Below are 144,179 nucleotides of genomic sequence, written 5' to 3' on the forward strand. Positions count from 1 at the left end.
TACTATATTGATGGATTTTCCACAATGCATTGTCTTTGCATTTTCCTCATTCTAAAAGTATTTTGATAGTTATCTTTTGTGTCCATGAGTCCACAACTTTGCTACAACTCCTGTCCCACAAGTTACTCATCATTACTAGCAGATTCTGCATTTGCCCAATTTGTCAAAGCTACTACAGTAGATTTTGAGACATTTTGGGAGAACAAAGAAAAGGCCTATGTTGTATGATTCTTTATTAAATTCACAAGAAGCCAAAATTTCTGCATTTTGTTTAGTTAAAAAATATAATTTATAGATACTTTTCCAATTTAAGAACCAATAATAAAGAATTTGTATGAAGTCCTAATGCGAGGCTGCCTTTTAATTCTGATATAGTAGTGACAATTATTTCAATATGTACTATAAATTTATATTTATATTTACGAATATAAATCACCTACTAAAAGTATCTTCATCAGTTTGCCCACCATAAAAATTCTGTCCAATTTACGGCCACTTAAGCAGTGTCTCAGAAACTCATTTTCTTCATTTATTTCCCTCATTTTGTTTATTTGCTCATTTTTAAATACTAAAGAATATCTGCATGGCTTGAAAGCAGCCAGATAACAAGTATTGCCTTTAATGGGCTGTGGCTGTAACTCACAAAATCAGAAAATTTCAACATGGTTTCTTTCAAAATATTTGTGTGGTGTAAATATTCTGGACAAGCTGCTAATGAGAACTTTCACCCTCGAAACTCTGTGGTTTCTTATATATCTTATCTTTATTTTTCTAGCTTCACTTTAGGAGAAAAAAAATTAATTTTGAATAGAATAAAAAAACAGAATACTTTTTACAAACCATCTGCACAACCAAAATACATCACCTATCAATGAAAAGTTTTCCAATAATTTAATCAATACAAATATACACACATACACATTCTCTACATCAATAGTCTTCAACAGTATTATCAAAAGGAGAAAATTCTGATTTTATAAAGGCAGTAGAAATAAAAAACAGTAATTATTAAATTTTGCTCAAGGACTATCTAGAAAGAAAATTTAGTGATACATCTGACATAAGCAACTGATGGCCAGCCTCACCTTATTAAGTAACACGTATTCAAGTTGTAGATCTCTCCCCGCTATTTTCTACTCCACAGCTAAGAAACTCAGGGATAGAACTCATTGAACTCTGTTTAGCCAGAGGCAGTGCCACTAAAGAGATGGACTCCCAACTGGTCTTCAAATGGAATATACCCATAACACTGGTTTTCTCTCGATGTTGGACATATGAGTGATACATTTTTAAATTTCTAGTTTCCAAATTTTCTGTAATGGGATATATTACTCTTATAATACAAAGAAAGCTCCAACTAATCAAAAATTATGCATATGTTAGTTCACTGCTTTATCTTAAATTCACAACCACCATTTAAGAAGAACTTTTAAGTGTCTTTGTAAGTTCTTCCTCTCTTCCTATTCTGATGGTGAGAAGGTATTTATTTTCCAGAGAAACTTAAGCAGGATACAACAATTTGGAAGTTTGGGTCATATTTGCCTGGAGTTTGCAAAAAGTATACTGGGAGGAGTTCCACAATCTCCCTGATGGCTAGAAACAGGTCCTTACTGTGTCTAGGTCAATGTTCTGGGCCTAGCAGGGAAAAATAAACAGTTGCGGAGATGGCCTCTGTTTATCAAGAGCCTAATTAATAATCAAGGGCACAAAAGACATAAAAATAACCATTACAAAGGTACATACTGATACAGTGCAAACCAGAAGTCAATGTGCAACAAAACGTATTTGGAGCCAATTGGGGTGATGCTTCCAGCACTTCCAGAAGCAGTCACAGTGACATCTTCTATTTCTCTCTAATCCAATTTCTTTTCCTCCAAGAGGTTAGTAGAAATGGAAATTCTGAAAACACAGAAATTTTCCTCGTTGGGAAAGTGACCTAAATCAATGCTGCCTAAGCTTGTTGACTCCAGGTTTATATTCCTATTTGAGATAGTATTCGAGTTTCATGGGAAAACACATTTTCAGGACATGATTTTAGGAAATCAATTATAATTTTGATTCACTTGAAAGTTGGTAGCACTTAATGAAAAACCAACATTTCCTATGAAATTGCTGAACCTTCCATTCTAATTAAACAGGTGGGGGCTGTCTAATTAGATCTAGGACAAGACATTCTTAAATATTGTTCAAATCCCTCCTGGCACAATACTGAAAGCAAAACAAATAAAATTTATCAAAGATAATTTTATTTTCTCCCGTATTAAAAACTACCTTTTTTTTTCCTCCAGGTACTCAACATGTCACTGTTTAACTGCCCTCTCCTTAAAGCTTTCTCATTTATTAGGCATGATTTCGAAGTACTAGAATCTCAGATGGAAATTTTGCTGGATGTGCGTATTAGTGGGAAAGGAAGAAATCACACAATATAGTATCCAAGGGAGCTGACAGGCAGCCACAGCCACACCACTGACTCTGAGTAAACTGCTTTGGTACATCTGGATTTTCCTAATGAATCATCTGTGGGACTCAAGGCATGAGGAGCCCCAGTCAACCAGCAGGCTGGGTACCAAGCTGAGGACTCACATTTCATCAGCTGAGAAAAAGCTGGAGGGTCTCGGGACACACAGATGACCTCTGGGTGCTTTTCCCTGGACACAAAATTAAAATGCTGATGTTAACCTGTACCAGAATATTCCTGAGGAGCAACTGATAGGGGCAAATGTCCAACATCAGAGTAAAAGATTAAACCTTAAGGATAGCTTATCTTACTCCACCAAAATAGTGAGAAATTTTACATATCTGCCTTTATTTAGATCATGATGAAGGAAAAGCAACATGATGAAACCTCTAGAAACAAATGAGCCTACCACTCTGGAATGTGGGTTTGGGCTGTTCTGCCAGATGTTATGATTCTGAGCAGAACTTAAATTTTAAACAAATTAACAACTATTCTCTCAATGCAGTGATGTTGTCTCTCATGAGATCTCTTCTCCAACTTCTGGGCCTAAAAACATCAGTCCACGTGGTACCATCTATGTACATTCAAGCCAAGCCTCTCTTTTTACAACTCTCTTAAGATTCATGAGAACCTGCCTTAGCCAGAGGCATAAAAGATGATCCTTTGCTTCTTAGCGGGAATCTAGGGCTCTTCACTTGATCATCTGAGTCTCTTCATCTGCATCGTAAAATTCTTCCTCTTCCTCACTTTCGCTCCCTAAAGAGCTCTCCTTGTCCACACACTGAAACAGGAAAGAAGAAAAGGGCAGTGAAATGATGTCATGACATTTCTGAAATGGAAACTACCATCTAGCTATTGAACTGACAAATGTATTTTTATGACATCTATTCCCCCAAGAAATTAGCTCCTAAAGTGTTCTAGGAAAGCTAATGAATCATCGATCATCTTTATTTCTCTGAAAATCAGCCACTATTAGATCCTACCTTTGTTTTCCAGCAGTTTTACTCAGTTCTATTTAATTTAACCCATTCTTTCTTTTTTTCAATAACTGCCAACATCCAAGTGGTATAATGATTAAGAAAAATATCACACCTGTGGAGGGTCCAAGGCCTGTAAAGATAACGCTTCTTCTCCCAGCCTGCGATATGAATACACCTGAAGGTCAGAGAACGTCTCTAGCAGTGGACTGTTAAGGGTTTCTGGCAGTAACAAACTCAGGAGGCCGGAGGTCAGGCCGGTGGCTCCGAAGACAATGAATGGTAAAGACCATTGCACATATTTCTGCGGAGGCAGGGAGTGGAATGAAAACAAACAAAACCAGAGTGTTAGTTTCCTTAGGATGTAAGGCAAACAGTCTCATGACTTGAGAAACTGTCATGTGTACCACCCATGTCATGACCTCCCACTAGACTTCACTATAAACCACTTCTTTCCACATAAATAATTATCCTGGGAAATCAGAGAATCATTCCTTGGGCATGCAGAGCTGAGAGTAAATAAAAGGACAGCACTGGTTTGTGGATCAGAAGCAGCAATTTCATGCCTGGGGTGGGTACTATGGGAGAAGAGGTCAGGCTGCCTCTGAGCAGGCAGGCGTATATGGCCAGAGTTGACAGGACATCATCTCAGTTCAGCTTCCATTCCAGGTGAACAAGCAACTTATAACACAGTGTTCTCCACACACACTTCGCACAGAGGCACCCCAAAAATACTTGCTGATGATGAACTTTAAAGTTCTCAATCCTGGAATTGGCCAAACCATCCCATATACCTTAACACCATAACTGAGAGATCCAGGGATTAAAGGCGTAAAAATTCTTTCAAAAAACCAACCCTACCATAGGCATATGTTTATAAACTTCTTAAATTGAACATGGTAAAGGGCTGGTGATACAAACAATTGTTTCAAAGACCCAAAACATATATTCAGGAAAACGGAAACATTTCATCACAAACAGGTTCAAAGAAAACATGAAAAACAGTTGCTTCCAGGGTGATTCTCTGGGGCTTTTCTGAGCTGATCAACATTCTAGAATTCCTGCTAAGCTTTATGATCTTCTGGTTTAGCCTTCCAAATTCCATGGGTAGGTCCACTACTAATTATAATTTCCCCTCAGACAAATTTTTCCTGATTTTTCAAAGTGAAGAGATAATGGAGAAGGAGGTGGAAAAGGGAGAAGGGGGAGGAGAAGGGAGAGACAGAACAGAGCAGAAGAGGGGGATGAGGAGGAAGAGGACGGAGGAGAATCTCTCATCTCTAGCCAACTACATGCAAACGTATGTCCAGCACTGTGGGCCTGTTGCTGAAACGAGGGGAACACACACTTTCCCTTCTTCTAAACTTATAGGAAGCGACAGAGACACAGTGCTGGGTATTATAAAGTTCTAGGATAGCTATCCGAGGTCAGACATCTTTAACAGTACCTATATTTTGCAGAATAAAACACAGACCTAACATGACTCCTTCATGAGAAGGGTCTTGTGACCTAAAATTAATCATGAGACAATGGAAAGAGATACTCAGAGAAGGGAAATGTACTGCACCTCAGAAAATGAAAAGGTTATAATGGCATTTCAGAGACCTGCCTAAGTAATGAACAGTTGTCCACAGAACAGGTCCACAAGCCCCACACCAAATCTAGTTGCCTTTCAAAAAGTTTTGGCTGGGGAAAGTCACAAATCAAACTAAGGAGAGACTTGCATAGGGGTCCCCTGGGTTCTTTCTCAGATTCTGAGCATTTTAAGATGAAGGATTTTAGGGCTGTCATTTAATCTGTTTCCTTTTCTTTGACTATCAAACTTGGAAAATTTCAAAAAAATATAAACAGATACAGTGCGAGGCATATTTCTGCTCTAATGTTGTTTTCTAAGAGGTGTGTTCTTGGGGAAAGGTATTTAACCTCTTTCTGTAGCACTTCTCATATTTAATACAAGGGTAACAACAATGCCTACCTTTTATGGTCACTATGAGAATTGCATGTGATGATATCTATAAGTGCTCAGCACAGAGCCCAGTACACAGCCGAAGTGTCATACATATTTATCAGTTGACTGACTTTTTTGTGGGGACAGGAATGGGGCACACTGGCATTAGCAGACCCTCTAATGAATCCAGATGAACAAAAAGTCAGACCCATTGGAGGCAAATGAATCCTCGATAAGAGTTCATCTGCCCTGATGGAGTACTATCTAAAAGGGACATTTGTGTCAGCTGATCTTAAATGACATCTGTTCATCACCTCTTTCTACTCAAAAGCATAAGCATTTCCAAAGCAGAGAATCAAGAAAAACAAAACTAGAAGGTACAAACCAACCAGTGAGGGGATGAAGGGAGCAATAATCCCACCAACTCGGGAGAACATGGAACAAGTTCCAAGTCCAACATTCCTGAAAAGCATAAGTAAAAACACATCAGTAAGTTCTAGCGGGGGAATTAAGAGACACTTGCGGGGCAGCAGTGGACCTTGAATAGCATGTCCTGAAGTGGAAGCACAGGATCCTAGAAAGCAGTGAGTTCTAGAGCTGTCTACTAGACCTTCCTGAGATGCTAAGAATGTCCTATAATTACCCAGTCCAATGTGGAAGCCACTAGACGCATGCACTACTGAGTGCTTGAAATGTGGCCGGTGAGGATGAAGAACTGAATGTTTATTTAATTAATTTAATTTACATTTAAATAGCTACTTGAGGCTAGTAACTACCCTACTGGACAGTGCATGCACAGAGGATGATACAGAAATGAGCATTTGAATATTTTTAAATTAAAAGTTCCCATGGATTTTTATGCCTTAGATCTCCTACAGAGAGGCAGGGTTTTATGATCTGAAAAGGTTGCTCATTTATTTAAACTCAACTAATTAACAAAGTGTTAAGCATATACATAGAAATTGACTAAGTGTGTACTGTCAGGAAATCAAGAACACCTTTATGGGGAGTGCAGGCATAAAAAAGGTGGGAAGCAGAGAGGGAGGGAAGGAGGGAGAGAGAATGGTAATTAATGGTTTTGGGTAGAGGGATATAACACTCTGTAATACCAGCTGAAATGTTCATAACACCCACATTTGCACTTCAAATCGTCCCAGTTTGGACAAAATCATCATCCTAGTTTTATAGCCAGTAGCCAGGTAAAGTAGGTTATAGGACCAACTGGGAAATTACTAGCTAACTGCAGACACTCTGATCTCTTACTAGGAAATAATAATTTTAAATTAACAGACAGAAAGAACCATGAGGCTTCTTGCATGGATAAGGGAAGGAGAAGGATAGTTTGGAACGATCCTCTAAAAGATTGGGAAAGGGCTGGCTGAGGGAATACCTGCCCAGGCCACAGAAGCAGTTCTGCAAAGCCTCAGCTGCACCCCCATCCTTCAAATTTGGGTGTGTTTCTTGCTTTTAGACTTATTTTATGAAGGAAAATTTAGGCTGGATATTTATTCTTTTCAATATAAGCAAATCTTATTAAGAACTCAGCTTTAACAATTGCTGTTTAACTCTGATATTCTCTTATTACTACATGAAATTATCTTTCAAAAATGTGTGTATTTTGTGTTAAAATGTAGGCTCTGAAAGAATAAGGAGCTTGCCCCCTTGTCTGTTATGTCTGATGCAGGATGGGTGACTGAATAAATAAAAGCCACCACTGGCTGGGCGCGGTGGCTCATGCCTGTAATCCCAGCACTTTGGGAGGCTGAGGCAGGGGGATCACAAGGTCAGGAGTTCCAGACCAGCCTGGGCAACATGGTGAAACCCTGTCTCTACTAAAAATACAAAAAAAGTTGAGTGTGGTGGCAGGTGCCTGTAATCCTAGCTACTCAGGAAGCGGAGGCAGGAGAATCGTTTGAACCTGTGAAGCAGAGGTTGCAGTGAGCCGAGATCAAGCCGTTGCACTCCAGCATGGGCAACAGGGCGAGACTCCATCTCAAAAAATTAATAAATAAACAAATAAATAAATCCACCAAAATAATAACAGCATCTACGCACTGTTTGGGTGACAGAATATGCCTAGAGTACAGTACTTCTCTTACAACTTACACTAGGGTATTCGGTCCACCATAAAGTGACATGTTCCTAGCTAAGCAGGCAGAGAGCAGCAGTCTGCAAAGGCAGGTTCTCAGCCTCAACTGCTTGCTGAATTACTGCTGCCCCACACTAACTCCAGAAGCAGATGAAATGAGTACCACACCTCTGTTGGTGCAAGAATGGATGACAAAGTGTAGAACGTGTGAAGAGTGCGGCTGTATGAGACACATACCTGATGACTGTAGGGTAAAGCTCAGAGGTGTAGATATAAACAATGTTAAAGGCAGCACTGATGGTCAGCTTCCCCAGCAAGGACAAGGAATGGCTGTTCACCACTGCAAACACACCTGTGTCTGGGGAGGGCAAGAACAGTGCCTGTAAGACCCACAGTTAAAACAATTCCTCTAAATGGCACATTTCATTCTGATGGAGCAGGCAACATTCATGTTGATCTCAAAGAGCAAAGAGGTAGTGTAACCAAATGCACATTCAGAAGGTTTGGTAATCACACAAACACACACAACTATTTTTCAGTGTTTTGGCTGTTTTGGCTCTACCCTTAAAAATTTATATACTGGTGTCATTAAGTGTGATAAACTTTCACTTACTCCTGAATGAGAGTACCCTGAAAACTTATGTACTATCATACAAATTAAAAGTTTCATCTTCCAAAGGTGTAACTGACTCTCCTTTCTTCCCATCTTACTCACATAATCGATGATGTAAAAACAGTGGTCTGCACAACAAGCCCTGAGAAATACATGAGATAGAGGTAAGCTCCAGAAAAGCTCTTATCTGCAATTTGCATTCCCTGGTCTTTCATTGAGAAGGCAAGAAACAATGCCATTCAATTACTACCAGAAGATCAAAGATGCTTTCCCTCTCTCCCTCCCTCCCTTCCTTCTTTCCTTTTGACAGAGTCTTGCTCTTATTGCCCAGGCTGGAGTGCTGTGGTGCGATCTTGTTTCACTGCAACCTCCGCCTCCTGGGCTCAAGCGATTCTCCTGCTGCAGCCTCCTGAGTTGCTGGGACTATGGGCGCCCGCTACTACGCCTGACTAATTTTTGTATTTTTAGTAGAGACAGGGTTTCACCATGTTGGCCAGGCTGGTCTTGATCTCCTGACCTCACGTGATCCACTCGCCTCAACCTTCCAAAGTGCTAAGAGTATAGGTGTGAGCCACTGCACCTGGCCAATGTTCTTTAAAGAACAAGAATCTAAATATAAAACTTCTTTTACTCCTCAATTTCTCACTTGAATTACTAATCGATAGTAATTATAAGTTTCATCTTCCAATAGTAATTATAAGTTTCATTTTTAACATACCATTTTAATGGTATCTTTCAGAACTGTACAGAGGCACTTACATTTCTAACAGGCTAAAGAACTGCCCTCGTTGAAATCTGGATTCCAAGGCTGTGTCACAGAAAGTCTATCTTCTTAATACCCGCAAGATCTAAAGCTAGATGAAGTTTTCCATGATAGGCTCAGAATCGCTCCAGCTGTAGCCCATTTAGGAAGCCTGGCTCCAGTGACATGCCCACAGAGTGCATGCATTAGTCCAACACTCCATCTGATGCTTAAAACATCTCTCATATGTGCCTGCCAACAGAGTCTGCAGTTGCCATCTAAACCAGGGACATTCACTTTTTCCTCAAGATAGCCCATGTCCATTTCAGATAGGTTTGATTATGAGAAAATTACTTCTTACTCTTTTTGGGACTCCTGCCTGTGGGGCTGCTTGGCTGTTGGTCCTGGCAAATGCTCAGGAAGGCTTTGCAGCCATTAGACTGATTCCCTGGATTCTTTATCTGAAAATCAGGTATTATTGGCTGTTACCAATGAATGTTCAAAGTGATGGTCTAGAAAAAAGAGTGATTTAAAAGACATAAATAAAACTAAACTATCTTTTTAAAAAAGGAAATCTCAAAACACTTAGATCTTTCAAATACTGAACTCAAGGAGGCTATAAATTTACTCCAATGGTGCAACCACTAAGGACACCATTCTCAGAATGATTTTTCTGGAAGATTTTCCAGAGACCATTTAGGATCATCAGAAAAAAAAATGTGTTAGTATGATATAGTCACATTTCACTGACCCAAAATAGCAAAAATTCAAATTTGTCATCCACTTCATTCACCATGTGATTCTAAGCAAATTGTTCATTTTGATCGTTCACGTTACAAATCTTTAAGACAGCTACAGGTCTTCTATTATAATAAAAAAATGGGGTAAGAATCACAATACATTTCACTTCCCTTTGGCTTAAAAAAAAAGTATACACACAGAAACCTCTGTCACCATAGTTTCACCTTTTCTAGAATTTCACAATCATGTAATACTGCTTGTACACTTTTGTGTGTGGCTCCTTTCATGTAGCATGATAGGACATAATTCATTTCTTTTTTGTTGTTGACCAATATTCCATTGTGTTGATATGCCACGATTTGTTTATCCATTCATCAGCTGATGGGCATTTGGGTACCTTCCAGTTTGGGGCTATTATTTTAAAAAAGCCACTATGAACATTTGCATCAAAGTCTTTGTGTGGATCTAGGTTTCCACTTATCTTGAGTAAAGTTGGGTCATATAGTAAGTGAATCTTTCACTTTAAAACAAGCTGCTAAACATTTTCCAGAGTGTCTATACCATTTTGTATCTTTACTAGCCGTGTCTATGAGTTACAATTCCTCTTTATCACCAACATTTGCAATCTCTGTAATTTTTGTCATTTTAATCAGTGTGCTGTAGTGTCTCATTGTGGTTTCATTTTTTTTTTTTAAGTTTTCTATAAGTTATTGAGGTACAGGTGGTATTTAGTTACATGAGTAAGTTCTTTAGCGGTGATTTGTGAGATTTTGGTGCACCTATCACCTGAGCAGTATACACTGCACCCTATTTGCAGTCTTTTATTCCTCGCCGCCTCCCATACTTTCCCTCAAGTCCCCAAAGTCCATTGTGTCATTCTTATGCCTTTGCGTCCTCATAGCTTAGCTCCTACATATCAGTGAGAACATACGATGTTTGGTTTTCCATTCCTGAGTTACTTCAATTAGAATAATAGTCTCCAATCACACCCAGGTCGCTGCAAATGCCATTAATTCATTCCTTTTTATGGCTGAGTAGTATTCCATTGTATCTATATACCACAGTTTCTTTGTCCACTCGGTGACTGATGGGCATTTGGGTTGGTTCCATGATTTTGCACTGTGAATCATGCTGCTATAAACATACATATGCAAGTATCTTTTTTGAATAATGACTTTTTTCTTCTGGGTAGACACCCAGTAGTGGGACTGCTGGATCAAATGATAGTTCTACTTTTGGTTCTTTAAGGAATCTTTACACTGTTTTCCATAGTGGCTGTACTAGTTTACATTCCCACCAGCAGTGTAGAAATGTTCTCTGATCACTGCATCCATGCCAACATCTACTGTTTTTTATATTTTTTGATTATTACAGGAGTAAGGTATCACATTGTGGTTTTGATTTGCCTTTCCCTGATCATTAGTGATGTTGAGCATTTTTTCACGTTTTTTGGCCATTTGTATATCTTCTTTTGAGAATTGTCTATTCATGTCCTTAGCCCACTTTTTGATGGGATTGTTTGATTTTTTCTTACTGATATTTGACTTTGCTGTAGATTCTGGATATTAGTCCTCTGTCAGATGTTTAGATTGTAAAGATTTTCTCCCACTCTGTGGGTTGTCTGTTTACTCTGCTGACTGTTCCTTTCACCATGCAAAAGCTCCTTAGTTTAATTAAGTCCCAACTACTTATCTTTGTTTGTATTGCATTTGCTTTTGGGTTATTGGTCATGAAATCCTTGCCTAAGCAAATGTCTAGAAGGGTTTTTCCTGTGTTATCTTCTAGTATTTTAATAGTTTCAGGTCTTAGATTTAAGTCCTTAATCCATCTTCAGTTGATTTTTCTATAAGGTGAGAGATGAGGATCCAATTTCATTCTCTTACATGTGGCCAGCCAATTATCCCAGCAACATTTGTTGAAAAGGGTGTAAGGGTGTCCTTTCCCCACTTTATGTTTTTGTTTGTTTTGTTGAAGATCAGTTGGCTGTAAGTATTTGGGTTTATTTCTGGGTACTCTCTTCTGTTCCACTAGTCTACGTGCCTATATTTATACCACTACCATGCTGTTTTGGTGACTAGGGCCCTACAGTATAGTTTGAAATCAGGTAGTGTGATGCCTCCAGATTTGTTCTTTTTGCTTAGTCTTACTTTGGCTATGTGGGCTTTTTATTGGGTCTGTATGAATTTTAGAATAGTTTTTTCTAATTTTGTAAAGAATAATTGTGGTATTTTGATGGGGATTGCATTAAATTTGTAGATTGCTTTTGGCAGTAGGGTCATTTTCACAATGTTGTTTCTACCCATCCATGAGCATGAGATATGTTTCCATTTGTTTGTGTCATCTATGATGTCTTTCAGCAGTGTTTTGTAGTTTTCCTTGTAGAGGTCTTTTGACTCCTTGGTTAGGTATAGTTCTAAGTATTTTATTTTTCTGGCAGCTATTGTAAAAGAGTTAAGTTCTTGATTTGATTCTCTGCTTGACTGCCATTGGTGTATAAAAGAGCTACTGATTTGTGTACATTAATCTTGTATCCAGAAACTTTGCTGAATTCTTTTATCAGTTCTAGGAGTTTTCTGGAGGAGTCTTCAGGGTTTTTGAGGTAAACAATCATATCATCAGCAAACAGTAACAGTTTGACTTCCTCTTTACCGATTTGGAATCCCTTTATTTCTTTCTCTTGTCTTGATTGCTCTGGCTAGGACTTCCAGTACTACGATGAAGAGGAGTGGTGAGAGTGGGCATCCTTGTCTTGTTCCAGTTCTCAAAGGGAATGCTTTCAACTTTTCCCCATTCAGTATTGTGTTGGCTATGGGTTTGTCATAGATGGCTTTTAATACATTGAGGTATGCCTTTGTATGCTGAGTTATAATCATAAAGCAATGCTGGGCTTTGTCGAATGCTTTTTCTGCATCTATTGAGATGATCATGTGATTTTTTGTTTTTAATTCTGTTTTTGTGGTGTATCACACTGACTTGTGTATGTTAAACCATCCCTGAATCCCTGGTATGAAACCCACTTGATTGTGGTGGGTTATCTTTTTGATATGTTGTTGGATTCAGTTAGCTAGTATTTTGTTTAGGAATTTAGCATCTATGTGCATCAAAGATACCAGTCTGTAGTTTTCTTTTGGTTATATCCTTTCCTGGTGGTGATATGAGGATGATGCTGGCTTCATCGAACAAATTAGGGAAGGTTTTTTCTTTCTCTATCTTGTGGAATAGTGTGAAAAGGATTGGTACCAATTCTTTGAATGTCTAGTAGAATTCTGCTGTGAATCTGTCTGGTCCTGGACTTTTGTTGGTAATTTTTAAATTACCATTTTAATCTCACTGCTTCATATTGGTCTGTTCAAGGTATCTAATTCTTCCTGATTTAAGCTAGGAAGGTTATATTTTTCCAGGAATTTATCCATCTCTTCTAAGTTTTCTAGCTTATGTGTGTAAAGATGTTCATAGTAGTGTGTAAAGGTGTTCATAGTAGCCTTGAATGATCTTTTGTATTTCAGTGATGTCAGTTGTAATATCTCCTGTTTCATTTCTTAATGAGGTTATCTGGATTTTCTCTTTTTTTCTTAGTCTTGCTAATGGTCTACCAACTATATTTACCTTTTCAAAGAACCAGCTTTTTGTTTCATTTATCTTTTGTATTTTGTTTATTTGTTTCATTTCATTTAGTTCTGCTCTGATCTTGGTTATTTTTCTTCTGCTGGGTTTGGGTTTGGTTTGTTCTTGTTTCTCTAGTTTCTTGAGGTATGACCTTAGAATGTCAGTTTGTGCTCTTTCGGTCTCTTTGATGTAGGCATTTAGGACTATGAACTTTCCTCTTAGCACTGCATTTGCTGTGTCCCAGAGGTCTTGATAGGTTGTGTCATTACTGTCATTCAGTTCAAAGAATTTTTAAATTTTCATCTTGATTTTGTTTCTGACCCAATGCTCATTCAGGAGCAGGCTATTTAATTTCCATGTATTTGCATGGCTTTGGAGGTTCCTTTTGGAGTTGATTTCCAGTTTTATTCCACTGTGGTCTGAGAGAGTGCTTGATATAATTTCAATTTTCTTAAATTTATTGAGGTTCGTTTTATGGCCTATCATATGGTCTATCCTGGAGAAAGTTCCATGTTCTGTTGAATAGAATATGTATTCTGCAGGTGTTGGATGAAATGTTCTGAATGTATCTGTTAAGTCCATTTGTTCCAAGGTATATTTTAAATCTACTGTTTCTTTGTTGACTTTCTTTCTTGATGACCCGTCTACTGCTTCAGTGGAGTACTGAAGTCCCCCACTATTATTGTGTTTCTGTCTATCTCATTTCCCAAGTCTATTAGTAATTGTTTTATCAATTTGAGAGCTTCAGTGTTAGGTGCACATATGTTTAGGATTGTGATATTTTCCTGTTGGACAAGGCCTTTTACCATTATATAATGTTCTTTGTCTTTTTTAACTGCTGTTAAAAAACAAACTTTAAAGTTTGTTTTGTCAGATATAAGAATAGCTACCCCTGCTCACTTTTGGATGAAATGCCTTTTTCCACCCCTTTACCTTAAGTTTAAGTGAGTCTTTAATGTGTTAGGTGAGCCTCCTGAAGGTAGCAGATAGTTGCTTGGTGAGTTCTTATCTGCTCATGGTTCTGTATCTTTTAAGTGGAGCATTTAGACCGTTTACATTCAATGTTATGTTAGTATGGACACATGAGGTATACCCTTGCATTCATTGTGCTATTTGTTGCCTGTGTACTCTGCGTTTTTTGTTTTTGCTTTTACTTGTATTTTGTTGTATAGGTCCTGTGTGATTTATGCTTTAAAGAGTTTCTGTTTTGATGTGTTTCCAGGATTTGTTTCAAGATTTAGAGCTCCTTTTAGCAGTTCTTGCAGTGGTGGTTTGGTAGTGGCTGATTCTCTCACCATTTGTTTGTCTGAAAAAGATTATCTTTCCTTCATATATGATGCTTAATTTCACTGGATACAAAATTCTTGGCTGATAATTGTTTTGTTTGAGGAGGCTGAAGAAAGGGTCCTAATCCTTTCTAGCTTACAGTGTTTCTGCTGAGAAATCTGCTGTTACGGGTTACCTACTGCTTCTGTCTCACAGTTTGTAAGATTGTTTCCTTTGTCTTAACTTTAGATAACCTAATGACAATATGCCTAAGTGATCTTTTTGCAATGAATTTCCCAGGTATTCTTTGTACTTCTTGTATTTGGATGTCTAGGTCTCTGGCAAGGCTGGGGATATTTTCCCTCATTAATCCCCCAAATAGGTTTTCCAAACTTTTAGATTTTTCTTCTTCCTCAGGAACACCAATTATTCTTAGGTTTGGTTATTTCACATAATCCCAGACTTCTTGGAGGCTTTGTTCATATTTTCTTATTCTTTTTTCTTTGCCTTTGTTGGATTGGGTTAATTCAAAAACCTTGTCTTAGAGCTCTGAATGTCTTTCTTCTACTTGTTCAATTCTATTGCCGAGACTTTCCAGGGCATTTTGCATTTCTCTAAGTGTGTCCAATGTTTCCTGAAGTTTTGATTGCTTTTTCTTTAAGCTATCTATTTCCTTCAATATTTCTCTCTTCACTTCTTGTAACATTTTTTGGAGTCCCTTGCATTGGGTTTCGCCTTTCTCTGGTGCCTCCCTAATTAATTTAATAACTAACCTCCTGAATTATTTTTCGGGTAAATCAGGGCTTTCTTCTTGGTTTGGATCCATTGCTGGTGAACAGGTGTGATTTTGGGGAGGTGTTAAAGAGCCTTGTTTTACTGTTTTCTTCTCAGAGTTGGTTTTCTGTTTTCTTCTCATTTGGGGAGGCTCTGTCAGAAGGAAGGTCTAGGGCTAAATGCTGCTGTTCAGATTCTTTTGTCTCATGGGTTACTCCCTTGATGTAGTACTCTCCCCCTTTTCCTATGGATGTGGCTTCCTTTGAGATGAACTGCAGTGATTGTTGTCTCTCTTCTGGGTCTAGCCACCCAGCAAGTCTGCCTGGCTCCGGGATGGTACTGGGGGTTATAAGCACCGAGTCCTGTGATGTGAACCATCTATGGGTCTCTCAGTCATGGATACTAGCCAGTTCCAGTGAAGGTGGCAGGGGGCTGCAATGGGTTCCATGAGGAAGGGGAGTGCAATGGGTTCCATGCTTTATTTTTGTGCTGGTTGGCCTCCTGCCAGGAGGTGGTGCTTTCCAGAGAGCATCAGCTGTGGTAGTATTGGGAGGAACCAGCGGCAGGCTGGGCCCTAGAACTCCCAAGATTATATGCCTTTTGTCATCAGCTACCAGGGTGGATAGGGAAGGCCTGTCAGGTGGGGCAGGGCTAGGCCACCCTCCTGATGGATCCCTGTGGTGCCAGGCAGGAATTGCCTGCCTCGGGACCCAGTGAGCTCCCAGGACCTTTCTTGCTTCTTCCTCTCCCCCTGTATTTTGCTGGCTGTCTTAATTGACTCAGCTCCAGGTGAGGTCGGAAACTTCTCCTGCAAACAGACCTTCAGTTTTTCCAGTGGGAGTGTGTGTTCAGGAGAGGAGGATTTCCCTTTCCCACTTCTGCAGTTGGGGCACTCACAGTATTTGTGGAGTCTCTGGGTCCAGCAGAAGCAGTCCTCTTCCTTCAGAGGGGCTGTGGGTCCTCTCGGGATTGTTAGTCTGTTCTTGTTGTCGATCTGGAGCTAGAGTTCATAATACAAGCCTCCACATGCTGCTCTGTCTGTCCACGTCAGAGCTGCAACCTAGTCCTGGCTTCCATCCATCATTATGATCCTGATATTGTGCTTTCAATTTACATTTCCCTAATGTCTGATGATGTTGAACATCTTTCCCCATGTTTATTTGCCATTTTTATATCTTTTTGGAGAAGCATCTGTTCAAATCTTTTGCTCATTTTTTCCTTATTATTAATTATGAGTCCTTTCTATATTCTGGATACAAGTCTTTTATCAGATATATGTTTTACATATATTTTCTCCCAGTCTGCATCTTGACTTTTCATTTCTGTAGTAGCATCTTTTAAAAAACAAAAGTTTAGGCCGGGTGTGTTGGCTCACACCTGTAATCCCAGCACTTTAGGAGGCTGAGGTGGGTGGATCACCTGAGGTCCAGAGTTCAAGACCAGCCTGGCCAACATGGCAAAACCCCCACTTTACTAAAAATACAGAAATTAGCTGGGCATGGTGGCAGGCACCAGTAATCCCAGCTACTCAGGAGGTTGAGGCATGAGAATTGCCTGAACCTGGGAGACGGAGGTTGTAGTGAGCCGAGATCACAGCACTGCACTCCAGCCTGGGTGACAGAGACTCCTTATCGAAAAAATAAAAATAAAAAGCAAAAGTTTTTAATTTCGATGAAGTCTAGGTCATGAATTTTTTTTCTTTTTGTGCTTTTGGTGTCCTAATTAAGAAATCTTTGCCTAACTCAAAGTCACTAAGATTTTTCACCTATGTTCTCTTCTCATAGTTGTATAGTTTTAGCATTTACATTTCAGTTTAACAACGATTTCAAGTTTATTACTGCATATAATGTGATTTACAGGTGGAAGTCATATATTTTTTTGTATATGGAGATCCAGTTATTTCAGCATCATTTTTTAAAAATGTTATCTTTTCCTCATTGAATTAACATGCCATTTTCATCAAAAATCATTGACATGAACACTTTTCTGTATGTATATTATGACTGAGTAAACGTTTTTAAAAGGTAAATGAAATCTCAGCTCTGTCAAAAAAATCAATTGACCATATAGGTGGTTCTATTTCATACTCAATTCTATTATCTATACAGACATTCCTATGCCAATATTGTACTGTCTTGATTAATGTAACTTTCTTGTAAGTCTTTTTTTGTTTCTTGAGACAGAGTCTCGCTCTGTTGCTCAGGCCGGAGTGCAGTGGCACAATCTCGGCTCACTGCAACTTCTGCCTCCTGGGTTCAAGTGATTCTCCTGCCTCAGCCTCCTGAGTACTGGTATTACAGATGTGCACCACCATGCCCAGCTAATTTTTGTATTATTAGTAGAGACGGGGTTTCACCATGTTGGCCAAGCTGGTCTCAAACTCCTGACCTGCCTTGGCCTCCCAAAGTGCTGGGATTACAGGCATGAGCCACTGTGCCCAGCCTATTTTAAGTCTTATAATCAGGTAGATTAAATTCTTCTTTTTTAAAATTTGTTATCTACTTTCTTAAGTTGGAAGCTTAGATCATTAATTTTAAAACTTCCTTTTTTTCTGATACTTAAGAGAATTATATAAATTTCTTTCTAAGCATTACTTTATCTGCCTCCCATAAACTTTGATACAGTATACTTTATATTTTTTTGAGACACAGTCTCACTTTGTCACCCAGGCTGGAGTGCAGTGGCACATTCTAGGCTCACTGTAACCCCTGCCTCCCAGGTTCAAGCAATTCTCCCTCCTTAGCCTCCCAACTAGGATTACAGGTACCACCACGACCAGCTAATTTTTTGTGTGTTTTTAGTAGGGATAGTGTTTCACCACGTTGGCCAGGTTGGTCTTGAACTCCTGATCTCAAGTGATCCACCTGTCTTGGCCTCCCAAAGTGCTGGGATTATAGATGTGAGCCACTGTGCCTAGCTGAGACAGTGTATTTTATTGTTCAATTAAAAATATTTTCCAGTTTTCCTGATGATTTTTTCTTTAATCCACGTTTTTAGGAGGGTGTTGTTTCATATCCATATATTTGAGGATCTTCCAGATATCTTTCTGTTGTTGATTTTTACTTTAATTCTACTCTGGTCAACTGACTTGTTTTTGTAAGTTTTCAGTTATTCTAAACTTAGTAAAACTTGTTTTATGGCCTAGAATACGGTCTCTCTTGGCAAATGTTCTGTGGGCACTTGAAATGGAATACATATTCTACTGGTTTAGGCTAGAGTGACCTATAAATCAGGTCATATTGGTTGTTCAAGTCTATATTTTTCTATCAATCTTTTCTATCAGTTTTTTTTTTCTATACTTTTCTATCAATCATTGAGAAAGTGATACTGAAGTATCTATTTTTTGGATTTGTCTATTTCACCTTTCAATTCTATGTGTTTTTGCTTCAAGTACCTTAAATTTATTACAAGTATACACAGTTAAAACTGTTCTATCTTCTTGATGAACTGACTTTATTATGTGTTTACAGTTTTTATCAAATTTGCAAAGCATTTGAGCATTTCTGTAAATACTTTTTCTTTATCCCCTCCTTCTAAGACTAATATTACACATATGTAGGCCACTTAATATTGTACCACAATTCACTGATGTTTTGTAGTTTTTTATTCAATTTTCTGGTTTCATTTTGTATAGTATTTTTATGTCTTTAAATTAACTGATCTTTTCTTCTGGTTAGTGTAGAACCTGTTGTTAATCTCATCTACTGTATTTTTCATATATTAATAATATGTTTCATCTCTAGATGGAAGTGTGTCTTTTTTATGGCTTTGACTTCTCTGCTTGTATTCTGCTTGCATTCTTAAGCACACGGAGTACATTTATAACAGCTATTTTAATATTCTTGCCTCTTAATTCTATCATCTATGCATTTTTGGTTTTGTTTTTATTTTCTTTTACTTGTGGGAGGTATTTTCCTGCTTATTTGCATGCCTGGTCATTTTGACTGGACGCTATATACTCAATGTTATTTATTTATTTTTTTGGAGGGGGTGCTGGACTTTATTGTTCCTTTAAGTCTTGTTGGTCTTTGTTCTGTGATGCAGTTAAGTTACTTGGAATCTGTCGATCTTTCTGAGTTTTGTTTTTAAGCACTTTTATGGCCAAAAAAAAAAAGAGAGAACAGCCTTTTCCTAAAACTACTTTGACCTAGGAAGTCTCTATCCAATGTTTGGTGACTGGCTGAAGAGAACACAAACCATTCATGGATTCAACAAATCAAGGATTGTTCTGCTTGCTATTTTCTGGTGGTCTCCCCCTGGCCTCAGTAGTTTCTTCAAATGCATGCTCAGATCAGTAAGCAGACAAAGACTCAGAGGTTTCTTCTGCAGACCTCTGGAGTTCTTCCTCTGTGTATCTTACTACCTTCCAGTATTTTGCTCAGCAAATTCCAGACATCTTGGTTTCCCTGAGCTTCAATTTCTGTTTCTTCAATTTGGTAAGAATGCTGTGATTTGTTGGGCTTCCCTTCCCTGCACTGTGGTTTGGCAACTCTGAGTCAGGACATTTTCAGAGCCCACTTTGCTTATTTTCTTCTCTCAGGGATCACTGTCTGTCCTATGCAGTCTATTGTTCAATGTCTGAAAATCAACATTTCTTATATACATTTTATCTGGTTCTATGGTTGTTCAAAGCAGGAGGTCAGCTGGTCTCCACCACTATCATAGCCTGAGCTTAAAGTTCCCGTAGGATTTTGTTGTCAATTCTCATACAGTACTATCTTTTATTATTATTTTTGAATCCCTATTTTCTCTCATTAGATTGTAAATTCTTGGAGACCAGGAACTAGATTTTGTTTATGAATAGTATATTTTGTATCACAGACACTAATAGAAAAGTCAAATAAAGAAATGGGCAGACTTTGGGAGGCCAAGGTGGGTGGATCACGAGGTCAAGAGATCAAGACCATCCTGGTCAACATGGTGAAACCCCGTCTCTACTAAAAATACAAAAAATTAGCTGGGCATGGTGGCGCGTGCCTGTAATCCCAGCTACTCAGGAGGCTGAGGCAGGAGAATTGCTTGAACCCAGGAGGTAGAGGTTGCGGTGAGCTGAGATCGCACCATTGCACTCCAGAGTGGGTAACAAGAGCGAAACTCCGTCTCAAAAAAAAAAAAAAAAGAAAAAAGAAATGGGCAGACCAAGGTTAGGAAAAGAAATGAAATATAAAAGTTCTACTAGGTCTGAGTCTAGGACACTCCCTCACTAAGAAATGTGTTTATCTAGTCACATGACACGACCTCCTAGTGTTCAGATTTTCTGGCAAAATCACAACTGCCATAAACCTCATCAATGAGAGTCCAATATCACTCTAACAACCCAGGTTCTTCAACACTGGCCAATTCCCATCAGGCTGCACACTAAAAAGTTAAGAACTGGCTTTAATCAGGCAACATTAATCCTCTCACTTCAGCTTCGCTATTTGCAATATATACTTTGGTTTTAAACTCTTATCTGGCCAGGCATGGTGGTCATGACTATAATCCCAGCACTTTGGGAGGCCAAGACAGGAGAATCACTTGAGACCAGGAGTTCCAGACCAGCCTGGGCCACATAGGGAGACACCATCTCTGCAAAAAAATTTAAAAATTAGCCTGGCATGGGTGGCTCATACCTGCAGTCCCAACTACTCAGGAGGCTGAGGTGGTAGGACTGCTTGAGCCCAAGAGGTCAAGGCTGCAGTGAGCTATGATCACACCATTGCAGTCCAGCCTGAGCAACAGAGCAAGACCCTGTCTCAAAACAAAACATAAAAAAACTCTCTCTTTTCTAAGAGGAGAAAACAGCATTCCCAAAAGAGCACTGACTTTAGAGTTGGAAAGAATCTGAATCCTGGATGTGCTACTTACTTGCTATGCAACCCTGGACAAGTTGCTTGGCCAATCTGAGCTTTTGTTTCCTTATAAAATGGGGATAATATATAATACATTCTGTATATAAAGAGAATCCAGCACTTGATTAATACTTAAAAATGGTATCTAGTGTTGTAAGCTTAATTAGAATCCTCCAAGCAAGTACTGAGTTCAGGTAAAAATGTCTGATTACTAAACTGGGAAAAACATTAGTGGCTACCTGCTAATATTACTCCCAGAGGAGAACACTTACTTGAAGGCCAACCAGCATGCAAATATGTACTGGGCAGGATGCTCTGTCTAATAATTATAAACCATAGGCTGAGGAACGCCAAGTAATCTATTTTCTGGCTTACTGGCTATCTCTTCTAGAGATACATTGTCACAGTCTCCACAAATGCTTCTGACACAGAGAACCACAATCAAATACAGGTGCTAAAAAATAATCATGGGTAGAGTGTCACCTGAGTTGGCAGAAAGGAGAGAATGAAGGCATGTTTGGTAAGGAAAAGTGAGGGCAAAGGAATGCAAAATGCAAACAGAAAAGGAGGAATCTCCAAACTAACACAAGATGCTACAGAATTTCTCAAACTTCTAGGTCATTTTCTTTATATGTACTTATTAGAACTGTTTCAAATGTAGCCTAAACCTTAGAAAAACTTGAGATTTAAAAAAAGTCATCAAAATATTTTAAGGAGTAAATACAAAAGGTTTAAAGAAAGTTTGAAGAATAAATATTATTTAACTCAAAAAAGAGAAAATTCAGGCATAGCTGGAAGACTTTGCAAGCATAGAAAGGATTATACAAAAAAGGTGACCATATGTTCTCTCTCTAGTGATAAATTAAATGAAAGGAAATGGGCTCAATGGTAGTGGAAGAGGATAATTTTAATAGTAATGGTTATTAAATATAGAAATAATTTATTAAAATTAAGTAATGGAAATACTAAACATACAAATAATTTCCTTGGAAATCCTTTTTTTCTTTTTAATTGAGACAGAATTTTGCTCTTGTCACCCAGGTTGGAATGCAATGGCACCATCTAGGCTCACTGCAACCTCCGCCTCCTGGGTTCAAGTGATTCTCCTGCCTCAGCTTCCCTAGTAGCTGGGATTACAGGCATCTGCCACCATGCCCAGCTAATTTTTGTATTTTTAGTAGAGATGGGGTTTCACCATGTTGGCCAGGCTTGTCTCAAACTCCTGACCTTAGGTGGTCTCGAACTCCTGACCTTAGGTGATCCACTTGCCTCGGCATCCCAAAGTGCTGGGATGCCACCATGCCCAGCTAAAAAATCTTTAGAAACAGACCATACATCCATGTTTTCTAAGTAAACCACACTCCTGAGGCACATTTGTGGAGTGCCAAAGATACTCTGCTACATTGTTTCTTATTCAGTGTCCACCAACGGGCACAATCAACAAAGGGTTCAAGCTGCTCTCTTAAAACAGGTTGTAATCAAATAGAGTGGTACTTGCTGGTCTGGAGGGAAGACCATACATCTGCCTTCACCGTGGATTTTTGTCTTGTTATTTATAAGAAGAGATCATTTCAAGAAAGGGCTACATGCAGAGTCCTAGGGGATGGGTTACCTGGAGTGTGCAAATAAGTGGGAGGGAGGAAAGGCATTAATTGGCCTGGCTTATGGAGGTGTGATAGGTTACAGGTGTGTTTATAGGAAAAGCAAAAAGTTTTTCTCCATGAGGCGATAAACAGAATGCTGGACTGTTGCAGGTAAAACAAAACAAACAAAAAAACAACAAAACTGAATTATCAAGGTGCCTGTGCAAAACAGAATCTGCTGAAGATAAAACTACAACTATTTGAAGTCCATCACTGTCTTACCAGAAGACAAACAAAACTGAGCATCTAGTTCTACAAACCTATGGCAGGGCAGTAGCCGGGGAGTTCCTCCTCTACTTAGCATTAGCAGGGGCCCCCATTTGCTTAGAGAATAAAAAATGGGCAAATTTACTCAGTTCTCTGGTTTCCATGATTCTACGAAAATCACTTTAAAGCTGTACTAAGTACTGGGTAAACTAAGTAGTGAGCAAATTACACTCTAGACTCAAAGTATAGAACCTCAGGCGGCAATTAACAGCAGAGAGGGTATACTGGAGGGTTATAAAACAGACAGAACACATGGCCTTGGGGTCTTTAATGAGACATGCACAAATGAACCACAAGGAGAAGCAGTTTACCAAAGGAGTATTTAATACATGATATACTCTGACAAAAAATAAATTCTTCATGCATCTCCAGTAGTTATCAAAACTTTACGTCAAACTGTCTCATAATGATTGCCACCTGGAGTGCAAGCTCCATAACAGAGCCCTATCAAAATTTAAAAGCCCCTAAGACAGGGCTTTTGTTCAAATGCTCCAGCATCAGAGAGTTGTTGTGACTCACTCCTCCTTCTTGAAAATCACTGCCAAAATCACAGTTCCCAAGACAATCGCTGGCATACCTTAGATGTGCTAGTGAAAAAAGAGATTGAAAACCAGCAATAGCTACCGAATGTCTACACAGGGGCAGCAATCAGGTTATATCAGAATGCCAAAGGTATCTTTCTTGAAGCTGTCTTTGCATAGCAAAGCTACACATATATAAAAATACCAGTTTCCTAACTAGGTGTTTTCACACTTTATATAAGACTAAAGAGAATATCCATTGTCACTAACAGTGAATACTATTTCCATTGTTCTTGTTTTTGTTGGACTGCTTTGAGGGTCATGGTGGAGATGCTGAAGGGTACCAAAGCCACCTTTGAGAACCAGTGGCTCTGATCTCCAATCTTATGGTTGGCTGGAATGAGGAGCGCAATTTGCAACCTTGGATGAAGTTTCTTTCTGTGGAGAACTAATCGGTCCTCCTCATCATCAAATAAACAACTCAAACATCACCAATACTACATCTCAGTCACCGCAGATGGTAGCTTAATAGCCTGAAAGAATTAATAGTGCACCTCTAAGCACATTATTCACTCAGAGAATAGCTGAAGCAATGGAAAGAGTCTGCCATTATACCCCACACAATTGCTAAACAATATGCAATCACAGAAATGAAGCATGCCATATGGTCATCTCTCCACTACATTATAATTCATTGTAATAAAAGTACTGTTCAAAACCCTTAAAGAAATTTGAAAGGCATACCTTTCTTTTCTGGAAGAAACATTACAATAAGACAAGCCAGTCCTCCTAGGCACAGAAATGCTGATAATGTTCGCTTCCGACCAAACCTAGACAATAGAAAGAAATTACACAGTTCTCTTAAGAACCTTATAAATTCACATATTTCTTCCCAACCTTCTTGCTTAAAAATCTTCAGTTTCGTTATATATGTTCATCTCCTCTTAAGGCATGAGTGGCAAATGTGACTAATAGGAAACTGACTAGGACTCAAAATAAATAACCACTATAAAACAAAGAGAAACTTGCCGGATGGCAGGATTAAGTGACTTGTGTGGGAAAAGAACATAATATCATTCTATCTATTTCCATGAGTGCTGACTATATTTCAGGCACTGTTGTAAATGTTTACCATCTATTATCTTATTTAACCCTAATAGAAAGCCTGTAGGCATGTACTATTATATTCTCCATCTTTTAGAGAATGAAACTGAAACAAGGAGAATAGTCTGACAGCTCCCTTTATTATCTGGTTACCTGAATTTTATGCAGTTTAAAGTTCTCTTAAAAATACAAACAGAAAAAAAATGTGTCAGTGGGTTAGAAATAAGTAAAATGTTATTTCATACTTTATTGAGAGAAGTGATTTTCAAATAAGAGCCCAAGACTTGGAAGAAAGATATTAACATTAATAAGTCTCCCTTTTCTAGGGGTTTACAACATGCTAGGTACTTTTACTAGGACCCTCAATAATTTTGATAATTTTGCCAGCAAATTTTACAATCCCTAGTTTGAGGATAAGTACGAGGGGTACTTAGTGAAGGAACTTGTCAAAGTCATACAAGTAACACATGGCAAAGATTAGATCTGGATTCAGGTCTGCCTGATCACAAAGGTAGCATTCCTTCCCTCTGCTTCAGATTGTAATCTAACTCTGGGTGGTGCTAAGAAGGTCTTGAGTCTTCTTTTCCAGGTTATTTTGCTTAATTTAACAGTCAATATGGAAGGCCTTTCAAGTAACACACACCATGCTAGGCAGGCACCAGAGATGTAAAGACACATAGGATACCCCCATGGGCGGCTTCCTTATAACACTTTAAGTGGCCCCAGAGGTACGCACAGGGTGCTAGAGCAGCACGAAGGAGAGGGGTCTGGCACAACTGGAGGTGCTGGGAAAGATTTCTGAATACAATACCTGATCTAGCTCTTGGACCATGATGAGAGTAAGCTGTAGCCTCTACCACAGGGATCAGCAGAGGCAACTGGGAACCGTCCCTGGGAGATGAGCCTTCAATTTAACAGAATCCAAACCTGCCCTTCAAAACACTCTAGGCTAAAACATGATGACAAGGGCATTAAACACAATGCGAAAGGAATTCTGAGTTTGGTTGGAATAATGATTTCTGGAGAAAAAGAAATGGCATAATCCAACCGATTCCTACCTCATAGAGAATGAGATTTTTGGTGGCCTGGTCAGGGGCTAAGCAACAGAAGCAATCTCAAAAATTGAAGAAAGGGTGCTCTATAAAATAACATTTAAAATCTATCTTAAAACTGTGCCCACTGACAACGAGCAGTGAAAGCAGAATATCTTCTGCCTCCTCAACAAAGTAAGGTGGGCCTTAGAAGATAAGAAAAGTTATTCTAGTTCCTTCAATTCTTTGTCTTCTTAACTTCTACATATTTATTGTTAATTGGGTTTATGGAGTTTCATCTACATAGAGCTAATAATCTCAGCTCCTGTGACTAAAAAATGACACACAGACTACTGACAAACCCTTTGCTGGTAATACTCAATACTATCTTAGATTTCAATATTCAATATTGAATTGACACCTATATTAAAACTTGTAAATATGAAACTCAAGAAATACTGCACCAAGAAATGAATTCTAACTGTTTTTAGATGGAAAGAAACTCTAATCACCACAGAGCAATCAGCAGATACTGCATACAACGACAACACCATCAAGGTATGCATGTACATCAGAGGGTGTATGTGTGTGCGTGCATTCTCTATGGTGCACTTCATGTTCATCCACACTTACCATTTTTGGTTAATCAAGTAGATGCAGAGAGGGTAAGATGGAATCTCTATGAGGCCAGACAGGGCCAGGTTGGCATAAATACTTCCACCTAGGTCACCCGCACTCAGAGTTAGGCCATAATACACCAAGCTGCACACAAACCTGCAATTGGGAGTCAAAGGACCAGGAGGTAAAAGAAAAGAAGGACAACAGAAAAGCACATAAAAATTTGCCAGAGAAGATTCAAATACTGGTTCAATATAATTGCTTAATCTGCTGCAAGCAATAAGCTTGTCTCTTCTACCAATTTTTCTATCTCAATATAAATTTCAACACTAGGAAAAAAAAAATAATGGGGCCTTGGAAATAAATTTGAGCTATGTCTATATGTTATATAAATCAAATGGATGGACAGCCCCTTAAAGAGGTAAGACATTGTATGTGCTTTCAGCAAGCATTTCTGCAATTAATAGAACACAATGACCCTATCCTTTATTTAATGCACCAATTTATGGAACACTTGTTAGAAACAATTGTAATATTATCGAAATGATTCTAAAAAAGAACTCTCACGGAGAAAGTCAACAGAGAATGGTCTTAAGAATGTGAGCTGAGAAGTGGCTGGTTCTTCAGTGGGTCCCCTACAGGCCAGAAATGACTGGCATTTCAATCCCCAATGATCCACATACTTCCCATCACAGATTTTAACCCCATCCTGCATTCAGCAGGTGCACATGCTACAGACTCCCAGAACAGGAAAGAAAAATTAAAGGTCACAGCAAAGGCAGGATCTTCTAGAAGGATCAACTGAGGAAGGGTCACTTGAAAAGCCAAAATTTATCTGTGTACACCGTTCCTGAAACAAACACTTAGGGAACGCCTCTTGAGTAGCAGGCATTGTGCTAGGCACCAAGCCTCTCTCCTACAATCCGGGAACTAAAATGCTGAGGAAGCCAAGTGCCAACCTAAAGATCCAATTCAGGGCTTCCTCAAACACAGTAAAGGTGGTAGTAGGAACTTCTATGCCTAGAAAACTGCATTATTAAAATAAAACAGACAGAATGAACAAAACTAAAATCCTTTTAAACTGGGCTTTACAAAAATATGAATACATTTGGTAAACCACCAATTTCTATACAAGCAGTAAAACACCCAAGCTTTGTTAAGTTCATCAGTTTTTATGCTTTTGCAACACAGTTTGATCAGTGTTTATTAAGGGAACATTCTCATTTGCTTCCCTTTAGTTTTCTTTAGAGAAAGCCCAATGAGCTATGGCTATAATGAGATCAATCAGGAAAGGGAAAGTTTTATTTTCATCTCTGCTTAATCTCAGAAGTGGGCCAAGTGCCCCAGGCTATGGTAATGTAAGCAGAGAGAGCTGTAAGGAAGAGAGACCCTCAAGCTGGAGTGGTTAGCAGTCCAGCCCTCCCTAGCAAATAAGCCAGAAGCAGTTCATCCCTCCCTAGCAAATGAGCCAGAAGTATTATGCATGACTTATTACTGAGATGAAGTGTTATTCATATACCAAGGACAATGGACAGGACTGTAGCCAGGACATCACATGTAAGGATGCAAGGTGACACTGCATGTTCTGTTCTCATCGTCTCCCAGGTACCTTGCATGGAAGCAGAGGGCTAAATGAATTTAAATGCATGCAGTTTTCTAAAATGTTTTTAAAATCCTTTCCACCTACAGAAGAGACTTTCTGCTTACATAATGCTATTTCCCAGTCAGTTTTCTGTGTGTCTGTTCTGCATTTACAATAGAGATTCCAGCCATGAACACACACACACACACACACACGCATCCCTATTTAAATCAAGCTGTGACAGTATCAAATCAGGGCAAGAATAGACAAGCCAGTTCAGGACAATAGTGGAATTTAGTTCCCAGCTGGTGGAGAGAGAGGACTGGGAGAGCATGAAGGATGGAAGGTCCCATTGTCCCCAGGGCTGGGCCTCTGCTCTGCAAGTTGCCTTCATCAGAGTTGGTCACTGGGATCCTTAATTACAGCTATTAAAATCATTTCAATCCTCTTTATGACCCCCAAACAAAATTTAAAATGCTTGCGTAATATTTAACAGTATATTTAGAGTATCAAAGAACTATTTAAAAAGGCACTATTGTGGAAAATAACCAAAGAAACAGATGTTTAACACAGAGGTATAATTTGAATCCCTAGTTAAGGCTTTCTTGAATGACAGATCCACAGAAAAGATTTTAGAATTTTATAGCATCTTCAAAAAGAACAACAATATGTGGAATGACTGTCTCTATTATCACATGTTTTAACATTCTCAGCTTCAGGGAAGAAGTTCATTTGGCTGTGTAAGAAATAAAATGAACAGGGACCGTCTCCCTGGCCCTAAGTCTAGGGTTTCTTTGTTTGTTATCCATCGAAGGCTAGAACCTAGAAGTTAATATACACGGGGAATAAATAAAAATAGTGAATAATCTGCAACAAGTAGGTGGTTCCTCCAAGGCAGAGGCTGACTGTCTATGTGATATGCAAATGCAAAGTTTTATGGAGCCGTAAGTACCTGAACATACTTTGTAAGTATTTGCTTTTGAATAGATAGAACCTCAAATTAGCAGCTCCTATACTGTACTGTCAGCTTTGGCTTTGAACGGTTCTCTTAATCTCCACGCCTCCAAACCTCAACATTTATTATGTATCTGTGATATTCCTAGGACTGTGATGGTTCTGTGGGGGAAAGGAGCAGTTGGTTAACATGGCCCCCAACCATACAGGTGGCAGCCACTGCTTGGGTAGAAAAAATATGATATAGAAAAAATCTTTGCAGCTTCTTATTCTAAAGCTACTGTTCTTTGTAGCTTTATACAGAAGATCACTTTCAGATAAAATCACTTTTCTTTATCCCTGCATGAAATGTAGTGTTCCATGTAGGCTTCATGGCAAATACGTATAAGCCACAGCACAACAGTCCTTTAGGCTAGTTGGTATGACTTTGCCCAGATAACATTTATGGCATGTTAGCAGTTATGTACAATATCAAAACACACGTGTAATCCACAAATTGTATGCACCCATCCATTTCTCCTCTTTCTACAACTTCATTCTTTAAACGAAACCATCTAGAACCACTGAATGCAACTTATACTCATGCTGAGAGCATTTTGAGAGGCAGGTGGAAATAAGCTAAACAACCAGACAAATCAGGTTCAGAAAGTGCTCATCAGTTCAATCACTGATTTACATATGTGGCTTAGGGTTGATCACTTCAAACTCCTGGGGTTCCATCTGTACAAGGGATCATATTTAACCCACCTCAGTGAGTTAGTGAGTGGGACTGCCATAGAAAATGTAGCATGGAGCACCACAATCAGAATGTGCTAGCAAACTGCTTGACGCCAACGCCAAAGGTAAGTACTTTTAAAGTCCTATTTAGAAACTCTTCTATTTCTGGCATGCTTGTTTGCTTTCTTTCCTTTTTTGCAGGGGAAGGGGAAGGAGCAGGGAGGCTTAAATATTTACGACAAATACCTCAAGAGCAAAGACATGCTTCTGATGTCTCCTTACTCAAGCTCAGTGGACCTGCCCATCAGGCACCATCATCTGCTGCTTGAGAAAGACGACGCTGTGCAAGCAGAACACCAGGTGCCAAGGATCAGGGCCTTGCTTTTGAGAAAACAACCTCAAGCTAACAAAGAGGTAAAATTCTCTGTATGCCTGAAGAAGGAGCAGGATATCAAGAGAACCTTTAGCAACCTTAAAGAGCAACAGAACATGCTTTAGTATAATTACCAGATGAACATCAGGATCAGAGTGTGTCCTAAGAGGACCCGGTAACGAAACAGATCCAGGAAACTTCCAGTCTCCCTGCAGCTCCTGTTGGCTGGGTGTGTTAGTGAGAATGTGCACTTGAGTTTGCGATTCCTCTTGGCAATGAGGTACAGCGCCTCTTCAGCCTCACTCAGTCGACCCTGGGAGTATAACCAACGAGGTGATTCAGGAATGAATCTGAAAGAGATGTCATTAAAGGCTGTATATTCATATAGGTACACGTGCACAGGAAGGAGACAAATCACCTACTCAGTACGCAGCCTGCACCACAGATGGATTCCATGTTAGACTTAAAGATTGGCTCTCCCAGTGACCTATGCAATAGAAAGGGCTATTTTCAACAGCATGCTAACGTTAAATGGTAGTCTACTTTATTGCTGAAAACCAAGAACATGCTTTTACGATTGCAGTTAAAAAGCAAACAGTATGCATTTATTTTTAAATAAACTTTAATATGTGAATTTTAATATGTTAAAGCTATAGGACTGAATAATGAAAATTCTTCATAAAGCACAGGTCAGAGAGATGGCTCTAAATCCTAGCCAAGTGTTGTTTGAATAATACTGTGTAGATACTGGTTTTTTTTTTTTTTTTTTTTTTAAGTTCTGGAAAAGCCTCACAAAGAAGATAGAAATCTTTATTATCTTACCAGAAGAAAAGTTTAAACTGAAATGTTTTTAACATTGTGACATGTTATGTAGGAGGTAGAGATTATTTTAAGACTACACATAAAGATGAAACCAAGTTTACCAAAGCTACTTTTGAGTGTTTATTGCTTCAAAATACTCAGATCACCTGACTTTAATCATACTGGCTTTAATATGTCCTGAGGATATTTCCTGGTCCCCTAAGACCTTAAAGAATAACAGTTTTTCCTGGCCAACTTCTAGTTACAAAACCACAGTTACTTTCTAATATAACTATAAAGTGTTGGACAATTATATTGCCACTGATATATTCAAAGAGTTTCAAAACTTATATATTATGTATCTTTTTGCCTCTTCTCCATTTTGCCTACACTTTTAGAGGACTTCCCAAAGAGAAAACCAAGGCAGGGATATGGAAGCCTTGTTTTCAAGACACATATCAAGGTTTTTGTTTTCTTTTTTCAATCTAATTTGACATTATTTGCCTAAAATGAAACTTAGATGAATAAAACTGGCTATTTAAGGTGCTTTATAGAATTCACTGTGCCTTCTAATAAGGATAGTGAATTAGCAGCAAACGCTACAGGATTTGGAAACTTAATCGACAGCCAGTCTCTCAACAACTATTTATTGAACATTTCAATTTTGTACAGAGCAATGTCATAGGTGCTGAAAGGAAAGACACTGGAAGCTAAAATGCAGGAATTTTCCCAGGAGCTTTGCTACTGGGCGAAGGAATATTCATGCACGATATTTGATTGTCAGCAAAAGCAGGAATAAAGGCCATCTACAACATCCTGAAAAACCCTTTCATTTACTTCTTCATTGCCATTTGATTATTATTACTGACAAACAAATTAATAATCAAGTAAAACATTGTTCTGTTGAAGTTAGATCTGCAGATTATAAGTGGGATTAATTGGCCCTATCCATAGGGGCCATTTAGGACCTATCATGTAAAACCACTTGATTATGTCTAAATGAAAGAGGACTACTTTTATAAATATATAGAAAAAACATATGATAATAAAAATCAATTATTTGCGGGAGGATTGGGAGGAGTAAAAAAGAAACATAGCCGGGTGTGGTGCCTCACACCTGTAATCCTAGCACTTTGGGAGGCCAAGGTGGGAGGATCACTTGAGGTTGGGAGTCTGAGACCAGCCTGACCAACATGGAAAACCCCATCTCTATTAAAAATACAAAAACAGCCAGGCATGGTGGCAGGTGCCTGTAATCCCAGCTACTCAGGAGGCTGAGGCAGAAGAATCACTTGAACCTGGGAGGTGGAGGTTGCAGTAAGCCAAGATCACGCCATTGCACTCTAGCCTGGGCAACAAGAGCAAAACTCTGTCTCAAAAAAAAAAAAAAAGAAAAAGAAAAAGAAACAACAGAAAATATGTCAAAATACTCACAGTCATTATCTTTGGGTTACATAAATCATTTTCCCCTACCCTTAGCCTCTCTGTGTTTTCAAAATTGTTTATAAGAAATAAAAATTACTTTTAAAGTTTTATAAATCATTTTAAAGATGGTATTTGAGAGAAACTAAGGCTTTAGAAATTTGGCTCTGAGTTAATAAAACTATTTCCACCTGGCAAAGGGTTTCTCTTGATCATGAAAACTTAAGGCTTTATATTTCTCTGCATTGTGAGAGGCCAATAAGCTTGTTTATAAATAGAGTCACCTAGTTGCCAGTGGACAGATTTGGAAATATGAGTTCCAACACATGCAGACTATACACACAGAACAGTAAGACATGTTTTTAAAAGAGCGAGCAGGCCTTTGATCATGCTGTCTTCTATATAGCAGCAGGGTCATCTGTGCCGTGGGCTCCTTTGAAAGCTAAAATGCTAATTTAACAATGTTGCCCCACTCAGAAATGCTCCCTAAATATTGTTAAAGGTGGCAAATCTTTGTAAATTAAGGGGATCCTGGTTTTCAGGAGAAAAGTAAAACTCAAATTGAAGTACTGTGAAAATAAGGAATTTTTAAGTTAGACAAAAATGTTTCTGGTAAACAAGTAAGGTATATAATGTGACTTCTTATGCTGCTGATGAAAAATTCTGAAGGTGATTCCAAATGTTTTTGCGCCAACATCTGTGCAATGTTCAAGGATCTACTGTGTGGAAACCCCTGGCTTTGGTACTGGGGGAAACGTAATCACGGAGCAAAGAGCCTGCTGCTGTTGGAGAGCTCTCAGTTTAGAAAGACAGAACATGGCTCCAGTGTGAGGCAGAAACACAAGGACCACTCAAAGGGTATGGATGAACGCTGCGGAATTCACAAAAGAAAGAGAGTGACTTGTAGCTGAGGCTATGATCAGGAAAAGATGGAGTGGACGTCATTTGAGCAAATCAGGACGGTGGAGTACTTATTAAATAAGAGGATCTGGACAGAAGATTGTTGAAAAAGCAGGCACAGCCCTGAGTAGCAGCATGGAGTAGAAAAGCATAAGGAACAAGTACAGCAGTGTGCCTGAACATGGGATGGGAATAAATTAGGAAAGATAAACTGGAGGCTGGACTGTGTGAAGCCTTATGTTCCAGGCTTAGCGGAGTAAGTATATATTTAAATCTCATGAGTTCTTTTCTCTCTCCTTTTTATTTTTCATGACCTGAACTCACTTCCTGGTGAGATGATGTCTCCACTTAGCACTAAGCAGTAACTAACTCAGACTATATATTTAAAAAAGAAAAAGCAGAACAGCTCAGATCATCCAGTGAACCGGTGCTGCTATTAAAGGGGAGATGAGAGCCAGACAGGATGGAGAAGTAGGAAACTTACTAAATATTTTAAAAGAAAATTTATTTATTCATCAATATTTACATGAATGCTTATTAATTCTAAGTAATAAAGCAGGCACCCATTTATTACTTTCAAAAATGTATAATATACAAATTAATAAAATCATATTAGTTTCCCTTTCTAATAAAATTATCTCATTCAAATTCATATAACTAAAAATATATTTAATAAATTTTGTTTTTAAAATATAGACTATTTCAACTGTATTCATTTTTTCACTTAATATTCTCTTGCTTTCAAAAACAGTATGAAAAATTTCAGTTTAGTCCCCACCAAATCTCAGTGTAGAACCTGGATGAAGAGCTACTAAATTAAAGAGCTATCTGAATTAAAACACTACTACAGGTCTCTTTCACTTTATGGCATAGATGAAAGCAGGAATTATTGGCTGAAAATTTTGTTTATGTCAAAGATTTTGATGATTCTCATTAGAGATCTGATATCTCAGGGAAGAAAAGCCTTTCATATATCACATTAAAACTTCTGGTGAAATGGGCTAGGTTGGCGGCTTGCCTTGTAACATCTGGGTCTCTTAGAAGGCCATGGTATGACACCTTGCCATGGGCAGTCATTTATAGGGTCCTTCCCCCACCAGGAAATCATCCTGGCACTGCTATGAAGCCCTGCTCTCTAAGGATTTCTCCCATATCTGAGACTCTTCCAGAGTCAACATTTAGAGGCCCTGAAATGACACTCATCTGTAGCATGAACAGTTGTCATTACATATCCAATATGAATACACTGCTCTACAAAATCATACCTGTCACACACCTAGCACATGATGTAATCCAGCCAGAAGACCTTTAAGGTTGAGGTGTTAGGTTAAAAAAGCAATTGGTTGCCTATGCCAACAATGTGAAGGTTACAATGCAGTCTATTGAGAGGTTACTTTAAACAAGGGATACCTGCATTCTGAATTAATTAAGCGTCTCTCTTCCCAGGAGCTGCCAAGAATTGGAGCACTTGCAGAATTTAGTTCTTCACCAAAGTCAGTGCAGGCAAGCTCCTGAAAGGGAATAACGCTGCTCACTGACCCACATCCTCTTAAGACATTGCTTTGGCTTATTAAATTAAAACTCTAAGAGGAAAAACTACTTACAAAGATAAGAGAAAGACCACTGTTCCCTGCAGGTTAACCAGAACAGCTAGCGTCCTCCAGGAGCGGATGAAGTATCCTAAAAGGGCATATTGGGCAATGCCAACTGCAAAGAAGAGGCCGCCAATCGATCCTAATTCAGGGAAAAGAGAACTGTCACTGGAGAAAGCACCATCTGCAGCACCATTTCCAACCCCAAGTCACAGAGCCAATTTCTTCCTGGTAAGATGTCAGCCCTATGCTGGCAAGCGTAAGAGGAACACCAGAAAAGAAAAAAAAAACTCTACACTAAGTTCAACATTAGAGAATGAAAGTATCATAGAGGCTAGAAAATTAGTAGAAATGAGGGAAGACAGATGAAAAATATAGACCATATGGGGACATATAAATTTTAAGAGTTTGTCCAAATGCTTTCTGCATTGCCTGTTGTATTGACATTTGCCTGAACCGGTGGCTGAGGCTTGGAAATATTTTTGCCATATGGGCAATATGGTATTTAGGTCATGAGGTTATTGTAATATCAGAACTTAATCTTTATCACAGAGGCTCTCATTGAAGTTTCTTGAATCACAACCCACTCTCCTAATTCTCCCTACTGCCTTCTCTACTTAATTTATTACCATAGGATACATGACATTTTGTACTTATTTGTTTCTTGTCTGTCTTTCCCAAGCAGAAATTAAGCTCCCTTAAGCATAGATTTTTGTCAGTGTACTGCTGGAAAAATAGCAACCATAGAACGTAAAGAATCTTATGCTTTTTGAAATAAATATTGAGATGGGTATTAAACCCACAGGCTTGCCCAATATTCTTGCAAATTCTATACCTCTGACACACTTTCTATAACTGCAGTATCGCTACTAGTGGTAGTAATAGCTATTATTTATTGAGCATAATGGTTTCACATACATTGTCCTATGAAGCAGGTACCATCATCAACCATATACTAAAGTGGAAAACAGCTCAGAGTAGTTAAGTAAAGCTGCCTAAGGACACAGAGCTGTATGTAGCAGGGCCAGGACTTGTGCCCAGGCCTGTCTGACAGAGAAGTCTGCATTCTGTACCATTCCTCTCTTCTACCTCCCCTCTATGGAAAGGCAATTTTTGTGGGCATTCCGCAGCAACAAAACTTTGTTGATCTTGTTACAAAAATAATAAGCTTGTAAGACAAGTGTTTCCTTTGATTCCTATCCATAGCTTATTACTTTATAACAAATAAGTAATGGCTTGTATACTGTTTGATCTAGTGAGGAAAGGGGGAGCTAAAAAGGGAAGCTGATGTGACAGCATGTTCAGAATATGTGGTCCCATGAGTAGTGAGATGAGGATAGTGTGAGTTTCCTGGAAATTTAAGACAGTCAATAGCTACTATAGGTTCATTGCTGTAGATCAAACAGCACCTGGCTTCCAAGAATAAGACTTCTTATCTGTCATTCATCAGAATAGTCTTGAGCACTCAGTATCCCTTGACAACAATGGAGGCAAAAACAAGAAAGCCCAGAGGATGAGATGGTTTCAGAGGGACCGAGTTCAGATCCTAGTTCTGCTACATACTACTCTGACCTTGGGCAAATCACTAAATGTCCCTGAGCCTCATTTTAATTACTGGTGAAATAGAAATAATAATGCCCACCTCAAAGGGTAGTTTTTATTGGTTTCAGATGAAATAATGCATGTTATACAAATGTTGGTTATACTGTCCCACTGTAATCTGGATTTAGCCCTTCTATTTATTAACCTCAAAAAAAAAAAAGGCTATCTGAAAGCCTCCAGTTGAATCTATCATGGAATATTTTCTAACTGGTACTCCTTCTGAATTCCAAGAATGCCCCACCCACTGTTGGAGAACTGACTTCCCTGACTTCATCTCTATAGTTCAAATGGGGCCTGCCAATTATCGTTTCTCTAACTGCAGGGTGATCCCAATCAGCTGAGCCAATCAGAGGCCTTACCCAAGATTTTAAATACTAGATTTGCAGTTGCTGGACCTTGTCTCTGACTACGCAGAGGAAGCTTCTCAGAGACGATGGGAAGCTGAAACGAGACACATCTGACTTCTCTGGTTCTGGGTGTCTCCAATGCCTGGCTCTTCATGGTCTAGTTATCCTAACCAAATGATTTCCCCTTATATATGAACTCATTAGAGTCTCTGTCACAATCAGTAAGATCTGGCATCAACTGGATATGATGGACAAGAAGAAATGATTGAGAGTTATCTAGTTTGGTGACCTTAAATACTGCGATGACAGGCAGAGGTCCCAGAAGATGATATAGCTTTTAGGTGGAAATAAAGTAGTAATTTTTATTTAAGGAGTCAATAAATATTCATATCTAATGTCCAGCAAGAAGCTGCACATATATGCCTGTAAATGACAACAGGGAGGAGGCATAGAGATGAATATAAGAAGGTGCTATGTTATTTGGTTTTAAAAATTTCATAAAAAAATAAACATTTCGGCCAGGTGTGGTGGCTCACACCTGTAATCCAAGCACTTTGGAGGCCAAGGCGGGCGGATCACCTGAGGTCGGAAGTTCAAGACCAGCCTGACCAACGTGGTGAAACCCCGTCTTTAAAAAATCAATAAATAAATAAGAAAAAAAATAAACATTTCAAGTCATCTCTTCTGCATACTGTAATTCTAAAATATCATAGGTGGCTTTATAACCACCTATATGCCTTTAAGTAATATGCCTATTTTAAAATTTATTATCTGCTTATTTTTAATTAATTTCAACTCTGCTATTCTTGCTCAGTTTGCACTAGTAAAAGCTAAATTTTGGCAGTTAGAAAATAGTATATAGTTATGACTTCATTTTTGTAAATGGTACCAGTAATCCACCCAGTTTTCAAATACAAACCATGAAGTCTCCTGAGTCATCTTGCTCTTCCCATCTCTGCTGATCCTTTCAGCAAGTCACATTTCCACCAAAATCCAGCTCAAACACATCCTCTTTCTTCTCCACTGCTTCCATCTTGTCTAAGCCACCATGGTTTCATGTGGCCAACTACTAAATGATCTCTCAATTTCTGTACCTACCAGAGTTATCTTTCTGTATATGAGATCCTATCACTCCTGTATTTAATATGCCCCACTGGCTTCCCACTGTACTTCAAGTAATAAAACAAATTCCTCATTGGCCCATCACAGGCCCTATGTCATCTGGTCCCTCCCAACCTCTTATTTTACTCTCCCTAACTTTCTACCCTGTAGCCATGAGAACCTTTTCAAAGCAGCTCCATTCCTAAATGAAATATCAAAGGCCTGGATCTTTGACATTCCATTTAGCTAGAATATTATTCTCCCAGAATTTCACATGCCTAGGTCTTCCTCATCACTCATGTCTTAGATCAAACACCCACATCGAGGTTTTTCTCTAACTATCCTATTTAATGTAGCTACTCCAGCAATTACTACCTAGCCCATTACCTTGCTCATTTTCTTCACTGTATTTCTAATTCTCAGAAATTATCAACGTGTTCCACCTTTCCTAAGTAAAGCATAAGCTCCATGAGAGCAAGAACCTCCCCCAACCCATCCCTGTCTTTTCCACCTTTGTATCTAAAAAAAGCCGTGTCTGGTACATGGCAGAATCCATTTAATAAATGAATGCTGTGGAATAGACATGCAAAGGAAAAGCTCTAGAAGTATACACAGCAATATGTTAACCATGGGCATCTTTAGGGGAATAGGACTACATGTATTCTTTAGTTTGATGAAGTGTGCATATATTTCTTAATTATTTTTTACAATGAGCATTGTTATATGAAGACATTAATATAAGAAAACAAATAATAAATATATTAATATGGAATTTTTCATAGCTTCAGTATTTTTTGTTTTTCAATTCTCAGTAATTTTCAGTCAATTAGCTAAAAATCCTTTCTGTTAAGTACTATACTGCAAACTGGTCAAAAATGGATGCTTGCAGTTTGTACTTGTGCTTTTTTGTACATATTTACATATTGTTTTTTACATATTGCAAATATTATTTTGTAATAAGCATAATTTTTCAAACTAATTTTTTACTGTCAAATAATCAGACTATTTCTAGCAAATCCCCTACTGCTGAACATTTAGGGTGTTCTCTGACTTCTTGCAATCCATAAGCATGTCTGAAGCCACAGGTGTAGATAAAATCATGCTGGAGAGAAACCAGCTTGAAAAGAAAGACCAAGGACAATACCTGGGGGAAGACCTCGGTTCATAGAGAGGGAAGGACGCTACTCAAAAAGAGTTCCAGATGCCATCAGAGCCTTACTTTTGTCCTGGGTGCACAGCTGTGTACTGGTCTTCAGGAAACTTTCACACTTGCTCTGAATTTCACATTGAATTTGGTAACCATCTGGTTTCACTGTTACAGTTTTTCTTCCTCTCTCCATTTTCACTTTGCTACAGAAATTTTGATAGTCTCATCTTAAGCCAGCTTCAGGGATAAGAACACTTTAAGGGGACTCCTTTCACTGGCTTTAGGTAACTAGCAAAAGAGCAAGAGACCAGGGTTGGTCTTTTTGCCTAACACATGCAACAGGAAAGGAAAAATAAATAATCTGGCAGGGTGGGGGTGGTATATGTCTTTTGTAAAAGAACATCTTCATGCAACAACTAAAGTCAAATATAAATACTTTGATGGAGAAATTTGAGAGGTATAAGAAAAATATGTATTCATGGTGCTCTACATGAGCACGATTTTGGACCTCAGGAAAACTGAAACCAAAGGAGAGAGTGCCTTTATCCCTTCCCTGGATACAGGAAGCAGGCATGATCACCATCATTACAAACTTCTTAGAAAGTCCCAGGAAATTGGACATACTATTTAGAAAAATGACCCTAAAGTCTCAATGAAAACTGAAGACTCAGAAGAAGCTTTTTCACTCATCCTAGCTTAGGACCTGTTCCAAAAAGGCTTTAGAAGCTGCTACAGACAAGATGAATCCTAAAGCAACACTGTATGAGACCTGCAGGAAGCCTGTCTACAGAGGATGGAGCTGGTGTCTCTTCCTCCCTAGCCTAGTTCTAACTGGTCCAAGCCTATACATCTTTCCACTCCATAACAGTTTAGTGGGGATCCAAACAGAGTGGAAGTCTTCTTTATTTAGCCTTGTGTCTTCCAGCTCCATACAATAGCGCATACAACTTCAAAAACAACACCAGTTAGAAAGAACAGGTTGACCAGGCCAGCACTCACATGAGGCGACATGCTGAAATTCCAAGAGAAGAGTCTTTGGGGAACAGTGGAAGGATGAACTCAGTTGCAGTCCTGGCCCTGTCAGTTATCAGCTGCTGAAAATGGGCACGTCACCTCACCTCTCAAAGGCTCAATTTCCTCATCCATAAAACGAAGGTAGGAATCCTTAACTTGAAAGCTCCAGGAATATTACAGATGAATGTCAAATGCCTAGCATGGCAGCTGGTACATAAGAGATGGCTGGCACTGTGCATCAGGTTCTAAGGAATGGCATTCTCATATATATCCTCCCACAGACCCATTTCTATCAGTCACAGTCAACCTGTTTCCCATATCCATATAAGAACATCCATGGGGGCAGGGTGTGGTGGCTCACACCTGTAATCCCAGCACTTTGGGAGGCCGAGGCAGGTGGATCACTTGAGGTCGGGAGTTCGAGACTAGCCTGACCAACGTGGAGAAACCGCATCTCTACTAAAAATACAAAACAAAAATTAGCCAGGCGTGGTGACGCATGCTTATAATCCCAGCTACTTGGGAGGCTGAGTCAGGAGAATCGCTTGAACCCAGGAGGCAGAGGTTACGGTGAGCTGAGATTGTGCCATTGCACTCCAGCCTGGGCAACACAGCAAAATTCCATCTCAAAAATAAAATAAAATAAAATAAAAGAACATCCATGGGAAATATTCAATTATTGTCAAATGAATAAAAGTAAAAGAAACAAAAAGCTATGGTTGCAAACCTAAGTCTATAAAGTCTTAGATACAGTTACTTCTCTTACAACAATATTTGAAGTCAAATAACCTTTTAAAATCATTTATTTTACTATCTATGTAGTTCTTGAGAAAATAATGGGATGGTCAAAAATAATACAGAATACAGTCTCAATTCTGGAAATTAAGCATCAATAAAGAAATGCTACAATAGTACTATGTTGACTTGAAGAGAGCAGTAAAAACAAAAAAGGGCCGTGAACCAAAGATTTAACAAAATATAATAAGAAGGCTCTAAGAAAGGATTTTCTATTATTTCCTATGTCTGTACTATTTTTCAGTTTAAGTTGTAAAAAGTGGTTAGTATCCCTCTGAGGAAATCAATACTCTGCACAGCAATCTGTAGGCAGTCCATGAGAGGGGTGGGAAGCTCACATATATGTGAGGCAGGCCCCTGGGGAGACTGTCTACAGAGGAATAGTAACAAACTCAGAAAAGCAAATCTAATAGTTGGATAAAGTACCTCAAGTCCAAATGCATTTCCAGGTTCTAGGATTAAACTGGTTCCCTATAAGATTTTCTGGAGCTGCTCACCCAGTCCAGAGCTTCATGACTTGAGTAGTACCTGCAAGTGCCCAGTAGGCGGTGCCCACACATTCATTAAGCAAGACAAAGGCCACCAGCGACATTCCTCCATTCATCATGCCCACCAGGAAGCGAGTTATTGCAAAGAACTCATATGAAGGGGAAAATCCATTTGCAATTGCAAATAAGATGTCAAGAGCAAAACCTAGAAAGAGAGATCAATATTCAATAATCCAGAGGCAAAATAGCATTTGATGAAAGTAATAAATTATATTCATTACCTTATAAAATAAACGTTTGTAAACAAGTTTTCTGAGCTGTGTGTGTATGTTTTCTCTTAACAGTTTCTCTTGGAAACTTTTTTTTTTAAAGCATAAGGTTTACTTTACTACATGATTTCTGTCAATCACAGACAGTTCTCAATTATTCACAGTAATGCTGGAAAATGAAAAATCCTTGCTCATACTCAGCTTATCAAGAGCACTATGCCAAGTCCTGTAGAGCACATTTGAAACAAATCAACACAGAGAGATATAAGGAAATGGACCAAGTAGACTGTCATAATCTTTTACTTCTCTCCCTAGCAACATGGCATAAACTAAAATTTGGGGGTTGCAGAAAGCCCCATCACCTATGAAAAGCTTAGAACACAAATATCTGGCTTTAACTAGGTGGGCTAGTAACTTAAAAGTGCCTGGCCAGAAGCAACTCGAGCTGCAGTTTGGCCTCTTGCCAGGGTAATAAAGATCAGCTCTGTGTCCATATGCTAATTCCTGGAGAACCTTAAAGAAATAGTCCCCGTATTATTTCCCTAAGAATCTTAGAGAAATAAGCCTTCTCATCCAGTTTATGAATACTCTAATAGATTACCTGTGAGATAGACTTTTTTCCTTCCGAAGCGATCTGAAAGTTGACCGAAAGAGATAACTCCAACAAATACACCACTGAAGAAAAAAGAGCTTGCTGCACTGACTTTGTAAGATCTGTTGGCAATTAAAAACCACTAGAGGAAGATAAAATGAAAGAGAGACATGTACGATTGAGTTAGCTATTAAAAAACCAACGTGCAACAAAAACAAATGTACACCAGAACTTCTATACTGCATGATCCACCATTAACCACAATTCAGTAGAATTAATCTATCTCAGATAACATCCAATGAGATTTTATCTTCAGAAACACTAGAAATCACTGCTATTATGATGCACTCCCATAGTACTCTATACACGTCTTACTAGAGAATTGAACACAGTGTTATAATATCTAATTACTCATGCATCTATTTACTATGTCCCTCATCTTCTGTGCTTCTTGAGAGGCTTGTCCCATTTATTTCTATTTATCTGATATCTAATATACTATATGACATATATGAAGCAATAAATACATGAACCTTTTGTCCAATAGGCTTGTAGGTTTAAAATCCCTTGAGTACTTTCCCCAAAAAGATTAAACACAGAATTACCATATGATCTGGCAATTCCATTTCCAGGCATATACCCAAAAGAACTGAAAACAGGGACATGAAGAGAAATTTGTACACCCATGTTCATAGCAGCTATATTTGCAAAAGCTAAAGGTGGAGACAACCTGTGTCTATCGATGGATGAATGAATGGATAAACAAAACATGGTATACACATACAGTGGAATTTATTCACCTTTAAGAAGGAATGAAAGAATAGTCAGAGATTTGCTTAAAAATACAAAATTACAGCTAGATAGGAACCATAAGTTCTAGTGTCCATATCACTGTAGGATGACTATAGCTAACAATAATATATTATATAGCTTAAAAAAGCTAGAAGGAGGATATCAAACGTTCCCAATACAAAGAAATGATAAATATTTGAGATGACAGAAATGCTAATTACCCTGATTTAATCACTATATATTGTATGTATCAAAACATCACCATGTAGCCCATAAATATAATTATGTCAATAAAAGTAAACAAACAAAAAAAAAAGAAATGAAATTCTGATTCGTAATACAACCTAGATAAACTCTGAAGACATTATGCTGTATGAAATAAGCCAGACACAAAAACACCAGTATAGCATGATTCTATTTACACGAGGTACCTGGAATAGTCAACTTCATAGAGACAGAAAACAGAATGGTGGTTACCAGAGGGCAGAAGGCAGGGGGAACAGGGATTTACTGTGTAATGGAACAGAGTTTCAGTTTGGAATGTTGAAAAAGTCCTGGAGATAAATAGTGGTAATGTTTACACAACAATGTGAATGTATGTAATGCATCTGAACTATACACTTAAAGGTGATTAAAATGGTAAATTTTATATCATGTATATTTATGACAAAAGACGTTCCTTTAGTTAGGAACTTAAAGAGAAAGCAATCATCCTCTGCTTAAAACACCACTATCTCAAGTCTTGTCTAGTGATGTGCTAAAGATGATATTTGGTTATAAGTATAAAACTGAACCATGTCACAGAATAACCTCAGAGAACAAAGAGACGACTCTTCCTGGTCCCCTTCGCTAGAGCCAGTGATGACAGGTGCGTAAAGAGCCCCTCGTCCTGGAGAACTCGCAAGAAAGAATCCTCAGTTGCTCTCTCCGTCTTTCAGATCACTCCCTTCTGATGCTTTCACAACCAGTCATCACGGATCAAAGCACATCTAACTTCTCTCCTTCCCTTCTAGTCTTGTAAGACTGGATTGATAAAGCTCTTGACAAGACAGCCTCTGGACATCTTTATGTAAAACAACCCACCAAAAAGACTCAGGAATTGGGAAAAACCGATGAGGACAATGTCCCCTCACTAATGTGTGCTTTACTTCTGAATTCTGTTCTTCGCATGCAATTCTTAACAAGGTGAATTAACTGGTTTTCCTAGCCCTTCTTGGATTTACTACTATTTTTTTTTTTTTTTTTTTTTTTTTTTTGAGACAGGGTTTCACTCTGTTGCTCAGGTTGGAATGTAGTGGTGCCAACACAGCTCACTGCAGCCTTGACTTCCCAGGCTCAAGAAATCTTCTTACCTCAGCCTCCCAAGTAGGTAGAACTGGAGGGAACCACTTTAAACAGGTGGTTCAGGGAGGATTCTTGGAGGAGGTGACATTTGTGACCTGAATGATAACAAGTAACCAACCACCAAAAAACTCTTCGAGGGACATGAGAATTCAGTGGCCCCAAGGTGAAAACACACCAGTGTATCTCTAGTAGAGGAAGGATTAAATAAGACCAGGGAAGCAGGTGGGCATCATATCACGCAGGGTCAGGCCACAGTAAGGAGCTGAGAGATTTCATTCTAGTGCAAAGAAAGGATATTGAATTACTGGGTTTATGGTTTTTTCTTTTTTTAAAAAATTGTACTTTAGGTTCTGGGGTACATGTGCAGATCATGCAGGATTGTTGCATAGGTACATACATGGCAAGGTGGTTTGCTGCCTTCATCCCCCCCATCACCTATATCTGGTATTTCTCCCCTCGTTATCCCTCCCCACCCTCCCCACCCGCTGCTGCCCCTCCCCTAGCCCCCTTCAAACTGACTGCAGTGTGTGATGCTCCCCTCCCTGTGTCCACGTGTTCTAATTATTCAACACCCGCCTATGAGTGATAACATGTAGTGTTTGGTTTTCTCTTTTTGTGTCAGTTTGCTGAGAATGATGGTTTCCAGATTCATCCATGTCCCTATGAAGGACATGAACTCATCATTTTTTTTGGCTGCGTAGTATTCCATGGTGTATATGTGCCATATTTTCTTTATCCGGTCTATCGTTGATGGACATTTGGTTCAGTTCCAGGTCTTTGCTATTGTAAACAGTGCCACAATGAACATACGTGTGCATGTGTCTTTATAATAGAACAATTTATAATTCTTTGGGTGTATACCTAGTAATGGGGTTGCTGGGACAAATGGTATTTCTATTTCTAGGTCCTTGAGGAATTGCCACACTGTCTTCCACAATGGTTGCACTAATTTGCACTCCCATCAACAGTGTAAAAGTGTTCCTATTTCTCCACATCCTCTCCAGCATCTGTTGTCTCCAGATTTTTTAATGATAGCCAGTCTAACTGGTGTGAGACGGTATCTCAATGTAGTTTTCATTTGCATTTCTCTAATGACCAGTGATGATGAGCATTTTTCCATATGTTTATTGGCCTCATAGATGTCTTTTTTTGTAAAGTGTCTGTTCATATCTTCGCCCACTTTTTAATGGGTTTGTTTTTTTCTTATAAATCTGTTTTAGTTCTTTGTAGATTCTGGATATTCGCCCTTTGTCAGATGGGTAGATTGTAAAAATTTTTTCCCATTCTGTTGGTTGCTGGTTTACTCTAATGATTGTTTCTTTTGCTGTACAGAAGCTTTGGGGTTTAATTAGATCCCATTTGTCTATTTTGGCTTTTGTTGCCATTGCTTTTGGTGTTTTAGCCATGAAGTCCTTGCCTATGCTTATGTCCTGAATGGTATTGCCTAGGTTTTCTTCTAGGGCTTTTATGGTGTTAGGTCTTATGTTTAGATCTTTAATCCATCTGGAGTTAATTTTAGTGTAGGGTGTCAGGAAGGGGTTCAGTTTTTGCTTTCTGCACATTGCTAGCCAGTTTTCCCAACACCATTTATTAAACAGGGAACCCCATTGCTTGTTTTTGTCAGGTCTGTCAAAGATCAGATGATTGTAGATATGTAGTGTTGCTTCTGAGGCCTCCGTTCTGTTCCATTGGTCTATGTCTCTGTTTTGGTACCAGTACCATGTTGTTTCGATTACTGTGGCCTTGTAGTACAGTTTGAAGTCAGGCAGCATGATGCCTCCAGCTTTGTATTTTTTGCTTAGGATTGTTTTGGCTATGCGGGCTCTCTTTTGGTTCCATATGAGGTCTGAAGTGGTTTTTTCCAGTTCTGTGAAGAAGGTCATTGTAGCTTGATGAGGATAGTGTTGAATCTATAAATTACTTTGGGCAGTATGGCCATTTTCACGATGTTGATTCTTCCCAACCATGAGCATGGAATGTTTTTCCATCTGTTTGTGTCCTCTCTTATTTCCTTGATCAGTGGTTTGTAGTTCTCCTTGAAGAGGTCCTTTACATGCTTTGTTAGTTGTATTCCTAAGTATTTTATTCTCTTTGTTGCAACTGTGAATGGGAGTTCACTTTTGATTTGGCTGTTTGTCTGTTATTGGTGTATAGGAATGCTTGTGATTTCTGCACATTGATTTTGTATCCTGAGACTTTGCTGAAGTTGCTTACCAGCTTAAGGAGGTTTCGGGCTGAGACATTCTCAATGCATGGAAAAGGCTACAATACTATCCTTATAAGTGGATGGCTGTCAACTTTGGTGGTAATTTTAGGAAGGAGTAGCCCAAGGGATGTTTAAGCAGCAAATTCTAAATTCTGATTCTTAGGCTGCCATTTCCAAGTGTCAAAGTAACTGCTAGTAATTTTTCTTCATGTCAATGCTGGTTGGGCTCATGTATCTCCCCAATGCTCTTGGAATACATGCAGAAACTGGCAGAAAAATGGAAAGGCTGATTTTTCAAAAGCAAATTAGAGAATGTGAAGCTGGAACCCAGATCTCCCTGACAGATCCTGGTGAACTGGGGATGGTTGACACAGGGATGCCAACTCACAGATTCAGAACAATGGGTTGGTGACCAGCCCTCCACATCCCTCATCTTCCGACATATGAGATTCTGGTTTAAATGTTTTGTTTTGCTCCAATTTTAAAAAACTTTTCAAACATTGTTGATATATTTATCACATACCTACTATGTGATCTAAGTAGTTTTATTTTGTCAAAGCCCAGACAAGATCAATAGGATATTGATCCCTACAGTATTTGAGAAAATGTATTGGTATAATCTATACTTAAAAGTTTTAGAAGGAGCTCACTCACTAGCCTAGATTTAATTGCTAGCTCATTTTTTTCCCCCTTTGGTAAATACTTAGTGCTAGGGTAAAACCCAAACCAGAATATCACCAGGGCATTGTAAGTTAAATTATAATAAACCTAAATATGGTAAGTGTGGATCTCAAGAAATGCATTTTCTTTGAGTCTTTATAGATTTTAAAAATCACCAATTTATAAGTCATTCAAACTCTGTTGACTAGAAATTATTAAGGTGATTAATTTCCTATTATTTTTTGTTAATAACAGGTCAAATTCTAAAGCTACAGAATGTTCTTTTTATGTTAATGTACTTCAAATTGAAAAATCATTTTGCAAATTGAAAAAGCAAGAAATCTACTTTTCTTTTCCCATACATTAACAGAAAAGGAAGACTATAAAGACAAAATATTTTCAGTCTCTCAGGTTGACTTACATCTATTTCTGTTTTATAACCAGCATATGTATTTTTGTTCTTATCCACTAAATTGAGTTGAGCATTCAAAATACTCTATTTTCAAAAAGGATTTGAGGGGCACAGCACTAAAAGTACTCGTATAATCATTCATTCATCTAAAGAAAGCAGACCTGAGAGAAAATCAGGCACAACTAGGGGCAGAACCAATAGCAAGTGCCCCTAACATAAAAGATGAAAGGAGCACAATATGGCAAATAAAGGCGCCAGCACAGAGCCAGGGCTATGCAGCGCCTTCCAGCTCCTAAAGAGGAAAAAAGCTAGGTGAACAGAAGTGAAGGGGGTTGAGATAGAGACATTCTTGGCTGGGTACTAATGAAACATTTGGAGGTTTCTTTTTTTGATATTTATATTCTTACTGCTTAGATGCTGAGAATAAATGGCATGTCCCAATAAGGCATAAAGTACTGGCATACATCAAGAAAAGTTGCTGTAGCTGCAATACAGTGAACAGTATGGAGGTACCAAGCATGGGAGCGGGAAGAACCATCAAAGGCCGTTACAACCATGCAGGTCGGCACTGGAGACTTCCAGAAGAGAAAGGATTCATGCTGGATATAGATCCCTGGAGTTCAGATGTGAGATCTGGGGTGAGTCATCCATGAACAGGTATTATTTGAAGCCACTAGGATGGATCAGGCCAACCACAGACTGAGTAAATCTTGAAGATAAATTTTAAAGGAAGCAACCAAATGTATCTTTAGCAACCCTCTTGAAATTATAACACCTTAAGCTTAATGGAAATGTCACAAATCAAATAAATCATTTTCCTAAAATACAAAAGTAATCTGAAAAAAACAAATTATTGCTTTAAAATGGACCATATGCTTATGTAATCCCCAAAACAAAATTAACATCTGAGTAATGAAACAATGCATATCAAAGATATGTCAAAGACGAAAGCTTCCACATCTTATAACCAGATCATTAATAGCCAACCAACTTCCACGTAATTCTCTCCTCTCATCCCCAACAGCCAGCCTTTGGCACATAAATTACAATACACTGATTAAAGACGTTCTGTTTTTTCACCCTCAGCGTGTGTTCCATTCAGGAAGCTATGGACAAACTCAACTGAGTTTGTTGGCTGGGTACTAATGAAACATTTGGAGGTTTCTTTGTTTGGTATTTATATTCTTACTGCTTAGATGCTGAGAATAAATGGCATGTGGCCAATAAGGGATAAAGCACTGCGTACATCAGGAAAAGTTGCTGTAGCTGCAATGCAGAGACCAGAATGGAGGTGGCAAGCATGGGAGTCATTGCCACCTCCATTCTGAGTACCAGAAGGAATACTAGAAATAAGGGGTCCTTTTGACTTAGACAGGGTAACAGAATTAGGTGTCACTAGAAAGGAGGGGGAAGGAAGAAAAGGAAGGTTGCACATCTAGTATGAAGTGAGGGTTATGGCCTGTGCGTTCGGGGAACAACAGGGAGAAAGCTGGGTGAGGGAGAAGAGAATATAGAGGCCCTTCAACTTACAACCAGGCTGCCTCCCATCCATGGTAAGTTGAAAATACTGTTAAGCTGAAAATGCATTGAATGCACCTAACCTACCAAACATCATGGTGCAGCCCAATCTACGTTAAACACACTCCAAACACTTACATTAGCCTACAGTTGGACCAAGTCGTCTAACACAAAGCTGACATTATAATAAAGTGCTGACTACCTCATGCAATCTATTGAATACAGGAGAGCACTGTACAGAAAACTGTCACTTGTTTGCCTTCAAGATCACATGGCTGACTGGGAGATGCTGCTGAGGGAAAGCTGCCCAGCATCATGAAAGAGGATCCTCCCACACTTATTGCTAGCCCAGGAAATGATCAAAATTCAAAACTGAAAGCATGGTTTCCACTGAATACTTATCACTTTTGCACTATCATAGAGTTAATAAATCGTAGGTCAAGCCATCCTAAATTGAGGACCACCATGTGTTTTAAAATCAACTTCCAAAGTGGTTATTTTCACATTTGGCTGATCTTTTGTTTCAGGGTGTATCTTACTCCACAGTGTAGTAAGTTTAAATTAGGTATTAAATATAAATACCTAATAAATTTCTATTTTTCAATTTACTTGTATCATTTACTTACCATCTATCTGACATCCTGGTGTCCCATATGACACAAACAAGCCATCTCCAGGTTTCTTTCTTTTCCTTCCTCCACCAAATAGTCCTGTGCTATTATTATTATCCTTGCCTACTATATTAGAGCACAGAGATCAGAAGATATTTCCTTCTTTTCTTTTTAAGAGACAGGGACTTGTTTTGTTGCCCGGGCTAATCCACAAACTAGGAGATGTTTCTTAAGTTGATCAGGAATATAAGGAAGACCAAAGAGCTAGAAGGACCTCTGTCATACTGACTCTGAGAACTGAGACACATACCCAGCCTCTACTCTCTGCAATATCTCCTTGGCTCTGTGAATGTCATAAATTTGTCTGCTTCAGTTTTTCCCTGTGACCTAAACAGCCCATTGTAGGTTTTTCTTCTTCTTCTTCTTCCAATGTATAGTGACATTTCATAGAATAATAGTTGATAAACATGCTATAACCACAAACAACTTTAATGAAGTGGGAAGTGAATGGTAAATAAAAAATCGTTTACACCACGCTTTTACAAGCAACGGATCATTTCCCTCTTCCAAGTGGGTTTTGCCCTTTCTTGCCCTCCTTGTTTTGGCTCAGGGTGGGTGACTGACTCTGCATCACCCACAGATGAATACTGTACGACCACTGTCTTGCAGAAGTCTAGGTAAGGGTATGGTTACCCAAAGAAAAGCAAACAGATTTTTCATTCCACTTTTGCCATGAAGCATGACACCTACCAAAAAGACCACTCTCAGTACGCACTGTGCCCTCCTCTCTCCATTTGGACCCCTACCTCCTTCCCTGGTGAACCATTCATTCTCCACGACACGCCTTAAGTCTTGTCTGACTCACCCTAGTGGAGCTTACCACTCTCCTTCTGCCACATCACCTTATTTTTGCTCTACGACGATGCATGGAAAAGTGTGTCCATTTGTCTCTCCCCTACAATGCTGTGAGCTTCTTAAGGGCGTATTGGTATTCCCTATGCCAACCTTATAGTGTCTGTCAGTACTAATTAAAAATTTGCTGAATTCTTTATGTAAGAAGAGCAAATGCCACCATCTTATAGGCATCTTCACACACAATACCTCCATGTCATGACTTCAAGCATCAGGTTGTGAGTTTATGGGCATACAGGGAACTACCTAATGGATCAAGATTTCCTTGGAGCCACCAAATGCCATTCTCTTGAAAAGGAGTGTAGACAGATTTAGAATTTGAGGGGTTTTCCTTCTTCCTATAGCCAATCTGACATCTAGAATACTTCGGTTTTATCTTTAGCCCCTGAAAGCACTTTACTTGGTCCACTAATATCCCCACTGAGAGAAGCATATACGATCATGCAGGGATAATAAACGTGCCATGGATGATTCATGGTATATCAAGGAATCTGCAAGCCGGGCATGGGATCTGGCAGGTTAGAGAGTAGTACCTAGATCCTCAGCTGGCTGCCGTATCCCTTCTGAAAGGCAGACATGTTTAGGGCCCCACATAGTTCACGAGTCCCAACACAGCCTTCTCTGAAAGGGGAACACACCAAATGACTGTTCAGGGCATAGCTCACGTAATCATAAAGAAAAGGAAGAAAAGGAAGACAAAGGGCAGGTCACCCTCATTGTCCAGGCAAGTCAACCAAAATGGGCAAACAAGACTGGGCACGGGCCTACTGATCAAGCCTCTTGTTGCCGGAAGTTGTGCTTTGATGAAAATGAAGTCATATTATAACTGCCACGGCCCTACTCAGACTCCCAGCTTGTCGGTATTTCAAGGCTGCAGGGATGAAGCCAACAGCAGCATCCTAGGATCCCTGCAGCACATCCTGGAGGGCTCTATACAATCAGAGAGCCACTTATAGTGTCCTGTGAAAAATTCTGAATGGCTCTGATAATAATTCCAACCAAACTTCAGCCCTCCCCTGGCCTGTATTTAAAATAAAAATAATTACAGCTTTGTATATGAAAATCTAACTTCAGGAGAAAATCAGGTAATCAGAGGCCTTCTGTCACTAGGGAGTACTTGGACAGGGTATTTCAGGAACAGTTTCATGGTGATTAACTAACTTGTTTCATTTCAATGTAGTTGTCACTCTGAATTACCACTTAATGGGTGAAGTGTGCAGGCTATAACAATCAGTAGTACAGGCGTAAGGAAGCAAGACATTAAAAAAAAATTAGCCCCTAAAGCAATTAATTGCAGTGAATTTTTCGAATAGTTTTTATACTCTGTCTTTTGACCCCAGGGTATGACTTGGGGAAAATATATTAATCTCAAGATAATAGTCAATTTCAGCTCTTCAATATCCACAGTGATATTAAGAATTCCAATCTTACACTTTTTGGTTGCAAACATTAATTAAGCATGATAATTGTGTGTCTCCGTGATATTTGGTGCTTTCTGAATGAGTCAGAGCTCAGGGAATAATCTGAATACAGCAGACAGCAATTTGCTACATAAATTTGCTCCAATAGCTATTAGCTCATTTTAGAACAGTCAAGACTCCTAGATTAGAGAAGATTTTTGCATTAAATACCAAGTTAATCATATCTATCTAACCTTTTATTTGCCCTTCCTAAAAACCCTTCTAAAGAAACTTCTGCAAGGCCTGACCCAAGTGTAATAAGGTGCAGGGTGGATGTGTAAAATGTGTGTTTTTGACACAGTATTGTTAAACTATAGAGTTTTGTAGAACCTCTCTTGATATTTATCTTCCAGAATTTTATGTGACAGGTTAACAGGACTTCATATTTGTTTTTAAACTTTGATTTCAAACAAAATTATTTCAATAAGAACCAAATATTGCCTACATAACACAAATCATGTATTAAGGATATTCACCAACTTAGTGATATGTTTAGGTGCCAGTTTCAATACTCCTTTTTTAGAGATTTGCAGGAGCAAGTGAGAGTCTAGAGAGGTCATTGAAATTGATTTAACGCTAAGAAATTAAGTGGAGGATTTGGTTTGGTGCTGCACTTCACTGTAATAATGATGAACTCAACACCGTCCAGAGACTAGTGGCTCCTCAAGGACACTAGCTAGAGAGTGACTGATGCCACCATGCTGTCTGGTGCTGCTGGCCTTGGCTGCCCCTTGATCACCGTTCACATTATTCTCCATTCTGCTGCTGTCTCTCTATTGATGCTTATCATTTTGTTAGCAGCAGCATGGAACTTTCAAGCCGCCTATACCACACCAGTGCTCGGAACAGCACCCAGACAGGGCTCTAAAGCATGAAGCAGAGGTACAGTGCGTGAACTCACATATAATTCACACACTCTCAACAGTGGGATGAGGGCACGCAGTGCAGCCACTTCATTGGTACCTCAATAGAAAGGCCTTCAGGAAAAACAAGCAACTCTGTATTAAACATGTGAAATAGAGGAGGCCTTTGCTAAGTCTCCCCGAATCTGTTCAGAGAAGGGAGACATGGTGAATGTTGTCACTGGGGCAGGTGGCTGCTGGGCTCTGAGAATACAGTGAACTGCTGAGAGCATGAGACTTAACTATTGTTCATTCTATTTAATTCTCCTTTGTTATTTTTTGTTCTATTGGGAAACATGTACACTTATTTGAGCTTGGCTAGCAACAAAGCTTAATGTAATCGTTACTATTTCCACTGTACTTGAGTGGGTTTTGTGGGGGTGGACCACAGGCTAGGCTCCTCACGAGACTGACACACATGCCTCGGGTCACATCGCTCTGGAGAAGGCAGACGCTGACACTACTCACAGATGGGCTGCCTGCCTGCCTCGCTTCCTGCTGCTGGCCTGTGCCACAGTGGCCAGGCTTGTTTACTAACTGTGGGGCACCCAGGAGGTCACCCAGCGACTCAGAGCACAGGTGTTCTTCCCTTTTTAATTTGCAGGCCAGTATTATTGCTTTCCCTTCTACCCTAGAATTCACTCTGTCCAAAGCACTCTCAAGCAGGTGACTGCCAGCATCTTATTTAGCTTTTAGCCCAATGTGTTGGAAAAGAAATGAAACTTTTTATATGAGGAATGTGAACCCTCTCTAAATTATTGGGTCCAGAGAGGCACTGGAATGAAGCAGCAGTCATGTCCCCATCTCGCCTTGAGCCAAGTAATCACCTCTTGAAGCTGCTTGCTATGTGGGCTCTAGATTGATGCCATAGGTAGCTATACATTAACCTAACAATGCTGCACACTGGATACCGTAACCCCTACTCTGTAGTTCAACACTATACAGCCAATCACTGATCAATGTTATTTATGTAAACTAATGAAAACTCCTAACAAACAACTCTGTATCTACCCACTCCTTGTTCCTCCTTTTGCCTTTAAAAGATTACTTGCAACAAAGGTCGAAAAGAGCACTTCCTACTGTAACTGGGAAGTGTTTCCCGGGCAGCTGTCCTCACCCTGGCTCAAGGAAACCCTTAAAATGATATTTTGTGCCTCAGTTTCTTCCTTTAGGTTGATATTTAGTGCCCCATACACTATCTCCCCGTGGTCACTGCGCTAACCTGCATTCTTAAATCCTCCAAGACATATTCCCATTGGCTCTTCCTGTCCCTTCACTGCCAGTGAGCCATGTGGACCAGGAAGAGTCGATCTTCACCCTGTCCTCACAGACATGTTTCTGGGGCTGCCACAAACGGCTGACGGCGGCAGTGGTGCTGAAGCCCTGGACCCTACCCCTCTGCAATGACAACAGCAAAGTATCTAGCTCTTCTAAATACTGAAGTGCCAACTAAGATACCATTTAAAACTCAAGGCTTCTATTCTTTTCTGTTTTTTAAAAAAAAGCTTGAAAATCACTGGTGAAGTGGAAAGAATATGAGCTCACTGAATCCCAGACTAGCAGTTTATTAGGTGTATGATTTAGGGAAAAGTCTTTAAATTACTTTCATCTGTTATTTCACATATAGAGTGGGGCTGTCAGTAGAACTAAATACACAGCATCTATGGAAGACCTCTGGCAGAGAGCCTCCCATCCCAGGGTGCATAAAAAGTGGTTGACTGCCTCTTCCCTCTCTCCTATACCTACCAGACCCTGTATAAACTTAGCTTCTCACCCACAAACTCAGCGCAAAGTATGGAATGATCTTGTCACTGCTGAGGATCCCATGGAGGTTGTGGAGTTCTGTCCTGCTGTGTGGGTCAGCGATGCCACCTGTACTCTTCCATCAAACAGTAGGCAGGCCACAGCCACCCTTGCAAAGCATCATGAACCCACTCAGGCTGAAGCAGCTAGTTCAGCATCTGGAATGCTCCAAAGATAATTCATCCCAGATCATGACCCCAGAGTTTTCAAAGAGCCCTGAGGGAGGGTGGAGGTGCCATGGGGTGGCAGTGTGGGATCTCATCTAACTGTGCAGCAGGGACAGCCAACGCCCCCGCTCCCCCTGTTGTTCTGGATACATCTTGGAGCACCTGATGGAGACTGAAGGTCAGTATTTGCACAGGTAATTTGTACCTGAAAATAAACCTCTGAAGGGGCAGGGCGCGGTCGCTCATGCCTATAATCCCAGCACTTTGGGAGGCCGAGGAGGGTGGATCACGAGGTCAAGAGATCGAGACCATCCTGGTCAACACGGTGAAACCCCGTCTCTACTAAAAAATACAAAAATTAGCTGGGTATGGTGGCGCACGCCTGTAGTCCCAGCTACTCGGGAGGCTGAGGCAGGAGAATTGCTTGAACCCAGGAGGCAGAGGTTGCGGTGAGCCGAGATCGCGCCATTGCACTCTAGCCTGGGTAACAAGAGCAAAACTCCATCTCAAAAATAAAAAATAAAAAATAAACCTCTGAGGGTGGATAACTGTTTGACATCCTAGTGACATGAGGAATATAGTGTGTGCCTCTATATCATGGGAAGAAAGTACCAAATATTTAGAAACCTATAATTATAAGTAACTATTATCAAGGTAGATAATAATATACACATCCAAGTCTAAGCATCTCAGTGGCTACACATGATGGGAATGAGAAAGAGGACAGATGAGTAACAGAGGAAGAGGGAGGGAGACAGGGTGAGGAAGCGAGACTGAGAAACAGAAAGGCACATAGAGGCAGAAATGATAAAAAGACACAGGAAAAGGAAAGACAGAGTCAATGCAATGGATACAGAAAGAGAAACAGAAACAGGTAAATACAGACAGACTGAGATGAAGAAACATGGTAATAGACAGAAACAGGCATATAGTCAAAATGACAGAGATAAGAGAGAAAAATAAGGACAGAAGGTGGGGAGAGGAGAAGGAAGGGAGGGAGGGAGGGGACACAGAGATACAGACTGACAAAGACAGATGGCGAGAAAGACAGCGATCCCTAGATGCACCCCAGTGTGCTAAGATATAGGTAACAGGAAGAAAAAGATGTAGCTACCATCACAAGTGGTAAGGTGAAGGCTGTCTCAGCCCTTTATTCTTTTCCTCTCAGAGCTGCTTTAAAGATCTTCAGCATTTGCTGAGGAAGCTGTTTAATTCCCTTTACCCTGTTTCTAACATTCTTTATCTTGAAGGTAGTAGCTCCCTGGGTTCCCTTTGATGAATTCACCCTTCCTTCTGTCTTCAGCCTTCAGTTGGGCACTGTTTATTGTGAAGTCCCAGAAGTCAGCACAGGAGATACAGTGGGGACCAGGGTGCCCCATCCCTGTTGTCCTGGAGTGCAGGGTCTAAGAGCTCTCTCTCCTTATAACAAGCCACCCCTAACATAAGGTAGGTAGTAGTTGCTCAGTGAACACCTGTTAATAACGGTATCCCTCTGGTAATATCTAAAAGGGCTCCTAATTATAGATTTCACTAATATTAATTTCATTCAATTCAGCAAGATATGTTGAGTGCCTGTTGCACTGAAGCATACTGTTGCCATGTTATCTAATTTACTCTAAAGTATTAAGCACATACAGTGGGATATTCTGCATAAATGTTGCATAGGTCAAGCTCTCACCCTGGTACCATGAGGATTCTAATCAAGATTGCATTGTCCAGTGCCGTCCTCTTCAGAAAACCCATTCTCCAGAAGGAGCTACTACAAGGGGTTGTCAACAATGGGTGCTTTGCTTATTCTTGATTAAAATAGCGGCCTATTGACCAGCAATAATGAATATCAAAAGTGGGCTATCACCGGTGAAATTAAGGGCATTCAAGATACATGGATTCGGTCAATATATTAGGGGTACACCCCACCCTTGCAGAAATTTGTGAGATAATCCAATGTGCAGGTACTCTACCTACAGGGTTATGCTCTCAGCTAAAAGCCCTCTTTGGTCCTGAGCCAGTATGAACTCTGGAAGCTTCTTTCTCCCTGACGCTGGCTGAGGAGTGGAGGTTGGGAGTAGGAGTGGTGGTATCAGTACCCTGCCTATGGAAAACTGGGGTTTACCTATAGTGACCTATCATGGAAGCAGTGTTCAAAACATCTAGGAGACTAAAGAGGTAGGACGTCTCAAGCCTGCAAGGCAGCTTTTATGTGCTACTTTGATTACAAGAATTCAGTTAATAAATGTATGTACTGTATATGTGGCAGAATTTGGTCTAAGATTTGTTTTCATTATAATGTAGAAATAGATTTTTTGGAGAGCCGACCTATAGTTCTCACTCATTTCAAAATCCTATGGAGATCCTAAGTAAAACGAGGCCTTTTTGAGAAATGACTTATTTCATGTTTCAGTGGTGGAGGTGCAAGATGAACTTGGAATATCTTCTTATGCCAAAAATTTCTGAGGTGCTTTAAAAAATGATGGGCGTATCAAAGGACACAGGAGGACTCCCACTTCCAGGAAGACTAAGTCGGCATGCTTTTCCTTATTCCTCCCACTAAAGATAAGAACAGAAACCAATAAAATTTAAAACAGAAAAACAACAGAGAAAAATCAATGAAACAAAATGCTGGTTCTTTAAAAAGATCAATAATATTGACAGATCTCTATAATGACTGAGAAGTAACTAAAAAAAAAGACACAAATGTCCAATACCAGGTAATAAAAGAAGGGATATCATTTCAGATCCTGAAAAGATCAAAACAATGATAAGGTAATACTACGAACAATTCTACACACATAAATTTGACAAATTAGATAAAATGGACCAATTTCTGGGAAAGTACAAACTACCACAACTCATCCAATACAAAATAGATCATTTGACAGAAAATAGCCCTGTAACTATCAAGAAAATTGAATCCATAATTTTAAAACTCCCCAAAAGGAAATATCCAGGCCCAGAAGATTTCACTAGAGAATTCTACCAAAGGCTTAAGGAATTAATACTAACTCTACAGTCTCATCCATAAATTATAAAAGAAGGGAATACTTTTCAATTCATTTTATAAAGCTAGTATTACTCTGACACCAAAACCAAAGATAATATTACAAAAGAAAACTGCAGACCAATACTCCTCACAAATATAGAAGCAATAATCCTTAACAAAATGTTTGCAAATAGAATTATGTACCACACAGAGATGCAAGGTTGGTTCAATATTTGGAAAACAATCTCTGTAATCCACCATATTACAAGATAAAGAAAAAAATTACATAGTCATTGCAATTGATGTCAAAAAAATATTTGACAAAATTCAATATACATTCATAATAAAAATTCTCAAAAATATTGGCTTCGGGAGGAGGAAGAGCAAGATGGCCAACCAGGGCCCTCCAGCAATCATCCTCCCCACAGGAACACCAAATTGAGCAACTATTCACACAAGAAAGTGCTACTGAAACACCATAGGCTTGCTCTAGGTCCTGCTGCTTGACACACAGAAAGCCAGTCACTGAGATAACAAGTGTTGCCAGGGAAGAAGGCTTTATTTGGGTGCTGCAGCTGAGGAGATGGGAGATAGTCTAAAATCTGTCTCCCTGACCAACTAAAACTGGGGACTTATACAACAAGAAAGGAATGTAGCTACATGCAGGAAAACTGGAATTAGGGAGGGGTAAGGAAGCAGTCATGATAAATGAGGGGTTTGGCCTTTCACTGTCTGGTGAATCTGTGGTGATGTGGTGATCTGCTGAGTTTCAGTTCTTTGATAATATCTGGGAGGTCTAAGGTTCAGTTTCCTGAGCAAGAAACTCCGATAAGACAATTATAACTTTCTCAAGTTTTAAGAGCAGGAGGGTCAATTTCTATGTTTATTCAAAAGAAACCATAAACATCAGTTCTATGGGACAACTGGGCCAGTTTCAAAACGACCTTCATAAGAATCAAAAATCAGGACTGATCACAGTACCTGGTTTTAACATCACATCGAAAAAAGAGGCACTGAAGAGGGTAAGAAAGACAGTCTTGAATTGCTGACACTACCCTTCCCCCATCCCACAGAAATACCACATGGCACAGGAAGAGAGAATCTGTGTGCTTTGAGAAGCAGAGAGCACAGTGATAACGGAATTTTGCATTGGAACTCAGTCCTGCTCTTCACATCACAAAGCAATACAGGGCAGAATTCAGCTGGTACCCACAGAAGGAACATTTAGATGAGCCCTAACTAGAGAGGAATCACCCATCCCAGTGGTCAGAACCTGAGTTCTGGCTAGCCCCACCATTGCAGGCTAAAGAGCTCTAGGGGGATCTTCAATAAACTAGCAGAGTTTTCAATAAATAACTGCAGTCTAGTGGTCTAGACAGCAATTCCTGGGCAAGTCCTGGTGCTGGGCTGCGCTCAGAGTCAGTGGACTTGGGATGCATGTGATCCAGTGAGACACCAGCTTGGGTGGCCAAGGGAGTGCCTGTACAGCCCCTTCTCCAACCCCAGGCAGCACAGCTCACAGCTCCAGGAAGAGAGGGAAGAGTGAGTAATGAGGGCTGTGTCTTGCAATTTGCGTAACAGCTTAGCCACAGTAAAAGAAAGCACCAAGTAGAGTCCTGATTCCTGATGCCTCCATTCTAGGCCGTAACTCCCAGATGACATTTCTAGACCAACCCTGGGCCAGAAGGGAACCTGCTGCTCTGAAAGGAAGGATCCAGTCCTGGCAGAATTTACCACCTACTGATTAAACAGCCCTTAGAACTTGAATAAATATCAGTGGTAGCCAGGCAGCAGTCACCACGAGCCTTGGACAAGACCCAAGATTACATTGGCTTCAGGTATGATCCAGCACATTCCCAGCTGTGACGGAGACCTGCCATGAAGAGAGACTCCTTCTGCTAGAAAAATGGAGAGGGAAGTGTAAAAAGGACTTAGTCTTATGACTTGGGTACCAGCTCAGTCACAGTAAAATAAAGAACCAAGCCTACTCTTAAAGTCCCTGATTATAGGCCTTGGCTCCTACATGGCATTTCTAAACCCATCCTTGGCCAGAAGGGAACCCACTCCCGTAAAAGGAAAGACCCATGCCTGCCAGCTCACCACTTGCTAATTAAAGAGCCCTTGGGACTTTAATAAACATCAGTGGTAGCCAGGCAATAGTTGCCACAGGCCTGGGGCGGTGTTGGCCATGGGCAAAGATTCCTTCTGCTTGAGGAAAGGAGAGGGAAAAGTAAAGGGGACTTTGTCTGGCAACCTGGGTACCAGCTCAGCCCCAGTAAAATAAAGCATGAAGCAGATTCCTAAAGCCCCTGATCTCAGGCCATACCACCTGGATGACACTTCTAGACCCACCCTGGTCCAGAAGGGAACCTGCTGCTCTTGAGGGAAAGATTAAGTCCTGGTAGGAGTCATCACCCACTGACTAAAGAACCCTTGAGCCTTGAATAAACATCAGTGGTAGCCAGTAAATAGCTGCCACAGGCCTGGGGCAGGACCTAGTACCATGCTGACTTCATGCGTGACCCAGTACAGTGCCAGTGGCAGTGGCCAAAACAATGCTTATGTCACCCCTCACCTAACTCCAGGGAGCTCAGCATGGAGAGAGAGATGCTGTTTGTTTGGAAACAGTAATAGAAGAGAATAAGAGACTCTGCCTGACAATCCAGGAAATTCTCCCGGAGCTTAACCAAGACCATGAAGGTGGTACTTCTATGAGTCTGTAAGGGTCACAGTGCTACTAGGCTTGAGGTACTGCCTAAGGCACTTACGGCCGCAGTGACCAGACTTAGATCACCACAGTCAATTACTTTTGAATACTTTGAAAGCCTTCTCAAGAAAGACTAGTACAAATAAGCCGAGACTGTGAAGATTAGAATAAGTACCTAAATCTTCAATGCTCAGGCATCCAGAAACATCCACAGGCATCAAGACCCTCCAGGAAGACATGACCTCACCAAAACTAAATACGGCACCAGTGACCAATTCTGAAGTGACAGAGATATGTGACTTTTTGGACAGAATTCAAAGTAGCTGTTTTAAGAAAGCTCAATGAAATCCAAGATATCTCAGAGAAGAAATTCAAAATCCTATCAGATAAATTTAATAAGGAGACTGCAATAAAAGGAATTAAGCAGAAATTCTGGTGCTGAAAACCTTGACTGACAAAATGAAGAATGAACCAGAATCTCTCACCAGCAGAACTGATCAAGCCGAAGAAAGAATTAATGAGCTTAAAGACAGGCTATTGAAAATACACAGTCAGAGGAGTAAAAATAAAAAAGAATGAAAAAGAATAAAGCACACCTGCAAGATCTAGAAAACAGCTTCAAAAGGGCAAATTAAAGAGCTAATGGCCTTAAAGAGGAGGCAGAGAAAGACATTAGGATAAAAAGTTTATTCAAAGAGATAATAACAGAACTTTCCAAACCTAGTGAGAAAGATATCAATAGTCCAGTACAAGAACATTATAAAACACCAAGCACATTTAACTCAAGTAAGACAACCTCAAGACATTTAATAATCAAACTCCCAAAGGTCAAGAATAAAGAAATGATTCTAAAAGTAGCAAGAGAAAAGAAAAAAAAAATTGAGTATAAAGGAGCTCCAATATGTCTGGCAGCAAATTTCTCAGTGGAGACCAGGAGAGGAAGATATGATACATTTAAACTGTTGAAGGAAAAAAACTTTTATCCTAGACTAGGATATCCAGTAAAAGTATACTTGAAACATAAAAGAGAAATAAAGACATTCCCAGACAAACAAAAGGTGAGAGATTTTGTCAACACCAGACCTGTTCTACAAGAAATGCTAAAGGGAGTCATTCAATCTGAAAAAAAAAAAAAAAAAAAAAAAAAAAAGGACATTAGGCAGGGCGTGGTGGCGGCTCACCTGTAATCCCAACACTTTGGGAGACCAAGGTAGGCAGATCATGAGGTCAAGACTTCGAGACCAGCCTGACCAACATGGTAAAACCCTGTCTCTACTAAAAATACAAAAACTTAGCCAGCTGTGGTGGCAGGCGCTTATAATCTCAGCTACTAGGGAGGCTAAGACAGGAGACTCACTTGAACCTGGGAGGCAGAGGTTGCAGTGAGCCAAGACTGTGCCACTGCACTCCAGCCTGGGCAACAGAGTGAGACTGTCTCAAAAAAAAAAAAACAAAAGAAAAAGAAGAAAAGGACATTAATGAGCAATAAGAAATTACATGAAGGTACAAAACTCACTGGTAATAGTTAATTACACAGACAAATGCGCAATATTATAACATTGTAATTTAGGTGTACAAACTATGCATAACGTGAGTAGGAAGACTAAGAGATGAAACAATCAAAAATAATAACTACCACAACTTTGTAAAAGACAGATAGTATAAGAAGTTATAAACAGAAACAACAAAAAGTTAAAAAGCAAGGGGATGAAGCTTGCTTTTTAAAAGTATAAATTTTTTATTAGTTTTCTCTTTGCTTGTTTTTGCAGGGTAAAGTTGTCATCAGTTTGCAATAACAGGTTATGTCATTTGTAAGCTTCATGGTAACCTAAAATAAAAAAACCTACAAAAAAATCACAAAAGATAACAAAAAATATCACAAAAGATACACAAAAAATATCAGCAAGAAATTAAAATATACCACCAGAGAAAATCACTTTCACAAAAAGGAAGAGAAAACCACAAAACAATCAGAAAAATAACAAAATGGCAGTAGTAAGTCCTTAATTATCAACAATAACATTGAATGTAAATGAACTAAACTCTCCAATCAAAACATATAGAATGGTTGAATGGATTAAAAAAATAAGATCCAATGATCCGTTGCCTATAAGAAACACACTTCACCTATAAAGATAAACATAGACTAAAAATAAAGGGATGAAAAAGACATTCTATGCCAGAGAAACCAAAAAAGGGCAGGAGTAGCTATATGTGTATCAGACAAATACAGATTTCAAGACAAAAACTATAAAAAGAGACAAAGAAGATAATTATATAATAATAAAGGGGTCAATTCAGCAAGTGGATGTAAGAATAAAGAATATAGGCCAGATCCGGTGGCACATGCCGGTAATATTAGCACTTTGGGAGGCAGAGGCAGGCAGACTGACTGAGCTCAGGAGCTCAAGACCAGCCAGGGCAACCCCATGAAACACCGTCTCTACTAAAATACAAAAAATTACCTGGACATGGTAGTACACACTTGTAGTCCCAGCTACTTGGAAGGCTGAGGCACAAGAATAAATTGAACCCAGGAGGCGAAGGTGCAGTAAGCCAAGATCACACCACTGCACTCCAGCCTGGGTGACAGAGCAAGACTCTGTCTTTAGAAAAAAAGAAAAGAATTAAAAATACATATGCACCCAAACTGGAGCACCCAGATATATAAAGCAAATATTGTTAGAGCTAAAAAGAGAGATATACTCCAATGCAATAGTTGCTGGACACTTCGGCACATCATTTTCAGCACTGCGCAGGTCATACAGAGAGAAAAATCAACAAATATCAGACTTAATCTGCACTACAGACCAAATGGACCTGCATTATAGACCAAGTAAATATTTACAAAACATTTCATCCAAGAGCTGCAGAATACACATTCTTCCATTCCTTTCCTCAGCAAATGAATCATACTCAAAGACAGACCTATATGTTAGCCACAAAACAAGTCTTAAACATTTCAAAAATATTAAAATCATTTCAAGTATCTTCTCCCACCACAATGGAACAAAACTAGAAATCAATAACAAGCAGAACTTTGAAAACTACACAAACACAAAGAAATTAAACAATATGCTTCTGAATGACCTGTGAGTCAAAGAAGAAATTAAGAAGAAAATGTAAAAATCCCTTGAAACAAATGAAAATGGAAATACGATATACCAAAACCCATGGAATACAGCAGTACTAAGAGGAAAGTTTATAGCAATAAGCATCTGTATCAGAACAGTAGAAAAACTTCAAATAAATAACCTAATGATGCATATTAAAGAATTAGAAAGTAAGAGCAAACCAAACTCAAAATTAGTTGAAGAAAATAAATAATAATAAAGCTAAGAGAAGAAATAAATAGAATTGAAATTTTAAAAAAGTACAGATCAACAAAATGAAAAGTCACTTTTTTGAAAAGATATAATCAATAAACCTTTAGCTAGACTAAGAAAAAAAGAGAGAAGACCCAAATAAATAAAATCAGAGATGAAAAAGGAGACATTACAACTGATACCACAGAAATTCAAAGGATCATTAGAGGCTACTATGAGCAACTATATGCCAATAAATTGGAAAATTTAGAAGAAATGGATAAATTCCTAGATACACACAACCTTCCAAGATTGAGCCATTAAGAAATCCAAAACCTAAACAGATCAATAACAAGTAACAAGATCAAAATCATAATAAAAAGTTTCCCAGCAAAGAAACACCAGAGACCCAAAGGCTTTACTGCTGAATTCTACCAAACATTTAAAGAAGAACTAATACCAATCCTACTCAAAGTACTCCAAAAAATACAGGAAAAGAGTTGCTTCTACTTCCAAAATGATTCTACGAGGCCAGTATTACCCTGATACCAAAACCAGACAAAGACACATCAAAAAAAGAAAACTACAGGCCAGTATCTCTGATGAACATTGATGCAAAAATTCTCAACAAAATACTAGCAAACCAAATTCAACAACACATTAAAAAGGTCATTCATCATGATCAAGTGGGATTCATCCCAGAAACACAAGGATGGTTCAACATATGCAAATCAATGTGATACATCATATCAACAGAATGAAGAACAAAAACCATACAATCATTTCAATTGATGCTGAAAAAGCATTTGATAAAATTCAACATCCTGTAAAAAACTGGGTAAAAAAGGAACATGCCTTAACATAATAAAAGCCATTGACAGACCCAAAGCTAGCATCATAACTGACAGAGAAAAACTGAAAGTCTTCGCTCTAAGTTCTAGAACAAGACAAGGATGTCCATTTTCACCCCTATTATTCAACTTGGTACTGTTAGTCCTAGCTAGAGTAATTGGACAAGAGAAAGAAATAAAGGCCATCCAAATTGGAAAGGAAAAAGTCAAATTACCCTTGTTTACAGATGGCATGATCTGAAAAAACCTAAAGACTTCACCAAAGAATTATTAGAATGGAAATAAATTCAGTAAACTTGAAGGATACAAAATTAACATCTAAAATCAGTAGCATTTCTATATGCTAACAGTGAACAATCTGAAAGACAAATCGAGAAAGTAATCCCATTTACAAAAGCTACAAATGAAATACTTAAAAATAAACCTCACCAAAGAAGTGAAAGATCTCTACAGTGAAAACTATAAAATACTGATGCAAGAAATTGAAGAGGACACTAAAAAATGGAAAGATATTTCTTGTTAATGGATTGGAAGAATCAATATTGTTAAAATGTCCATACTACCCAAAGCAATCTACAGATTCAATGCAATCTCTATCAAACTGCCAATGACATCTTCACAGAAACAGAAAAAAAATCATTCTAAAATTTATACGGAACCACCAAAGACCCAGAATAGCCAAAGTCATCCTGAGCAACACAAAAGCAAACAAAAACTGGAGCAATCATATTACCTGACTTCAAATTATGCTACAGAACTACAGTAACCAAAACAGTATGCTATTGGCATAAAAAATATTGAAATTGGGGGAGGCTTCCTCGATTTGATAAAAAAAATCTATAAAAACCTATAGCTAACACTATACTTAATGGTGAAAAATTGAGTGCATCCCTCCTAACATCAGAATCAAGGCAAAGATGTCTACTCTTACCATTTTATTTGACATAGTGGTAGACATTCTAACCAGAGCAATAAGGAAACAAAAAGCATAGAGATTGGAAATGGAAAAAGAGTATGAAAATGGGAAAAACAAGTCCTTATTTCTGATATGACTATCAAGAAAATCCCAAAGAATCTTCAAAAAGCACCTAGAATTAATAAGCAACAGCTTAGATGAAATGGACTAACTCCTTGAAAAGCACAAACCATACAACTCATACAATACAAAATATATCATTTGAATCACCCTATAACTGTTGAAGAAATTAAGTTCATAATTTAAAAATTTCCCAAAAAGAATCACTACAAGATTAAAATCAAAGGATAAAAGATTAACATACAAAAATCAATTGTATAATATTTATCTATACTAGTAATAAACATGTAGAAATAGAAATTTAAAATACAATACCATTTACAATCTCTCAAAAAAAAAAGAAAAAAATATTTAGATGTAAGTCTAATAAAACATGTTCAGGATTTGCATACTAAAGATATGAAACATTGATGAAAGAAATCAAAGACATTCAAAATAATACATGGTGTTGATGCATTGGAAGACTCAACATAGTAAAGATGCTGATTCTCCCCAAACTGATATGCAGGTTTCACACAACTTCTATCAAAATCTCAAAAATAGTTTTTGGTAGATATAGACAAAATTATTCTAAAATGTATATGGAAAGGCAAAGGAACTAAAATAGCTAAAATACTTTTGAAAAAGAATAAAGTGGCAATCTATCCCATTCCAAATCTGCTTATGTAATATAGTAATAAAACTAAGCCTAGAAGAATCTGCAGATAATGATGCTGAATAAAAAAAACCAATCTCAAAAGGCTTCTACAATATGATTCAATTTTTACAACATCCTTAAAATGGAAAACTCAGTATCAGAGAGCAAATTAGTGGTTACTAGGGATTAAGAAGAGGGTAAGGGATGGGAGGGAAGTGGGTGTGGCTTTAAAAGGCCAACATGAAGGATCCTTGTGATGAAAATGTTTTGTGTCCTAGCAGTGTCAGTGTCAATATCTCAGTTATCATATTATACTATGGTTCTCCCCATGATATCCTACAGGGTACTCACAGATAAAGGGTACACAAAATTCCTCTGTGTTATTTCTTGCAACTACATGTAAATCCACAATTATTTCAAAATAAAAATTCTAATTAAAAATAAAAGGACACAAGAGGCAGCTTCAAAAGGTTCCCACTGGTCAATTAGGAAAATTTTGAGCTCCAAAATAATTCAGAGCTGTAATAAATTACAAATCACTGAAAAGAATAGGAATGCATGAGTACATATGCATATTTGATAAATATATAGGCAAATAAGCAGAGACAGACAGACAGATAAGGGAGAAGAAAGGGCTCTTGCTTACAGTAGAAAGCATGCAGGCTAGCAAATGTGATGGAAGTTAAGAAATAACCATTTGGGGCCAGGCACAGTAGCTGGTACCTGTAATCCCAGCACTCTGGGAGGCTAAGGTGAGCAGATCACCTGAGGTCAGGAGTTCAAGACCAGCCCTGGTCAACATGGTGAAACCCCATCTCTATTAAATACAAAAATTAGCCGGGCTGGTGGTGGGTACCTGTAATCCCAGCTACTTGGGAGGCTGAGGCAGGAGAATTGCTTGAACATAGAGGTTGCAGTGATAAGAAACAGTAAATTTATATAACCTAAAAGTGATTCCCATAGTTCTCTTATTTCTTGAAATAAAAAAAAAAAAAACCAATAACTGTAAAGGGACAGGGGAGAATATCAGACAATACCTGGAATGGATAATCAAAATTAACATCATCAGTAAGGGCAGATGGATATAGTGTGTCTTTTGATGTGATGCCCTGAGAGGGATATATTATTTATGTACTATTCTGACTTGGGATGCAAAACCAACCCGAATGAGGAATCAACAGACAGATGCAAAATGAAGAACATTCTTATTTTGAAAAGGAGAAGAAGTATAGATGCTTTAAAAATATCAATGTTATAAATGTTATAAAAGAAAAAAAAAGGCTGAAGATCAAAAGGTACTAAAGAACTATGACAACTAAATGTCATATGTAATCCTGAATTGAATTCAAATTGAGTGGAAAATATAATGCTATCAAGGACGTTATTGAGTCAAGTGACAAAATTAGGTAAGGATGGCAAACAACTAGGTATAGTTTAATTAAAACTATAGTATCGGCCGGGCGCGGTGGCTCAAGCCTGTAATCCCAGCACTTTGGGAGGCCGAGGCGGGTGGATCACCAGGTCAAGAGATCGAGACCATCCTGGTCAACATGGTGAAACCCCGTCTCTACTAATACAAAAAATTAGCTGGGCATGGTGGCGCGTGCCTGTAATCCCAGCTACTCAGGAGGCTGAGGCAGGAGAATTGCCTAAACCCAGGAGGCGGAGGTTGCGGTGAGCCGAGATCGCGCCATTGCACTCCAGCCTGGGTAACGAGCGAAACTCCGTCTCAAAAAAAAAAAAAAAAAAAAAAAAAAACTATAGTATCAATGTTGAATTTATTAACATTGATAACTGTAGTGTGCTCATGAAAAGAATATCCTTATTTTTAGGAAATACATGCTGAAGTACCTGGGGATAAAAGGACACTGGTATATGCAACTTTCAAATGGCTTAGGAAAAAAAACAGAAAGGCAATAATAATGCTAACGAGGCAAACTAATAACAATAGATGAAACTAAAATAGAGAAGAGGATTCTTTATACTATTCTCACAATTTCTTTCATTTGGAATTATTTCCAATTAAAAAATGTGTTAAAAATTATTTGACAATGATTACTCACCAAAAAGAACCTAAGAGATGTACATGCCAATTAGGATTGGATACATTCCTAAAAAGCACAATAATTAAGAGCACAGCTTCTGAGTTAAGACAAATTTGGCTTCTTATCTCAGTTCTGCCACTATTAGCTAACATTGACCTCAAGGAGTCTCCATTTTATTAATTTGTAAAATGGGGGAAATGATTCCTATCTCACAGAATTACTTTGATAATTAAATTTTACATATATCACAATCTCTGGCATAGCATAATCATTAAACAAAGCTGCTTGTTATTTTAATAGGTTAGAAGTGATGGCAATGGTGGTAGTGGTGGTGCTGGTGTTGGTGTTGCTGACGGCTACAGGCCACGCAGATACAAAAATAACTAAAACATGGTTTCTGACCTCAAAGAACTTTTAGAGCTGAACTACAAACAACAGTCTGTAACATAAGTGCAAATAAATTGGTACTAGAACAGAAACAAAAGCATATTTACTCCTGGGGAGTTGGCTGGGAAGACTCACAGGGAAGGTGACTCTGAAAGTGAGCCTTAGAGGGTAGGTGAGGATTTCACCAGGTGGAAGCCAGGACAAGTGGTAAGGACATTCCTGACAGCAATAGGTGATGCTGAGAGCTTGGGGCACGTGTGGGAAACAGTAAGTATTTCCAAGAGGAGAGGGTGGGGGAAAGTGCAGAGTGGGGCTGGAAGAGTACACCTGGACCAAGCTATGAAGTGTGAGGGGTCCTGAATGTAACTCATAGGGTCTCTACTGTGTTCTGTGTGTAGGGGGAGAATCACCAGAGGTTTCTAAGTGAGGAGTAACATCAGGAATTGCAGTTAGAAATGCTGCTTTGGTGGTCCCTCAAAAAGTTAGTCTAGTAACTTTTAGGAGGGAGGCATTCCTTGGGAGACTCCTATAAAAAAGGCCAAGAAAACATCACCCTTGGCATGTCTCCTCTCTTTTTAGTATGCCTCATCCAAAGCAGGATTATCCAAATAGTCAACAACAGGTAAGGCTGGGTGGGCCATGGTGCAGACACAGGCAGACACATACACATACACATACACACACACACACACACACTCTCTTACACACTCACAGACACATAAGAGTGGCTTCCAGGGGGGAATGGTCAACGGATTTTGGGAGCGCTAACTAGCATGGCAACAAGAACTGAGAGCTAGCAAGGGTCCCAGAGTCCCCCTGTTGTAGTGGGCATTTACCCCATTAACTGAGTCATAGGGTCCAAGGACGGGGCCAGGGTGTCAACAGACAAATGGGCAGCTTAAGGGGAGCAGGCAGGCAAAGGAGACAGGAGTATTTTTACATTTTGACAACCAGCACCAGTACCTTACAGCTGAGCATGAGACCTGCCCCCCATCTTCACCAGACCATCCACCCTCAGATTCTTTAACTCTGGCTGGCTCAGGACCAGAAACTTCTCTCTGACCAGCAAAGCCCCCCTTAAAAGTAAGGCTTCCTGACCATACTAGGTGACACTGTCTGTGTTTTACATTGTACAGTCAAGGTGCCCCATGTGGTTTACACACAGGACTGGACTTAAAAATGAACTATGAGCCAGGCGCTGTGGCTCACACCTGTAATCCCAGCACTTTGAGAGACCAAGGTGGGCAGACCACTTGAGGTCAGGAGTTCAAGAGCAGCCTGGTCAACAAGGTGAAGCCCCTTCTCTACTAAAACTACAAAAAAAGTAGCCAGGCCTATAATGCCAGCTACTTGGGAGGCTGAAGCAGAAGAATCATTTGAACTTGGGAGGCGGAGGTTGCAATGAGCTGAGATTGCACCACTGCACTCCAGCCTGGGCAACAAAGCAAGACCCCACCTCAAAAAAAGAAAAAAAATGAACTATGGCTGTTATATAAGAATCATTACATTTCTCTCTTTTTGTTAATTTTTGCATAGTAATAAAGAGAGATTAAAATTTTAATTCACCTTTTTTCCTTTTTTTTTTAAATTATACTTTAAGTTCTAGGGTACATGTGCAGATAATGCAAGATTGTTACATAGGTATACACATGCCATGGTGGTTTGCTGCATCCATACCCCCTGTCACCTACATTAGGTATTTCTCCTAATGTTATCCCTTCCCAATCCCTCCACCCACTGCTATCCCTCCCCTAGCCTCCTCAACCCCACAACAGGCCTCGGTGTGTGATGTTCCCCTCCCCGTGTCTTTGTGTTCTTATTTTTTAACACCCACTTATGAGTGAGAACATGCGGTATTTGATTTAAAAGGACATCATAATCAACATATGGTTCTTTTGGAGTTTGTATCTCATTTCATCTAACTAGTTTGGAAAGATTCATGCATCTCCCATGTGTAGTAAGACGGAAAAAGAATGTGTTTTCATAGAATATTCTCCTTTGGTATATTAAAACTTTTAACTTTTAAATTTACTAGAAAATTATTTGGAAATGTGGCTGATATTTAAATCAGCAAGACAAAAAGAGTAGCTCCATCTGGACAAAGAGAGAAATTAGTGACTGGAGCAGCCTGTTTGTTACCTCCGAGGCGATGGAAGTGAAGCTGCTGCTGAAATGCACATGCTTATGGATCTCACTGCCGTTGGCCGTCAGGAGCCAGTCCCCAAAGGCCTGGTCTTCACCAGCTGACTGGTTACTGTGGCTCTGATTTGGCAGGAGCTCTGCCAGGTCCCAGTGGTATGATGGTGTGGCCCCAACCAGTGTAATGAGGATGGCCTCCGTGGCTACGTAAAGCTGAAAAAGCAAACACACAGAACCAAACACTGCAGACATTTGCCATCAATGTTGAAGACACTTAACAGGCTTGCACATCTCTAAAAATCAGTTCTTGCTTTTGTATTTTTATGAGCTACAGATACAAGCCACATCAGAAACAAAAGAGAAAATCATGAAAAAGAACCTTTGTGATCTAACATGAACAGAATCATCAGCAATCCCATTTGTAAAACACTTTTACAGAGGGTTTTCTTTCTTTGAGATATTTCTGATGCTAAAGACACTGCTCATAGGGTTATATGGTTCAAAAGTAGAAGGGCAGGAAAGACATTATTTGCTCTGATTTAAAAGACTAACATTCCAGCTATTATCTCTTCAACACTGTATCTTCAGATCAGTAAGTGTTCACTAGGCTAGGAGTATCTTGGCCTTGGATTTATGATCTAAACAAGAGACTTTCTGTAGTATAATTGTCTCACAAAACAATATATATTATATTGTTTTATTAAAGCAGGTGAGCATAATATATCCTTGAGTAGGCACTATTTTAAAATATGATATACAGCTCATAGTAAAATTTTAAGAAATTCAAAGTCCCAGGTATAGATATTCATTTTGTAATGTTGAGTTATACTTAGCCTTGGTTTGATCTAACCATAGTTGCCCCCCCCGCAAAGAAAATATATTTCACGCACTCATTCAAGAAATCTTTATTAAACATATATGCCATTTGTCAGTCATTGTTCTGGGCTTTACAGCTACTTGCAATTGGGTTTATAAGTGAAGCCCTATTGCAATCTTTTTATGCTATAGATTTCCAGTATTAACTCCATTGTTAGATGATTATTTCAAGCTTAAATTTTATTAAGAAAATTCATAATTAGTCTGCTCCAGAGAAGGACAATCTAAAGAAACTATCCCTATTAACTTAGAACTTGATGTCTTAAAATACCTTTAATGAACACTCCTGCAATCCCAGCACTTTGGGAGGGAGAGGCAGGCAGATCATTTGAGGTCAGGAGTTCAAGATCAGCCTGGCAAACATGGTGAAATGCCATCTCTACTAGAAACACAAAAATTTCCTGAGTGTGGTGGTGGGACTGTAATCCCAGCTACTCGCAAGGCTGAGGCAGGAAAATTGTTTGAACCCAGGAGATAGAAGTTGCAGTGAGCCGAGATTGCACTACTGTACTCCAAACCGGGTGGGCGACAGTGAGACTCCGTCTCAAAAAACAAAATAAATAAAATATTTAAAAAACCTCTAAACAGAATAGGTAGTTTAAAAACTACAAAGTGTATGATTTCTCTACAGCACAGAGCAATAAGCCTACTTGATGTATGAGTTGACTGAGGCATTAAAAAGGTGAAGAGGCTTGCCAACAGTTTATCTGCATTTGGCAGAGAACTCCCAGCCTGGGTCTACTTCCGAGTCATTCTGTAGGGGCATATTCAGCTGTTAAATGGATAAGCTAAAGAGCCAGAGACAGAGTAATTTATGACCAGTAGATGATGGAATCACTGTCAAGGAAAGAGAAAAGGAGTCATGACATGGCGTGTGTCATAACAAAAGCCAATATAAAACCCAGATGTGCCAGATGCAGTGGCTCACACCTGTAATCCCAACACTTAGGGAGGCCGAGGTGGGCAGATCACCTGAGATTAGTAGTTCGAGACCAGCCTGGCCAACATGGTGAAACCCCATCTCTATTAAAAATACAAAAAATTAGCTGGGCAGGGTGGCAGGCACCTGTAATCCCAACCACTTGGGAGGCTGAGGCAGCAGAATCGCTTGAACCCAGGAAGGAGGCAGAGGTTGCAGTGAGCCGAGAGTGCACCACTGCAATCCAGCCTGGGAGACAGAGTGAAACTCTGCATCAACAAACAAAAACAAAACAAAACAAAAAAACAACAAAAAAACCCAGATGTGATGTTTCCATTCTGGGTAAGGCTTAGAGGATCTAAGGCATTCTCAATCTACTTTGAGTCCATCAACAGTGGGCCTCTCTGGAGAGGTACAAAGCTGCCATGGGTCAGGATGCTGGTGTTTTCTGTACATTGCAAGGGAAAGCAAGTTCCTAGACTTATATGTTTCCTGTCTCCTATTTGCATACTATTAGAGAAGTGTTTGAATAGGAGGCAATCAGGTTATAAAAATAAAAGCCTTAATAATTATAGGAACAGATAGATTACATATTTAGCAGCAGCAATAATTACAAAGCCACTTACACCCATTTAGTAACTGCCCCTGCTGATTATAATCTGCAGAAATTTAACTGATGGGTATAAAGTAATAAAAAACATGGGGCAAGGGAACTCAGGAGAGGACTCAAAACACATGTTCTAATGAATGTACGGCCTTCAATTAGGCAAAGCAAACTAGTCATGTTTTCTAAATGTACTCTTTCCCACCTTTGTTCATACCATTCACTTCACCTGGAAGGCACTTTCTCCTGCTGCAAATGTTTGAGCTTTTCCCATCCTACAAGATGCAACTCAGATATCACTTCCTCCACGAAGCCTTCCTTACTGTCTTGCTTGTGTCTTCAACCCCTCCAGAAGTCCTCTCCTGTTACTTGCTGCTCACTCCTAAAGTTCCATCTAGACCTTTGAGAGCATGCACCATTTTCTTTTTTCTTTTTTTTTTTTTTTGAGACAGCGTCTTGCTCTATTGCCAGGTTGGAGTGTAGTGGCATTATCATGGCTCACTGCAACCTCCACTTCCTGAGTTCAAGCGATTCTCCTGCCACAGCCTCCCGAGTAGCTGGAATTACAGGTGTTCACCACCACACCCATCTAATGTTTGTATTTTTAGTAGAGATTGGGTTTCACCATGTTGGCCAGAATAGTCTTGATCTCTTGACCTTGTGATCCACCCGCCTCGGCTTCCCAAAGTGCTGGGATTACAGGCGTGAGCCACCAGATCCAGCCTGCATGCACCATTTTCTTCACTGTATTATATTTATGTATCTGCTGATCTTATTTTGCTCTATTGAAATATATTCTCCTTAAAGGCAGGATCTATGTCTGATTCACCTTTGGGCTTCCAAAGCAAATAACCCAGGGCATACACACTCGACAAGTAAATGAATAAATGACCAGGATGGAATACCAGTAATAGCACATGCCTCTACAACGCTAACTATGTACCAGGCACTATTCAAAGTTTCTTTTGAATATGTGTTAACATATCATATATATATATATATATATATATTTTTTTTTTTTTTTTGAGACAGAGTTTTGCTCTTGTCTCCCAGGCAGGAGTGCTTAGTATTAACTAGCCATGGGGATGCATAACCTAAATACAGAATATGGGGTGGTTCTCCTTGGTTTGCCATCTCTGGCTGTGACAAATTCATACAGCTCACATCCTATTCCTTTCCCCCAGAAAACAAAAATATTCTCTCATTCTTCTCTCCACTATTACAACTACCATGCACACTTTCACCCACATATTTTTGCCTAATAAAACTGCACCCATCAGCAGATGGGCCTTTAAGCCACAATAAACTAACCACCATCCATTGTCTACCAGAGTGGGAATAACAACATCTCAAATAAATCATTATCTTCTCTAGCTCTACCTCCAGGGAAGGAGAACAAGTGCCACAGATGGCTGGATTTTTTCCCCCTTTCAATGTAATTATAATTAGAAAAATGACTAAAATGCACTAGGCGATTGAAATTTTTGAAGTTTCAAGAAGTGAAGGCTTTTAAAGTAATTTTATATTAACACCATTATGAGCTCTTATAATATTTCTCAGGAAATCCAAAAAGTCTCCTATAAATTATCTCATCACAGTACCTTGTGCTGTGAAGTCATGGTTAAGTATGATGTTTATTTTCTGAGTAGGAAAAATGAGGTACAGAGCAATTAATTGTTCAGTGTTATGTACAACACTAATTGCAACACCAGGATGAGAATGAGAACCACTTAACTTTGTGGCCAGAGCTTTTTTCAGAGAAAATAAATGGAGGAGGGATATCAAAGATAATTCTACTGTTGCGATTACCTTTAGTTTTTTACGAATTTAGTACTCAGTTACCTAATTGACTCAATCAAAAGCATTACATAAGCAAGACCATAATCATGAAGACAGGATTATATGACCAGTGTCCAGCACAAAGTAAATATCCAGTAAATATTTGTTGGCTGACTAAGACTAGCTATTTTTTGTGTGTAAAATTTGAGACACAGTAACACACCCAGAGTAACTAGTGCCTCTAAACACTGTTTCTTCCCCATCCTAATATATCCACATTATGACAAAAGATGAATCTCCCTGAAACTCCTCACAAAACTCTTCCAGTCAAAACCTATTAATGGATAAATGATAAGTTTCCTAGCATTCCAGATCCTCCACTACATGGTCCAGGTGCTAACTAATCTGCATTCAAGCTTCCTCTACCGGCCTATTCAATTCCCCAAACATGACTTATTCATTGTGTGGTGTGAAAGCAATGGAATCTGTTACCCGAGTCTGAACCTCAGCTCTAATTAAACCTTGAGCAAATCCAAATCTAAGTTTCATTTTCTTCCAGTTAAGACTGGACACTAATGGTACATCTTTATCTAAGTCAGTCATATCTAAATAACCTACCTTCACTGTCAAGTGGGATTCTTCTATAGTCAACAGTGAATTGCACAGCACTGTACAAACAGTATATATTAGTTCTTCCCAAATTTAATGTGACTCCCTAAGTCTGGGGTGGGGCTGAGTCTGCATTTCTAACAAGCTGCAACAATCAACAACCACACTCCGTGTAGCAAGGGCATAAGTTATCACCTCTTCCACACTTGTTCCAATTTTGTGTTTTTCTACCTGAAATGACCTTCCCATTTCTCCCTAAACCCAAGCTTCAGAGTTCAGCTCAAGCTCAGACGTCTTTCTGAAGGCTTCAACAAATCACTCTAGACCATGCCATCTCCTTTCTCAACTCTAAATTTCAATGATTTGTCATCTCCTAAAGGAAAGAAACCCTAACTTATATTTCTATTTCCCTCTAAAGAACCCAACACACTGCTGTATACATAAGAGTCTATCATACATCAATATGAAATATATATATAGTCTATCAAATATATTTTTTTAACTAACTCCTTGCATAATGGTGTAACAACAACCAAAAAAAAAAAAAAAAAAGATGAAAAAAGACCAGTAACTCTGTTACCTAATTTTTGTTCCAGTCACTAGTTAAGACAAGGCCAGGTGTGGTAGCTCATACCTATAATCCCAGCACTTTAAGGGGTCAAGGCAGAGTGGGAATAACAACATCTTGAACTCCCAAGAGTTCAAGACCAGCCTGGGCAACACAGTGAGACTCCGTCTCTACTTAAAAATAAATTTTTAAAAAATTCTCGACAAATTATTTAATTTGCATCTGTTTCTCTCTCTTTTTCAAGTAAAATGATAATACCACTAACTGATCATTCCTTCTTTTTCAATGGTTTAATTTTTTAAAAAATTGTAACAAGCACCAAAACTCTTCAACACATTGGATTACACACCTCAGATGATAAAATGAATAAAAAGTAGTCCTTTGCTTCAATACACATACAATCAAGTGAGGACAACAAATAGTCTTATGTCATAGATCACTTAATAACTGGGATATGTTCTCAGAAATGTGTCATTAGGCAATTCCATCATTGTGCAAATGTCAGAGAGTGTACTTACACAAACCTAGATCTATAACCTACCACACACCTAGGGTATATGGCATAGCTTATTGCTCCTAAGCTATATATCTGTAAGGCATGGTACTATAGTGAATACTGTTGGCAACTACAACATAATGGTAAGTATTTGTATTTCTAAACATACCTAACATAGGAAAAATACAGTAAAAGATTTTTTAAATGGTCCACTTGTATAGGACACTTACCATGGATGAAGCCTGATGGACTGGAAGTTGCCCTGTATGAATCAGTGAATGGATGTGAAGGCCTAGGATATTACTGTAGACTTTATAAACAAAGTACAATTAGGCTACAATGAATTTATTTTAAAAATTATTTCTTCAATAATAAATTAAACTTACTGCAACTTTTTTACAGTTTAAACTTAAAATTTCTTAACTTTATGACTCTTTTGTAGTAACAGCTCAAAACACAAACACATTTTATAGCTGTACAAAAATAGTTTCTTTCTTTATGTCCTTATTCTATAAGCTTTTTTCTATTTTGTTTTTAATTTTTTGAACTTATTTGTTAAAACCTAAGACACAAACACACACATTAGCCTAGACCTACATAGGGTCAGGATCAATACCACTATCTCTACCTCCATATCTCCTCCCAATGGGAGGTCTTCAGGAAAACAAAATCCTGAAGACATGGAGCCCTCGTCTTCTATCACACCATGCCTTCTTCTGGACAGCCTCCTGAAGAACCTCCCTGAGGCTGGTTTACAGTTAACTTTTTTTTTGTAAGTAGGAGTACACTCTAAAATAACAATTAAAAATATAGCATAGGAAATACTAGGCGATAGGAATTTTTCAACTCCATTATGATCTTATGGGCCCAGTGTGCATATGCAGTCAGTCATTGACAGAAACATCGTTGTGTGGAGCATGACTATATATCCAAAGCTATAAATACAAGGCAGATTGTGATGAATATTATATTAGCCATAGTGGGAATGAAGTTCATGAGAGCACAAAGAAAGGGGATGTGAATTCCACCTAGAAGAAAGAGGAAAAGGTTGTTAATGTGATACTTGAGCAGGTAGTAAAGGCTGCTAAGGAGTTAATAAAAACGAAACTCAAGAAAACAAATTATTTGGTCAAAGCAATAGCCTGATCAGAGTCAGGAAAGTAAAGAATATATCTTTACATATCTGGGAAGAATTATATGATTAGTTCAGCTTTTCCCAAACTTCAGTCATCTGAGTACCTCTTGCAAGTTTTCACATGCCCATTTTCTGTTTGCTATTATTTACTTAATAGTCTTCTTTAAAATCAATTCAAATTTTTTAATTTCAGAAAACTAACATAAAAATAGAATTTTATATCAATACAGCTATCACTTGCCAGGTGGAACTATAAAAAGAAGCACAATGTTAGATTGCCAAGTGTTTCCTAGTATGTTTTTATCTAAGGTGGGCCCCAAGAGATATTTTCAGGCTATATTTGGGAGAGGGGTGAAAGTGAAGGAGCAGCTGTTTTTGCTTTTTATGCCCAGGTTGGAGCAGTTGCCTTTGTGCCTCACATAGCTTGCCACTTACATGCTGGTCTGCCTCGTTGGCGTGGCACAGCCTCGAGGCTGCAACCACTCCACCTTCCTGTGGATCTTCCTTTAGCGGCTCTGACTCCTTGCCCGGGTACACGTTTAATTCTATGATGAAAGGCAGCCATTTCATCAAGTTTGGAGGCAGGAGAATGACACAGATTCTAGTCACTTTTTATGGGCTCCAGATCATATCTTCCCTTCTCAACTGCCTGCCCTGCAGAAGTCAAGCTTCAACTTCACACACAAAGACAACAGCCTTACAGGGACTGCTGAACCAGATCCCAAAACAGTATATAGTCAAATCTCCATAATGAATGATTCATCGATTATACATATATAATCCTACATACACACACACACACACACACACACACACACACATCTCCATCCTAGGGGTCCTGCTTCTCCACCTGAACTATGACTGACACAACATTTAACAAATATGGCAAAATATCTGCATTTATTAAATCTGGAAGTAAGTACATGTGTGTTTATGATGTTACTCTCTGTATTTTTCCATCTGAACTGTCTCATAATTTTAAAAAAAGTTTTAAAAGAAAATGAATAATACAATAAAACAGAATAATGTCAAGTTCTAACTACATACTGTTTTGTACCAAAGCTGAAGCTCCGCTAATTCTTTCATTCTAGCTCATTCCCTTTGTTAAAACAGAAATATTTGAAAATGTTTTTAGAAGTGCTAACACCAAATGAGACTTTCTCCTTAGATAAATAGGACTAAAGAAGGCTCGAGAAGGGAATAACTCTCTCACTTAATTAAGAGTTAATGCTATTTAATACAATTTCCATACACCACCTAAATCTACCATGCAGGCTATTCTGCAGAGAATGCAGAAAGAGATAGGATTAGAAATAATTGATAGAGTAACAAAGAATCAAAAACAAATGTGAAAAGATATTCCTAGAAAGAGGGCAGAAACATGTCTTCCTTTTGGACATGTGCCCTGAACAGAGAAGATATTTAAGACAGATGAGGATGAAAACAAATTCTGAAGTAAAAGGAAAGGATGTTTAGAAAATTTACACCAAGTAACCTCTATTTTATCCATGAAGTTGGGACAAAAAGCATCTAGGTAGAATGAGATGAATAGAGTCAGGGGAAGTCTGGGCTTGAGAAGAGTGATAAACAATCAACTGGCAAGAAGTAAAGGTCAGAATGGAAGAATGAACCAATACCATGGGCTGTGTGGGTTTGTGAACTGGAAAAAGAGGAAACACAACATATGCAACACAAGAGAAGTGAATAGCAAATTATGGCATGGCCATATGTTGAAATACCACTCTACAGCCATTAAAAAATATGGAGTTGTTCCTTTATGTGCATAACAAGGCATTCACAACATTGGCTGAGAGGCAAAATCCAGTTATGACAGACAGTTCTGTAAAAAAAGATGGATATACAATATTTATATAATAAAGAGTCTGGAAAGCCATACACCAAAATGTGAGCATGCTTTACTTTTGCATAGTAGAAGCACTAGTGATTTTTATTAATTTCTATATTTTTTCTTTTTTCTACAATCACCATATGCCATTTGTTGAGTACTACATGATGTCCCTTGAAAGCAGACATCAGTTCGTGTGAGTGTTTGGTCAAAGAAGTCGGAAAGGAGAGTCCTGAGCTCCGCTTACCTTTGGATTTAATAGTCTTTTTCTTCTAAGGCAATCTCTAATTGTGGTGATGAACCAAGGTGGTATTCTGAAACCTAAGGTCAACACTGACACAAGGCCAATTAATTGCTGGGCATTGGGAAACTATGAGAAATCCTAAACTTGCAAAACAAATTAAACTTTCATGATCCGGCCATTTCCAAGCACACAATAGAGACTGAGGGGTGATTTGCCTAATAGCAATTACCTAATAATGCCCTGTCACAGCAGACTACCACAGCATTCAAGCCTAGTCTTCCTGCCATATTCACATTGCCTGTCTTAATGACTTTAATAACTTTTTTTTTGGTGCTGTCTTGGAAGATAATACCTTCACTGTCAAGGCACAAGCAAAACAGCCATGGGTGGCCTTGGCAGGCATTTGGCTGGGGATTTGGTGCTACAGAGGCATCAGGCTAGTTGCTTTCCATGGAATGTCCTATTTCTTGAGATGTCCAGGCCTAAAGGAGCTCCTTAACCCTTCTGGAGGGCTCCTGTATCTCTAGCCTTTGTGGATGAAAATCTGTCTGATAAATCTGCAACTTTATCTGCTTTACACTAGGGGGCAATGTCTGTCTATGGACAACGACAGCTTTCCTGAGGGTGTGGGGGCCAGCGTGGCGTTGGTTTCTTTGACCCAACCACTGTGTTTGTCTCTTTGTCCCACCCACCTAAACTGGTGAAAGGCAAAAGTTCCCAGATCACCATAAACCCTCGAAAGACCCAACCTCCAGGCCCAACTGTCTGAGGGCTCATAGAACTAACATTGGACAGTAGGAGTGGCATAAAACTTGCCCAAACTGGCAGAGAGCCCTGGTAGATGTTTTGGAGTCATGAGGGAGTCTTACTAAGACCATAGGTTCTCATCACGGCTGAAGCCTCCGTGGTGGTGAGAATACTCTGGGGATGACAGCTAGTCTTTATAACTGTAATACAACAAAGGCTTCACTAATGCTTACGGTGTGAACTTCATCACTTGCTTATGCCAGGGAGGTTAGAAGAACCAGCTATGACCTCAGCTGTAGCTCATTAAACGAATCTTCCTAAGAATTTCTTGTGGACATGGTGCCACATACAAGCAGACAGGGGAGGTAAGTTGTGATAGCATTCTACATGAAGTTTAACAAAACAGCCTGAATAAAACTCACTCTACCCCATCCTCCTGTGTTTAAAGGCCCACAATTCACAGCCATAATTGACCCAAGAAATATTGATTTTAAAAAATAAACTATTATTCTCATAGAGCAAACTGTAGTATTCTCTCCTAGATACACAAAATTTCTTCTCTTTACCATTATTTTTACTTAAAAATATTTAATATGGAAAAGCAAAACATAAGATTCATGAAACAGCTATCACAATTAACAAATGATAACAGATGCAATCTCTTTTGTACCCTCCCCCTAAGCTCACTCCTTCCCTTCCTTCCCAAGGGGCAACCAACCTCATCAATAGGGTGTGGCTCTTTCTACTCCATGTTATTATATTTCTACACTGTTTATATATTTTAATAAAACAAATATAGTATTGGTTTGTGTTTTTAAATTTTGTATTAAGAATATGTGTCACATAGTATATATTGTTCTGCTTTTTTTTACTTAACATTGTGTTTTAGAAATTCCTCCATATCGTCGTATACAGATCTAGTTCATTTATTTCAGATGTTGTATTCTGTTAACTTTATACCACATCTTATCCAGTCCTGTTTTCAAAGTCAGGTGGTTCTAACTTTTGTTATAATAGACAGTGTTGCAGTAAACAACTTATACATATCTTCCTATGCACTGTTCAAGCGATAATGTAGGATGTGTACCTAGGAGTTTAATGCCAGGTTTTAATTCTACTAGATGGTGCCAAATTGTTCTCAAAATGGGGTAGTTTTTATTTCTCCTCATTTCATCACACTTGTACTGTTAGATTGTTTAATGTTTGCTAATAGAGTAAGCATGAAATATTTCATAGTCATTCTAATATGCCTGTCCCAGATGACCACTGAAGTTAAAACATCTTTTTGGGAGCCGCGGTGGCTCGGGCCAGTTGTCCTGGCGCTTGAGGAAGTGAGGCTATGCGTTCAAGGCCAACCTGGCAACATGAGAACCTCTCATTCATTAAAAAAAAAAAAAAAAAATCTTTTCATGTGTTGACTATTATAGTTTCCTTTTCTGCAATCATATCATTTCACTTTCTAAAATGCCGTGAAAAGTTATTTATTGCGTGGATAATATAATGCACTGGTCATTCCAAGATCTCAAAAATAAGGTTATTAAGAGTTTATATAAAAATAATACCTTCCTGAACACCAGAATCTAAGATGAGATTCATAGCTTCACAATCTTGTTGGTGAATGCTTGTTTTAGATTATATGTTCCTGATAGTTAATGGATGTTTTAAATTCTGTGCAAATTATACTACAATGTATGATTCATGATTCTGAGGAAAATGACGAAGCAGGAGCCTCTGGCTTAGAACAAAGAAATAAGGTCCATTTTCATTTTATGTCTAAAAGAATCAAGAAACAATGAATTATATTCCAACCTTCCTCCTCCAGAGAGCCTAGACAACAAGCAAACACATACACAAACACAAAATAGTGATGATGGCAGCAACTCAGAATCACCATCAGAAGAGAAAGAGTATTACGCTAAATAGAATTATTCCTACTTAAATACCACAGACAGCTCTGATCCTAAGGAGAGCAAGTATATTTTGATGGTCAGAATGTTTCTAACTGTAAAGCTTATTGCTTATGCATAAGTCAACCATTTTTACATAGGCAATCTTTTTCCCTTCACTTTTTATGTACAGTAATACCACGTATCACCATTATCAGGGTATTTGCATCTCATGCCGAGGAGAAATCTGTAAAATCTGCATCTATTCTTTAGTTATCTCAAAGTTGAATGCTACGGAGATTCCAAAAATTGCATTTGCAAGGAGTATGAAAGCAAGTCTCCTAGCCAAAGGACACAGGATAGTGAGGTAACTTTTGATGATTTATATGATGGTAGCAATAATTCAAGAAAACAGCTAGTCAAAAATCCTTTAGAGTTGGCTTTGGTATGCGCTTTTGTCCTCTCAGTTTGAACTTGGATGTGTTTGGAATAAAGGGAAAACCATTTTTTAAAATAATAATAATGGTCCCAGAAGAAGAAAAATGTTTAAAGGCCTGTAAAGTTTCCATGTCTGTCCTGGTTTTGTGCCTCTCAGCTGGAGTTAATCGTTATCAGATCTCAGATGGGAAGAAGGCTCCCACTGAAGCAGAGGCTCCCTCTCTCTGGCCTTGTTGCTGTGTTGTTGGTCTGCCCCTTCCTTGGACAATGGTACGAAAACTCTTTTGATTTTAAAAACAGACAAACCTCCTTCCATTTAAGGCAACTGTATAAAAAGAGCTTCTTACTACGCTGGGGGAAGCAAAAGCTTACCCCCAAGATTGATGAAATCACCTGTGATACAACTGAGCAATGGGACTTCACAGTACTCTCACTTCACAGACCAGCTGCCCTAACCCAAAATATCAAAAACAGACTTGGTAGAGAGGTCTTTGGGGATATCCACTCTCATATCCAGGATAGCTCTGGGTGGCTCTACAACCAACTGGATCACATAACTCAATGGGGTGACTGAGTCCTCAAAAACACATAGCATGTGAAGGATTCATTTTTGCCTGGGCTTGGGCATCTCCTCCACTGGTATAGGCACAGCTACAGGGCATCTCCTGGCCCACATCTACAAGAGAAACAGTCACTCATCCCCAACTCTTTAAGACCTACTCCTTGTACAGCAAATACTGACCATGAGTCAGTCAAGGTTTAGTGAACGGTCATGGGCATGGGACTGGAACTTTTGGGTAGCAAACTCTAACTAACTGGGTCAATCATAAATAAAAGTAAGTTAGAAAAACTTAACCGGTCCTGAACCCAGAACACCGGCCTTTTTAGAATGTCACTCCACTGAAGATAAACTGACTCCAAATTAGTGGATACTTGGCTAGGCAAATAAGAAAATGATAACAGGAAGTAAAGGGTAGGGCTAGAGAGATGGGGAGCTGGGATTGTTCAAGAGAGGAAGTATGCTCCTGGAATTCATGGTTGGAACAGAAAAAGGATTTTCTCAAAGAAACTGCTATAAATAAAGATCAGGCATCGTGGTTGTAATTCTATTTTCTCTGTATAATTCTATTTTCTCTGTATTAAATACTCTTTATCATTTAGCATGAACGTTTTTTCTCCCTGAGGGAAGCTCATTTAAAGCTGAAACAGGGAGCTGAAAAGAACTTCAGAATACCACATATTCATGAGTTGAGAACTGTTCTGCTAGACAAAGAACTGACTCCATCATTTGAACCGTTTCTGGCTGGTGATGAAATCAGTGGAACTTTCAAACATTTTAATCAATAAGTCAGTCCCTACTTTCCCCCATCTTCCTGTTGAGCCACTGCCTTATGCAAAGTTTAAGCAACTTGTGGACTGGTGACTATATCCATGACCACTCTACTTCCTGCAGAGTAACTATCATCACATGTTAAATAATTACTTGTTTAACTGTCTGCCTGCCCCACCCGCAACCACTAGAATGCAAGTTCTTGAGGGCAGTGACTGATTTGTCCACCGTGGCATCCCTATGTTCAGCACATCCTAACCCTCATTAAAGGTGTTGACTGAAGGAAAGACTAAAATGGCTGGCTCACAGCAAATACTAAGAAAGCATTTGTGAATGAAACGCCTCTAGCATACTGAGAGAAGCAACTAATGTCAAATGAGCCATTTAAGTCGGTGAAGGACTAACCCTTGCCTGGCGCAGTTAATCTGTACTGACCTTTCGCATATGGAACCCACATTTTGAGGCTGGGATACACGTAGGTTCTGAGAATTCTTTATAATGAAGAAGTGATTCCATTTGATAACCACACATGGTAGATGGCACTATTCGGCTTACGGATGTCTCAGCCCAAGGCTGGCGCAGGGCCGAATGAGCCAGCAGAACTCAAACCAGAGGGAAATAAATCCTATGCTTTGAAAGCCCCTGGAATAGTAAGCCGCCTCAAACCCAGGAAAAGGGGCAGAGGATACCCAGCGCAGACGGAGGCGATCCTAGACACAATCTTTTGTCTGCAGGTTATCAAGACTGTGTCCTAGATTCCAAGGTGACAGTGCCACAGGTAGGGTAACATTCCTTTCGTATTTGCAGCATGTTACAAGCAACAGCGTAGGACAAGTAACGCAACTGTGCATCCCTTGGTAACCAGCACAGAGGCTGAGGAACCTTTAACCCCCCATATACACGCTCCTTCCACCACTCAAGGTGGTGGGGAGGGGGGCCCGGCAGAACCCAAGAGGCTCTGAGGCGGGCCGGCGACCTTGGCGCTGCCGGCCGGGCCCAGACCACCGCGCGGCGCCTCGCCCTGACCCACCCCGACGCTCGCCACACCTCGGTGTTTGCAGAGCCTCGGCCTCGACCCCGGCGGTCTGGGAGCGGACGCCTGGCCCCGGGCCGGGCGGCCCTAAGAAAGGAAGTGGCGCTGCGGGGCCGCGGGGACTTACCTGCAGCAGCACGGCCAGCAGGAAGCACAAGTACATCTGGTAGATGCCCATCTCCCCCACCGCCTGGAACGCCTCCTCCACCTCCATCGCGGGCCGCGCGCGGGAGCCCCGCCGCCCTGCCGCCCCGCCGCCCGCTCAGGCGCGGCCCTCCCGCCCCGCGCAGCGCGCGAACCCTGGGCGCCCGGCACCCGCTCGGACCCGCCGGGGCGGGGGCAGGGGCGGGGGCGGGAGCGCGGGCGGCGGGGCCGGGGCGGGCCGGGGCGGGGCGGGGCGCCTGCGCGGGCGGCGGGGCTGCGGGGCCCAAGAGGCGGATGCTGGGCGGGGAGCCGGGACCGGAGCGGGGCGACGCTGGGCGAGGGCGAGGGCGAGGGGGGCGTTCGAGATCCGAGGCTGAATACCCTGGACCCGGCCTTCTGGGCTTCCTGTTTAAAAAAATGGTGTTTTGGTGTGTGTTTTGTTTTGTTTTGAGAGGGATCGCTGCCTGTGCCTTAAAGTGAGGAAAGAGGAAGTGGGCCGGGCCGTGCGGCGCCGGGCCTGAGAAGAAACGCCGGGACAGCGTCCGCGTGTGACCCAGGGTTCTGCCTGCAGGGGACGCCGCAGCTGCAGGGCCGCCTGGCGGCTCTCAGCAGTGTCTGTGCTCTTGCCCAAACCAGTTTAATGCGGGGGCTTGGGGAGCCCTAGACCCGTCAGAGAAAACTGCTGTGCAGCATTTCTTTCCAGTCCTACTCCATGCTAGCCATGGGTTAAGTACACTAGTAGGTAAGCAAATTCTTGCAAAACCGTGGGATACATTTGCTCATAGATGTATGCACGAGGTACAAAGGAAGTGCAAAAGAAGAAGGATTAATCTGTGGGGTAGGAGGTGATGGCTGCCAAGGTATTTAAAGGATAAACAGCAGTTTGTCAGGTGGAAAGTAAAAAGAAAAGCGTGGCAGGGCCAAGGGACTCTGGACACCTGCGTTAGTCCCCTCATGCCTCCACCTCTTATACTTGCTTTCTTTTTTGCTTATGTGTTGTCTTAACAGCTGCATAGTATTCCGTTGTCTAGACGCTAGTATCCTTGACCTTCCAGCATCCTTCTTACGCTTCCAAAATTCTCCGTTAATTGTGATGTCTGTTGCAGTGTATTGGTAGCTAGGCTTTACTGGTCAGCTGCTTTCTTATTTTAGCAATTAAATGAATGCTCACAGTAATTGAATATATCACTGGGTTGTAAACTGTAAACTTAACTTTAAGATTATTTTTCTCTCTCTCTATTAAGGAAATGTTTTCTGTATAGGTACTATTAATAGTTAAGAAAGTTTCCTTCTTTGGCTGTTCCCTAAGAATCCTCATTGTTAATAAACGCTGAAGTTTAACAAGTGATTTTTACATTTATTGACATGAATCTGATAATCCGGTATATTACAGTAATAGTATTTTTTGATATTGAACTTTACTGGAATAAACCTATTAATACTTGCTCATAATATTGCTATTTATTGCCGAATTCAATTTGCTAGTGTTTTGCCTGAGGACTTTACATCTATGATTAGCAAGCTAGGCCTATAATTTTCTTTTCTTCCTGATGTTCGTGTCTGGAATTGGCAGTAAGATTTTATAGGGCTTTCATAACATCAGTGTGAGTGTTTGGTAAAACTCTCCTGCAACCATCTAGACTTAGCTTGTTTTGCAGGAGAGCCTCTATATTACAGATCTGTAGGTATGGGTAAAGATAGATGTGTATAACTATATATATTTATATGGCTTTGCATTTCTTCCTGAACCACTTTTTTTTCTAGAAATATTTCTATTTTATCTAGTCTAGAAATTGTTTTTAGAATAAACTTGTTCACATTGTTCTCCTGAGGTTTTTAAAAATAAGGGTCTAGCTGTTTATGTCCCATTTTTCATTCCTAATAGAGTTCATCTTTATTTTTCCAATCTTGTCTTGCCAGAGGTTTGTCTACTTTGTTATTTTTTAAAGAATCAGTTTTGTTTTGTAAATTTGGTTTTTTTTTTTATTTCATGGATTATATGAATTTTTCCTTTTTTTTTTTACTTTTGTTATTCTGTAATTCTTTTACTAGCCACATGACTTGAAAGTTTAGCTTCTTTGCTTCTAATATTTCTTTTTTAGGAATAATTATATTCAGCCGGGTGTGCCAAATTACACACCTGTAATCCCACACTTTGGGAGGCCAGGCAGGCAGATCACCTGAGGTTAGGAATTCAAGTCCAGCTTGGCCAACATAGTGAAACCCCGTCTCTACTAAAAATACAAAAATTAGGCAGGCGTGGTGGCACATGCCTGTAGTCCCAGCTACTCAGGAGGCTGAGGCAGGAGAATCACTTAAACACAAGAGACAGAGGTTGCAGTGAGCCAAGATCATGCCATCACACTCCAGCCTGGGCGACAGAGCAAGACTCCGTCTTAAAAATAAATAAATAAAGTAATTATGTTTAAGGCTGTACTTACTTTTCTATAGGACTTTGCTCTATCCAATAAGTTTTGTCATGTGGCTTTTGTTATCTTTAGTTTTAAATATTTCATGACATTGTAATTTCCTCTTTAACCAATGAGCTATTTTTAGTGCATTTTTTGTTTCCAATTAAAGATTGCTATTTTTTAACCATCTTTTTAGTGTTGTTTATAAATTTATATGCTTTGTGGACAGAGATTATATTAAATCTTAGAAATTGTTTTAATTTTCATATCACCTAATATGTGATTTTTCTTTTTTTTTGGCGATAGTGTCTTGCTCTGTCACCCAGGCTGGAGTGCAGTGGCTTAATCACATCTCACTTCAGCCTTAACCTCCCCAGCTTAGGCAGTCCTTCCACCTCAGCCTCCCAGGTAGGTAGGACTATAGGCACGCACCACCACGGCTAATTTTTTTTTCAGATGGAGTCTCACTCTGTCACCAGGCTGGAGTGCAGTGACGCGATCTCAGCTCACTGCAACCTCTGCCTCCCAGGTTCAAGCAGTTCTCCTGCCTCAGCCTCCTGAGCAACTGGGATTACAGGCGCCCACCACCACGCCCAGCTAATTTCTGTATTTTTAGTAGAGACAGGGTTTCACCACGTTGACCAGGATGGTCTCGATTTCTTGACCTCGTGATCTGCCTGCTTCAGCCTCCCAAAGTGCTGGGATTGCAGGTGTGAGCCACGGCACCCAACCTAATTTTTTTTTTATTTTGTGTAGAGGTGAGGTTTCACTGTGTTGCCCAAGTTGATCTCAAACTTCTGACCTCAAGTGATCTACCTGCCTCAGCCTTTCGGAATGCTGGGATTATAGGTGTGAGCCACCATGCCCAGCTCATTCCTTTTTTTTTTTTTTAGATCGAGTCTTGCTCTGTTGCCAGGCTGGAGTACAGAGGCGTGATCTTGGCTCACTGCAACCCCCGCCTCCTGCGTTCAAGCCATTCTGTCTCAGCCTCCTTAGCTGGAACTACAGGCATACACCACCATGCCCACCTAATTTTTGTATTTTTAGTAGAGACAGGGTTTCACCATGTTGGCCAGGATGGTCTCGATCTCTTGACCTTGTGATCCGCCTGCCTCGGCCTCCCAAAGTACTGAGATTACAGGCATGAGCCACCGAGTCTGACCTTTCATTTTTTAATGTACCACGTGTATTGAAAATAACATATATTCTCCACTTGTTGGATGCAAGCTTCTCTTTTAATCAAACTTGTTGATCTAATTTTATTCAAGTAGTCTATATTATTACTAATTTTTCTCTGCTGAATATATCAATTTTTAATAAATATATCAAAATTTTCTAAAATTCATATCATTTTTGAGTTTATCAAGTTCGTTTTTTGTCTCTGTGTGCTCATAAAAGTACTAATTGAATCATTTTTTATTGTGATGAAATAGCTCTTTTTAATGCTTTTTGTCTTTTTATTTTGTCTCATATCAATATTGTTGCATCACCTTTTCTGTTGTTTATATTTTCCTTGTTATCTTTTTAATCTTTTTTTTTTTTTTTTTTTTGAGACAGAGTTTTGCTTTTGTTGCCCAGGCTGGAGTGCAATGGCGTAATCCCAGTTTACCACAACCTCTGCTTCCTGGGTTCAAGCAATTCTCCTGCCCCAGCCTTCTGAGTAGCTGGGATTACAGGCATATGCCACCATGCCTGGCTAATTTTGTATTTTTAATAAGAGACAGGGGTTTCGCCATGTTGGTCAGGCTGGTCTTGAACTCCCAACCTCAGGTGATCCTCCCACCTCGGCCTCCCAAAGTGCTGGAATTATAGGAGTGAGCCACCACGCCTGGCCTGTAATCTTTTTATTCTTATATCATCTTTTTATGTTTATCCTTTAAGTTTCTTTCTGCTTAAGGCATGTGTCTTAGTCTATTTGGGCTTCTATAACAAAATAACTTAGATTAGGTAATTCATAAACAATAGAAGTTTATTGCTCACAGTTCTGGAGGCTGGGGAGTCTAATATCAAGACACCAGTAGATTTGGTGTCTGTGAGGGACTGACTGCTCTCTGCTTCAAAGATGTTACCTTCTTGTCGCATTCTCACAGCAGGAGGACAAGAGAGCTCTCTGGAGTCTTTTATCAGGGCACTAATCCCATTCATGAGGATGGAGCCCTCATGATTTAATCACTTCTCAAGGGCCCTATCTCTTAATACTATCACATTTGGTATTAGGTTCCAACACGAATTTAGGGGGACACTGCTGTCATTTGAATGTTTCCCCTCCAAAATTCAGGTGTTCTCAATGCAGTAGTATTGGGAGGTGTGTAGTGACCCCAACCAGTGAGAAGTGAAGGGTAGACTGCTCCCAGCAAAGCAACGGGGAAGGGTTGCGCTGTTGGGTTTTGGACTTACTTAGGACCTGTTACCCCTTTCTTCTTTCCTATTTCTCTCTTTGGAATAGCAATGTCTGTCCTATGCCTGTACACTATTGTGTTTTAGAAGCACATAACTTGTTTGATTTCACAGATTCACAGCTGGGGAGGAATTTGCCTCAGGATGAACCATGTATTGGTTCCCATATCACTCGACTTTAGACTTTATAAAGTTGATGCTGGAATGAGTTAAGATTTTAGGGGCTATTGACATGGAATGAATGTATCTTTATGTGAGAAGGACATGAATTTGGGTGAGGGGGCAGGGCCAGAATGCTATGGTTTGAATGTGTTTCCCTCCAGAATTCAGATGTTTCCAACGCAGCAGTATTGGGATGTGTGGCCATTTTTATAAGGGCACCTATGAGGGCAGAGCCCTCATAAATGGGATTAGGTGCCCTTATAAAATGGCATGACAAGGCCAGGTATGGTGGCTCACACCTGTAATCCTAGCATTTTGGGAGGTGAGGTGGGTGGATCATGAGGTCAGGAGTTCAAGACCGGGCTCACCAACATGGCAAAATTCTGTCTCTACTAAAAATACAAAAATTAGCCAGGAGTGGTGGTGGGTGCCTGTAATCCAAGCTACTGAGGAGGCTAAGGCAGAAGAATCATTTGAACCTAGAAGGGGGAGGTTGCAGTGAGCCAAGATGGTGCCATTGCACTCCAGCCTGGCCAACAAGAGCAAGACTCCGTCTCAAAGAAAAACAAACAAACAAAAATGGCATGACAAAGAAATTTGTCCCGTTTGCCCTTCCACCTTCTGCCATATGAGGATATGATGTTCCTCCTTTTTGGACAGTGCGGCCCTCACCAGACAACATACCTGCTAGTACCTTAGTCTTAGGCTTCTGAGCCTCTAGAACTGTGGTAAATAAATTTATTTTCTTTATAAATTACTAAGTCAGTGGTATTTGGTTAGAGTAGCACAAACCAACTAAGACAGACACTAACATTCAGACCACAGCAGCATGTTTATGAAAGGAGGACTTCTTTTTTCTATCCAATTTGATAGTCTCTGTCTTTTAATAGATGAGTTAAATCCATTTATATTTATTGGGAGTGTTATATCAGAAATTATTTCTACCAACTTATTTTGTTTTCTGTTTATCATCTTCTTTTTCCTTTCTGGACATCTATTAGATTCTTAAAGCTATTTTTATACTGCCTCTCTCTCTTTTGCTATTTTGAAGAGCTACAGATCATATAATTATTATTTCGATAGTTACTCCTACATTTTTAACATCCACAGAATTATGTACTTTTCCACAGTATTTATAATTATTTAATATATCTCTCTCCTTTTCAAACTGGATAAAAACCTACACAAGATTCCAAGAGTACTGTATCTGAGAAAACACAGAAGGACCTAAAGATGTTGTGTTCTGGAAAACTTTGTTAGTTCACTCAAGAAGAGACAATCTTAATGCCAAAAACACTGATGTAGAAGATTCATGTGAAGTTTTACTTTCATTGTTAAGAAAAATTATCCTAAACTGGAAATAATAAGAAAGCAAGCAGTGGTGGTTGTGGGTTTTTTTGTTTCTTTGTTTGTTTTCTTGAGATGGAGTCTCGCTCTGTCACCCAGGCTGGAATGTAGTAGTGTGATCTTGGCTCACTGCAACCTCTGCCTCCCAGGTTCAAGTGATTCTCATGCCTCAACCTCCCAAATAGCTGGGATTACAGGCATGTGCCACCACGCCTGGCTAATTTTTGTATTTTTAGTAGAGATGGGTGTCTCACCATATTGGCCAGGCTGGTCTCAAACTCCTGACCTCAGGTGATCTGCTTGCCTTGGCCTCCCAAAGTGCTGGGATTACAGGTGTGAGCCACTGCACCCAGCTATGGTGTGTTTTTTAATGTAGTAATGGAGCACTGTTTAACAGGTCTGCCCCTAGGATTATTTAATTCGGTAGGAGAATGTTCCTGTATTTGACTTTACTGTTTTCTCTTAATAAGAGCTCAGATACTGTGCAGTGCGTTGTCAACTTAGAGATTTTTTTTAGTATGTGGTAGAGATGTGATTATGTTCGGTCAGATAATCTATGGGGCTGGGCATGGTGGCTCACGCCTTTAACCCCAGCACTTTGGGAGGCCAAGGTGGGTGAATTACCTGAGGTTAGGAGTTTCAGACCAGCCTGGCCAACATGGCAAAATGCTATCTCTAGTAAAAATACAAAAATTAGCCAGGTGTGGTGGCACGTACCTGTAGTTTCAGCTACTAGGGAGGCTGAGGTAGGAGAATCACTTGAACCCAGGAGGCAGAGATTGCACAGTGAGCCAAGATTGCACCACTGCATTCTACCCTGGGTGACAGAGCGAGACTCCGTCTCAAAAAAAAAAAAAAAGATAATCTATGATTTCATTACCCTGTAGGACATTAATGGGTAATGGGTTTTATATCTAATCCAGGAATCCTACCCCAGCATTACTTTTTGTGTGTAAATAATAATTTTTTCAAATGCTCTTAGAACCAGCTTATCATCCTGCTGGTCTGTCATCAATTATTGAATGGAATAAAAGCTCTGACATAGATTCATTCTATATTGGTAAGAGACCATGTTTTTAACTTTTGAGAATTTTTCTTTGACATCATGGTGTGTTCGAGTGAACAAATATATAAATTAATATTTTATATGACATTCAATTAATAAATTAAGTGTTAATTAGATAATAGATTATTTCATCTTACTCCCTAAAAGTGTATCTTTTAAGTGGGTCAAAAACTCTTTTATATAATCACTGTTTATTTACCTTGTATTGGGATTATATGCCAGAAGTAACTGATGATTTTGAGATCAGAAAGTGCAGTCTGGGGAGTATCTGAAAGGACATCTGATGAATTGACAGAGACCAGGAAGGGTCTGGAACTTTTTTCAACAGGTGATGGGAACTACTGAAGTGTTTTAAGTTTAAGTGATGTAAGTTTTGAAAGATGATTTGGCAGCCGTGGAAAATGCGTGTAACACAAGCTGAGAGGCTATTGTAATGGCCCAGATAGGACCCAATGAGGGCTTAAACCAGAACAATGATAACAGAAATGGAAAAATGCAGTCAAATTTAAGGTAAAAATCAGCAAAACTGACATTTTGCAGGTGCAAACAAGGGAGAAATCATGAACAACTCCCATGTTTAGTCACTGTAGCCAGATTGGGGAGGTGGAGGTGCTATTAACAGAGACAGGGAACACAGACGGTGGATTAGGTTTGTGGCAGGTTGAGGAGCCTATGACAAGAACCGTGGGGCCGACACGCATTGCTCCTTAAATGGTCATTGCCCCTTTAAAATTCTGCCCTTCCCCCTTAACCCACCCAGGCCCCTGCAGGATTTCTTTGCCCTAATTTACAGTCAGCACCAAAGCTTCTGATCATGCGCTCAAGGAAGAGCTGGACTAATTAAAGCTCTCCTGAGGTTCAAGGTATTGCATCTGTGGCTCTTAGCAAAGAGTTCCATTTTTGAGAGCGTATTTTCTCCAGCTAACCATTTTTTCTCATTTTTCCTTTTAAATCTTTTTCTTCCATAACTTTATAGTATCTGTATTCTTCTAACTGTAGAATAATTAACATCTGGGTTGTTTTTTTCTTTTAATGATAAAAAATTAAAATAATCTTTTGAATATAGCATCTATCAAAGATAATCTTTGATCCATGAGAGAGAAAAAGATTAACTTTATTTGGTCAGTTACATAAATCTTGGAAGCAAATATAATCTGTCATGATCCTATTCTTTTTTTTTTTTTTATTACAAAACCTGTGCACCTTGCTACTGTGTCGTGTCTTTTGTTTCATGGGTAATTTGGTGTCCCAGGTGGTTACTGAAATTTGGTTTGTAAGATAATAGACTTTCTAGATGTCACATGTTGTTATAAATCCTTAGAAATCAGCGTACTATCCCAGCCTAAATGCACTGCCTTTTTAAAAAAATATATGAAGAACATTTCTCCCTCTTCATAAGCCTTCATTCATGCTGAGATAACACTTTACAGTTAGAATGTCACAGCACCATACCTTAATAAAGATAGCTGAAGTGCACATACATCTGTCAACATTAAGTTGATATAAACATAGAAAATATGATGGGAAGAAGCAGATCACAAGGAAGTCAGGAGATTTTGTGGGTAGATGCCTGGGAAGAAGGAGCAAATGACAAAAAGAAGATAAGCAAAAAGAAAATGGAGTTAGCAGTGAGGTGAATGTCATCTGGTCTGCCAAACCAACAATTGTCCTTCAAAAACATTGTTACGTGGGTGAAAAACATATTAAAATAGATCTAAATTTAATATGGTGATATTGGCCATTTCCATGTCTCAAACCTTAGCAATAAAACAAGAGTATAAATGAAGTTAGCTATAAAATTCAGGAGGTTAAGGTAAAGAGACATGAAATATGAGAAAAATTAACTATTAATTATATTTAAATTTAGATAGTAGAGTATATTGCTTGCTAAGAGTCCAATTTTACATGTTGTCCAAGAGGCACTAAGCTTAAATAATAGGGCGTTCATTTAATTCAACAAATTCATTCCTGAGTGCCCATATTTAATGAAAATGTCAGTGTTGTTACTGTTTCTGTTGCCTATGCTATTTCTTACATGTGAGAGTTATATAACTAGGGAATACCGAATGACATGATGAATTTGCTATATTCATGGGGGTCAGTAAATAGAGTGATTCAGTAGAATGGATGAAAAAACTTGACCTATGCAGGCACAAATGCCTCACAGTTTCCCAGGATTAAAATATGAATGCTTATTGGAACTTCCAGAACCACTTCTATTGGTTGAGTATTGCACAAGGATGACAGTGACCTGTATCAAGAGTCTCAGTGCCAACTGTGCTTTCTAAATTAAAACCAGCAATTTGCATTACTTTTACTTTTTTCCATTTTTGTTTTTATTTCTATTTTTTATTTTTCCATAAGTTATTGGTGTACAGGTGATATTTGGTTACATGAGTAAGTTCTTTAGTGGTGATTTGTGAGATTTTGGTACACCCATCACCCGAGCAGTATACACTGCACCCTATTTGTAGTCTTCTATCCCTCTCCCCCTCCCACTCTCTCTCCAAGTCCCCAAAGTCCACTGTGTTATTTTTATGCCTTTTCGTCCTCATAGCTTAGCTCCCACATATTAGTCAGAACATAGATGTTTGGTTTTCCATTCCTGAGTTACTTCACTTAGAATAATAGTCTCCGATCTCATCCAGGTTGCTTCAAATGCCCTTAATTCATTTCTTTTTATGGCTGAGTAGTATTCCATCATATGTATACACCACAGTTTCTTCATCCACTCACTGATTGATGGGCATTGGATTGGTTCCACGATTTTGCAGTTGTCATTTGTGCTGCTATAAACCTGCATGTGCAAGTATTTTTTTGTATAATGACTTCTTTTTCACTGGGTAGATGCCCAATAGGATTGCTGGATCAAATGGTAGTTCTACTTTTGGTTCTTTAAGGAATCTTCACACAGTTTTCCATAGTGGTGGTACTAGTTTACATTCCCACCAGCAGTGTAGAAGTGTTCCCTGATCACTGCATCCATGCCAACATCTACTGTTTTTTAACCTTTTTTTTTTATTATTGCCATTCTTGCAGGTGTAAGGTGGTATCACATTGTGGTTTTGATTTGCATTTCCCTGATCATTAGTGATGTTGAACATTTTTTCATATGCTTGTTGGCCATTTGTATATCTTCTTTTGAGAACTGTCTATTCATGTCCTTAGCCCACTTTTTGATGGGATTGTTTTTTCTTACTGATTTGTTTGAGTTCATTAAAGATTCTGGATATTAGTCCTTTGTCAGATGTATAGATTGTGAAGATCTTCTCCCATTCTGTGGATTGTCTGTTTACTCTGCTGACTGCTCCTTTCCCCATGCAAAAGCTCTTTAATTATAATTAAGTCCCAACTATTTATCTTAGTTTTTATTGCATTTATTTTGGATTCTTGGTCATGAAATCCTTGCCTAAGCCAATGTCTAGGAGAGTTTTTCCAATGTCTTCCTAAAATTTTTATGGTTTCAGGTATTGGATTTACAGCCTTAATCCATCTTGAGTTGATTTTTGTGTAATGTGAGAGATGAGGATCCAGTTTCATTCTCCTACATGTGGCTAGCCAATTATCATAGCACCATTTGTTGAGAAGGGTGTCCTTTCCCCACTTTATGTTTTTGTTTGCTTTCTTGAAGTTAAGTTGGCTGTAAGTATTTGGCTCTATTTCTGGGTTCTCTATTCTGTTCCATTGGTCTACATACCTATTTTTATACCAGTACCATGCTGTCTTGGTGACTATGGCCCTATAGTATAGTTTGAAATCAGGTAGTGTGATGCCTTCAGATTTGTTCTTTTTGCTTAGTCTCGCTTTGGCTATGCAGGCTTTTTTTTGGTTCCGTATGAATTTTAGAATTGTTTTTCCTTCTAATTTTGTGAAGAATGATGGTGATATTTTGATGGGGATTGCATTGAATTTGTAGATTGCTTTTGGCAGTATCATCATTTTCACAATATTGATTATACCTATCCATGAGCATGGGATATGTTTCCATTTGTGTCATCTATGATTTCTTTCAGCAGTGTTTTGTAGTTTTCCTTGTAGAGGTTTTTTTGACTCCTTTGTTAGATATATTCCTAAATATTTTATTTTATTGGCAGCTGTTGGAAAAGAGGTTGAGTTCTTGATTTAATTTTCTGCTTGGTTGCTATTGGTGTATAGAAGGTCGCTACTGATTTGTTTATATTAATCTTGTATCCAGAAACTTTGCTGAAATTTTTTTTTTTTTTTTGAGATGGAATTCTTGTCGCCCAGGCTGGAGTGCAGTGGTGCAATCTCGGCTCACTGCAACCTCTACCTCTTGGCTTCAATCAATGCTTCTACCTCAGCCTCCCAAGTAGCTGGGATTACAGGTGCCTGCCACCACACCTGGCTAATTTTTTGTATCTTTAGTAGAGACAGGGTTTCGCCATGTTGGGCAGTTTGGTCTTGAACTTCTGACCTCAGGTGATCGCTTGCCTCCGCCTCCCAAAATGCTGGGATTACAGGCATGAGCCACCATGCCTGTCCTGCTGAATTATTTTATCAGTTCTAGGAGCTTTCTGGAGGAGTCTTTCAAGGTAAACTATCGTATGGTCAGCAAACAGTAACAGTTTGACTTCCTCTTTACTTATGTGGATGCCCTTTATTTCCTTCTCTTGTCTGATTGCTCTGGCTGGGACTTCCAGAACTATTTTGAAGAGGAGTGGTGAGAATGGGCATCCTTGTCTTGTCCTAGTTCTCAGAGGGAATGCTTTCAACTTTTCCCCATTCAGTATTATGTTGGCTGTGGGTTTGTCATAAATGGCCTTTATTACATTGAGGTATGGCCCTTGTATGCCAATGGTTTTAATCATAAAGGGGTGCTGGATTTTGTCAAATGCTTTTTCGCATTTATTGAGATGATAGTGTGATTTTTGTTTTTAATTCTGTTTATGTGGTGTAGCACATTTATTGGCTTGCATATGTTAAACCATCCCTGCATCCTTGGTATGAAGCCCACTTGACTGTGATGGATTATCTTTTTGATATTGTTGAATTCAGTTAGCTAGTATTTTGTTAAGGATTTTAGCATATGTGTTCATTAAGGATATCAGTCTGTAGTTTTCTTTTTGTTTATGTTCTTTCCTGGTGTTGGTATTAGGGTGATGCTGGCTTCACAAAAGGAATTAGGGAAGGTTCCTTCTTTCTCTATCTTGTGGAATAGTGTCAAAATGATTGGTACCAGTTCATTTAATGTCTGGTAGAATTCTGCTATGAATCCGTCTGGTCCTGGACTTCTTCTGTAGATAATTTTTAAATTATCATTTCAATCTCACTGCTTGTTATTGGTCTGTTCAGGGTATCTAATTTTTTCTGATTTAAGCGTGGAGGGTTGTATTTTTCCAGGAATTTATCCATCTCTTATAGGTTTTCAAGTTTATATGCATAAAGGTATTCATAGTAGCCTTGAATGATCTTTTGTATTTCAGTGGTGTCAGTTGTAATATCTCCTGTTTTGTTTCTAAATGAGGTTATTTGGATTTTCATTCGTCTTTTCAAAGAGCCAATTTTTGTTTCATTTATCTTTTGTATTTTTGTTTGTTTGTTTCATTTCATTTAGTTCTGTTCTGGTCTTGGTTATTTCCTTTCTTCTGCTGGGTTTGGTTTGTTCTTGTTTCTCTAGTTCCTTGAGGTGTGACCTTAGATTGCCTATTTGTGCACTTTCAGTCTTTTTGATGTAGGCATTTAGGACTCTGAACTTTCCTCTTAGCACTGCCTTTGCTATATCCCAGAGGTTTGGGTAGGTTGTGTTATTACTGTTGTTCAGTTTGAAAAATTTTTTAGGCCAGCCATGGTGGCTCACACCTATAATCCCAGCACTTTGAGAGGCCGAGGCAGGTGGATCACAAGGTCAAGAGATCAAGACCATCCTGGTCAACATGGTGAAACCTCATCTCTACAAAAAATACAAAAAATTAGCTGGGCGTGGTGGTACACACCTGTAGTCCCAGCTACTCGGGAGGCTGAGGCAGGAGAATTGCCTGAACCCAGGAGGCGGAGGTTGTGGTGAGCCGAGATCATGCCATTGCACTCCAGCCTGGGAAACAAGAGCGAAACTCCATCTCAAAAAAAAAAAAAAAGAAAAAGAAAAGAAAATTTTTTAAATTTCCATCTTGATTTTGTTTTTGACCCAACACTCATTCAGGAGCAGGTTATTTAATTTCCATGTATTTGCATGGTTTTGAAGGTTTGTTCTGGAGTTGATTTCCAGTTTTATTCTACTGTGGTCTGAGAGAGTGCTTGGTATAATTTCAATTTTCTTAAATGTATTGAGGATCATTTTATGGCCTATTATATGGTCTATCTTGGAGACCGTTCCATGCATTGTTGAATGGAATGTGTATTCTGTGGTTGTTGGATGAAATGTTCTGTAATCTGTTAAGTCCATTTGTTCCAAGGTATCATTTACATCCATTGTTTCTTTGTTGACTTTCTTTCTTGATGACCCGTCTAGTGCTGTCAGTGGAGTACTGAAGTCCCCCACTATTGTTGTGTTGCTATCTCAATTCTTAGGTCTATTAGTAATTGTTTTGTAAATTTGGGAGCTTCAGTGTTAGGCACATATATGTTTAGGATTGTGATATTTTCCTGTTGGACAAATTTTGTTTCTTTTAACTGTTACTGCTTTAAAGTTTGTTTTAGCTACCCCTGCTCACTTTTGGTGTCCATTTGCACGAAATGCCTTTTTCTACTCCTTTACTTTAAGTTTATGTGAGTCCTTATGTATTAGGTGAATCTCCTGAAGGCAGCAGATAGTTGGCTGGTGAGTTCTTATCCATTTTGAGGTTCTTTATCTTTTAAGGGGAGCATTTAGGCCATTTACATTCAATGATAGTATTGAGATGTAAGGTACCATTGCATTCATCCTACTATTTTTTACCTGTGTACCTTGGATTTTTTTGTTTTATGTTTTTGCCCTTTAACTTGTTTTTTTTGTTTTATAGATCTTGTGTGATTTGTGTTTCCAGGATTTGTTTCAAGATTTAGAGCTCCTTTTAGCAGTTCTTGTAGTGGTGACTTGGTAGTATCAAATTCTCTCATCATTTGTTTGTCTGAAAAAGACTGTCTCTTTCCTTCATATATTATGCTTAGTTTCACTGGATACAAAATTCTTCACTGATAATGGTTTTGTTTGAGGAGGCTGAAGATAGGGCTCCAATCCTGTCTAGCTTGTAGTGTTTCTGCTGAGAAATCTGCTGTTAATCTGATAAGTTTTCCTTTATAAGTTACCTGGTGCTTCTCTCTCACAGCTCTTAAGATTCTTTCCTTCATCTTAGCTTTGGATAACCTGATGACAATGTGCCTAGGCAATTATCTTTTTGCAATGAATTTCTCAGGTGTTCTGTGTGTTTCCTGTATTTGAATGTCTAAGTCTCTAGCAAGGCTAGAGAAGTTTTCCTCAATTAGTCCCTCAAATATATTTTCCAAGCTTTTAGAATTCTCTGCTTCCTCAGGAACAAATTATTCTTAGGTTTGGTCATTTAACATAATCCCAGACTTCTTAGAGGCTTTGTTCATATTTTCTTATTCTTTATCTCTGTTGGACTGGGTTAATTTGAAGACCTTGTCTTCAAGCTCTGAATTTCTTTCTTCTACTTGTTCAATTCTATTGCTGAGACTTTCCAGAGTATTTTGCATTTCTCTAAGTGTGTCCAATGTTTCCTGAAGTTTTAATTGTTTTTTCTTTAAGCTGTTTATTTCTTTGAACATTTCTCCATTCACTTACTGTATCATTTTTTGGATTTCCTTGCATTTGGCTTTGTCTCTTTCTGGTACCTCCGTAATTAGCTTAATAACTAACCTCCTGAATTCTCTCTCAGGTAAATCAAAGATTTCTTCTTGTTTTGGATCAGATTCATTGCTGGTGAACTACTGTGATTTTTGTGGGGGTATTAAAGAGCCTTGTAACCAGAGTTGGTTTTGTGGTTCCTTCTTATTTGAGTAGGCTCTGTCAGAGGGAAGATCTAGAGCTGAAGGCTGTTGTTCAGATTCTTTTGTCCCATGGGGTGTTCCCTTGATGTAGTACTCTCCCCCTTTTTCTTATGGATGTGGCTTCTGTGAGCAAAACTGCAGTGATGTTGTCTCTCTTCTGAGTCTAGCCACCCAGTGAGTCTACCTCACTCTGGGCTGGTACTGTGATTGTCTGCACAGAGTCCTGTGAAGTAAACCATCTATGGGTCTCTCAGCTGTGGAGACCAGTGCCTGTTCCAGTGGAGGTGGCAGGGGAGTGCAATGGACTCCATGAGGGTTCTTCACTTTGGTGGTTTAATTCTCTGTTTTTGTGCTGGTTGGCCTCCTGCCAGGAAGAGGTCCTTGCCAGAGAGCATCAATTGTGGTAGTATGGAGAGGAACCAGTGGTGGGTGGGCCCCTAGAACTCGTAAGAACATATGCCTTTTGTCTTCAGCTACCACGGTGAGTAGGGAAGGACAATCAGGTGGGTCAGGGCTAGGCGTGTCTGAGCTCAGATTCTCCTTGGCAGGTCTTGCTGCAGCTGAATTTTTGGGGTGTCTCGTGGGTCCTGCAGGAGCAGTCAGCTTCTTTCAGAGGGTCTGTGGATCCTCTTGGGATTGCTGGCTTGTTCTTGCAGTCAATCTGGAGCTAAAATTCACAATGCAAGCCTCTGCACACTGCTCTGTCCGTTGGAGTCATCTAATCCTGCCTCCCATCCGCCACAATGATCTCTCTCCCTCTCCATTGCTTTTAGAAAATAGGAAACCAAAGTAGATTTGAGATAGTCAAGTTTGATACACTTAATCTACTCAGGCTGAGAAAGGAGAGGTCCCAAATCCTAAACCATTCTGAAAATCATCAGTATTAGAATGCATTCAGCACATGGTTGCTGAGGACCTACTCTGTACTGAGTGAGCACTGTTCTAGAGATGATACAGTGTTAAACCAGACAAAAACCCTCCTTGTGGAGCTTGCATTCCAGTGAAGACTTTTTCTTCTTCACTACCGGCAGTAGTTCCGGATGGGATGGGTGGGGTGACGGCAAGGAGAAGGAGAATGAAGTTGTAGACTGTGGAAATTGCATGCTTCTATATTATCTGATCATGAAATAAAAACACAAACAATGTGATGTTCATGTGTTATGACTCACGCCTGTAATCTCAACACTTTGGGAGGCCAAGGTGGACGGATCACTTGAGTCCAGGCATTCAAGACTAGCCTGAGCAACATAATGAGATGTCATCTGTACAAAATATTTTTAAAAATTAGCTGGACATAGTGGCATGCACCTGTAATCCCAGCTACTTGGGAAGCTGAGGTGGGAGGATCTCTTGAGCCAGGGAGTTCAACGTTGCAGTGAGCCCTGACTGCACCACTGTACTACAGCCTGAGCCACAAAGCAAGACTCTGTCTCAAAAATAATAATAAAATTACTAAAAAACCCAAAGCAATGTGAACCAAGTAGATTATAAAGAAGGATCATATCCATTAAGTCTTCTTCATTCTCATGGCTCTTGTCCCTGTGTTTATCTGCCTTAAGAACGTAGCCAGATCTTCTCTCTCTCTAGTGAAAATCACTTAGTAGAAAGTTACGTTAATGCACAAATTGACAAAGAGAATTTGCATGATTTTCAGAACCATATTAATCCCTAATTTACTGGCATACAGCTATTTGAGCCAAAGATCATATTGCATTTTAAACAATATAAACTCATTTTCTTTATCAGTCTTCATTTGCATCAGAAGCATCTTATTCTCAGCCAAACAGAGCAAATCAAATCCTGAAAGTTATTTGTTCCAGCACAAGACTTTGAATATTCTGTTTCATTTTCTATTCCTACAGTTAATCTGCCAGGGCCAAGATTATGCCTTCACTTATTTTTAGTCCCTGAACCTTTGCAAAGCTAATGAAAGTTATGGGATTTCTCAGAAATATGAGGGTATAGGAAGAATGTACACTCATACACAAACATTTTGAACGCCACTTCTTAAAAAATCACCAAGTCCAATCCCCATATAATACAAATGATAAATTAAGGCTATGGGGATTTAAAAAATATGCTAAAGATGGTTAAGAGACATACTGAAAGTCACACAGTCAACAGAGAAGTACATGAAACCAAGTTCTCAAAAGTTTGTGTTTTTTTCTGCCAGTACCTGAGACCACTCTTAGGTATATAGGTCCCCATCTCTGAACCACTTTGTCAATATTAATATAGAACAACATTATCAGCTGGGTGCAGTGGCTCACGCCTGTAATCCCAGCACTTTGGGAGGCCAAGGTGGGCAGATCACCTGAGGTCAGGAGTTTGAGACCTGCCTGGCCAACATGGTGAAACCCTGTCTGTAATAAAAACACAAAAATTAGCTGGGCATGGTGGTGGGTGCCTGTAATCCCAGCTACTCTGGAGGCTGAGGCAAGAGACTCACTTGAGCCCGTGAAGCAGAGGTTGCAGTGAGTGGAAACTTCCACTGCACTCCAGCCTGGGCAACAAAGTAAGACTGTATTAAAAAAAAAAAAATCTTTGTAACACATTTGCGCTCTGATTCCTCTGTGAACAGAGTTAATGTGTCCTTTGACCCACAATGATTTTAGGGTTGGCACTTGCTGAACAGGGCCTTCCTTCCCTCCCATCTTCCAAAGTAGAAGCTCTGGTTGAGCATCCGGAGTAACTCAGCAACATGACTGCCATCACAAACATGCAAAAAGAGTTCTGACCTGTTGAGTTGGAAGCCAGAGAATGGAATCGTTTTTGTAGCTCTCCTTTGTGGCTTATTCCTTACTCAACAGCCATTCTGCTTTTGACCTGAAAAATTGGGTCAGGGAGATGCTGTACCATCAGGCATATTTCTTATTGGGCTGTGAAAGTCTAGCATATGGCTAATTACAATTTACACCTCCTTAAGTGCTCTAACAATCCACTAAAGGCTGTTTTGTCTCTTTGGTTTACTGTTTGTAGCACTTTTTGCAGGCAAAGCAGTAAACAATTCCTTTGGAGGTACTTTTTGAATTCAAATGATGATGGAAGATGATGGTCTTCTGTCTGGGTTGTTAATGATATATTCTCAGCCTGATCTGTTAAATGATTATGTTCCTAATGATGTATCACTTGTTTTTTACGGTGTCCTGGTGACCTGTTTTCTATTTCTTCATCTTCCTTCCATGGTGGAGACATGCCTATTGAGGATAAAATAAAGAACTATAAGGTAGGTGAAGGAAAAATAAAGAAGATGAGATTGTAAGAACAGAGTATCTGTGGCATAGAATGCACTAATGGAAATAATAACTAATAAAGATATTTGAAGTGAGTTGTTTCATTTTTGTATTCTTATTTTTGTCACTGCCCTTTTCAGCTGTGTTTGTGAGACAAAAATGTGCTCTGTTGCAAAAAGAAGGGTGTCCCTTAAAACAACATAGAATGGAAAAATATGCCTCAAAGTTAACATAGTTTTTAATTTGTTAGATATTAAAATGCAAGCTGATAACTAGACATCACTTAAGCAGAGAGGTTTTCTATTTAATGAAGTGGCTTGCACGGGGAGTAGACATTCTGACAGAGATGGTCTATTGATGTTGGATGTAGAAGGCAGGATGAATTTAGTCCCAGGGCGCTCTACTGGCACTGCCAACAGGTGACCAGCTGGCACCAAATATGAGCATGACAGCTTGGTGCACTCAACTGAGACCCATGTTTCTATTTTCCTTCATCCAGGGAGTAGCTAAAAACATGATCTTTAATTCCCTTACTGGCATGGAACAGGGCAGAAATAAATGAATTTTCAGTTAATGATTCTAAGTAAAAATGTGTCCAATAATTTAGAATTTTAAAATTTAAGCTTAGTAGAGTTTCATAAAGTGCTCCATGGTCTAAAGTAATGTGAGGCTCATTTGTTCTACACCATATGAATACACTTAGAAAAGCTGGTAACATGAGAGATTTCAAATTTGCAAATTCATCTTTGAGATCAATGTTAATGGGATGAATATCTTTAGGAAAAACCTATGCCTCCTTGATGGGAATACACAGCGAGTAGAGAAGACTCAGCCTTTCTCCTTTAATCCTAAATTGTTTTATTTGACTTAAGCCCAACTTAGTTGTGATAAAGATTTTCACAAATATTTTATATGAGTTCTTGAACTTTAATGTTTTTCTTTTCATTAATATTTCTCTTTTAGTTTTAAGAGTACCTTAAAAGGTACACTTAAAGCTCCCAAGGAATGATTTAAAAGAAGAAAAAAGGCAGGCCGGGTGTGGCGTCTCATGCCTATAATCCCAGCACTTTGGGAGGCCGAGGTGGTCGGATCACGAGGTCAGGAGTTCCAGACCATCCTGGCTAACACGGTGAAACCCCATCTCTACTAAAAATAAAAATAAAAAATTAGCCGGGTGTGGTGGCACATGCTTGTAATCCCTGCTACTTGAGAGGCTGAGGCAGAATTGCTTGAACCTGGGAGGCAGAGGTTGCAGTGAGCCCAAATCGTGTTACTGCACTGCAGCCTAGGCAACAGCAAAACTCGATCTCAAAAAAAAAAAAAAAAAAAAAAAAGAAGCCATGTCTGTCCCATGGCTTCCATTACCCCTATTTTACACTGAAAAAAAAACGTGTGCGCTCTCTATCCCAGGTCTCTCATCCAAGCTTCAGATCCCTGCCCTCAATCCCAACTACTTCCTCAGTTTCTCTTTTTTGATATCTCACACATTCTGTGTTCAAAAGTGACCTCAGGTTCCAGCCCATGCACTACATCTGCTCCTCTTCCAAGGTTCCTGTCTCATTAGAAGACATCATCCTGTTCCCTACAAAAAAAAAAAAAAAAAAAGGGGACTCATTCCTTAAGCTTCACCTCTGATATATATGAATCATCGAAGATAATAATTTTTTCTTTCTAAATATCTCTTGAATCTGTTCCTGAGATCCAGTAAGAAACTATTAGTCCTGCACACCTGGCCAGGTTCGTATACCTGGCATGTTGATGTAGCAGGTATGATGTAGACAGCCTCAGATGTTACCCACAGCCAGATTGTTTTAGAAGAAGTAGGACATTTTCTAAGCATTTAGAATATAGTTTCAACATTGTGTGGAGATCGGTGGGCCTGAGAAGTTATCAAGATGGGATAAAAAGGGTACGCAGAAGCCTGGGTAAGCCATAGGCTCCATGGGACCAAGGATGTGTCAGTGGACTCCAGAGTAGATGCCTGAGCAAGCAGACCAGATTATCCACCCACATCCACCTGTACAAGATCCAAACAGACCTCCCTCTTCAAATTAAGCCATAATACTGAGGAAGGAATGGAGAGACCTCAAATTGACTAAAATCAAATGTTCAACTTCCAGAAAAGTGGGGGCTTGCAGTTGAAATTAGCTTCATTTATATAAAAAATAAAATACTACTTCTTGAAAAGGAAGAAAAATCATACCCAATATATGAATAATACCATTGCTAAAGACTTTATATTTAACCTGAATCGTGGATAAGCATAGATGTAAAAATCAAGTAGGTTCTGCAATTAGGAATGTCCACTGCCATCATTCTCTTCTAAGCCACCATCATCTCTTGCCTAGATGCCAGTAATCATCCCCTGAATGTTCTCTCGAGTTCACTCTTCTTTACCTTCAGTCTCCTTCTCTACACCAACATGTAATGATTTTTTTTAATGCAAACTTCATTCTGTCACTCCTCTGCTTATAACCTACTAACAGTTTCTCTGATCCTAGAGTCCAAATGCTTTTACCAGCATCTTCAAAATCCTGCACTGCACTGCAGTTACCTCTCTGGTTCCCTTTTCTCCATTCTCTCCTTCACTCTCCACACTGCAGGGGCAGTGCACTGGACTTCACGAAGCTCCTCTAGTGTGCTGAACCTATAGGACCCTTTCTTCCTGGAATATAACCCTCTTCACTCTCCCTCTATACCCACACCAACCTTTTAACCAACCTGGCATCATTCACTTCCCTGCTTAAGTGCTACTTTCTACCTTGAATCCTTCTTCCTTTGCTCAGGTCAGGCCAGAACCTGTCTCATTGGCTTCCTGTCATTTTACCTCATAGCAATTTACCGTACCTGGGCTCCAGGAGGGAAGAGACAGGGCATGCCAGTCCTCAACACCCTGAACACATACAGCACCCCAAACAGGATTGTTTGGCACAAAGAGGGCATGCAGTAAATGTTGAACGAATAAAAGGAGTCCAGAAAACTAATTCTCACCAAAGTGTGAATTAATAATGGTTTAAAGTACTTCCTAGAGGGTAGAGGATATCCAGATAAACTTTGCAGACTTAAAGGAGTGCATCTCTACCGGCAAAGCTTCAATTATTAGCATATTTCTTGCTAGAGGCTTTCTAGTTTCTGACATTTCAGTCTGTGGGAGAGAAGGGAACAGAGATGTCCCTTAAATTCCTAGGTCATCTGTCCCCTGCTTGCCTCTCTCACTTCATCTTGTGCCACTGCTCCTCCCATCTCCCTGTGCTCTGCCCAGATGGGATTTGTTTTGGTTTCTTGACTAGTAAGCTCCTTCCCTACAGGTCCCTCCATGTGGGATGCTCTCTCCACTCCCATCTTGCTCTCTACAAGGTGAGCACCTTTACAACACAAATGCCACCTCCCAAGAGAGGCCAGCTCTGTTATTCCCTGTTGTTGCACTCTCTTTGTGCCTGTCAGAGCATTTAACCACAGTTGGTAATTTTATGCATTTAATTTATTTACTTATTTTAGTATATCTCCTTTACTAATCTGTAAATAAAGGCAAGGACCACATTTACTTTGTTCACTATTGTTTGCCCAGAATCTAGCATAGGGTCTAGGACATAGTTGGTAATCATTAACTGTTTATCAAATAAATGAATTAATATTTACAAAGAAGCAGAGCTGATAAATTTATTGACTGTCACACCAAAAACTGGAATGTTTTTGTTAACATTATGGAGGTTTGGCGAGCCAGACATAAAAGTAAATCTAAAGTTTCATCTGAAAGGTTACTTAGCTGAAGGGGGAGGTGTTGGGAAAGGGAAGGAAAGAAAGGACTGGGAAGTGACACTTTACAAAAGAAGACATACATGAGACCAACAAACATATGAAAAAATGCTCATCATCACTGGTCGTTAGAGAAATGCAAATCAAAACTACATTGAGATACCATCTCACGCCAGTTAGAATGGTGATCATTAAAAAATCTGGAGACAACAGATGCTGGAGAGAATGTGGAAAAATAGGAACACTTTTACACTGTTGGTGGGAGTGTAAATTAGTTCAACCATTGTGGAAGACAGTGTGGTGATTCCTCAAGGACCTAGACATAGAAATTCCATTTGACCAAGCAATCCCATTACTGGGTATATATCCAAAGGATTATAAATTGTTCTACTATAAGGACACATGCACACAAATGTTCATTGCAGCACAGTTTACAATAGCAAAGACCTGGAACCAACCCAAATGCCCATCAATGATAGACTGGACAGGGAAAATGTAGCACATATACACCATGGAATATTATGCAGCCATCAAAAATGATGAGTTCATGTTTTTTGCAGGGACATGGATGAACCTGGAAAACATCATTCTCAGCAAACTGACACAAGAACACAAAATCAAACACCACATGTTCTCACTCATAGGTGGGTGTTGAACAATGAGAACACATGGACACAGGGAGGGGACCATCACACACTGGGGTCTGTCGGGGGAAATAGGGGAGGGACAGCAGGGAGTGGGGAGTTGAGGAGAGATAGCGTGGGGGGAAATGCCAGATATAGGTGATGAGGAGGAAGGCAGCAAATCACACTGCCATGTGTGTACCTATGCAACAATCTTGCATGTCCTTCATGTGTACCCCAAAACCTAAAATGCAATAAAAAAAAAAGAAAGAAAAGAAAGGACTGGGAAGTGTAGAGAATAGGATAAAAGATAAGGAAAAGTAAGGGAGCAAATGCAGACTCAAACCATTTACTCTGATGTGTTCTCCCAAGAACGATGTCTTAGAGTTTCTTTTTTCTATGATTTAAGCCTATTTAAATTAATGTGAAGGAAAAAAATATTCAACCTGTAGGTTAATTTTGCCAAGTAAGTCACTGGGCTCCTGTATTCATTTCCTATTGCTGCTATATGTAACAAGTCGACACAATGTTGTGGCTGAAAAACAACAGAAGTTTACTCTTCTGACAGTTCTAGAAGTCAGAAGTTCGAAATGAGTCTAAGGGGGCAAAAATCAAGGGGTCTGCAGGACGGGTTCCCCCTGGAAGCTCCAGGGGAGAATTCTTCCCTGTCTCTTCCAGCTTCTGGGGCTGCCAGCATTTCTTGGCTTATGTTACTTCACTCCTCTCACTGCTCCTGTGGTCCCATTACCTTCTTCTCTGTGTGCTTTCTCCACTTATGTGGTCAAATCTCCCTCTGCTTCCCTCTGACGACATGATTACATTTAGGGCCCACCTCAATAAACCATGCTCCTCTCCTGCTATCAGGATCCTTAATTTAACACATCTGCAAGACCCCTTTTGCGGCTATGTACTCACAGGTTCCAGGAATTAGGATGTGTATAGCTTTGAGGCCCATTACTGAGCCTACCGCAGGTCTATTTCAAATGTGAATTTCTATCTTACTGCCTCCTCAAACCAACATGTGCTTTGTTTGTTTTGAGTATTGGTTTTGTTTGTTTTTTTAGAATTCTAACAACTTCTTTATTTTTTTTCCCTTCAGAGCCCTAACAATTTTCAGTGCTAATCAAACTTCAACTATAGGTATAATGCCTCATATTTCTCCTAGACCCCAAACTTGGTTTTCAGAAGGGAGAGAAAGTATATTGTAAGCCAGCAAAACAAGTTCGACTTTGTTTCCTCTCAGGCACCTGTAAACAACTGCCTGAGACTGGGTAATTTAAAAAGAAAAGAGGTTTAATTGACTCACAGTTCCACAGGCTTAACAAGAAATAACTGGGAGGCCTCAGGAAACCAACAAGAAGACAGATGCAAAACAGGCACTTCTCATGGTGGAGCAGGAGAGAGAGAAAGAGCAAATGGGGTGGGGGTCACACTCTTTTAAATGCCACCAGATCTCATGAGAATTCTATCGTGAGACAGCACTAGGGGGATGGTACTGAACCATTAAAAACCACCCCCAAGATCCAGTCACCTCCCACTAGGCCCCGCCTTCAACATGTGGCGATCACAGTTCAACATGGGATTTGGGTGGGGACACAGAGCCAACCCGTACCAGCATCTCTTCCGAAAGGGGTCTCCAGTGAAACTGAACTTAAATAAGTCTTTATCAGGAATAAAACTTCTAGAGATTTCTATTTGGCAAAGCGCTGAGCAACACCCTTTAATTTGTTTTGGGTCTTATCAGATCTAGTTCTATTTATCTAGAGGCAGTAAAAATTGACTGCAGGGAGTGTTGTGTTTTTCTGTTCCCACTCCACACAACTGGAACTTGAAAATCAATTTGAATGGTGTTTGCCCATTAAGCTGTTATTTAATAACCCTGAAAACCAGCCAAACTACATAACCCCAGCTTAAAGTCAAGTTACATTTAAGGAAAACTTTAACGACCACTCCCTGAAGGTACATAAGTATCTGGCCTTCACCGAAATCCTGAGTGCAGAGTCTGGAGCTGCTCTTTGAAGGAGACCTTAGTCTGTGGCCATGCAGGTAGGAAGCTATTTTTGTAATAAGCCCTGGCCTTCTCAGCTCAATTGTTATGGACATGTGTTAGTCACTCTCAGACCAGTGCTGTCCAATAGAAATATAATGTGAGCATTATATTTAACCATGCAATTACATTTTTCTAGTAAAAGCAAAAAGAAGCAAGTGAAATTAATTTTAGTAATATAGCTTGTTTAATTCATTATATTCAAAATACTGTCATTTCAACATGAATCAATAAAATGAATAATTATTGAGACCAGGCACAGTGGCTCACACCTGTAATCCTAGCATTTTGGAAGGCTGAGGCAGGTGGATCACCTGAGGTCAGGAGTTCAAGACCAGCCTGGCCAACATGGTGAAACCCTGTCTCTACTAAAAAATACAACAAATTAGCGAGGTGTGGTGGTAGGTGCCTATAATCCTAGCTACTCAGGAGGCTGAGGCAGATGAATCACTTGAACCCAGGAGGCGGAGGTTGTAGAGAGCCGAGATTGTGCCATTGCACTCTAGCCTGGGCAACAAGAGCAAAACTCCATCTCAAAAACAAAACAAAAAAAAGAATTATTGAGAAGTTTATATAATTTTATTTTTTCATATTAAGTCATAATTATCATGTGTATCATATGCTTCCATGACATCTCAGTTTGGACCAGCGATCTTTCATGTGTGCAGTAGCCCCGTGTGGGTAGTGACTACCATATCAGACATGACAGTTATACCCTTCATGATTGATTAAGAAACCTATATTGGGTCATTAGTTATTCTTCTGCCATCATAAATAAACTCTTTTACTCCTTTATATACTTTCTGGTTTTGTTGTATTTTTACTTATTAGGTTTCATTTTAGCTATGTTTATTTTCCTCATTGGGAAACAGGAAGTTGAAATAGGAAGTTCCACTCCTTAAGAGAACACCCCCCCTTTTCTTAAGGGGTGGAAGTTGTAGGGTAACCCATGAGCTAAAAATGAGATAAAATGATTTTTATTCCCCTGGTTAGCTTCACAGATGCCCTCTGAGCACTTCAAAAAGATATCCTCCAACTTCCAGAATGTGGCCTGGGCCCAAAAAGCAGCACGTGGGAACAGGTGATGAAACTACACTTCAGCTGCTCGAAGGAAACCCAAACGCCTCCCAAGAGAGCAACAGCAACTCTTAACATGAGATCGGGACAGCTTTGGGGACCAGTTTTCTTTCTCATATCTAGGATTCCTCAGTCTCTGCATGAAGAAATCGTCCTGAACAGGGATGGGATTCTGGAAACCTGCCTTTACTAGCTAGTTGGGAGACCCTGGGCAATTTATTTATTTAAATTATTTGAACCTCAGAGCACTCTTTACTAAAATGGTGAAGTTGGAATAGATAAGTGGTTTTCTAACATTAAGTTGTGAACTCATTTTTCAAATGAAACTACAGAGAATCCCAATACTTCAAACAGATCCAAGTGCAGCTACTCTGATACCGATAATGACAGGGAGTTATAGGGGTTGGACGAGCAATCTACTGCCTCCGTCTTCCTTTTGCATCTGAGGCACAGTTTGAAAACCTGGACAGATGGTCTCTGTAAGGCCGGTCACCTCGCCAGGAGCTCGGACACGCCCACCCCCCTCCCCGCCTAGAAACCACATCACCACTCCACACCCACTTTTGCACTCAGCACGCAAATCTGCACTCAACACTAGCCTCTGCATTCAGCACCTAGACGAATGAAACAGGAAGTTCCATTCCTTAAGAGAACATCCCCGCTTCTCTTAAGGTGTGGAAGTTGGAGGGTGACCCATGAGCTAAAAATGAGATAAAATGGTTTTTATTCCCCTGGTTAGCTTCACAGATGCCCTCTGAGCCCTTCAAAAAGATATCCTCCAAGTTCCAGAATGTGGCCTGGGTCCAAAAAGCAGCACGTGGGAACAGGTGATGAAACTACACTTCAGCTGCTCGAAGGAAACCCAAATGTCAAAGAACCCCGTTTTGAAGAACCCCACCAAAATTTAAAAGAAGCCCTGCCAGAACCTGCCCAATAGCATTTTGCCCCGTCCATGTCCCACTCCCTCTGGGCGCCAGCTCACTGGAAATCCCGCCTACCTGCCAATGGCAGCTTGCCCCCGCCCACGTCCTGCTTCCCCATAACCAATCAAAACGCCTCCACTCCCTATAAAATCCCAGGCCCAAGAGGAGTCAAGCCCGACTTCTCTGGCCCCTCCTGTTGGACCGCAGAACCTCGCCCAGGAGCCAGTTAAATTTCTTTATTTCAATAACTGGCCTCAGTTGCCTCATTGGAACCTCGCTTGCTTCATTTAAACCTTACAGTCTCCACTAGAGCTTTCAGCATTACACATTCGAATTCTCTGCCATTCTCCATTGTGCTGTATCAGCCAATACTCCCAATTAGCTCAAGCCTAGACTAAGAAAAAAGTAGATAGGAGATCATTTCCCCAGGAGACCCGTATAGGTTCTAAGCACATGTTCTTTGGAGCTCCACCACCTTACCCTACAGAATTTCAAACACATAACTCTTTTGTTGCTTTTTCTTTTTCAGGTATCAAATATTTGTGAAAGTCCTTAAAAAAAAAATGGGCTAATGTGCAAAATCCTGTTTCCTTAGTTTCCTTTTTGCAACTTTTTGAGACAGAGTCTTACTCTGACCCCCAGAGTACAGTGCAGTGGCTCCATCATGGCTCACTGCAGCCTCGTGGGCTCAAGCAATCCTCCTGCCTTCAGCCTCCCTAGAAGCCGAAAATACCAGCACTTGCCACCATGCCCAGCTAATTTTTAAATTTTTTATAGAGACAAGGTCTCCCTATGTTGCCCAGACGGGTCTCCAACTCCTGGCTTAAGCAATCCTCCTGCCTCAGTCTCCCAAAGTGCTAGGATTACAGGTGTGAGCCACTATGCCTAGCTACTTTTTGCAACTCTTCTTTAACTCTAAGTAATTCCTATCTTACCGCTAGTATATAAAGATAACTAATCCAGGATATCAAAACCATGAGTGAATGAGCAAAGGGATATATATGTTGTATAAAAATTGCAGTATAACCAAAGCTCAGTAAATACAAAAATATTTGTTCTGAACCTGGATATTTTAGGATATGTGGCTGTTGATGTAATAAATAATATATGACTTTGATACTACTAAGAGAAAAGAATATCTAATTGTAGATAGATATAATCATTAGAAGATAAACTTTTCTTGTTTTTGTTTTTTTTATCCTAATCTGGTGCCTGATAATATTATTATAAATTTAGACAATGTTTCACTTTGTAGCAGTACCAGAGAATGAAGTATTCCACTTGAACAAAAACCCAAACAATCCTTTTCCTAAAACCATATAGATTCTCCATTTAATTAAGCCTTGTGGTAATTTTCTGACATTTTCACTGAAGACTGTTTTCTTCAAAGCATTCCCTACCTGAAGATTAGAGCTGAGACATAGGAGGCAAGGTTTCCTATATCTGATAAGGTGGTAAACTTTATTTCTTCCCCTCAGTCTCAGCCCTGGAGATGCTGAAAAAGGAAAGAGATTGATGAACTGGCCAAATTATCAAGTCAAACAACAATAACAAAAAATCAAGACAGAAAAAAACAAACATAAGCAAAGGTCTTAAGGATTTAGGAAAATAACCAGAAGAATGAAAATAGAGTGTGTAACTTTTTTTTTTTTTTTTGAGATGTAGTCTTGCTCTTGTTGCCCAGGCTGGAGTGCAATGACACAATCTCAGCTCACTGCCACCTCTTCCTCCCGGATTCAAGTGTTTGCCTCAACCTCCCGAGTAGCTGGGATTACAGACACACACCACCACACCTGGCTAATTTTTTGCATCTTTAGTAGAGATGGGGTTTCACCATGTTAGCCAATCTGGTCTCGAACTCCTGACCTCAGGTGATCCACCTGCCTCAGCCTGCCAAAGTGCTGGGATTACAGGTTTGAGCCATCACACCCGACCAACTTTTGACACTTAATTATGGTTTCCATCCCTCTGCTGAAATCCCTCAATATTTCTTGCTCTCCTTTCCAAGCAAATCTTTTTAGCATGCAGAAGCTACTTAAAGTTATTTAAATAGTTATTTAACATTCCTATCTGATAGTTTAAACCATCTGGGTCATCTCTGAATCAGATTTTTGATTGTTTTATGTCTTCCCCTTGATTTTTCTGCCTTATAATTTTTGAAAGAATACTAGACGTTCTATGTAGAAGAGCAGTGGAGACTGAGATACGTCACATTTATGTCCAGAAATAGGTATGCTTCTTTTTCTGACAGACTATCAATAAGGAGAGTCAAGTCAATATGGTCAGGTGTTTTGCTGAGTTTGGCATCTTCGGTGCACCACAGGATTTCTGTTCAATAAAGAAAATCTAAACATTGGTAATAAAAAGTGATCAAGTGGGCTGGACATGGTGGATCATGCCTGTAATCCCAGTGCTCTGGGAGGCCAACGTGGGAGGCTTGAGGCCAGGAGTTAGAGACGAGCCTGGGTAATAAATATGGCAAGATTCCATCCCTGCCAAAAAACGAAGCAAAACAAAAAGCCTCTTGTGTCATCTCGAAAGTGACAAACAGAAAATAAATAATTAATTAAAACAAAATAAAAAGGTGATAAGTTGGGAGAAGTCATTCCCAATATCCAACACTAGCAAGTGCTACGTATCTAAGATATATACAGAACAACTGTAAATCAACAACAACAAAAGTCAGGAAATTCCATAGAAAAATGAGCAAAATAGACATAAAGGCAATTCTTAGATGAGGATATCGGAATAGCTAATGATATGAAGATATGCTCATTCTTTCAACAGACTTGAGAATTAAGATATCACTTTCCACCAATCAGATTCACATTTTTTTTTTTTCCAAGACAGGGTCTGGCTCTGTCACCCAGGCTGGAGTGTGATGGCACAACCTTGGCTCCCTGCAATCTCTGCCTCCCGGGCTCAAGCGATTCTTGTGCCTCAGCCTCCTGAGTAGCTGGAATTTTAGGTATGCACCACCACACCCAGCTAATTTTTTTTATTTTTAGTAGAGATGCTGTTTCTCCGTGTTGGCTAGGCTGGTCTCGAACTCCTGAAGTCAAGTGATTCACCTTCCTCAGCTTCCCAAAGTGCTAGGATTATAGGCATGAGCTACCATGCCCAGCCTAGATTGACAAAAATTTAAAAGTCTGATAACACTGAGGGTTGATAAACATTTGGGGAAACGAGCTGCTAGCACACATGTAAATTTGTGAGCAGACGGCCAGCCTATGGTGAGTAAGCAACCCATTCCTGGGCATATGCCTTTGGTAAACTCTTGCACACGACTGAAAGAAACATTGCCCAGCAAATATTAGGCACTGAATAACATGTTTTTTGTTTTGCGTTGTTTTGTTTTGTTTCTGAGATGGAGTCTCACTCTGTTGCCCTGGCTGGAGTGCAGTGGCGCGATCTCAGCTCACTGCAACCTCTGCCTTCCGGGTTCAAGTGATTCTTCTGCTTCAGCCTCTGGAGTAGCTGGGATTACAGGCGCATGCCACCATGCCTGGCTAATTTTTTTGTATTTTTAGTAGAGATGGGGTTTCACCATATTGGCCAGGCTGGTCTTGAATTCCTGCCCTTGTGATCTGCACACCTCCACCTCCCAAAGTGCTCAATTACAGGTGTGAGCCACTGACACTCAGCCTGTATAAAATGCATATTAAATGAATGCATGAAAGCATTCATCACAGCATTGTTTGTAGTAAGTGGACTTGAGGCAACCCAATTGTCTATTACTAGAAGTACAAGAAGATAAAACAGATGTGAGGAATGTATTTGACGACAGCTAACACTGGTGGAAATACTGCAGTGTGCCAGGCAGTCTTCTAAGTGCCTCACGTGTGTTAACACAATTATCCTCACAACAATGCTATAAGGTGTTTATTTTAGACAGAAGAGATTAAGTTAGATTAAGCTGAGGGTCATGCAAATAGTAAGAGTCAGAGTTGAGTTTGAACCCAGGCACCTGGCTTCCACAGCCAAGCTCTGAATCCCCCATGCTGAGGGGCTGCCCACCTTCCGTACTGCATGTCTCTGCCAGAAGGTGGTCTGATCTGGTCAGGAGTTGAGCTGAGTTTAGTACCTTCAGTGCACCACAGTGCATCTGTTCAACAAATAAACTCTAAACATTGATCATAAGAATGTTTCTACCTAGCTCTACCCACCTAGCCCTTTCTATTACTTACCTTCTTTTCCTCTTCAAAGGAAAACATTTTCAACTTGCCCTCCAGTAGCTAAGAGCACACCTCAACTCAGTTCCAAATGTTTCTTCCTCTATATAGTTAGTACGAGGGTATCCTTCCAGCCCCTTCAAATCTCTGAAGATCTTGTAAGGAGCCAGGACCTCAGGCAGCCTCTCTCTCTCTCTTAGTCTTCTTGAAGTTCATTTCCAAATAACCTGAGATAATCAGGTGCTTTCCTCCTCCAAGTCCCTTTCCCCTGGGGTGCAAGCACATTCCACCATACGAGGATCTTTCAGACTTGAAAGAATCTAAAAGAGCTCTTGGTGCCCAACGGCTTGGGATCGTGGGAATGCCAGTCATTGCACTGGGCTGTGAGGTAGAAGTCCTTCAGAAGAGAGTATGGTCTACACTTAAGACCCCAAACGATTAAGCTTTGGAATTGTTCTGTCTTATTTTTACAAAATGTTCTGCCTTCTCTTTCTTTATGTGATTATTGTCTCTTTTAGCCCTGTCCGTTTTATCACTTGTTAGTGTGTTTTATCTTGCAGTGTTCTTGAACCGCCCATCATCTCAGCCAGTTGTGGGAAACCGGATGACCCAGCTCGGTAGAAGAAGTGTGCCGAAAGAGGTTGTTGAGTCCTGAGCCAAACTCTGTAGGACTCTGTGTGTGAGCTTGGTGGAAACTTTTCCAGTGTAAATTCTAACGCTTGTTGAGTCATTAAGTGCATACCCAGTAGCCGCCACTGTGCCACGTCATCTTCATCCTCAGGACCTCCTTGGAAGCCAGGTACAAGTGTCCCCTTTTTGCAGATACTGAAGCTCAGGGAGGGTAAGGGCTTTGCCAGAGGTAGAACGGTTAAAAGGCTGCAGAGCAGGAATGCAGCCCAGGTCTTTTGGCACAACTACCTTGAACTCTTTCATTCTTTTTCATTTTTGCTGATTTCCATGCCCAAAATTGCCAGTTAATTAAACTATATTTAAACAGTACGTTTCTGTTTTTAATTTTTCTTTTTTCCAAAAGCACGTTTCCTATTATTTGAAAAACCCTCTTACTTTAGAATAGTCAGTGGCCTAGTAGAGATTAATTATGAAGTGGAAATTTCCTGCAAAGAAAACAAATCGCTATAGCAAGAAGCACAATATGGTTCTTTTCAAAGAAAGCTCTACTTCCACCAGCCTGGCTCTTCTTTTGTGGAGGAGTCTCCTTTCCCGGGAGTAGGTTTGCTTATTTACCAAGCACCTGGTGCACTATGTACTAGACACTATCCTGGACGCCTTACAAATAGCACCTCACTTAGTCCTACAGGTAGAACGTAATAGTATCACCCGTTTTGCAGATGAGGAAACTGAAGCTCAGAGGGATCAATGTAAGGTTTGAACCCTACAGGTTTGTCTCTGGAGTCCAGAGGCTTAAGCTTTGCACCACAGTTTCTTCATTACTAACTTATATTCTGTGCAATGCTGAGCAAGGGAAAACAATAGCAGATAGGAGGAGATAAAAACAGAGGAGCCCAGCTGACCCTTCTCCGCAGGTTGACGGAAGGAGCTTTGAAAGCCAAACAGCCCGAGATGAAACTATTCTCAGAGCCTCCATCAACCCTTCAGCTGCTATAGGGGATCATTATCATTGGTCATAAAGGGAGACAGACCCTCCCTTTCTTTGCTTTGGTGTGAAGTAGATTTATGCGGACGGGGGGGTGTTAGTTTTCTAGCTAATCTATAGCAAAATGACGGGCCCCTCTGGCTTTTCCCACTCAAACCCTCTGCTTGGCATTTTAGAGGTAAGATCCAGGTGTGTGTTTAGAACACCTTAGACTTAAGTGTGGGAGGTTGTTGAATCAGAAAAAAAATAACAACACATTTTTTATAAGGAAGTGCACTGATGTTTTCATTTCATGGTCATAAAAAAAAAGTCATAGAAAGAGAAGGATTTCATTTGCTTCTGCTTTTGGATTTTATAGAATAAAAAAAAATCCTCTCAATTCTGCCTTTATCCACAGAAGGGAGCAGAGGGGTTATAAAAGCCGAGGGTTTAGCACAAAATAATCAAGTTCTACCCTTTAGTGTCTGGTCTTTATGTTTGTGGATTATCCAGGCTTGCTTTCTATTTCACTTTTGGTTATAGCTATTGGATTACTTAGGTCACAGGAATAAGAATGGGGGAAAACTAAAAAGACGAAAAACAAATGAGTTCACAAGTTTCTTTTTAAAGGTTGATGAGAAAGAGTTTCAAAAAGTATAGTGGGTTTAAGGAACAGGGATCCACTAAAGTTTCCTGGAAAATTCAGAAAATCCAGGAAGGCTGAGGCATAGGTCTCTCTCTCAGCATCTCTGCTTCCCTTCTCTCCCTCCCCTTCCCTTCTCTCCCTCCCCTTCCTGTTTTTTCTCCCTTTTTCAGAATATCACTATTTCTCTCTGTCCATTTTTTGCACCCTCTTCTCTCCATCAACCAGCTTCCTCGTCCTCTGTTTCAGAGAGCATAAACTTTACCTCCTCCTAACATTAGCTTTAAAATGTGACTTTCGAATCAATTTTACATCAAAGCATCCTTTTACCTTCACCTCTACTGCTAACCCCCTCTCTTTCTCCGTTTCCCAATTCCTAATTTAGATAAGACCTATCTGAATGACCCATCTTTCTAAGACAGGCTGCATAAGCCACAGGCCAGTCTATAAATTGATGACCTTCAGGCAAGTAGTCTTTTGCTCATTAACTATGGCAATTAGTATAAAATATGCCTGCTTCAGTTACAGGGACTGGATGGAGGTGTGAGGTTTCTCTTAGAGGGTTTGTGGGTGATCCGGCATGATAAGTCCAGTGCAAGGCAGGGACTTGTTTAACCTCAGGGTTTGTGCCACCGACCTTACGGTACATTAAAAAGTGATCAATGTCTACGGTCCTCTGAATAGACAAAATCCTTTGATTTTGTCAAAGGATTCCAAGATAGATGCCTTTGATATCAACTTCAACTGGCTTAGCAGTATTATGGAGACTTTGGTAGTGCACAATCTATCGTGTTAATTTCTGACAACAGAAGTAAATGAAAATAATGATCTGGTGCACTGGACAGATCCCGGGCCTTTGCAGTCGGGTAACACAGGTCATTTGCTCCTTGTATCCTGTGTGACTGAACTACATACCAGTTTCCTTATCTGTAAAACGTAGCGAACACAATGAGAATTAAATCCGTGTTAAATCACTTTTTGTAGTACTAGGCTCATAGTAACTCCTCAATAAATGGTATTTGCGAGCAGCTATGCTTCTTTCCCAGAACATTTTTCAGGACTTATGGGGCCTGAATTTCTCTAACAGGAAGCCATTAAAATAAACTAAGTAGAGATTTGGTAAAGCCTACATACTAGTAAAGGTATAATTTCCCTCTAGCAATCTTTTGAAACCCATTGAAAACACCAAAAAGAGGTCGGGTATGGTGGCTCATGCCTGTAATCCCAGCACTTTGGAAGGCCAAAGTGGGAGGATCACTTGAGGCCAACCTGGCCAACATAGCAAAACCCCATCTATATGGCCCAAAACACTGTAACTGGGCCTTGGAAGGGCCGTTCCATTCCTCTGTCGTAGGCAGTGTGGTTATGAGCAGTAGCGGTTACAAGTGCAGGCTCGAGCTGGACTGCCTGGGTTCAAGTCTCAGACCCCACTTACTGAGTGACGAGAGTCAGTCTATTAGCCATACTTGCTTTAGTGTCCTCTTCTTAGAAATTAATATAATTATGGTAATTATCTCAAAAGGCTGTTTTAAGGGTTAAACAAGTTGTCATAGGAGAGGTTCTTAGTGGAGTACCCAGCATGTAAATATGAGTTGTCATTACTGTTCTGTAAGGCCAGCGGCCTTGTGTTAAGAAACAAGTCCTGTACATTCCATTTATTGCCTTACTTCGTTCAGAGAGCAGTCAGTTCTTTGGTCAGAATCAGGCTGGTGGGCCGCCTGCTGGTGTCCTTGGCATCCATTGCTTCTACCGATCATGAGGGCAGAAACATGAAGCATGGTGGGCAGAGACAGCAACTCTGAGCCCAGGGCATAGATTTGTTCCAGAGAGGACGGGCTGCTGCCTTCCCACTTGCAGGAGGAGTCCAGTGTTACTGAGGACTGGCTGGGTGCCTCAGGAATATGGTTGCATATTGAAACCCCAGGATTAGTTAACACTGAGAACAAGTTGGGCACTCAGAAATGGCGATAGCCAGTGACAATAGCACCTCTTCCCCAAGGACAGAAGCAAAGTCCATGATGGTAAGCCTATGAATATACTTGCTCTGTCACTGGGGCCCAGGATGGTTATTCACGAGCCTACTGAACAAGCCTTGGGAGACAGGAACGTTTACTCAGAGACTGAGTAAAGATCTGTCCTCACCAACCTGGGTAGGCATCACCCAATTCATTGAGGAGCCAAACAGCACAAAAAGGTGGAGGAAGGATTGATTCTCTCTTTTCCGGAACTGGTACATCTAACTTCTGCCCTTGGACATCTGTATTCTTGGTTCTTGGGCTTTCAGCTCTGCACTAAATTATACCACCAGCTTATAGATGGCAGATCATGGGACTTCTTGGCCTCCATAAAGGCATGAACCAGTTCCCATAATCTCTCTCTCTCTCTCTGTCTTTCTCTCTCCTCCTATATATGTGTGTATGTGTGTGTGTGTGTATACATATATAGATATCCTATAATAGGATATATAGAGATACATCTTGATATAGTTTGGATATTTGTTCCCACGCAAATCTCATATTGAATTGTGATCCCCAGTGCTGGAGGTGGGGCCTGGTGGGAGGAGTTTGGGTCATGGGGGTGGATCTCTCATGATTTGGTGCTGTCTTGACAATAGTGAGTTCTCACAAGACTTGGTCATTTAAAAGTGACCCCCACCCTCTTACTTGCCATGTGGTGTGCCTGTTTCCCCTTCACCTTATTCCATGATTGAAAGCTCCCTGAGGCTTCACAAGAAGCTGAGAAGATATCAGCACCATGCTTCCTATAAAGCCTGCAGAACTGTGAGCCAGTTAAACTTCTTTTCTTTATCAATTACCCAGCCTCAGGTATTTTTATAGCAATGCAAGAACAGCCTAACGTATGTCTCCTTCTGGTTCTATTTCTCTGGAAAATCTTGACTTATACACTTGTGCAGAGCAGGGGTTGACGAATATTTTCTGTAAAGCGCCAGACTAAATATTTTAAGGGACATACTCAACTTTAACATGGTAGAGTTAAGATATAAGATAAACTATAGATAATACGTAAACAAATGAACATTTATTTATCTATTTATTTATTTATTTTTATTTTCTCTTATTTTTTTTTTTGAGACTGAGTTTTGCTCTTTTTACCCAGGCTGGAGTGCAATGGCACGATCTCGGCTCACCGCAACCTCCGCCTCCTGGGTTCAGGCAATTCTCCTGCCTCAGCCTCCTGAGTAGCTGGGATTACAGGCACGCGCCACCATGCCCAGCTAATTTTTTGTATTTTTAGTAGAGGCGAGGTTTCATCATGTTGACCAGGATGGTCTCGATCTCTTGACCTCGTGATCCACCTGCCTCGGCCTCCCAAAGTGCTGGGATTACAGGCGTGAGCCACCACGCCCAGCCCGACAAATGAACATTTATACTCATTCATCTGGACACTGAAATTTGAATTTCATATAATTTTCACATCATAATATATCCTTCTTTTCAACCATTTAAAAATGTAAAAAGTATTCTTAGCTTGTAGACCATACAAAAATATGCAGTGGGATAGATTTAAGCTGTGGACCAGAGTTTGCCAACTGCTGGTGTAAAAAATTATATTCCAGGGCAGGCAAGGTGGCTCAAGCCTGTAATCCCAGCACTTTGGGAGGCCGAGGCGGGTGGATCACGAGGTCAAGAGATCAAGACCATCCTGGCCAACATGGTGAAACCCCATCTCTACTAAAAATACAAAAAAAATTAGCTGGGCGTGATGGTGTGCCTCTGTAGTCCCAGCTACCTGGGAGGCTGAGGCAGGAGAATTGCTTCAACTGGGGAGGCAAAGGTTGCAGTGAGCCGAGATCGCGCCACTGTACTCCAGCCTGGCGCCTGGCAACAAAGCGAGACGCTGTCTCAAAAAAAAAAAAAATTATATTCCTAAAAGGTTTTCTCATGCCCAAATATTCCTCACTTGTTTCTGAGATTAACCTGCTAAGGCAAGTAAAGCAGAGATTATTAGCTCCATTTTGCAGAGAAGCAAAAAGTCTCAGTAAACTATAAGAACACTCTAAGGATCATAGCTGATAAGAAATAGAATTGATCTCTAACCCTCATCTCCAGGATTTGGGTACTCTTATCAAACCATGCTCTCAGGGAGACACTCACCTTTATGACAAATTTTTAAGAAGCTGTCAGCTCTTGGCTATGTAAACCCAAGGAAGAAACTGCTCCCACGCATAAAGCGAGAGCTCTCGTAACTGGGGACTTATTAGCACTCTGTCTCTCCGATGCTTAGGGTTGATTTGTATTTACTATGAGAGAGAAATCCAGCTCTGAAGTTCCCAGCAAGGCCCTGTCCCCAGAAACGGTCCCCGGGGGCTTTGAACGTCCACTGAAAGCCCTTACGGCTCCCCCATAGTGCATCCGGCATACCCCAGGTCATGGCCACTAGACTCTGATTAGTTTTCTATCCTTATATGTCCCAAGGGAGAAATAAAAAGAGAGACAAGTGAAAGTGAACTGTGAAGTATGGGTTTGTGCCTCACCTATACTCAAGAGACCTGAATTCCTCCCTTGATATGCTGCTTACAGTCTGGATATTATATTATAAACCACATTAACTGAGAGGCCCTAGGTATGGCCCCATGACTTCAATACCAACTTCTTGGATATAGTCCTCTGAGTCACAGAAAATGGTACAGTTTTCATTCAACTGAGAAGTTATTTTACATTCAAAAGTAACTATTTTTTAGAAATTAAAATGACCAGGCTGGGCATGGTGGCTCACCTCTGTAATCCCAGCACTTTGGGAGGACAAGGTGGGCAGGTAACCTGAGGTCAGGAGTTCGAGACCAGCCTGGCCAACATGGTGAAACCCTGTCTTTACTAAAAATATAAAAATCAGCTGGGCGTAGTAGTGGGTGCCTATAATCCCAGCTACTCGGGATGCTGAGGCAGGAGAATCGCTTGAACCTGGGAGGCAGAGGTTGCAGTGAGCCAAGATCGTGCCATTACACTCCAGCTTGGGTGACAGAGAGAGACTCTGTCTCAAAAAAATATAAAAATAAAAAATAAAAACAAAATTAAAATGACCAATATTTATATATAAATCTATTTACAAGGTCTAATCTATGTACTATTCCATATTTATATGTGTACCCAAGTAGTACAAGCTTTAAAGATATATGGGACTTGGGTATAGGTAAGATCTTAGCCTGTGTGGGCTGCCATAACAAAATACCACAGACTGAGTGGTTCAAACAACAGAAATTGATTTTTCTTTTTTTGAGACAGAGTCTCACTCTTGTTGCCCAGGCTGGAGTGCGTGATGTGATCTCCGCTCACTGCAACCTCTGCCTCCCAGATTCAAGTGATTCTTCTGCCTCAGCCTCCTAAGTAGCTGGGATTACAGGCACCTGCCACCACCCATTCCTGGCTAATTTTTGTACTTTTTTTTTTTTTTTTTTTTTTTTTGAGACAGAGACTCTCTCTGTTGCCAGGCTGGAGTGCAGTGGCACAATCTCAGCTCACTGCAACCTCCACCTCCCGGGTTCAAGCGACTCCCCTGTCTCAACCTCCCAAATAGCTGAAACTACAGGCATGCACCACCACACCTGGCTAATTTTTTGTATTTTAGTAGAGATGGGGTTTCACCATATTGGCCAGGATTGTCTCGATCTCCTGACCTCGTGATCCACCCACTTCAGCCTCCCAAAGTGCTGGGATTACAGGCGTGAGCCACCATGCCTCGCCTCTTTAATTTTTATACTTTTAGTAGAGACAAGGTTTCGCCATGTTGGTCAGGCTGAGAAATTGATTTCTAACAGTTCTGGAGATTGGCAAGTACAAGATCAAGGTGCTGGCCCATTCAGTTCCTCGTGCGGGCCCTCCATTTGATTTGCTATGTCCTCACATGGCTCTTCCTCAGTTTGTATGCATACATGTAAGAGACAGAACAAACTCTCTCGTGTCTCTCTTATAATGACCCTAACTCTGTCAAAGCAGGGCCCTATCCTTGTAACCTCATCTAATCCTAAATACCTTCAACAGACCCCATCTCCAAAGACCATCACACTGGGGCTAGGGATTCAACATCCGAGTTTTGGGGTAACATAAACATGTACTCTATAACAAGTACTATCTCAATAATATTTACAAATATTAAATCTTCTCTTTTCTCAAACTTAGGGGAAAAAGTCATCCATCCATTCATCCATTAGCTGGTTATTTTAATGATGCTTGAGCACCTACTGTGTACTAGACCTATGACCTTTCAGACATTGAAAACCTCAAGGCTCACAGAGTTCCTGAAACCCAGACTAAACATCCCCTTACCACTTTTCTTACTGGCTTTCATTATTGCCATTATTTTTTCATGCTCGGTTATTAAATAAGTTTCCCAAGGTGTTTTAAATATTTTTTTCCTTAGATCTCTACCTTTCCTTTTAATGTGGCTCAGCAAATGGAAAATGACAACTGCTGTGTGCACTCCAGGCCTCCCAGTGTGACTTCTCAGCATCTCTGCTTTTGCAATTAGTTTTCACCTCCTCAAAGGAGAGGGCCTCTCTGCCCACAGGTGCTGTATTTGGCTGTTAGGTGATTAATAATTAATTGCTTAGATTTATAATTTTTTTCTCATTAAATCTAATAGGCATCCAGCTCACTTACAAGATCGATTCAGATTTTCAAAGGGCTATACTATTTTTCAAAAAAAAAACCCCATAAATTGTAAACTAATGTCTATATAATATTGAAAGTTATGTTTTAAAGGGTAATAGAAAGAGGTTTCCCATAATCACTGCCCTGCTACCCTAATAGAAATAGGATCAGATACTCTGTAGCTCTGGCAGGAAAATAATAAAGGTTGTTATGTTCTTCAGAAGTAGGTTAAAAATAAACAAATTAATTAATTAAAAAGGTAGTTATGGTCTTCAAAAAAAAAAATGAGTAAAAGGGGAGTGTTTGTCCATACCAATGCTTTTCTTCTTTTCTTTCTTTTTTTTTTTTGAGACAGAATCTCTGTCACCGAGGCTGGAATGCAGTGGCATGCCACACTCCAATGTAGTTGTAGTTGGCTCACTACAGCCTCCACCTTCCAGGCTCAAGTGATTCTCGTGCCTCGACCTTCAGAATAGCTAGGACTATAGGTGCATGCCACCACAACCGGTTGTATTTTTAGTAGAGAAAGGGTTTCACCATGTTGGCTAGGCTGGTCTCGAACTCCTGGCCTCGAGTGATGCGCCCACCTCAGCCTCCCAAAGTGCTGGGATTACAGGCATGAGCCACTGTGCCTGGCTTCATACCATACTTTTTCTTACCTATACGTTATTTCCCTCTATTTGTACTCATTAGTCTCTGTGCGAGTGGTTCTCAGGCAAGGTGTGGTGGCACACTCATGGGCAGAATCAGTTGTAGGGAAATGCCATAAGTATTTTGTTACTTATACAACTTTTAAATATGCAAACAAATTACTTTGTCCATAAATTAAAGCAGAGTTAAGGTTTTTCCCTCAGTATCATCACTATCAGGAGACAGGAGGCAATGAGGCACAGCAGGTGAGAACACTCCGATTTCATCCTGCCAAGGTTCACAGTCTAGCTCCACTGGTGAAGCTGAATAATTTTGGTCACAACACGCTTAGGTCAGGCACAGTGGCTCACTCCTCTAATCCCAGCACTTTGGGAGACTGAGGAGGGTACACTGCTTGAGCCTGGGAGTTTGAGACCAGCCTGGCCAACGTGATGAAACCTTGCTTATGCCAAAAAAAATACAAAAATTATCCAGGTGTGATGGTGCACACCTGTAGTCCTAGCTACTTGGGAGGCTGAGGTGGGAGGATGTTTGAGCCTGGAAGGCATGTCACCACAATCCAGCCTGGACACAGGGTGAGACCCTCTCTCAAAAGAAGGAGAAGGAGAAGGAGAAGGAGAAACACTTAAAATTAACAAGCTTCATTTTTTTTTTCATTTATAGGGTTTAAGCTGTAAATTATCAGAATTCAGATATGAATAAGAGAGCAGAATACTTGGCATATAGTAAGCATTAAATAAAGGTTAGCTAAAATATTATTTTCAGTGCTACTACTTATTATTACTATTATTAAGAAGTCTTCTAATGTAGTTGTTAAGAGACTTTCAGTTCAAATAAACCTGGTCAAGATCTAACTCTGCCACTTGGTAATTCTGTGACCTTGGATAACTTGCTTAACTTCTTTCAGCCTTAGTTTCATCGTATCAAAAAAGTGTATGAGGTGTTGTGGAAGTTAAATCGGCAATAAATGATAAAAATAAGAAAATATAAGGGCTCGGCCAGGAATGGTGGCAATGTAATCCCAGCACTTTGGGAGGCCGAGGCAGGCGGATCACGAGGTCAGGAGTTTGGGACCAGCCTGGCCAACATGGTGAAACCCCGACTCTACTAAAAATGCAAAAATTAGCTGGACATGGTGGTGGGTGCCTGTAATTCCAGCTACTCGGGAGGCTGAGACAGGAGACTCGCTTGAACTTGGAAGGTGGAGGTTGCAGTGAGCCAAGACTGCACCACTGCACTCCAGCCTAGGCAACAGAGCAAGACTCTGTCTCAAAAAAAAAAAAAAAGAAAAGAAAAGAAAAGAAAATATAAAGGCTCAATAGATTTTAATTGTTTAATAAGGTTATCGATGATGACAGTGCTTGCTTAAGTGTTAAAAGTGGGAGAGGAATTGTATTTAGGAGTGTTGGATCCATATTCATTTGGTCAGGAAAATATATTATTATCAATAAAAGAGCTATGACATGCTTTATGAGAGGGAGTGGTTATCCTAGCTTATTTGAGAAATAACAAGTACATAAAGACAGAGGGTCAACTCTTTTTACACAATTTCAGACCACTAGCGAAGCCTAGAAACCGAAGATAAACTTTGACTGTGTGTATAGGCCAGCACTGGCAGGTAATTGCTTAATGATTTAAAGAACACACAGTTTTGAAGCACGGAAGGAAGGAAGAAGTCTTAGAAATTATGTAAATCCAACTCTTTCACTTTATAAATGAGGACACTAAGGCCTTAATGAAGAAATCGAGGCACTAAAATGCTTTTGCCCAAGGTTAGGACCAGACACTTGTCGCCCGGGCTGGAGTGCAATGGCGCAAACCGGGCTCACCACAACCTCCGCTTCCTGGATTCAAGTGATTCTCCTGCCTCAGCCTCCCAAGTACCTGGTATTACAGACATGTGCCACCACACCTAGTTTATTTTGTATTTTTAGTAGAGACGGGGTGTCTCCATGTTGGTCAGGCTGGTCTCGAACTTCCGACCTCAGGTGATCCGCTCACCTCGGCCTCCCTAAGTGCTGGGATTTTACAGGCATGAGCCACTGTGCCCAGCCCAGGCACTCAATCTTAAAACATGATCATAGTCTTTGTTAAAAGGTGAATAAGAATAGATGTATTTTGCATTTCTCTACTTATTTCCATGTTTGTATGTATATTAGTGTGATTGGAGGCTTTTGTTTAAAGATTGTGTTTAAATGCCAACTAAACGGTAAGAGAGAGTCAGAATCTTTAAAAACATCTGGAGGTTTCATCTGTTATTTTGTATATAAAAATTTTAAGAAGGCCGGGCGTAGTGGCTCACTCTTGTAATCCCGGCACTTTGGGAGTCCGAGGTGGGCGGTCCACCTGAGGTTGGAGTTTGCGACCAGCCTGATTAACTTGGAGAAACCCCGTCTCTACTAAAAATACAAAATTAGCCGGGCATGGTGGCGCATGCCTGTAATCCCAGCTACTCAGGAAGCTGAGGCAGGAGAATCGATTGAACCTGTGAGGGGGAGGTTGCACTGAACCGAGATCATGCCGTTGCACTCCATCCTGGGAAACAAGAGCAAAACTCTGTCTTAAAAAAAAAAAATTATGGCCGGGTGCGGTGGCTCACGCCTATAATCCCAGCACTTTGGGAGGCCGAGGCGGGTGGATCACGAGGTCAAGAGATTGAGACCATCCTGGTCAACAAGGTGAAACCCTGTCTCTACTAAAAATACAAAAATTAGCTGGGCATGGTGGCGTGTGCCTGTAGTCCCAGCTACTCGGGAGGCTGAGGCAGGACAATTGCTTGAACCCAGGAGGCGGAGGTTGCGGTGAGCCGAGATCGCGCCATTGCACTCCAGTCTGGGTAAGGGTAATAGTAGCGAAACTCCGCCTCAAAAAAAAAAAAAAAAAAAAAAAAATTACAAGAGAAGGAACATTAATATTTACTAAGTAAGCACTTCCCAAGCATGAATCACTTTTACATAAAGTGTTTCAAGTAAACTTCACAATAATCTTGAAAAGCAACCTATCCATCAGGGCTCAGTCCTCTTGCCGCCTTAAGCAGACGGGGAATTTGATGCCTACAAAAGCACTGAAACGTCTAAATGAACTGGCTTTAGACAAGACCTCCGGGAATGGCTCCCAGTTTACTGCCATAGAACTAGCCTGCCCAGGTGGAATAGGAGGCATCCAGAAAGTCCCATGCCTACCGCAGACTCATAGATTTGAGGTCAAAGCCATGTAGCTGGGACATGACTCCACCACCAGCACTGTTGGCCCCAGAGTGGTGCCACAGCTGCTAGACCCTTCCAGCAAAAGCTGATACCCTCAGTGCCCTTCACGCCGCTGCATATTTTCCCATTTGATTCAGTTTCAGAGTCAGTTCTCATAGTACATATTTCATCGGTTGAGCTAAGTCACATCAAGAGCTTTAGCTGCAAAGGAGTCTGATGAATATAGGTTTTAGCTTTTTAAGCCTCTGTAGAACAGGAAGTCATATTAGAAGTTGCAACAAATACCAAGTAGGCCTACACCCATTTTTAGAATTATAAATTTAACTATTTTGACAGGTTAAATAACTTACCTAAGGTCACACAGCATTTAATAAAAGGGGGAGGTTCAAAATAAGATCTCCTGGCTCTAATGCTGTCTGTGCCTATATCCTAAACAGTTTGTTCTTATCTCTGGCATAACATTACATTAGGTTAGCTATATATTCACTCAACAGTTTTAATTGAGACAAGCTTGTCCAACCCGCAGGCTGTGAGCGGCATGCAGGCTAGGATGGCTTTGAATGCAGCCCAGCACAAATTAGTAAACTTTCTTAAAACGTGTATGAGATTTTTTTGAGACAGAGTCTTGCTCTGTTGCCAGGCTGGAATGCAGTGGCACTATCTGAGCTCACTGCAACCTCCTCCTCCTGGGTTCAAGTGATTCTTCTGCCTCAGCCTCCTGAGTAGCTGGGACTATAAGCATGCGCCACCATGCCCAACTAATTTTTGTATTTTTAGTAGAGACAGGGTTTCACCGTGTTGGCCAGGATGATCTTGGCCTCACGATCCATCTGCCCGGGCCTCCCAAAGTGCTGGGATTACAGGTGTGAGCCATGTGCCTAGCCTTTTTTGGAACTTTTTAAAGCTCATCAGCTACCATTAGTATTAGTGTATTTTATGTGTTACCCAAGACAATTCTTCTTCTAATGTGGCCCAGGGAAGCCAAACGATTGAACACCCCTGGATTAAGAAATCCCTTAAGATAGAGACATGTTGTTGTTAATTATTACACTCAGGGTCTCCCAAATACAGTATTCATACCCATGTGTAATTTCTTCCCACATTTTTGGCTTGGCTAAATGATTTGCCTTGGCCAAAGAGATGTCAACAAGCATGATGTGAGTTCAGTAAGTGTTTGCGCATTGGCACACTGCTCCCCCCATGTTAAGAAGTCCAAGGGGCCAACTTGCAGATGGAAGACATTCAGAGAGAAAGGTCCAGATCCTCAGCTGGCTCATCTGAGCTCAACCCCCTGGAAATCCCCCAGCTGAATGCAGCACCGTGAATGAGCTCAGGTGAAACAGCAGAAGAGCTTTCCAGGCAATTGACAGAATCATGAGAAATATTAAATTATTGTTTTTAGTCTCTAAGTTTTGGAGCTTTTTGTTATACAGTCACAAATAATTAAAACGCATGCCTTATTTATTTTTTATCCGTGTATTAATATATTTGTTTACTCATTCATTTATTTGGCAATCATTTAAATATCACAGGCACTGGGATATATAATGCCTGTGACAATGCTAAGCCTGGGAGATATAATGAGAGACAAGACAGAGGCTGTGCTGTGAAGAAACATCCAATAAGGAGTATGAACAAAAAAGATATATGACTTTAGTACCATGAGATACAGGATATTGGAAGAGTAAACACTGGGGGCTATGGAAGAATCTAACAGTGGCACCTTACTCAATTTGGGGAGAGGGTGTCACAGGAAAATGTCTGATGCAGATACTCAGTGCATACTTATTTTCTGTTGTAACAGATGAAAGAGAAATTCAGCAATTTGGTCAATGTCACTCAGTTATTGGACTGATATAATTTCTCCTGAATCTCATTTGGGGACTCTGTACTTAAAGTTTGTTTCCTTTCATAGTTTTTTGTTTGTTTTGAGACAGAGTTTCACTCTGTGGCCCAGATTAGAATGCAGTGGTGTGATATAGGCTCACTGCAACCTCCACCTGAGTTCAAGTGATTCTCCTGCCTCAGCCTCCCAAGTAGCTGGGACTACAGACGCCCACCACCACACCCAGCTAATTTTTGTATTTTTTGTAGAGACGGAATTTCACCACGTTGGCCAGGCTGATCTTGAACTCCTGACCTCATTATCCACCCACCTTAGCCTCTCAAAGTGCTGGGATTATAGACGTGAGCCACAGTACCTGGCCTTTCATAGGTATTTTTTATTTTTTTTATTCAGTTGGTTTTGTTTTGTCTACAGTGGAAATTCATTCTCACCAATAAAAGCTGCAGTCTTGTGATCCAAACAGCTAGGTTTTCTGCAAGCATAATTTTTAACAACAAATTAGCCTGCTTTCCCACCTGATAAATTCTTTACTGAAAATTAAATAGTAAAATAATGATTAAATAGTTAAATAATTTTAGAGTAGCTAAGATTAAATATAAAAAATTATACTGGAAAGAGACATTCGTTTATAGAGCAAGACTTGAAAACACCAAATATTGATATAAAATTTGGTACCTTTTCCACTTTAATTATTACCAGTCACTGGATCATCCAACTGTTTTCTTCACATCCAAACCTGAAGAACCTCACAAATATAGTCATGTGCTGCATAGTAAAGTTTCAGTCACCAACAGACCACATCTCTGATGGTGGTCGCATAAGATTAAAATGCTGTATTTTTACTGTACTTTTTCTGTATTTAGATACTTTAGATATACCAGTACTTACCATTGTGTTACAATCACCTACAGTAGTCAGTGCTGCAATGTACTGTACAGGTTTGTAGCCCAAGAGGAATGAGCTAAATCATATAGCCTAGGTGTGTAGTACACTGTATGATGTCAAACAGTGACAAAATCACCTAATGATACATTTCTCAAAACATATCCACATCACTGAGCAACACAGGGCTATACTGGGACAAAAGTGATTTGGGCCAATGAAATGACTGCTTACAGGTTATAACCACCCTCACAGTTGTTCTCGCCTGTTGTGCAATTGCACAGATAGAGCCAATTTACTGAGACAGCATTATTCCAATAGAGAAATAGTTTAATAAATGAAGAGCTGGCTAAACAGAAGACCAGAGTATTACTTAAATCCGTCTCCCCCAAAATTTGGAGACTAGGGTTTTTAAAGGGTAATTTGGTGGGCAGAGGGCTAAGGAGCAGGGGATCAAAGTAGGTTCTTCTTGCTGTCTTCAGTTTCTGGGTGAGATTGCAGAACCAGTTGGGCCAGTTTACCAGCCTGGGTGGTGCCAGTTGGTTCATCAGGATGCAGGTCTGAAAAATATCTCAAATACCAATCTTAGGTTTTACAATATTGATGTTATTCATAGGAGCAATTGGGGAGTGTATTCGTCTGTTCTCTCATTGTTCTAACAAAGTACCTGAGACTGGGTAATTTATGAAGAAAAGAGGTTTAATGGGCTCATGGTTCTGCAGGCTGTACAGGAAACGTTGTGGCTTCTGCTTTTGGGGAGGCCTCAGAAAGCTCCCATCATAGCTGAAGGCAAAAGGGTACCAGCCATCTAATATGGCAGAAGCAGGAACAAGAGAGAGTCAGGGGCAGGGGTAGGGGGAGGTAACATACACTTTTAAACAACCAGATCTCACGAGAACTCACCATCATAAGAACAGCACCAAAGAGATCATGGTAAATCATTCATGGAGAATCCACCCCCATGATCTAATCACCTTCCACCAAGCTACACCTCCAACATTGGGGATTACAATTTGACAGGAGCTTTGAGTGGAAACACAGATACCAACCATATCAAGGAGTTTAGAATCTTGTGGCCTCTGGCTGCATGACCCCTGAGCCATAATTTCTAATATTGTGGCTAATTTGTTAGTTTTACAAAGGCGGTCTGGTTTCCAGGCAAGAAGGGGGTTTGTTTTTTTGTTTGGGGAAGGGACTATTGTCTTTGTTTCAAAGTTAAACTATAAACTAAATTCCTTTTATAGTTAGTTCAGCCTATGCCCTGGAATGAACAAGGACAGCTTGGAGGTGAAAAACAAGATGGAGTAGGTTGAGACAGATTTCTTTTGCTGTCATAATTTTCCTGTGTCATAGTCTTCTCACTGTTACAATTTATGCAAAGGTGGTTTCAGGATGGTTCTAGGACCTTGAGGAGTCCTAAGTATCACGGATGGAAAAATCGGTATGTTAAGAAAAGTACAGCCATAATCACTAACCTTTATTTTAGTTAAAATACAAGCTTATACATAGGAACAAGGCTGTAGTCTAGAAGTCCACAAATAGGCAGTGCAGTTTTAATTAGTTGAGTATGGAGACTAATTAATATGCAAATGAGGAGCTTACCAATATTAATCATCTGTTTTACTAGGCAGCTTTTACTAAAGAGTTTCTAACGAGTTTGCAAATTAAGTTTCTTTGACATTAAAAATCAGCTAAACGCCTATCTGAGAATAATCTCTTCTAACTCAAGGGCGGGAAGGGGAAATTTTTTTCTGGATGAAAAACAGCAATGTTTTAAAACCAATTCCCATGTTGGCATGCACTGTGCAAGAGTTCTGTATCAACCCTTTCCAGGATCTAATTGAAACCGTTTCAGCAAGAGAGACACCAGAAAACAGTTGGAACAGAGACAAATATGAGTCATGGTGATTTAAAGATACATGACCTAGAAAGTTACATCAAAAAACTTGCTTAAGTTGGTGACCGGCATTGTTGAAACACAAAAGAGGTTAGAAATATTTGCTTAAACTCCCTTTCATGGCCTTTAACATACCGCTGTGTTCTCTTTACTTGGAAATATTGAAGATTGGGTTGGATGCTTACTTATCAGGGAATTTGAAGTATGAGGATTATAAAGTGGTCACTTTAGTTTTGGGATCTATTTTCATTCAAGTTTGTGAAAAAGTATATGGGCTTCAGTTCAATTCATCCTATTTTCATCCTATTTTCAATGTCAATTGATTCCGTTATCGTGCCACTTGGCTATTAATACAAAATTATACGCTACAAATTAATACGATATTATTGCATTTCCTACTTCCAGGAAGAACAGCAGCAAAGAAATTCTTTTGAAAGACAATAGATTGGATGCAACTCTTCTCTGATCCTCTGCTCCAGTAATTGAAATTCACAATTGCCCTTAAAAATATTTCCTCTTTCAACATATCCCTATGGAGATTCAAAGGAAATTTTGAAATGATACCTTTTCAATGAGCTCACAATTTATGTTTCTTCTCAAATTTTGCACCTCTCCCCTCCTCCCACTCTTCTATACCTATCAGCCAAAATTTAACATAATTTAGGCTAGACAAATTTGTTATCAGGGATCTCCTTTATGCATTCATTCATTCATTTGTTCAATGAATATTGATAAGGTTGAACCAAAATGCGGAGCACCTTCCACTGTATAAGATACTTTGGGATGCAAATATGTATAATTAGCAGTTTCAAGGGATTTACAGTCTACTAAGAAAATAAAATGTGTGCCCAATAAGGCCACTTTGAAGAATTATGTGATAAAAGCAATGAGAGTTGTATATCTCATGTGCTTGCTGCAGATGATTTTGAGCAATCTTGTGAAAACATACTGCCACAGTCTCTTTCTTTATATAGCAGTCCTAGTGAGATACATCAGAGAACAGAAGATGATTGGTGATTTATTACTTTTCAGTTTTTACAAGTTTAAAGTGGCTAATATGACAAATACCGAAGAATGGTCCCACCTTTCCCACCTTACTTTAGTCTGTGGATATGTTTACTTGCCGACTGTCAATGAGAATGAGCCAATGACATTCACTTAAAGTGATCAGCGGGGAGCTCTGGACTCTATTTTTCAGTCTCTGTCATGATTCTTCCTTGTCTGAAGCCTTATTTCTTTTGTCAATACCTGTGTTATTGTTCTGGTTGGTGGGAAATACTGTTAGGTTCAGATTCATTGAAATTCATGGCAAAAATGAAAGAAAGTCCTTAATCAAAGGCACAAGAGAGATTTTGCAACAAAATTACGGCCAGAAAATTAATCCAAAATGTGCTTTGGTTTGGGCTTCTGTACAAGCACGTCTTGGCGGCAGGTGTGGACTTGAGGTTGTGGGACCTGCAGGAGTGGAAAATGGAAATGGCTCATCTGCACCTGCCCTTTCTCCAGAGACTTGGCTCCCCATCCTCTCCCATGACACACAGGGCCAGTCCACACTCAGAGAGAAGTCTGCAGACCATCCTTCCTTGATGCCCAGGCGCCAGCAGGCTGGTGCTCCAAGTCCCTGTCACTAAACTGTGTATGGTGTTTTACAAACAACTATATGATTAGATCTAGAATGTATTTCTGTGGTATATGTGAATTCCAGTTGTTTGCTCTAGAACAGCACTGTTCAAGAGAACATTCTGCAGTGACAAAAATATTCTATAAATCTGCATGGTCCATCCAATACAATAGCCACTAACACCATGGCTATTGAGGATTTAAAATGTGGAACCGGATTTTTAATTTCACTTAATTTTGATTACATAATTTTAATTTAAATAGCCACATATATCTAGTAGCTGCCATAATGGACAGTGGAGCCCTAGAAAATAACATCATCCATCTTGTTTTTTTTTATTTTTTATTTTTTCATAAAAAGATCAAGAATCTTGCTCTGTCACCCAGGCTGGAGTGCAGTGGTGAGATCTCTGTTCACTCCAACCTCTGCCTCCCCGGTTCAAGCAATTTGCCTGCCTCAGCCTCCCGAGCAGCTGGGATTATAGGTGCCCGCCACCATGCCCAGAGAATTTTTGTATTTTTAGTAGAGATGGGTTTTCACCATGTTGGCCAGGCTGGTCTCGAACTCCTGACCTCAGGTGACCTGCCTGCCTCCCAAAGTGCTAGGATTACAGGCCTGAGCCACGGCACCCAGCCTCCATTTTGATTTTATAAATGGAAATAGAAAATAATCACCCTATGATAATGACACAATTCTGACTTAGGAGCATAAACTAATTCTCTTTATTTTGACATAAATATAATGAATGAATTTTCAGCCCTTATGCTATTGATGAAAAAGTAAGGCTTTAACCTCAGTTGTCTAGATTGAATATGTAACTGGCCGACTGCTTACTCTGATTTTTTTTTTCCATTTATTATACACCTTGCATCCCACACCTATTCATAGATAGGTAAGATTAAAATTACTAGTCTTCCATCTTAGGAGCACATAATAAGACCTTCTAATTAGGGCACAAAATTATAAAAACATAAAGTAAATGCAAATAATATTAACCTCTTTAGATAATTAATTCAAAATGCTGTTTGAATTAGACTTCTGAACAACTTGGTGGCATGTCTACACTAGAGGTAAAGTTGCCATTATTTGAAAATTCTGAAATCAAGTACTATAAATGATGTATTCTAATAAAAAATAATCACCTCTTGAAAGTATGTTAACATGTATGAGACCAAGCACAACTAATACAAAACAGCATATAACCTAGACATTTTTATTTTAGGTTTCGAGATGTCTTGGAATGTAATGTATAGTTCATCTCTGGGAGGAAATGTTCCCGATGTTTGCACCAGAATTAGAAGCAACAGAGACTCAATCGGGCTGATTCTAATAACTGTGCAGTGAGCTTTCCTGAGATGCTGAATGTGCACTTCTGAGCCCCCGTCCACTCACCAGTCGGTGTTGATCAGCCCAGATACATACAACCGACTAGAATTTTGTCACTTTTAAACCTGCACCACTGAGTTGATACCACATCCATGAATATGATTGATTTAGACAAGACTGAAAAATACAGTGTTTTCGATAACCGAGGGATTCAGCCAAATTGTAAGGATGGGCTTGAGAGCACCTGCTACTCTAGTTTCATTGATATAGCTCCTGGAAAAATCGACCCACTTGTTTATAGAGTCTGTCTTACTTCACAGGATTCTTGTGAGAATCAGCTGAGATACTGGGAGGGTTAGATGGCAATAAAGTAGATGACAACAGTAAGTACAAAGAGCGGTCACATGATCAAAAATACCTGAATTTTAATCCTGAGACTTTACTTAATATCTTTGCGTTTTAACTTTCTTATCTGCAGCATGAGGGTAGGAATGTCAGCTCTATGTATCTCACAGTTTCTGCAAGGATCATATGAGACACTCTGAATGCTTCTTTTTTTTTTTTTTAATTCTGTGTTTGTTATAGGCACAGATTTCTGATTTCTGGTCGCTGTTTTTTAGACTCATTTGCTTTTATCTAGTCCCTTAGTCACCAGTTGCACGTATCTACAAAATGATTGGCCAGGATTAGTGGCGTGGTCTATGAAGGCGAAACTGAGTGAAACAAGAAGAACCATAAAAGGCCCCAAATCCTTGGCCTTGACTTCATTAAGCAAGCGCAATATTCATCTGTGTGATCCATCTTCAGTGAAATACAGCCTCTGACCTTTTGCCAGCTTAGCCCTGCCGTCAGCAGCTGGGGGCCCTGCCACAGGGCTGGGGAGGGAGCCCTGGGTTGCCCACATTGCACATCATCTCAGGAATATTCAAGAGGGACTGTAAAATAAACCCTCAGTCTTGTAATTCTATTTCAAAAAGCAAAAAAATCTCCCAAATAATGAGCATTTTGCTCTAATAAGAACTGTAGGATTGATTAGGTTCAAACTGTTAACAGACGTCCTTATGGTTAATGAATCAACATTGAAAATGCCTCTGGATTTTTTGGAAACTTAGATCATACAAAAGCAAGCAAAGCCCTGGAGGTGGTCACAAAGAGTGGACACAAAATGTTCTTTGAAAAGTTGATATCTATCAAGAGTTATTTCCGCAATGGGCAAGCAATAAACTTTGATGATTATTGTTGAAACATTCTTTGGATAACATATTTTTCTGTGAATCTTGAGTGGGGGACGGAAGCTTCTGCCATTTTAATTCCTTTGTTAATGTCTTTATGAATGCAATTAACACTTCATTCACGCTTCTTTGTTTCTGGATCCCATTAGGATGTGGTTTATGCCAGTTTCTCTCTCCCAGGAGACAGTCCGCATCACACAACATTTCACTCAGCTGTGTGGCTGAGCAGTGACAAACTCAATTTACGAAAGGCAAGAGTGAGTTGACACCATGCTGTGGCAGTTGTCCTGATGGGAGGAAACGACTCATTTCCTTCCAAGGTAGAACCCACCTTCTCTGTGCACAGGATATTGAAGACAAGGAGGTAAAGAAAGCCTCTTGGCTGACACAGAGTAAAATCCCTGCAGCTAAAGAAATGCTAAGAATCAAATTTGGTTCCTGGTCTTAAAAGAAAAAACAGCTGTCACCTGCCTTGTAGGCACAACAGGCTGCTATTGTCTTTATCAAATATTTAGTAAAGGCTGAGTAGGTACAAAGTAAGGGAGAAGCCCAGAAGCAGAGGAAATGGTCTCTCCCTTCTGGAGCTTACAATGTAAATAAGAGGCAAGAGATAAACATGACAAATACTTAAGCCGGAGTGAAAGGCAGCACCACTAAGTCCTGAACGAGAGGCACAGAACACTAGGAGTTCAGAAGTCTGTGATGGGGAATCTGGAGAAAGCTTTTCTGGGAGGTGAGACTTAAATAAAAGCAGTTCCCCTGGCCATTCAATGATCGAGATCACCAGTAAAGAGAGAGAGAATATGAGGAATTGCAGAGAGGGAAGGGGAGGCAGGCATTAGCTGAGACGCAAAGGTGCAAAATGAGTAAGAGCATTTTTGTTCATGATACATTATTTTCCCTTTATATTAAAGTCTCTCCTCCAATTGATGGCATCATTTCTATTTCAAATATCAGTGTGCTATTTGCTCAACAGCCAAAGGCACTGCAAATGAATATATCTGAATCTTACTAGGAACTGTACAGAAAAAGATGCAGGAGGTCTGAAGGGAAGTCAGAGACAAAAGAAGGAAGGAAGGAAGCAAGCACTGCTCATGGGTTAGCATTACGCTTTTTCTTTAAATGAAAAAAAAATCACTTATAGATAGGCTTTGTACCTGTGCTGTAATTTTAAGTTTGGTTTTCTCTGACAATGACAAAAAAAGAGGAGAATTTCTAGTAAGTGTTATGAAGCATAACATATTACCAGAAAAGGAAGTAAAGCAGCTTGTAGCCCAAGTCATCTGTGCCTAACATTAAAGGTGTTTTAATAAGCCAAGAACAGTATTCCTTATGCCATTTGAACATTACTTAATGGTACGGTGATTGGTTGTTTTCTTGTCTCTGAGTTACCTCAAAAATCTAGCCCTTTTCCCGTTAGCTATATATCCTTATTACCAAGATGTTTCTCATGTCTCTCAACCAGATCTGGGCTGTCAATGCCATCATATGCTGTTAGAATAAGGCCTGGGTATATTTCTGCCAGATTGGCCAGCCCCTAGGCATTAAAGCATTCCAGACCACAGTCGTGCCCAGGCACTTTTTGCATTAACAATAAGGGACATTTTGTTTACTTTTTATCATAAGAAGCTGCTCTTTGTGGGAAAGATGGTTTCCTATATTACAAATAATGCTTGGCCAAAGTACAGCTAACATTAATAGTAACACTGATTCTAATCAAAAGTTAAAGTGTTGGTAATTTTATGAGGGTTATTTCTTTCCCTTAAGCAAATAGTTGTCAATTGTCAGTTTTAGAACTACCATGATTTATTGGAAGAATAACAACTCATTAGAATTAACTGAATTAATTCCCAAACATTTAAAAGGGAAAGAAAAATAATGATAAAAGGGATGGTCTGTACGGAGCAGGGAAGGGAAGGGATGGGTTTGAGGCTAGAAAACCCTTTACTTCTGTCCTTGTGCATTTTTTAAAATAGAAAAAAAGCCACTCTGCATTCTCTGGCCTCAAGCCATTAGGTCACTATGTAAAACATAAACAGGGTCTGTGTTTTGCTGTATTTGAGAAAGATGTAAAGGTGTAAATATGATGGAAGAGGTTTTATTTCCTTTCGCCTCTCAGGAATGGTCTGACAGCCCCAGGCTCGAGAATGTGTCTCTCCCAAGTACTCTGTCACCCTGGTAACCATGGAGACCATGAGGATCGATTAGATGCCATCTGATCTCAACCTCATAAAAAAAAAAAAGGCAGCAGATGGCAACCAGGCCACTAGACCTGTCTCAAGAGAGATGAAGAGGAAGAGAGAGAAAGGAAAGGAAGGAGGGAGAAAGGGGAGGAGGTGGGAGTGGGTTGGCACAGGGAGAAGAGAGCCCAGAAGCGGCTCTGGAAATGAAAATTTTAGAAAAGAATGAAAATAGAAACAGAAAACAAGGGAAGCAATGGAAAAAAAGAAACTAAAACCCACTGTGCGATAGACCTCCATAGTGAGTTGTAGGAAGATAATTCTGTAGGGAAAGCAAATCATTGTACAGAATGGTATGGAACCTGGGCCCCAAGGCTTCTCTCAGGAATACGCACAAAGTTGGCTCTCAGAATCAGTTGGACTTTGATGTGTCCAGAAGAGAATTCTGAGACCTGGTTCTCAGAATGAATGTCCTTAATCAGATGAGACCTTTCAGGGGACTGGATGCGTCAATCCCTGGTGTGTTTGTCAGCCCATCCCCAGCAGTGTTCTAATACTCCTTAAAGGAAGAACTGATAACGCCGGTAGATACCTAAGGTGAAAAGAAGACAAGAGCAGCTAAATCAATTCTGGTAACCTAGGATTCTTAGCCAGTGTCCCAGAGTAATGTAATGGCTAATATTTATGAAGTGTTTATGATATGTCAGACACTGTGCTAAGCACTACATATAGAATATTTAATTTAATCTAGATAATAATACCATAAGATAGGTGCAATAATTATTCCCACTTTACAGACAGGACCTGAGTCTTAGAGAGGTAAACTACCTTCATCAAGGGCATATCTAGAATGCAATGTGTAAATGTACAGAACAAGTTACTTATATAGAGTTGACTTGGTCCCTCTTGTTCTTTCTCCATCCCCTCCCCAACCTTTTTTTTTTTTTTTTTTTTTTTGAGACAGGATTTCACTCTGTCACCCATGCTAGAGTGCAGTGGTGTGAACTCAGCTCACTGCAACATTTGACTCCTGGGTTCAGGTGATTCTCCTGCCTCAGCTTTCATAGTAGCTGAGATTACAGGTGTGCACCACTACATCTGGCTAATTTTTGTATTTTTAGTAGAGATGGGGTTTCACCATGTTTCCCAGGCTGGTCTCAAACTCTGACCTCATGTGATCCACCCGCCTTGACCTGCCGAAGTGCTGAGATTACAGACGTGAGCCACCATGCCTGGCTTTCTCCCCCTTTTAATTTATTTATTTTCATTTTGTATTTTTTGAAATGAGGTCTTGCTACACTACTCAGGCTGGTCTCAGACTCCTGGGCTCAAGTGATCCTCCTGCCTCAGCCTCCCTTGTAGCTGGGACTGTAGGCATGCACTACCACACTTGGCATTTTTCCCTTTTATATTTTATTTCAGATGTTTGCAGATTACAAATTAGGATTTGTCCAATATAGAAAACTGCTTAAAACAAGAGAAAGAAAGGGAAAATTATCTACAATCCCATACACATGATAAACATGTGGATTATGTACTGCACAGCATTTTGCTGTGGAGCTATATATAAATATATACACACATAGAAACAAAATGGTGTATATATACACACACTATATTGCATATTTTAAGCAAACATAGTATTAAATCTTAAATACTGTTTGGTTAACCTACTTTTTTTGAACATTATATTATGAAAAACTTTCCATGTTTTTGACTCTTCTATTTTAATGATTGCAGCATTCTACTATCTATCTGATGTATCATAATTTATTTAACTACTTTCTTATTACTGGATTTTATTTCCAGATTTTTGCTACTATAAATAAGGCTATGGTGATCATTCTTGTATGCAAATCTTTTTTGTACTCCTCTGACTTTTTCTTTTCTTCTCTTTTGAGAAGGAGTCTTGCTGTGTTGCCCAGGCTGGAGTGCAGTGACGCGATGTCGGCTCACCGCAGCCTGCGCCTCCCGTGTTCAAGCGATTCTCCTGCCTCAGCCTCCAGTGTAGCTGGGATTACAGGCGCCTGCCACCCACGCACCAGACTAACATTTTGTATTTTTAGTAGAGACGGGGTTTCACCTTGTTAGCCAGCCTGTTCTCCATCTCCCGACCTCGGCATCCGCCCATCTCGGCCTCCCAAAGTGCGTGAGCCACCGCGCCCAGCTCCTCTTTTTTCTTTAAGATGAAAATATAATTGCTAAGGCAAACTGCATGTTTTCTTAACTGAGATAAAGCGTATATGCAGCAAAGTGTATAAATCTTAAGTGTACTGAGAGTTAAATTCTACATGTGTATATGTACGACTGTATAACCACCACCCAGATGAATGGATTAAACATTTGCAGTACTCCAGAATGCTCTTCGTGCCTCTTCCCAGTCAGTATCTATCACCTGTTCTTGAACTTCTTATAAATAGAATCATAGAGTGTGTATTCATTGGTTTATGGCTTCTTTCACTCAAAATAATGTCTGCGAGATTCACCCATGCTGTGTGTATAGCAGTAGTTCATTCTTTTTATTGCCGCATAGTATTCTTTAAAAAAATACTACAATTTATTGATTCATTTTTTTCTGATAGACATTTGGGCTATTATGTAGTTATGTATATTCTTATGCATGTCTTTTGGAAGACATATTTATATTTTATTTATGTATTTTTTTTTGAGACAGAGTTTCGCTCTTGTTGCCTAGGCTGGAGTGCAGTGGCGCGATCTCAGCTCACCGCAACCTCCGCCTCCCGGGTTCAAGCGATTCTCTTGCCTCAGCCTCCCGAGGAGCTGATATTACAGGTACCCACCGCCACGCCTGGCTAATTTTGTATTTTTAGTACAGACGAGGTTTCTCCATGTTGGTCAGGCTGGTCTCGAACTCCGACTTCAGGAGATCCGCCCGCCTCGGCCTCCCAAAGTGGTAGGATTACAGGCGTGAGGCACCGCAACCGGCCTGACATATTAATACTTTAAAAAAGTATAGGTGGGGGCGGTGGCTCATGCCTGTAATCCCAGCACTTTGGGAGGCCGAGGTGGGCGGATCACGAGGTCAGAAGATCAAGACCATCTGGGCCAATATGGTGAAACCCCATCCCTACTAAAAATACAAAAAAGTTAGCTGGGTGTGGCGGCGCACGCCTGTAATCCCAGCTACTCGGGAGGCTGAGGCAGGAGACTTGCTTAAAGCCGGGAGTCGGAGATTGCAGTGAGCCGAGATCCCGCCACTGCACTCCAGCCTGGGCAATAGTGCGAGACTCCGTCTTAAAAAAAAAAAAAAGTATAAACTAGGAGAGGAATTACTAAATCATAGAGTAGGCATACTTTTAGGCTTAAATACAGGGTGAACATTTTAAAAGTTTTATTTTGTTTCTTGAGAGGGGGCCTACTTTTAAATTGGTCTCCAAAACAGCTGTCCCAATTTGAACTCCAACTATCTCATGTCATGTGCGTACCTTTCCCTTCCCTCCTTACCAACAGTTAGTGAGCATTTTCATTCTTCTTAATCTTTGCCAGTATGAGAAACGAAATGGTATCTGATTGTTTACATTGTGTTTGATGACCAAGATGTTAAAAAGAACTCCTGCTGTGTTACCAAATATTCTTGTTTCTTCTTTTGTAAATTGCCTGTATATGTCATTTCCCTATTTGCTATTAGCTTAGGAAAAGGCAAAAAGCTGAGATAAGGCAAAAAGCTGAAATATAATCTATATAGTCTGTATAGATCCAGTGGCATTGTAAGAAAAATTCATTGGTATTTATGACCAAAAAAATTTACATTCTTTCTGTACGTTGACATCCTGCTCTACATATTTCAGAAAGAAGCTAACATTTACAGAACACCAATTACTGAGCACATTTACTCTTTAAAAAACAGCCCTATTTATT

At 39.9% G+C, this 144,179-nt stretch overlaps 1 protein-coding gene across 2 annotated transcripts; it reads right to left on the bottom strand.

Moving 5' to 3' along the window:
* Positions 1-739: 739 nt before the first annotated feature.
* Positions 740-85,648, bottom strand: SLC22A15 (solute carrier family 22 member 15). Of its 2 annotated transcripts, XM_012458878.3 has the most exons (12): positions 85,437-85,648; positions 70,800-71,012; positions 41,935-42,067; positions 41,105-41,269; positions 34,583-34,712; positions 29,990-30,205; positions 26,245-26,385; positions 24,221-24,306; positions 7,710-7,830; positions 5,773-5,845; positions 3,551-3,739; positions 740-3,239 (listed from the first exon to the last, which is right to left on the bottom strand). In XM_012458878.3, exons 1-12 carry the CDS (start codon positions 85,521-85,523, stop codon positions 3,150-3,152), a joined length of 1,644 nt encoding a protein of 547 aa, XP_012314301.1. In that variant the 5' UTR covers positions 85,524-85,648; the 3' UTR covers positions 740-3,149. The 2 variants fall into 2 exon arrangements, with proteins under 2 accessions (XP_012314301.1, XP_064228732.1); XM_064372662.1 differs by lacking the exon at positions 740-3,239 and having other exon boundaries at positions 3,557-3,739; positions 5,769-5,845; positions 85,437-85,523.
* Between the last annotated feature and the right edge of the window lie 58,531 nt (positions 85,649-144,179).

This window comes from Aotus nancymaae, unplaced genomic scaffold (genome assembly GCF_030222135.1).
Source record: "Aotus nancymaae isolate 86718 unplaced genomic scaffold, 86718_ANA_hifiasm-v0.15.2.pri h1tg000007l, whole genome shotgun sequence".
Taxonomy (NCBI): Eukaryota; Metazoa; Chordata; class Mammalia; order Primates; family Aotidae; genus Aotus; species Aotus nancymaae.

Coding starts and splice junctions, on each gene's coding strand:
- SLC22A15 (XM_012458878.3), bottom strand. CDS start 85,523: ATGGAGGTGGAGGAGGCGTTCCAGGCGGTGGGGGAGATGGGCATCTAC. Junction 26,386..29,989: donor CTGATCCTGATGTTCATCTG/GTAATTATACTA, acceptor TCCCAATTGCAG/GTTTGTGTGCAGCTTGGTGT. Junction 3,240..3,550: donor AGGCCTTGGACCCTCCACAG/GTGTGATATTTT, acceptor TTCCTGTTTCAG/TGTGTGGACAAGGAGAGCTC.